Source organism: Aquarana catesbeiana, linkage group LG06 (assembly GCF_042186555.1).
Source record: "Aquarana catesbeiana isolate 2022-GZ linkage group LG06, ASM4218655v1, whole genome shotgun sequence".
Taxonomy (NCBI): domain Eukaryota; kingdom Metazoa; phylum Chordata; class Amphibia; order Anura; family Ranidae; genus Aquarana; species Aquarana catesbeiana.
Genome location: NC_133329.1, coordinates 403,920,487 through 404,064,665, shown reverse-complemented (window position 1 = coordinate 404,064,665; position 144,179 = coordinate 403,920,487).

Below are 144,179 nucleotides of genomic sequence, written 5' to 3'. Positions count from 1 at the left end.
GTGGTTTTCAGGCACTTAGCAGAGGCTATTTCCAGCGCCAAAGTGCTGGAACCCATGTGTAAGGGGTCTTAGCCTCCTGGCTCTCTTGTGGCTATTTTACTGCTTCAAGTACCTCTTTAGGGTCCATCCTGAACTTCAGTACCTTTTTGGTCTTCTTGACCATGAAACATGTCCCAGTGTTTCTGCACAGATGCTGCACCTCAGCTTTTCTTCTTCCTTACAGCTTCCTGGCTGCTCTTGTCCCTCATGGACTCTCTCTCGGACTCAGGCCTTCCTCTGCCCCGACCTGGACACCATGGTGCACACAGCACCTCTCATGGCTCCCTTCCCTTCGGGATTGTGGAGCTCTGAGCTCTATCTCTGGCTCTCGTAGGAATGCAGCACACACCTGAACAATTAGTGTGCTTACTTCTCAGAAACTCTGCCATAAACCAGCATTTTAAAAAGTAGCACGGGGTCACCCTGCTACAATATGTATCTTTGTATGGTGATATCACCTTAGGGTCGCCCCCCTTGTGGATACGTTTAAATGATTTTGTAATAAAAGTACTTTTTTATATTTTGGTGTGTTACTGGCTGGTGATCATTGAAAGCCCATCTTTTCCCCTCTTTATTCACTTTTGAGTATCCTGCATCACCCCCTGAACCCCCCTCCAAAGTTCAACTGGCAAGAAAAACTTCAAAAAGACCCCCTTAGACTGTTTATTGAGCCTGAGTAAATGAGATGCTGCTGTGTGCCTGGCTGCCTGCAATCAGGGCCTCTAATAAGGCAGTACAGCTGGCCCTCCTGTACCAGGCCCAGGTCCCATCAGTTCAAAAGGGGGGCCCAGGCACCTGTCAAGCAGGAGGGCCGGCTGTACAGTCCTGTGACTCTTCTGGATCCCCCTGCAGAGCTGTCGGCTTTCTCCCCCTGGCTGCACTGCAGGGGGATCAGTTCTTTTATCTGTCACCACACCCCCCCTTCCCGTCCACCATAGTAAACTGTGTTTACTATGCTTCAATTTGTGAATGAACAGGAAACCTGAGCGCTTCCTGTTCCTTTAATTGCAGAAAAAGGTACTGATGAATCTGTCAGTCCCTTTCTCTGTCTCAAATGTGAGACATCACGGGTCTGTTTAACCACTTGCTGACCTGCTCACTTGATGTCCTCCAGCGGCCCACGATCGCCTTGTACACAGGCAGAACGGGGAACTGCCTATGTAAACAAGGCGATTCCCCGTTCTGACAGAGATCTTCTGTTCCCAGTGATCGGGAACAGTGATCTCTTCATGTTCCTGGTAGCTCATCCCCCCTACAGTTAGAACACACCCAGGGAACACATTTAACCCCTTGATCACCCCCTAGTGTTAGCCCCTTCCCTGACGGTGTCATTTTTACATTGATCAGTGCATTTTTATAACACTGATCGATGTAATGATGTCACTGGTCCCCAAAAAGTGTCATTTGGGGTCAGATTTGTCCGCCGCAATGTCGCAGTCCCACTAAAAATCGCAGATCACCACCATTACTAGTAAAAACAATTAAAAAAAAAATCCCTAAACCTATCTTGTAGTTTGTAGATGCGATAACTTTTGCACAAACCAATCAAAATACGCTTATTGTGATTTTTTTTTTTTTTTTTACCAAAAATATGTAGAATACACTAAACTGATGAAAACATTTTTTTTTTTTTAGATTTTTTTTTGGATATGTATTATAGCAGAAAGTAAAAAAAAAATACATATATATATTTTTTTTTTTAAATTGTCTCTCTTTTTTTGTTTATAGCGCAAAAAATAAAAACCGCAGAGGTGATCAAATACCACCAAAAGAAAGCTCTATTTGTGGGTAAAAAAAAAGGACGTCAATTTTGTTTGGGAACAGTGTCAATTGTCAGTTAAAGCGACGCAGTGCTGTATCGCAAAAAGTGGCCTGGTCATTAGGGGGGCAAAATCCTTCTGGGGCTGAAGTGGTTAAACCCCTAAAAATTTACCAAAGCCCCCCCCCCTTGCTAAAAGGGCATCTGCCCACCCCCAATAAAAGTGGGCACTTAAAATGTCATCAATAGGTAAATAAAAATGAAAATTCTAAAAAAAAATAAAAAATGTAAGTAGTATTAAAGCGCTGGATGCTTTTTTTTTGTAGTACCCTGCAAGGTAAAGGCACACATTGTGTTAAACTTACCTTAAAACGAAGCCCTTCCAGCGCCGAGCTCTCACCACTGCAGGCGCTCCCATCTTCACCTGTCTTCCTTCCGGGTTCGTGGACTCCGGCCGCGTGACTGGCCTGAGCCACAATGACACCACTCTTGTGCTGGAGCCGCTGCCGCTCACCGCACAGGACTCTGAAGGAACGGCCCGGGTGGCCGTTCTTTCAGAATGCGCATGCGCCAGTGATGTCACCGGCTGTATGTACACTAAATATCCCCTAGTGCCCGTTTAGGAGATATTTACACCTCCTATAGGTAAGCCTTATCATAGGCTTACCTATAGGTAAAAGTCAGAGATGGGCTTGACCACATAGTTACATAGTAGGTGAGGTTGAAAAAAGACACAAGTCCATCAAGTCCAACCCATGTGTGTGATTATGTGTCAGACATGTGCCTTCTTGCATAGCACCATGGCTGTGGCATTTTAGCGAAAATATAATTTGAGATTTTCCGGGGGGGCCCTGTCAGGTAGACTGTATGGGGCCCCCGTGATTTCTAACAACAGCACTGCTGACCAGGGGCGTTGCTAGGGGGTGGCTTTTGGGGCTATAGCCCCGAATCGGAGGCCAATAGCCCCGAGTCTCTGCAGGGGTCCCCAAGGGGAGGGGAGGCTCTCTGGGGACCCTTATGTAAGTGGGGGGGCTCTCTGGGGACCCTGATGTAAGGGAGAGGCTCTCTTGGGACCCTGATTTTAAGGCCTAGGCTCTCTAGGGACCCAGATTTAAGGGGGAGGCTCTCTGGGGACCCTAATGTAAGGGGGCCTCTCTGGGAACCCTGATGTAAGTGGGGGGGCCCTCTGGGTACCCTCATGGAAGGGGGAGGCTCTCTGAGGTCTCTGATGTAAGGAGGAGGCTCTCTGGGGACCCTGATATAAGGTGATGTAAGGGGGGGCTCTCTGAGGACTCTGATGTAAGGAGGAGGCTCTCTGGGGACCCTGATGTAAGATGATGTAAGGGGGGGCTCTCTGGGGACCCTGATGTAAGCGGGGGGCTCTCTGGGGATATATATACACCCACACGTATATTACTGTATATACATGTGTATGCCCGCCCAAGCCTATGACTTTCTTTACTACGCTGCTATGGGCTCTAGCCCCAGATCTTTTGTAGACCTAGCAATGCCCCTGCTGCTGGCACTGATTAGAGAAAGAACCTGGGCACATCGATCTACTGCGGCTCCTACTGGGGAAGCGCTACACAAGCAATCCCAATAAATGGTCACAAGATAAGTATCAGAAAGGATATCTTTACAGCTGTAGACAGATAACACGCCATTCCGTGATTGAATACATGTCTGCGTCCGCAGCGGTTGATTTGCTAAACTAATTGTGGTAGACAGAGAAAATTGCACAAATATTGCCAGGAAATTGTTAGTGAGGCAAACGTAACCAGACAACATTTCCTTCATTAGATGTCGGCAAGGACAGGAACTCTACCGCCTCTGAATTCCGGCGCACCGTACCGGCAGATATACCCACAACCAGCACTTACCACTCATACTGGGAATCCTATTTTCTCTCCCCTGTATGTCTAATATACTCACAAAACACTATTTGAAAAGCAATCTGCACCAACATCTCCCTGCAGATAGCCTGGAGGCACCATACATCGCCCAAAGCAGCTCCTGAACTAGGTGGATGAACTTTATCAATAATTTGAGCTATACGTTAAAAAATAAATGACATTCTGCTCTCTAAGAATACATTTCTCCTCATCCTCTGTGGAGCTGTTTCATTAGTTCTTGTTTGCCGTGTGCAACGACTCGGGTCGGTGTGTTTTCTCCTGCTGCACCATTGAGCCTTGATTGACTCCCATGCTGCAAACATTGCTGTCTCTGGCTCCATTTGATCCATTATTGTGTTACACAAATCTCAGGTTTAAATGAAACGCGGGGCTTACAGTCTGCAATCTCTTTTTTTTTTTTTTTTTAGCGTGTAATTAGAAAGGTATCAAGTTGCTCCCTGACGCTTTAGGCGTTCTTAGTACAATTAATAGAAAATGGAAAATCGTTTTGCAGTTGTCTTGCTCAGGGCAACCCTGGAGACTGTTGATACGGGTTTAATAGGTTCATCGTATTTGACTCTTCGTGACCTTATGGCCCCCTGAGTTCACATTTTGGACTAGCCATAGGAAGGCATGCCCTCCGTAGACCATTAGTCTATCCTTGTGACAACAGATTGTGGTTTATATAGATCTAGAAAGATGACATTATGGCCACTAATAACCATATATAATGTATATCTGAAGCTGTACTTGTATCCCTGTGCAGAATATCATGTCCACCAAGCAACGTTCTCTCTCTCCCTCTCCCTCCTATCTCTCTCTCATATACTGTATGTGTATATATGTATATATATATCAAATTGATCCTTCTCTGGCCAACTGCCTCAAAGTGATCCCTCTCTGGCCAACTGCAACTAAATGACCCCTCTTTGGCCAACTGCATCAAAGTGAACCCTCTCTGGCCAACTTCTTTAACGCGATTCCTCTCTGGCCAACTGTATCAAAGTAAGCCTCCTCTGGTCAACTACATCACAGTGATTCCTCTTTGGCCAACTGCATGAAAGTGATCCCTCTTTGGTCCACTGCATCGGAGTGATCCCTCTCTGGCCAACTGCATCAAATGAATCCCTCTCTGGCCAACTGTATCAAAGTGATCCTCCTCTGGTCAACTACATCACAGTGATCCCTCTTTGGCCAACTACACGAAAGTGATCCCTCTCTGCTCAACTGCACTACAGTGATCCCTCTCTGGCCAACTGCATCAAAGTGATCCCTCTCTGGCCAACTGTGTGAAAGTCATACCTTTCTGGTCAACTGAGACACAGTGTTCCCTCTCTGGTCAACTGCATCAAAGTGATCCTTTTCTGGCCAGCTGCATCAAAGTGATCCCTCTCTGGTCAACTGAGACAAAGTGATCCCTTTCTGGCCAACGGCATCAAAGCGATTCCTCTCTGGTCAACTGCATCACAGAGATCCCTCTCTGGCCAACTGCAACAAAGTGATCCCTCTCTGGCCAACTGCAACAAAGTGATTCCTCTCTGGGTAACTGCATCAAAGTGATCCCGCTCTGGCCAACTGCTTTCACGCGATCCCTCTCTGGCCAACTGTATCAAAGTGATCCTCCTCTGGTCAACTACATCACAGTGAATCCTTTTTGGCCAACTGCATGAAGTGACCCCTCTATGGTCAACTGCATCACAATGATCCTTCTATGGCCAACTGCATCAGCGTGATCCCCCTCTGGTTAATGGCATGAACGCGATCCCTCTCTGGCCAACTGCATCAAATTGATCTCTCTCTGGCCAACTGTATCAAAGTGATCCCTCTCTGGCCAACTGCATAGGGGGATCCCTCTCTGGTTAATTGAGACAAACTGATCCCTCTCTGACCAACTGCATCAAAGTGATCCCTTTGTCTCAGTTGACCAGAGAGGGATCACTGACCACTGACCAACTGCATCAAAGTGATCCCTCTCTGGTCAACTGATACAAAGTGATCCCTCACTGGTCAACTGATACAAAGTGATCCCTCACTGGTCAACTGATACAAAGCGATCCCTCACTGGCCAACTGCATCAAAATTATTTCTTTGTGGTCCATTGCCTCACAGTGGCCACTCTCTGTCCAACTGCATCAAAGTGAATACATCCAATATTCACATGGGGAAGGCAGATATCTGGGCGTCCCCTTATTTGGTAAAATCCCCCTCCCCCCAGCCTCCCCGGGCAGATCCCTCCACCATCCACTGTGCTAGGGATGTGAGGAGGAAACCTTTGTCCCTATGTTGGGTCCATGTGGCTAGGTATGTCTCAGAGGGGGGCTCCCCTTAGATAAGGCCCTGAAATGTGTTGGCCTTATCCTCTGACCTCTTGTCATGCAAAATACATTTTTACCGGACTCATTTTAGATTTGTAGCGCTCTCATCCTTTCACAAACTTTCTCGGGTTGGAATGCTGAACCCTTAACCTCTTTTGGCAAGGTTAAAGGTCATCTGTATGATGCCCACCTGCTATTATTTTCATTGGCGGAGATTTCTTTCCTCCGGCATTATTAAATGTTATCTCTGCTGACCACAAAATTAATTTTGCATGCAGAGCAGCAAGCTCTGGCGAGTGCCATTATTTCACGCTGCAATCTTGTCAGACACACTTAACGATAAACCTCAACTAATTAAAATTCTGAGCTGATTCCATTTAATCACTTTCTCCATTGAGCATTTGCGATTTTACACTTTTCATTTATACCACTAATAACAATATAAAGAGTTTGTCAGCCCTGGGAGGAGGCCGGCAAATTGCTCTCATGTAGAGAACCATCACACCGATATAAAAGAAAAGAAAACGACAGCGACCTTTGTAATGAATTATGCATTTTGGTTATTGGAACCTTTTTTTAGAGAGTCTGAATTACGATTTGTGTGAATCTAAGGAATAAAAAATAAAATTGAACATCTAGGTAAGGATATCATTGTCTTATCATCATGTAAAAATAAAAAAAAAAAACACCTAATGGAGTAAGGACAAGCTAAGACCAAGAGGTCTTGCACCCTATTTGTGAATTAGGAGCAGCATGTGCTCTGTTTTTATGTTTAGAAGAGTGGTGTAAGCATTTGGTTTGTATCACTCGCTGTTAATTATCCATAAAGTGTCTGAAAGGACATAACTTTGTCCTGTGATCTACCTTTACATAACCCACAGGGTTCTGGAAATCTAGTTTTACATAATGGATATTTATTTGTGAAACAAAGATACTGTGTGTGTATATATATATATATATATATATATATATATATATATATATATATTATATACACACTATATTACCAAAAGTATTGGGACGCCTGCCTTCACACGCACATGAACCTTAATGGCATCCCAGTCTTAGTCCGTAGGGTTCAATATTGAGTTGGCCCACCCTTTGCAGCTACAACAGCTTCAACTCTTCTGGGAAGGCCGTCCACAAGGTTTAGGAGTGTGTCTATGGGAATGTTTGACCATTCTTCCAGAAGCACATTTGTGAGGTCAGGCACTGATGTGGAACGAGAAGGTCTGGCTCATAGTCTCCGCTCAAATTCACCCCAAAGGTGTTCTATCGGGTGCAGGCCAGTCAACTTCCTCCACCCCAAACTCGCTCATGCATGTCTTTTATGGAAATTGCTTTGTGCACTGGTCCAAATCATTTGGTGCAGGGGGGATTATGGTGTGGGGTGTGCAGGCCAGTCAGGTTCCCCCACCCCAAACTCGCTCATTCACACTATATTGCCAAAAGTATTGGGTGTCCCCTCCAAATCATTAGGTGGGGGGGTTATGGTGTGGGGTTGTTTTTCAGGGGTTGGGCTTGGCTCCTTAGTTCCAGTGAAGGAAACTCTTAAGGTGTCAGCATACCAAGACATTGTAGACAATTTCATGCTCCCAACTTTGTGGGAACAGTTTGGGGATGGCCCCTTCCTGTTCCAACATGACTGCTACCAGTGCACAAAGCAAGGTCCATAAAGACATGGATGAGCGAGTTTGGGGTGGAGGAACTTGACTGGCCTGCACAGAGTCCTGACCTCAACCCGATAGAACACCTTTGGGATGAATTAGAGCAGAGACTGCGAGCCAGGCCTTCTCGTACAACATCAGTGCCTGCCCTCACAAATGCTCTTCTGAAAGAATGGTCAAACATTCCCATAGACACACTCCTAAACCTTGTGGACAGCCTTCCCAGAAGAGTTGAAGCTGTTATAGTTGCAAAGGGTGGGCCAACTCAATAATGAACCCTACAGACTAAGACTGGGATGCCATTAATCAGAGTGGGGGTATCTGGGAGGTGTGATCAGAGGGGGGTATCTGGGAGGTGTGATCAGAGGGGGGGATCTGGGGGGGGTTTATAAGGGTAGGGGAATCTGGGAGGTGTGATCAGAGTGGGGGTATCTGGGGGGTGTGATCGGAGTGGGGGTATCTGGGCGCTGTGATCAGAGTGGGGGTATCTGGGGGGTGATCAGAGTGGGGGTATCTAGGGGGTGTGATCAGAGAGGGGTATCTAGGAGGTGTGATCAGAGGGGGGTATCTGGGGTGTGTGATTGACTCGGTTGAAATGATGATAGGCAACTCCTATCCTCATATTGATTAGTGGTTCCAAATTAATAATAACTACTGCAGTAGGGAACAGACACAAAAGATACGCTCAGCATCTTTTCAAATTACTGTTCTGCCTTATTATGACGCAATTGAAGGTTTTTATGCACATGATTACGTAGGTATCACATTAATATTACAATTGTACGTTCATGGTAACAAGGGGCGTTACATAGGCAGGCTTATTCTAATCAGGACTCAAAAGAATGTAAACATTTACTGAAAACATTATTAGTGCCGTGTGCACAGTGAGGGTAGTGTGCAATACATACAAAATACAATACAATTATATACAGAACTTACAAATTTCCATTACAGTCTCCCCTCTTTTGATCAATATTTTGATCACTAACCATACCTGCTATCACCTTTAACCTGGAACCTCCACACGCTTAGGTAGAGGTAGTCCTGGCCAAAGAGGCAAAAAAACTCCATTGTGGAGAAAATAATAGCTGAGCAACTTTTTCATTACAAAATGACTTTTCATTGTGAAAAACAAATGATTGATAAGACATATTTACAGAGTACTGGCTGTACACTCCTGTGGCCAGAATGGCATTCTAGCTGAATTGTGGACATGCTGACTTATCAGCATATGTAAACACAGACAATTCTACATGAAATGGAAGACGCACAAAAGACAAATATGACTTCAACTTGGCTGAACTACTTTTCAAATATATATATATATATATCCCTTACAATTAAAGTAATTGAATAAAAAAGTACCCTAGACTGTGATCACAAGAGGGAAACAAATCAAACACAGAGATTTCTTTAATTAAGTCATTTTTGCAGTGTCTAGTGTGGATCCAGGTGACTTTTTCTTCACGTTTTGCAAAAACTGTACATGAAATAGATGCTGTATTGAGTCTCCAAACTTTTCCTTATATATAAATGTCTCTTAACAATCCACAAGTCACCTGGCTTTAGTTTTAGATCCTTCCAAACTTTTAGGATCTGGAATTGGGGAGAAAACACATAAATTAGTTTGTCAAAAACCTTAAAAGATCAGCAACTTTCTCTGTGAGATCCGAAAGGAGGCCTTCAGCTGCTGAGACAAAATATAAGCAAGTGTGTAACACACTCCCAAACCAAATCCCATAGGGAGAGAGTCCAACATCCCCCCTAGGGGCTTCATAAAATATAAGAAAACATTCAGGCAAAAGTTTTCTAGTTTCTTACTCTACTTTGTCCGCTACATTGTAGACAGTAAGGGGTGTAAAAATAAAACCTCAAAACTTCTAGTAAGGACTCTCCTATAAAAAATGATTTCCTCTGTTACTCTCTGTACTCCCTGGCACTCTGTACTTACAAACTACTTCTGATAACACTTTTTACTGTGGCCTTTGCAGTAGCATTTGCCACTGGACATCCAAAAAACATGTCCATACAGACAAAATGTATACTCGTAAGATCCTGACTTGGGCATCTGGATATATCTTTTTGTAATCTCTGGGAGGGATGTTCAGCTTTTGGTAACACCTTTGGTAACAGGTAAAACAAGAAGTGGTGTGTTATAAAAACAACTGTGGTGAACCCTGGCTCTATCCCACGCTCATTTACTAAGGCAGCCATAACTTCTTGTGACTTATGACACGGTCCATGTGTCAAGCTGAAGGGAAAAGAGTGGCTGGCAGACATAAATGATCACCTTTTCCAAAGTCCTGTTTCATAAGAAGTTGCCCCCTGTGGACCACTTGTTCTTCTCGTTCTGGGGTCCTTAAAGTTGAATTATTAATCCCAGCTATACTGGGCCAGAACTAGGGTGGAATCTGTGAGTTGCACAGACCCATCAAGTGTCCGGGGCTGTAAATGCAGCATCCTTAGTCACCTGGTCTGCTTCCATGTGTGAAAGTTAATATGGCTACCTCAGCAAGAACCTGGAAGGCTGAAAACAGCCGATCAAATTAACTTGGCATGCTTGGTTGGTTTACCTGCCGAAGTAAAAACAAACTTCTGGCCCTTCAAATGGAACCAAAAGCTCTCTATATCTCGACTATCTATATAAATATACACTCTTTTTATAGCTCACAGGCTTTGCTAAAACATGGAGCTCTGCTTCTTGAGCTGGGGAAAAAGGATCCAATGACTTTGAATACAGTGTATCCTTCTGGGTGATAAACTGCATACTCAAATCTACAAAAAATTAAATATCTGGGTCTTCAGGGAGTGTGTCCTGCACGGGGCTCACAGCAGCTGATTCCTACACCATCAATTTAACACATGTGTCTTTTCCTTTCTTTTGAATAAATGTACGCATTTTTCATTGTTAGATTTGTACATAAACAAACTCATATTTTAAACCTTTCATTAAACAAACATTTAGTTAGCTGTATATTTGCTGCACAGAATGTCGGATCATTAAAAATTAAATGTCTGACCAAAACAATATCTAACTTTGTCTAATAGCACCTTTGCATAAAAGCTGAAGCTCTGATATATCGGGATGAACCCTTCATTAGTGGGTCCAGCTTGCATAAATATATTACAATGGCTTGTGTTCTATCACACTGTTTGTGTAAGAACTCCAGTTTCATGTTTCAAAAGACAACTTTTTCCTAGCAATATTATAATAAATGATAACAATACCCTGCGGTCATGGAGAGATGCCCATAAATCCAAAATATTCTTCTGCTTATACCACAGTACTTACAAGAAAAAGGGGCACATTATTTCACAATCCACACATTCTGCTTTGGATTTCAAAAATAAAAATAAATAAAAACAAAAGGACCAAGAATCTGTATGATGGACCAGAAAGCATCAAAAACTATAAAACAACTGGCTGCAGGTGGCATCTATCCTAACAGGGTGTGTGGACTTGATGTGATGGGTCTGTTATATTTAAATTTTATCTATTATTACTCTTACATCATGGACCGCACATCAAGTTATTATCAAAAACCTTAAAATTTCATTTTTATAGAAGAACTTCTTATGTATTCCATCCATCTTGGCTTTGTTAAATATTATGGCAGCTGTATTCCAAATAACAACCTCATCTTAATCTTTTTATTTTATCTCAATAAGGGCTTATTGTATAAATGTAAAATTACAAAATTGCTATCTTAATCTAAACTAATCCCATTTTTACAAATTTCCCCAATAACCTCGACTTCATTTCCAACCAAAGGTTGTCTAAACCAGTTTCAATATATCTATATTATTAATAAAATTGTTAAACTCATATTAGAAATGAATACTCATTACTACTTAATTTTACTTAATTTCCCTTTTTTAAATGCACTGTTTCCACTATCAAAGGATATTCAATTTGTGTAATACACGGTTAAATGTAACCTTCATTTTACCATGTTTGGAAAACAGATTCAAAATAATTGTGATCACATTGTTTACCATTAGATTCGTTAACCCGGCACATTTTGTTATAAATGTTTTGTCTAAAAAACTGGAATTGGCATGATGTCCTTCCAGCTTATCACTAACCTCTCATCCCAGTCACATTTCTTTCAGGAGAGCACAAAGGAGGGGGTCACATCTGCATACATGACACACACAAGCAATAGAACTAAAGGTCCCAGCATTCGCACACACATACACCAATATCTCTCTAAAATCGCTTACATTTTTCCCATTTGTGCACAACACATGCATATCATTCTCTCACTTTCTTTTTAACTCTCATTAATATTTTCCTGTCTAAATTCTACTTTCTTTATTTTGTTCAGATATCTTTTATATCTAGCTTCTATGATCAGACGGGCAGCCAGAGTGCTCATCCCATCTTCTCTCTCTGACAACATATAAAGTATTCTGTTTCTGACTCTAATAGTTATAGTGCCTGACCCCAAATTCATCCCACAACTTAACATGAAAATGTCCCTTTCTGTCTAGTGTTAATGTCACCCTTGATCCATCCTGCTCACATAGATAGCTGTTTCTCTAGCTGTTTACTCTGCATGATTCTTAGTCCCTGTGGATCTTTGGTAACCCAGTTACCCAATGTGGATCCCTGTCCACTCTAACCATTAATCTAGGGGCTCAGTATAGGCGGAACCGCACCTTTGGTTCATATATAGCGCTCCTCTTGCGCTGGGCATTTTTGAGGGTCTCTTACCCTTCATTCCCTTACTTAATTCAATGCCCATAATGACTGGCCAGTCTTCTCTCTTCTCTAGGTGTGCCTATACCCTCTTGCCTCTAAACTACTTTATCTAGCAGATGTACTACATATACCTGTGAACAGCACTATTTTTCCCTCTCTTATCTATAGCACTCTGATGGACAATAGACAGGGACAACATAACATATAACCACCAATCAATACAGTTCGATTAAGGGGAGTAAAATAGGTACCCTTTGTCCCGAAAATGCCTTACCGATCAAGGAATTCTGATAACTCAAATGTAAGCTAAAGGCTTACCTCAGCCGGCTGATTATCAGAAATTCCCGGATCGTCTCAAGCTCCTCGTTTCGGATACTCAGGGTCACCTGGAATCCCCTCCTAAGGCAAAGCTCGCCATGCTGACTCGGTTGAAATGATGATAGGCAACTCCTATCCTCATATTGATTAGTGGTTCCAAATTAATAATAACTACTGCAGTAGGGAACAGACACAAAAGATACGCTCAGCATCTTTTCAAATTACTGTTCTGCCTTATTATGACGCAATTGAAGGTTTTTATGCACATGATTACGTAGGTATCACATTAATATTACAATTGTACGTTCATGGTAACAAGGGGCGTTACATAGGCAGGCTTATTCTAATCAGGACTCAAAAGAATGTAAACATTTACTGAAAACATTATTAGTGCCGTGTGCACAGTGAGGGTAGTGTGCAATACATACAAAATACAATACAATTATATACAGAACTTACAAATTTCCATTACAGTGATAAGGGTAGGGGTATCTGGGGGGTTTGATAAGAGTAGGGGTATCGGGGGGGTGTGATCAGAGTGGGGGTATCTGGGGTGTGTGATTGGAGTGGGGGTATCTGGGATGTGTGATCAGAATGGGGTATCTGGGATTTGTGATCAGAATGGGGTATCTGGGAGGTGTGATCAGAGGGGGATATCTGGGAGGTGTGATCAGAGGGGGGTATGTGGGAGGTGTGATCAGAGGGGGGTATCTGGGAGGTGTGATCAAAGTGGGGTATCTGGGAGGTGTGATCAGAGTGGGGGTATCTGGGGGGGTGATCAGAGTGGGGGTATCTGAGAGGTGTGATCAGAGTGGGGGTATCTGGGAGGTGTGATAAGGGTAGGGGTATCTGGGGGGTGTGATCGGAGTGGGGGTATCTGGTGGTGTGATCCGAGTGGGGGTATCTGGGAGGTGTGATCAGAGGGTGGAATCTGGGGGTGTGATCGGAGTGGGAGTATCTGGGAGGTGTGATCAGAGGGGGATATCTGGGAGGTGTGATCAGAGGGGGATATCTGGGAGGTGTGATCAGAGGGGGATATCTGGGAGGTGTGATCAGAGGGGGATATCTGGGAGGTGTGATCAGAGGGGGATATCTGGGAGGTGTGATCAGAGTGACAGTAATCTGGGAAGTGTGATCAGAGTGGGGGTATCTGGGGTGTGTGATCAGAGTAGGGGTATCTGGGGTGTGTGGTCAAGGTAGGGGTATCTGGGGGGGTGATCAGAGTGGGGGTATCTGGGAGGTGTGATCAGAAGGGGGTATCTGGGAGGTGTGATCAGAGGGAGGATATCTGGGGGGTTTGATAAGAGTAGGGGTATCTGGGCGGTATGATCAGAGTGGGGGTATCCGGGGGGTGTGATCGGAGTGGGGGTATCTGAGAGGTGTGGTCAGAGGGGGGTATCTGGGGGGTGTGAACGGAGTGGGGGTATCTGGGAGGTGTGATCAGAATGGGAGTATCTGGGAGGTGTGATCAGAGTAGGTGTATCTTGGAGGTGTGATCAGAGTGGGAAAATCTGGGGGTGTGTGGTCAGGGTGGGAGTATCTGGGGGGTGTGATCATATGGGGGTACCTGGGAGGTGTGATCAGAGTGGGAGTATCTGGGGGTGTGATCAAAGTAGGGATATCTGGGGGGTGTGGTCAGGGTAGGGGTATCTGGGAGGTGTGATCAGAGTAGGGGTATCTTGGAGGTGTGATCAGAGTAGGGCTATCTTGGAGGTGTGATCAGGGTAGGGGTATCTTTGAGGTGTAATCAGAGTGGGGGTATCTGGGGGGTGTGGTCATGGTAGGGGTATCTGGGAGGTGTGATCAGAGTAGGAGTATCTGGGAGGTGTGATCAGAATGGGAGTATCTGGGAGGTGTGATCAGAATGTGAGTATCTGGGAGGTGTGATCAGAATGGGAGTATCTGGGAGGTGTGATCAGAGTGGGGGTATGTGGGAGGTGTGATCAGAGTAGGGGTATCTTGGAGGTGCGATCTGAGTAGGGGTATCTGGGGGGTGTGGTCACGGTAGGGGTATTTGGGAGGTGTGATCAGAGTAGGAGTATCTGGGAGGTGTGATCAGAATGGGAGTATCTGGGAGGTGTGATCAGAGTGGGGGTATCTGGGGGGTGTGGTCAGGGTAGGGGTATCTGGGAGGTGTGATCAGAATGGGAGTATCTGGGAGGTGTGATCAGAGTGGGGGTATGTGGGTGGTGTGATCAGAGTGGGGGTATGTGGGAGGTGTGATCAGAGTAGGGGTATCTTGGAGGTGTGATCAGAGTAGGGGTATCTGGGGGGTGTGGTCACGGTAGGGGTATTTGGGAGGTGTGATCAGAGTAGGAGTATCTGGGAGGTGTGATCAGAATGGGAGTATCTGGGAGGTGTGATCAGAGTGGGGGTTTCTGGGGGGTGTGGTCAGGGTAGGGGTATCTGGGAGGTGTGATCAGAGTAGGGGTATGTGGGAGGTGTGATCAGAGTAGGGGTATCTTGGAGGTGTGATCAGAGTAGGGGTATCTTGGAGGTGTGATCAGAGTAGGGGTATCTTGGAGATGTGATCAGAGTAGGGGTATCTTGGAGGTGTAATCAGAATGGGAGTATCTGGGAGGTGTGATCAGAGTGGGGGTATCTGGGAGGTGTGATCAGAGTGGAGGGTATCTGGGAGGTGTGATCAGAGTGGGGGTATCTGGGAGGTGTGATCAGAGTAGGGGTATCTGGGAGGTGTGATCAGAGTGGGGGTATGTGGGAGGTGTGATCAGAGTAGGGGTATCTTGGAGGTGTGATCAGAGTAGGGGTATCTGGGAGGTGTGATCAGAGTGGGGGTATCTTGGAGGTGTGATCAGAGTAGGGGTATCTTGGAGGTGTGATCAGAGTAGGGTATCTTGGAGGTGTGATCAGAGTAGGGTATCTTGGAGGTGTGATCAGAGTAGGGTATCTTGGAGGTGTGATCAGAGTAGGGTATCTTGGAGATGTGATCAGAGTAGGGGTATCTTGGAGATGTGATCAGAGTAGGGGTATCTTGGAGGTGTAATCAGAATGGGAATATCTGGGAGGTGTGATCAGAGTGGGGGTATCTGGGAGGTGTGATCAGAGTGGGGGTATCTGGGAGGTGTGATCAAAGTGGGGGTATCTGGGAGGTGTGATCAGAGTGGGGGTATCTGGGAGGTGTGATCAAAGTGGGGGTGTGTGGTCAGGGTAGGGGTATGTGAGAGGTGTGTTCAGAGAAGGGGTATCTGGGGGGTGTGGTCAGGGTAGGGGTATGTGGGAGGTGTGATCAGAGTAGCGATATTTGGGAGGTGTGATCAGAGTAGTGGTATCTGGGGGCTGTGGTCAGGGTAGGGGTATCTGGGGGGTGTGATCAGAGAAGGGGTATCTGGGGGGTGTGGTCAGGGTTAGTCTAGAGGTTAGGGAGCACAAATGACTTGCCCTGCCCCGGGCACTGGCAATGCCACAAACCATTGTCGTTTTTCATAAAAATGGCCCTGGACTGGGATGCCACCCGTTCTATTTCAATGGCAAATATTGATATCTGAATGGAAGGATCACCCGAGAGCTCACATCTCTCACTTTGCCACTTATAGGAAATGTTTTCTTGCCCGTTGGGGAGTCTTTCCAATGATAGAAGAACGAATCGCACTCTTTGCACGCCAATTCTGTATATCTGGCTCTGTCCACGGTATTAACAAAATACAAACAGCGAGGAAACTCTTATTTAATCATTTTTCTCAGATCTACCCACAAGGATACCGCTTGGCACAACACATTTCTGTTCAGCAAAGCAAATATGAGAAGAAGGAAGGAATCTACAGGGGATATATTTCACTTTGAGTTACAGTGAATTAAAGTGGACCTGTCATTTAAATCACGCTTTGCATGAATCAATAGGGCACATGTCAGCAGTACTGAGTCACAATAAGATATAGTAATACTGGCGTGCCCTATTGATTCGTCAAAAAAAGGAGCTTTTACTGGGATTTTCAACTCCTAAATTCCTTCTTGTGGTTTATATATTTATTTCAGGTACTTATATAGCGCTGTGCTGTGGGGGGGATGTGAAGGGGGACAGTGCAATGGGGGGGATGTAAAGGGGAGCAGTGCTGTGGGGGGAGAGATGTAAAGGGGGGGCAGTGCTGTGGGGGGATGTAAAGGGGGGGGCAGTGCTGTGGGGGGATGTAAAGGGGAGCAGTGCTGTGGGGGGGAGATGTAAAGGGGAGCAGTGTCTTGGGGGGGGGTTGTAAAGGGGAGCAGTGCTCTGGGGGGATGTGAAGGAGAGCAGTGCTGTGGGGGGAGAGATGTAAAGGGGGGCAGTGCTGTGGGGGGAGAGATGCAAAGAGGGGCAGTGCTGTGGGGGGGATGTGAAGGGGAGCAGTGCTGTGGGGGGATGTGAAGGGGAGCAGTGCTGTGGGGGGGATGTGAAGGGGAGCAGTGCTGTGGGGGAAGAGATGTAAAGGGGGGCTGTGCTGTGGGGGGAGAGATGTAAAGGGGGGCAGTGCTGTGGGGGGATGTAAAGGGGAGCAGTGCTGTGGGGGAAGAGATGTAAAGGGGAGCAGTGCCATGGGGGGGATGTAAAGGGGAGCAGTGCTGTGGGGGGGAGAGATGGAAAGGGGAGCAGTGCCACAGGGGGTATGTGTGAAGGGGAGCAGTGCTGTGGGAGGAGGGATGTGATGTAAAGAGAGGCAGTGCCGTGAGGGTGTGTTTTTAAGCAGGGCAGTGCTGTGATGTACATTTTTTATAATAAAAAAAAAAAAAAACTGTTAATTTTAGGGCACAAAAGCACAATATATTACTCAATTCGATTCCCAACATGTCAAGGCTTTAATACTGCGTGCGCCCATAAAACAGTGATAGACTTTTGTACCCCAAATTTTTATAGGCGATGCTCACAGGCCGTCCATGAATCATGGATCTACTGTAGAGTTATTGATCTCACTCACATGCAAGCAATAGATAACATGTGATAACATTGATGCTTCATGAGTAGGTGCCCCTGACATATGTATTTATGTGCTCATCAGTGTCACCTATCAGCACCCATTAGTGAAGAAGAAAAATTACCTGTTTGCAAAATTTTGTAACAAACTATAAAAAAATGTTTTGGTTTTGTTTTTTTTTCAAAATTTTCTGTCTTTTTTTGTTTGTTTAGCAAAAAATAAAAACCCCAGAGGTGATTAAATACAACCAAAAGAAACCTCTATTAAAAGAAAAACTAATTGAAAAAAATGTTATTGGTCCCCCCCCAGTCCATTACCAGGCCCTGTTGATGGGGACAAGGGCCTCATCCCCACAACCCTTGCCCGGTGGTTGTGGGGGTCTGCAGGCGGGAGGGACTTATCGGAATCTGGAAGCCCCCTTTCAGGGAACCCCCAAATCCCGACCTCCCCTCCTGTGTGAATTGGTAACGGGTACATTGTACCCCTACCATTTCACAAAAAAAGTGTCAAAAATAGTAAAAAAGACAGGAGACACTTTGGGACAAGTCCTTTATTAAAAAATTAAAAAATAAAAATGTCCCGCGATGTAGATCCATCTCACGCCGCCTGATGGACCGAATAAAGAAATTTAAAAAAAAGCTGCAACAACTCCGCCTCCATGGGAGGCTCCCGCCGAGTGACGCTTCTTCTCGGTGACAGCTGTTATATAGCTGAGGGCGGGGCCACCCGGTGACTTAAACGGGTGACCCCGCCCCCCATCTGACGCCACGTGACGTCAAAGGAAGGTGGAACTTCGAAAATTCGAAAATCAAAAAATAAGAAAGAAAGTCTGAAAATGTGAAATTATAACTAACTAATAATAAATAACTATTAAATTATAGGTATTGGAATTTATTTCCTTTCAAATTTGGCTGTTAGTGAACATATCGAATACAAATTTATCCAAAGTTACGAATTATCTGAAATAAGGAATGCCGCATCTTAATAAATGGAAAGGAACACATGAATAATAAATAATAATACGTTTTTATTATTATTATTGTTGTTATTTCTTATTATTAATTAGTTCAGTTCGATTCATTTAGATACGGCATTCGTTACGTTCACTAACAGCCAAATTTGAAATACCTATAATTTTAATAGTTAGTAATAGTTAAGTTATTATTAGTTAGTTAAGCAGTGCCCAAACCTGAACAGCAAGTGAGTGACCCTGCAGGAGGGGGGCGGATCTGTGCATACAGGATCAAAGAGCCTTCTTACTAGGGATGAGCTGAACACCCCCCGGTTCGGTTTCATTTTAAAGGCTTATATGCAAATTATTGCCATAAAAAGTGATTGGGGACCTGGGTCCTGCCCCAGGGGACATGGATCAATGCAAAAAATGTTTTTTAAAATAGCCGTTTTTTTCGGGAGCAGTGATTTATTTTTAATGCTTAAAGTGAAACAATAAAAATGAAATATTCCTTTAAATATTGTGCCTGGGGGGTGTCTATAGTATGCCTGTAAAGTGGCGCATTTTTCCCGTGTTTAGACGTTTAGAACAGTACCACAGCAAAATTACATTTCTAAAGGAAAAATTGTCATTTAAAACTGATCGTGGCTATAATGAATTGTTGGGTCACGGCAATATCGGGTCTGATATGGAAATTAAGGGAAACCCTGCACCAAATTTTTCAGAAAAAAATGGCGCAGGGGTCCCCCCCAAAATCCATACCAGACCCTTATCCGAGCACGCAACCTGGCAGGCCGCAGGAAAAGAGGGGGGGATGAGAGAGCGCCCCCCCCCCCCCGAACCGTACCAGGCCACATGCCCTCAACATGGGGAGGGTAGACATGTGCGGCGTCAATAAATTTGTTTCTTTTCATCCCGTTCCGTTTCAAATTAGAATCAATTTGTATTTCGTAATTCATGTCTGAAATTTCGTACGAAATACGAATTTTCGTTAGGTTCGTTAACTTTTAGTAACAATTACGAATGTTCGTTAGGAATTTGGATCCGAAATTCATAAACAAAATTTCGTACAAAATTTGGAAGCATAGCAATTCGTATTTCGGATCCTCCCGAATGTACGAATTTACGGAAATTCTTACGAATTTCGACTCGTTTAGACACACACGTCCCTGTTCTGCTTCTCGTGCCCACAATCGCTTGTGACTGGCGGTCATCACGACCGTTGGCCATGAGCATCGGCACCTCTGCAGTGCACCTGCGCGCCTGCTATCCCGCTCAAAGGAGCCGACGTATAGCTACGGCGGCTCACAGGATCGTGCCGACCTGCCGCAGTATAATGACGGTGGCTGGTTGACTGGTTAATGAACTCCTTATTCTCCTCCATTTAACCACTTCTCGCCCGCCCCATTGCGGATTGACGTCCGCAATGTGGCTCCGTTATCCTGACTGGGCGTCATATGACGTCCAGCAGGTAAAAACGCTCGCGCGCGCTATTCGGTGCTGCTGTGTGTCACTCTGACACACCACATCTTCAATCGTGGTAATGAGCCTATGACATAGGCTCTTTACCATGTGATCAGCTGTGACCAATCACAGCTGATCACAGCGGTAACAAGGAAGTGCTGGTAATTGGCTTTCCTCGGTTCGCGCTGACAGGGAGAGCCGATTGGCGGCTCTCCTGTCAGAGGGGGTGTGCGCTGATAATCAGCTCATTGATTATCAGTGCAGCCCCCATCAGAGGGGCCCACCATCAGATGCCAGTCAGTGTTCATCAGATGTCAGTCAGTGCCACCAAAGTGCCATTCAGTGCCAATCAAAGTGCCCATCAGTAATGACTGTCAGTACCTCCTCATTAATGCTGCCTATCAGTGCCCATCAGTGCCACCTATCAGTGCCCATCAGTGCTGCATATCAGTGTCACCCATCATTGCCCATCGATTCTACATATTAGTGCCTCCTCATCAGTGCCACCTTATCAGTGCCAACTCATCAGTGCGGATCAGTGAAGGAGAAAATAAAATTTTATAATAGAAACGAAGAAAAACTTTTTTTTTTTTTCAAATTTCAGTCTTTTTTCGTTTGTTTAGCAAAAAAATAAAAACCCCCAGAGGTGATCAAATATCACCAAAAGAAAGTACTATTTGTGAGAAGAAAATGATAAAAATGTAGTTTGGGTACAGAGTTGTATGACCGCGCAATTGTCATTTAAAGTGTGAGAACGCTGAAAGCGGAAAATTGGCCTGGGCAGGAAGAGGGTGAAAGTGCCCGGTATACAATTGTTTTTTTACTATTTTCCTGCTGGCTTTTTTTTTTGTTCACTTCTATTTTATAAACTTCTATTCTATTTTATAATCAATAATTAAAACATTTTTTTTTTTCATTTGCTTTGTTCGTTAATATTTTTACACCTGTAACATATATTTTGACATTGTATTTAAATGTATTTAATTTGTAAATAACTTTTCAATGCTTTGTTCCAGTGCTGAAGTGCAACCAAAACAGTTCCGGTAGGTATTGGGGAGTACTAGAAAAAAGTATTGATACTCATACTTGTTAAAAAAATTGGTGCATCCTAATAATGACACACAAGGGGTTATTTACTAAAGGCTAATCCAGTTTGCACTACAAGTGCACTTGGAAGTGCAGTCGCTGTAGATCCGAGGGGGGACATGCAAGGAAAATAAAAAACAGCATTTTAGCTTGCACATGATTGGATGATAAAATCAGCAGAGCTTCCCCTCATTTCAGATCTTCCCCTCAGATTTACAGCGACTGCACTTGTAGTGCAAAGTGGATTTGCCTTTTGTAAATAACCCCCATTGTTTCCTTCTTCCCTTTCTTCCTCTTTCCTCCTTCTTTCCGCCCACGTCTATAGCCGAAAAACAGCTACAGCGCGGGCTTCCAGTGCCGGGAGGGCATCCATAAACGTCCTCCCGTGATCACGCTGATCACAGAACAGGGTAAAGGGCCAATCAAAGTGGCCCTTTACCATGTGATCAGCTGTCAGCCAATGACAGCTGATCGCGAAAGTAAACAGAAGCCAGTATCGGCTTTTGTTCTCCTCACAATCAGCGTGAGGAAAAAATAAGAAAGCCAGTAACCAGCTTCTGTTACAACCTGTGCCCACTAGTGCTGCTAATAATTGCCAACCAGCGCCACCTATCATTGCCCACAAGTGCCACCTATCAGTGTCCATCAGTGCTGTAAATCAGTGCCCATCAGTGCCTCATCATAAGTGTCACCTATCAGTGCAACTTATCAGTGCCCATCAGAGCTGTAAAATATTGCCCATCAGTGAAACCTATCAGTGCCTCCTCATCAGTGCCCACCAGTGCTACATTTGTGCTTAATTTTTTTATTATCAAGGGGGTTATGCAGGGAGTGTCCAACAGTGCCACCTATCAGTGCCCACCAGTGCTGTAAATCAGTGCCCATCAGTGCCTTATCATCAGTGCCACTTATCAGTGCCCACCAGTGCCAGCTAGCAGTGCCCACCAGTGCCAGCTAGCAATGCCCCTCAGTGCCTTATTATCAGCGCCACCTATCAGTGCCCACCAGTGCCAGCTAGCAGTGCCCATCAGTGTCCAACAGGGCCACCTATCAGTGCCCACCAGTGCTGTAAATCAGTGCCCATCAGTGCCTTATTATCAGTGCCACCTATCAGTGCCCACCAGTGCCAGCTAGCAGTGCCCATCAGTGTCCAACAGGGCCACCTATCAGTGCCCACCAGTGCTGTAAATCAGTGCCCATCAGTGACTCATCATCAGTGTCATCAATCAGTGCAGCTTATTAGTGCCCATCCCTGCTGCCTATCAGTGCCCATCACTGCAACCTCACCAGTGCCTCCTCATCGGTGCCCACCAGTGCTACAATTGTGCTCAATCTTTCATATCAGGGGGGTTATGCAGGGAGGGAAAGTTTCCCTCCTTTCTATCTCATATGCCTACAGTATAAGGCTCATAAATTATTTGGTGATCCTATATTCCACTCGTAATGCGGCTTCGATAAAGAGGAACATTAAGGTAAGTCAGAGGGCACTTCCCTATTATTTCATTGCTGATCATTTTCGAAAATGTTGTTTCCGCCTCTTTTTTAAATCAGATGTTCAGTATGAGTTGCTCAGCTTTGTATTCACTACTTGAAATGACACGATTTCTATGGTGGGTTCCTTCTTCTTCTTCCCAGTCTGACATTTTATATGAACTACCAGCAAATCCGCCCAATACCTGAACGGTCATTTCATTTCAAGACGTCCCTTTAATAGTGATATAAAGGCCACTTGGAGGAAGACTTGGAATAACATCTGAAGTAAACAAAAATTTTCTAATTGTATACAATGAAATTTCACAAGTTCTCTCCGACTCCTTCATTACTGAAGAGTGACATGCACAAAGCCGGATTTGTACAATTTCACCCCAAAATGTTTTACGGTAATGTGTCGGCGATGGTAATGTGCCGGTGATGGTAATGTGCCGGCGATGGCAATGTGCCGGTGATGGTAATGTGCCGGTGATGGTAATGTGCCGGTAATGGTAATGTGCCGGTGATGGTAATGTGCCGGCGATGGCAATGTGCCGGTGATGGTAATGTGCCGGTGATGGCAATGTGCTGGTGATGGTAATGTTCCGGCGATAGCAATGTGCCGGTGATGGTAATGTGGCGGTGATGGCAATGTGCCGGTGATGGTAATGTGGCAGTGATGGCAATGTGCCGGTGATGGGAATGTGGCGGTGATGGGAATGTGCCGGTGACGGCAATGTGCCGGTGACGGCAATGTACCGTGATGGTAATGTGCCGATGATGGCAATGTGCCGGTGATGGTAATGTGGCGGTGATGGCAATGTGCCGGTGATGGCAATGTGCCGGTGATGGTAATGTGCCGGTGACGGCAATGTGCCGGTGATGGTAATGTTCCGTGATGGTAATGTGCCGACGATGGCAATGTGCCGGTGATGGTAATGTGCCGGTGATGGTAATGTGCCGGTGATGGTAATGTTCCGGCGATAGCAATGTGCCGGTGATGGTAATGTGGCGGTGATGGCAATGTGCCAGTGATGGGAATGTGGCGGTGATGGGAATGTGCCGGTGACTGCAATGTGCCGGTGACGGCAATGTGCCGTGATGGTAATGTGCCGATGATGGCAATGTGCTGGTGATGGTAATGTGGCGGTGATGGCAATGTGCCGGTGATGGCAATGTGCCGGTGATGGTAATGTGCCGGTGACGGCAATGTGCCGGTGATGGTAATGTTCCGTGATGGTAATGTGCCGACGATGGCAATGTGGCGGTGATGGCAATGTGCCGGTGATGGCAATTTGCCGGCGATGGCAATGTGCCGGTGATGGTAATGTGCCGGTGATGGCAATGTGCTGGTGATGGTAATGTTCCGGCGATAGCAATGTGCCGGTGATGGTAATGTGGCGGTGATGGCAATATGCCGGTGATGGTAATGTGGCAGTGATGGCAATGTGCCGGTGATGGGAATGTGGCGGTGATGGGAATGTGCCGGTGACGGCAATGTGCCGGTGACGGCAATGTGCCGTGATGGTAATGTGCCGATGATGGCAATGTGCCGGTGATGGTAATGTGGCGGTGATGGCAATGTGCCGGTGATGGCAATGTGCCGGTGATGGTAATGTGCCAGTGACGGCAATGTGCCGGTGACGGCAATGTGCCGGTGACGGTAATGTTCCGTGATGGTAATGTGCCGACGATGGCAATGTGCCGGTGATGGTAATGTGCTGGTGATGGTAATGTTCCGGCGATAGCAATGTGCCGGTGATGGTAATGTGGCGGTGATGGCAATGTGCCAGTGATGGGAATGTGGCGGTGATGGGAATGTGCCGGTGACTGCAATGTGCTGGTGACGGCAATGTGCCGTGATGGTAATGTGCCGATGATGGCAATGTGCTGGTGATGGTAATGTGGCGGTGATGGCAATGTGCCGGTGATGGCAATGTGCCGGTGATGGTAATGTGCTGGTGATGGCAATGTGCCGGTGATGGCAATGTGCCGGTGACGGCAATGTGCCGGCGATGGCAATGTGCCGGTGATGGTAATGTGCCGGTGATGGCAATGTGCCGGCGATGGCAATGTGCCGGTAATGGTAATGTGCCGGTGATGGTAATGTGCCGGTGATGGTAATGTGCCGGTGATGGTAATGTGCCGGTGATGGTAATGTGGCGGTGATGGTAATGTGCCGGTGACGGCAATGTGCCGGTGACGGCAATGTGCCGGTGATGGTAATGTTCCGTGATGGTAATGTGCCGACGATGGCAATGTGCCGGTGATGGTAATGTGCCGGTGATGGTAATGTGCTGGTGATGGTAATGTTCCGGCGATAGCAATGTGCCGGTGATGGTAATGTGGCGGTGATGGCAATGTGCCAGTGATGGGAATGTGGCGGTGATGGGAATGTGCCGGTGACTGCAATGTGCTGGTGACGGCAATGTGCCGTGATGGTAATGTGCCGATGATGGCAATGTGCTGGTGATGGTAATGTGGCGGTGATGGCAATGTGCCGGTGATGGCAATGTGCCGGTGATGGTAATGTGCCGGTGATGGCAATGTGCCAGTGATGGTAATGTGCCGGTGACGTCAATGTGCCGGCGATGGCAATGTGCCGGTGATGGTAATGTGCCGGTGATGGCAATGTGCCGTGATGGCAATGTGCCGGCGATGGCAATGTGCCGGTAATGGTAATGTGCCGGTGATGGTAATGTGCCAGTGATGGTAATGTGCCAGTGATGGTAATGTGGCAGTGATGGCAATGTGCCGGTGATGGTAATGTGGCGGTGATGGCAATGTGCCGGTGATGGTAATGTGGCGGTGATGGTAATGTGCCGGCGATGGCTATGTGCCGGTGATGGTAATGTGCTGGTGATGGTAATGTTCCGGCGATAGCAATGTGCCGGTGATGGTAATGTGGCGGTGATGGCAATGTGCCGGTGATGGTAATGTGCCGGTGATGGTAATGTTCCGTGATGGTAATGTGCCGACGATGGCAATGTGCCGGTGATGGTAATGTGGCGGTGATGGCAATGTGCTGGTGATGGTAATGTGGCGGTGATGGCAATGTGCCGGTGATGGCAATGTGCCGGTGATGGTAATGTGCCGGTGATGGTAATGTGGCGGTGATGGCAATGTGCCGGTGATGGTAATGTTCCGTGATGGTAATGTGCCGACAATGGCAATGTGCCGGTGATGGTAATGTGCCGGTGATGGTAATGTGCTGGTGATGGTAATGTTCCGGCGATAGCAATGTGCCGGTGATGGTAATGTGGCGGTGATGGCAATGTGCCAGTGATGGGAATGTGGCGGTGATGGCAATGTGCCGGTGACTGCAATGTGCCGGTGACGGCAATGTGCCGTGATGGTAATGTGCCGATGATGGCAATGTGCTGGTGATGGTAATGTGGCGGTGATGGCAATGTGCCGGTGATGGCAATGTGCCGGTGATGGTAATGTGCCGGTGACGGCAATGTGCCGGTGATGGTAATGTTCCGTGATGGTAATGTGCCGACGATGGCAATGTGCCAGTGATGGTAATGTGGCGGTGATGGCAATGTGCCGGTGATGGCAATTTGCCGGCGATGGCAATGTGCTGGTGATGGTAATGTGCCGGTGATGGCAATGTGCTGGTGATGGTAATGTTCCGGCGATAGCAATGTGCCGGTGATGGTAATGTGGCGGTGATGGCAATGTGCCGGTGATGGTAATGTGGCAGTGATGGCAATGTGCCGGTGATGGGAATGTGGCGGTGATGGGAATGTGCCGGTGACGGCAATGTGCCGGTGACGGCAATGTGCCGTGATGGTAATGTGCCGATAATGGCAATGTGCCGGTGATGGTAATGTGGCGGTGATGGTAATGTGCCGGTGATGGCAATGTGCCGATGATGGTAATGTGCCGGTGACGGCAATGTGCCGGTGATGGTAATGTTCCGTGATGGTAATGTGCTGACGATGGCAATGTGCCGGTGATGGTAATGTGCCGGTGATGGTAATGTGCTGGTGATGGTAATGTTCCGGCGATAGCAATGTGCCGGTGATGGTAATGTGGCGGTGATGGCAATGTGCCAGTGATGGGAATGTGGCGGTGATGGGAATGTGCCGGTGACTGCAATGTGCTGGTGACGGCAATGTGCCGTGATGGTAATGTGCCGATGATGGCAATGTGCTGGTGATGGTAATGTGGCGGTGATGGCAATGTGCCGGTGATGGCAATGTACCGGTGATGGTAATGTGCCGGTGATGGCAATGTGCCGGTGATGGTAATGTGCCGGTGACGGCAATGTGCCGGCGATGGCAATGTGCCGGTGATGGTAATGTGCCGGTGATGGCAATGTGCCGGCGATGGCAATGTGCCGGTAATGGTAATGTGCCGGTGATGGTAATGTGCCGGTGATGGTAATGTGGCGGTGATGGTAATGTGGCGGTGATGGCAATGTGCCGGTGATGGTAATGTGGCGGTGATGGCAATGTGCCGGTGATGGTAATGTGGCGGTGATGGTAATGTGCCGGCGATGGCTATGTGCCGGTGATGGTAATGTGCTGGTGATGGTAATGTTCCGGCGATAGCAATGTGCCGGTGATGGTAATGTGGCGGTGATGGCAATGTGCCGGTGATGGTAATGTGGCAGTGATGGCAATGTGCCGGTGATGGTAATGTGCCGGTGATGGTAATGTTCCGTGATGGTAATGTGCCGACGATGGCAATGTGCCGGTGATGGTAATGTGGCGGTGATGGCAATGTGCCGGTGATGACAATGTGCCGGTGATGGCAATGTGCCGGCAATGGTAATGTGCCGGTGATGTGTCTGCACCATGTAATCAGCGGAGAAATCAGACTAGGTGACCTTTCCGAGCAATTATCAGCAGGCTTCGTCCAATATAGCAAGAAAGCTGCATAAAACAGAACCGGGAATATGAAATGATACAAACAGCTATTTGCAGCATGCAGAGGAAGCGATGAGGTCTGTCACTATATGTGTTTATTGCCCGGCTTTTATAGTGCTGGACTTCACATCAGTAATTAACCTTTGTGAACTCTCTTCCTGGTTATTGACCGTAGCTGAAGTCGATTGACTCTAAAGGTCCCGATTAGCAGGGCAGTGAAATATGAACTTGTCTTGACATTAACCTTTTGCAGTTAAAATCAGAATTGAATTACATCTGTGGCCACTTACAGGGTCCATTAATATCTTTGCATTGGGTTAATGGACATGCTACTATTGCATTACCATTAATTAGTCATTCTTAAATGTGTATGGAGGATTTCCTGGTACAAGAGTCATCTCACTTGAAGGACTTTTTGAAACATTTAACGGTTAAGAGGCACCTGGCACAAGAGTTCTTCTCAATTGAAGGACTTTATAAAGGTTTTAATGGTTATGAGGCTCATATACAGCCAGCGCATTTCAGGAGGGGACAGGACCCGGGACAGAACCCGCAACCTCTGCTGTGTCCAGTAATGTCTCTTCTTGCTGGGCCACCTGAGATGCTGGATAGCTCCCTGCCTGATCACTTAAAGGCTAAGTTCACCTTTTTTTTTTCTTCTAAGTTCAAGCTCCCCTATGTACCGATATAGCATTAATGTACTTCTTTTGCAAAAATAAAAGCACTTTCCATTAATTCTACACAGGCTTACCTAACTCTCTTCATAGCTGTTCAAACACACTGCTCCATTACTTCTGCCTTACTTCCTGGACAGACTTTAGGTCATGACACAGGAAAGAGTTGACCAGCTGATCTCATGAGCACACACCCTGCATCATCCACCCTCAGCTGGTCAACTGCTTCTTGTGTCATGATCTAAAGCAGTGTTTCTCAACTCCAGTCCTCAATGCGCCCCAACAGGTCACGTTTTCAGGCTCTCCAATATTTTGCACAGGTGATTTGATCAGTTTCACTGCCTTACTAAATACCATAGCTGCTTCAACATATGGAAATTCTGAAAACATGATCTGTTGGTGCACTTTGAGGACTGGAGTTGAGAAACACTGAGCTAAAGTCTGAACAGGAAGTAAGGCAGAAGTAATGGAGCAGTGTGTTTAACCACTTGCCGACCAGCTGTACTGTAGCAGAATGGCATGGCTGGGCGAAACAACAGTTTGCAATGTTGCTTCGCCCTGTGGCCACGAGGGGGCACTCGCCCCCTGAGCCAATGCGAGTGCCGCTGAGACACAGAGAGCCCGGAACTGTGTGGGTAGACACAGTTTCCGGTTCTCTAAAGGGAGAAGTGACAGATGGTCTGTTCATACAGAGTATGAACAGCGATCTGTTATCTTCCCTGCACAGTCCCCATCCCCCTTCAGTTAGAACACACACTAGGGAACACATTAACCCCTTCAACGCCCCCTAGTGTTAACACCTTCACTGCCGGGGACATTTTTACAGTAATCAATGCATTTTTAATCATGCTGATCGCTGCATTAATGCCAATGGTCCCAAAAATGTGTCGAAATTGTCCGACGTGTCCGCCATAATGTCGCAGTCAGGATAAAAATCGCTGATTGCCGCCATTACTAGTAAAAAAAAATTAATAATAAAAATGCTATAAATCTATCCCCTATTTTGTAGTCGCGATAACTTTGGCGCAAATATACGCTTATTGCGATTTTTTTTTACCAAAAATATGTAGAAAAATACATATCGGCCTAAACTGAGGAAAACATTTTTTTAATATATAGTTTTGGGGGATATTTATTATAGCAAAAAGTACAAAATATTGCGTTTTTTCAAAATTGTCGCTCTTTTTTTGTTTATAGCGCATAAAATAAATGTCGCAGTGGCGATCAAATACCGCCAAAAGAAAGCTCTATTCGTGGGGAAAAAAGGACGTCAATTTTGTTTGGGTGCAAGGTCACACGACCGCGCAATTGTCAGTTAAAGCGACGCAGTGCCGAATCGCAAAAAGTGCTCTGGTCAGGAAGGGGGGTAAAATCTTCCCGGGGCTGAAGTGGTTAAACAGCTATGAAGAGAGTGAGGTAAGCCTGTGTAGAATTAATGGGAAGCTGTTTTATTTTTTGCAAAATAAGTACATTAATGCTATATTGGTACATAGGGGAGCTGGAATCAGAAGAGGGTCTGAGCCCCGTTTCCCAATTTGCCAAAAAGAGAAGAGTCCAGATTGGCTGCCGAGGAGGAGGGAGGAAACGGAAGCCGCCGCTGATGTGATGCCCATGGAGAGCAGGAGAAGGGGAAGCCACTGTCGAGTAGGAGTAGCCACTGGTGAAGCCCGAGGGAAGCGCTGCCCACCATAGATGGGGTAAGTGCTCCAGACCCGACCAATCCAGGGGGAGGGAATTTGGTACTGTTTATAGCCCCTCCCCCCAAAAAAAATCACCACCGACCACCACTGGTCATGTTGGAACCGGAAGGGGACATCCCCACCAAACCGTTCCCACAAAGTTGGGAGCATGAAATTGTCCAAAATGTCTTGGCATGCTGACACCTTAAGGGTTTCCTTCATTGGAATTAAGGGGCCAAGCCCAACCCCTGAAAAACAACCCCCACACCATAATCCCCCCTCCACTAAATGATTTGGATCAGTGCACAAAGCAAGGTCCATAAAGACATGGATGAGCGAGTTTGGGGTGGAGGAACTTGACTGCCCTGCACAGTGTCCCAACCTCAACCGGATAGAACACCTTTGGGATGAATTAGAGTGGAGACTGCGAGCCAGGCCTTCTCGTCCAACATCAGTGCCTGACCTCACAAATGCACTTCTAGAAGAATGGTCAAACATTCCCACAGACACACTCCTAAACCTTGTGGACAGCCTTCCCAGAAGAGTTGAAGCTGTTATAGATGCAAAGGGTGGGCCAACTCAATATTGAACCCTACGGACTAAGACTGGGATGTCATTACAGTTCATGTGCGTGTAAAGGCTGGCGTCCCAATACTTTTGGCAATATTTGAAATAGAGCAGGTTGGATGGTGCAACATATGCGGACCTGGCATTTTCATGCAAGGAACGACTTTAAATGTTGCCTACAGAACCAATAGATGAACTTGCTGCTATCCGGGGTCTACAATTTCCCAGCAATAATGCAGAATAAACACCCACTCAACCCTATTTCCATTACAATGCTGTTAGCAGGTGATTTCCATCCAGTCAATAAGTCGATCTTTAACAACAATGGCGTTAGTTATTGCCGGCTTTTAGAAATCATTACTAATTAATTACAGGCTCTTGTTCTAGGCGTCCCCTGTCATTTCTTTCATCTGCAAGCACAATGCAAGTATTTCAGAGAAACAAAGTACGAGGCCCACCACTGTGCAACATATCCCTGGCAGCAAGTCACAGGAAGTTATTGATATGCCAAGCATCGGGCATTAACCCCCCCCTCCCCCCCCCCCCACCTCCATTACTGGTGCTCTAACTCTACCATATCTGTTCGGAACCCCAAGCAACTGGACAGGGGAAGCATTCGAGACGTTGAATTCCAAAAAGTGGGTCACATTTGCCGCGTTAACATTGATCATAATAGGAAATCTCGGCCAACGGATTCTCATTTTTCATTTGGTCGTTTCCCGATATCTCACCTGCGGCGCCGCGGACAGGGAAAAATACGATCGCTCCCTTCAGTAACTTATTTTTTATATTCGCTTGCAAAACATGTTACGCTAATTATAGCTTACAGCGAAAAAAAAAAAAAAAAACCTGCAATGATATGACAGCTTGAGTTGGATGTTTGAGGAACTCTCATGGAAGTTGCAATGTTGTTAATTACTATCATTTTCCCCGAGAACAATCATAATTAAGATATGGAAATAAATCCATCCCCCCCCCTCCACCCGCTGTGCCTGTTGGGGTTCCAGATTGAAAAGGTTGGTGCGTTTTCTGCCGAAGCATATTATGACACGCGGCCGATCTTTCCACGCGTACCGCGATGATGTCACTTATTATAATCACACGTGTTAGAGATTTTATTTAAGAGATCCAAGTCGCAACAATAGACAATCACAGCGTGACGAAACTGGTAACACACCGACTCATTTCCCATCTCTCATGTCTTTTAATGAAGACACCCATTAACCACGTCAATGCCGGGGATTTTCACCCCCCCCGTTTTTGAATGACAATCGCGCGGTCATGCAACACACTTTTGGTGGTATTTAATCACCGCTGTTTTTATTTTTAATTTTTTGCTAAATAAATGAAAAAATACCAAAAATTTTGAAAAAAAAAAACAACTTTTTTTTTTTTTTTTTTTTCTGTTATATAATAAATAATCTTTCTTCATAAATTTAGGTCAAACTGTATTGTGCTACATGTCTTTTGTGAAAATAACTAAAATCTGTGTGTATTATTTAGTCTTTAGGAATGTCCACACACTATGGTGTGTATAAATATATATATATATATATATATATATATATATATATACATATATACGCCGGGTATAAATGCTGCCCGTTGGATGTCAGCCTGCCGGATGTGCGGTAATGTATGTATGCTTTGGCTACATACTGTACAGTGTACACTGCTGAGCCAATCACGGCAAGCGATGTATTCTATTAATGAATACAGAGCCTGTTCGGATTGGAGTAACAACCTCTGCCAAGCCAAGCAGGCTACATACAGTACCCTGCTTGGCTTGGCTTTGAGAGTCAGAGAGGCGTGGGCTGATGATGTCACAGCCTCTGTCAATCCGAGCCGGCTTTGTATTCATTAATAGAATATGTCGCTCGCCGTGATTGGCTCAGCACGGTATGTTTCCAGCAAGAAGAAGGAAATATGAAGCATCAGAAGGGGGGGGGGGGGGGGTCGTGTAATATGGCCAATATAGCCAAAAACCTAGGTTCTCACTGTAAAATTAGGGGGTCGTCTTATAAGCCGCCTTTTACACCGGAAAATACAGTGTGTGTGTGTGTGTGTGTATATATATATATATATATATATATATATATACCCTGTTTCCCCGAAAATAAGCCCTACCGTGAAAATAAGACCTACAAGGACTTTAACTAGGGCTTATTTGGGGGGTAGGGCTTATATTGCAGCCATCACCGACAATCACACTAGGTCTTATTTTCGGGGAAACAGGGTATATATATATGTATATGTATATATGTATATGTATATATATATATATATATATATATATATATATATATATATATATATATATATATATATATATATATATGAAAATTGATCACACCTGATTTTCTGACGGCCTATCTTTATATATATATATATATATATATATATATATATATATATATATATATATATATATATAATTTTTTTATTTTTTTTTTACACACTGTGACCAGAGCAATACGGTGTCAACATAGTAACATTGTACTACATTGGGGAAGTGATCAGGATTTTTTTTTTTTTTTATGATTGCTTATACCAATGAATTTCATGGTAGAAACAACTATTTTTACAGCGTGTATTGTGATTAGCTGTGGTTGGCCACAGCTAATTACATGATACAGATGGGCTGTGATTGGCCTTGTCTGTACCATGTGATCACTGTGACCAATCACAGCTATACACAATTAATGGCATTCATTGTTTACAGTTGTCATGTGATCTACTGTGATTGGTCACAGCGATCGCATGGTACCGGCAGAGGGCCGGTCTCCTGTTAAAGTGGTGTTCCGGCCGAAATTCTACTTTTTGAATAAAAATACCCCTATAATACACAAGCTTAATGTATTCTAGTAAAGTTAGTCTGTAAACTAAGGTCTGTTTTGTTAGTTTATAGCAGTAGTTTGTTATTTTATAAACTTACAGCAGGCCGTGGCCATCTTAAGTGTGGGCATCTGAAGCCAGACTGTATTTCTTCCTGGATCTCATCCTTGCAGATCTCGCACATGCTCAGTGCAGCACAAGCAGTGTAATAGGTTTCAGGTCTGGTTTCCATAGCAACGGCAGTTTCAGAGGAAGTTGCCGCCCCTTCCCAGAAGGCATTGCAAACAGGAAATGATGCGATGGGCCACGGCCAGGGAGGAGGAAGTGAAAAATGAATACAGCAGATATACAGTAGGTGCTGAGAAAAAAAATAAAAAAATATCCAATTTGTTTACAGTGCACAGTTTAGTGAGGGATGCTGAAGAGTTGTAAAAGTGGGTGGAACTCCACTTTAAATTCTTCAATCCGTCAAAAACTCCAACCACTTCACTTCCGGTTTCTTTAAACCATCAGTAATTGGAGATTTTGACGAATTGCTGTTTGGACACAACACCGGCAACCGAATACGGTCTGGTACAGGAAGACTTAGCAGTTTTGAAAGCACAGCGGCTCCTGAGGACAAAGTTGTCGCCGCCTCGGAGGCGGCCATTTTGCTGGCTAGCATCAGAGCCATAATATTCATAACATAATATTCATAAAAATATATCATAAAATTGTGCACCGGACTCTATTCGGTTGCCGGCGTTGTGTCAAAACAGCACTTATTGACGATCTGAAAAAAACGGAAGTGACGTGGTTGGAGTTTTTGACGGGTTGGAGAATTTGACAGAACACCGGTACACTGATCAGGCATGTTTTCCTAATTTGCCACACCGAAAGGCGCATTGTTTTTTTCTGAAGTTGTTATTTGGTAGGTTTTATTTGATCCTTAGGGTCATTGTCCTGCTGCATCGACCAAATTCTACTAAGTTTCAGCTGGTGGACAGCCACCCTGCACATTATCCTGTAGGATATTTTGATAAACTTGGAAAATCTTTTTTCCCCTCGATGATGGCGAGTGGTCCAGGCCCTGAGGCAGCAAAGCAATCCCAATTCCATGGGGTTCACAAACTTTTTTTTACATTATTTCAGGCAAGTTATTTACCTATAAAAGCCTCTCTTGAGTAGATAGCCAAAAGCCCAAAGACTGTTACCTAATGCAGCCATCCTGAGTATTCTGTCCAGTTCTGGTCACCAATCCTCGGGAAGGATGAGCTTGAACTGTAGAGAGTCCAGAGAAGGGCAACAAAGCTAATAAGGGGGAGCTGGAGGATCCCAGTTATGAGGAACAACTACAAACATTAAACCTCTCATCCCTGAAGAAGACGCTCAAGAGGAGATATGATAGCGATATACAAATCCTTAATTGGTAACCTCAGCACTGGGAGGAAACTATTTAATCCAAGGTCTCTAAAGGAAACACGCGGCCACTCTAGGGTTGCTACCCATCTGGGATTCACCTGGACAGTCAGGAGTTTTAGATCGCCTGAATTACGGACACATTAGTCAGACCAGACTGTGGCTCCTCGAGTAAAAAACCCATAGGCGTGCACACAGGGTGATTGGTGAAAAATGTAACGCTAAAAATATGAAACAATAAACATTGAACAACGTACCAAATGTTATGTGTAAATAATAAGAACTTTGTGAAAAAAATCAATCTCAAATGTAGTGAATATGAGAAAAAGCATATTTATAATGAATAGAAACACAAGCGAAAAAGTCCCAAAGGTGAAAAAATTATATGGCAAACATATATAGAGTCCACCACAAAAAAGTTGTTGCTCAGAAGTGGGGTACAATGGCCTCAGCGGGCATGTAGAGCATCGGGGATAGTGTGTCCTCCACCCGGGATAAGGGGTATGCACTCTTACCGGAAGTCGTGGACTCGAGTGTCAGCGACAACGAGTCAATCAAGCGAGGATAGCCCGATCAGCAGATTTCCAAAATGATCCAGGGATAACTATAGGGCTGGAACTCAGATGTTAAGCAGCCAGACTGGAAAGCCAAAAACTCTCATCTGAAGGGATATAGAAAGAAAAATGCCTCCATATAGTATAGGTCAAAAAGGTGGATTTTATTGAAAAAAAACCCCTAACATTCATCCATAAGAATAAAATTGTGATCACACAGTAAAAGCAATGTGGGGAGCAGAAAGCCAACCCCGACGCATTTCGTCCCAATGGACTTCAATTGGGGCGTATATGAGTGCCATATATATATTTGCCATGTGTGCCTGAGCACTAGTACCGGGACAAGGCAATCTAGAGCCCAGAGTGAAGATGCTAAACTGCGCACCCCCCCCCAAGATGTATGAGCATTATTTATCAGCAGAACCCCCCCCAAAAAAAAAAAACACCAAGCACTAATCTGCATGCTTACCCCCTAAGCATACATTCTCCCTCCTCCCAGTACAAAACTGCCCCCATGCTGAGATCCCCCCTCTCAGCACAAATCCTTGCCCTCCCCATCCCCGAATCCCCCCAGCTCAAATGCCCCCCCCCCAAAAAAAATCACCCTTACTAGCACAAATCCTCAAACACTAAAATTTCCCATTAGTACAAATCCCCCCCACACTTGAAATCCCCCCTCAGCACCAATTGCCCCCAAATCCCCCCTCCTAGCACAAATCTTCTTCCCCCCATCCCCCCAACACAAATTCCCCCTAAATCACCACTTTTAGAACCCCCCTCCTCAAATTTCCCCTCATAGAACAATACTTACCCCCTGCGACCCCCCAGATTTTTCTTTCCAACACAAATAACCTCCCCCCAATCTCCTTGTGGTTCCCCCTTGCCTCACTGGATAACCCAGTGCCCATCCTGCCCACCCCTTTTCCCATCCCAGCAGCTGGCAGATACATTGTGAATGAAAGGTGCTGATGCCTGAACCTCCATCCTCTGATGAGTGAGCTCACCATCCACTGTCTGAAGTCTCTCTCCTCCCTCCCTTCTCTCTCCTGAGTAGACTAAGGTGAGGAGGACTCAGATGTAAGTGGTGCTCTGTGGACTCTGATGTAAGGGGGTCTTCGGAACCCGGACTTAAGGGGGATGCTGGGAACTGTGATGTAAGTGGGGGCTTTAGTGAGTAGAAACCCCCTTACATCAGAGTTCCCATTTACACCAGAGTCCACAGCGTTCCCTCATAAAAAAAAAAAAAAAAAAATTGGCGTGAGCCACTAAAGTATTCAGGTTTTGTGTTTTGAAGAGATTCAATCTAGACATGTGCAATTCGATTCGTTCCAAATTAGTTTTTCAACGATTTTCTACAAATTTGTTAATATCCGAATCAAAGAAAACCCGTTTAATTAATTTTTCAGAATATTGGGAAATTCAGGTATTAGAAAATTCGAAATTCGAAATTCGAAAATCCAAAAATAAGAAAGAAAATCCGAAAGTTCAAAAGAACGAAAATCCAAAAATAAAAACGAAAATCCCAAAAATTCGAAAAACCTGAAACAATAACTAATTAATAATAACTTAACTTTTACTAAACTATTAAATTATAGGTATTGGAATTTCCTTTCAAATTTGACTGTTAGTGAACGTAACGAATACAAATTACCTGAAATAACAAATGCCACATCTAAACGAATTGAGCAGAACAAATTATTATTAAAGAATAATAATAATTAAAAGTTTTTATTATTATTATAGTTATTTATTATTATTATTAATAAATTCCATTTGTTATTTCGGTTTTTATTATTATTTATTATTAATGTGTTCTGTTCCATTTGTTTAGATGCGGCATTCGTTATTTTGGATAATTCGTAACTTCGGATAAATTTGTATTTGTTAAATTCACCAACAGCCAAATTTGAAAGGAATTTCCAATACCTATAATTTAATAGTTATTTCTTATTAGTTAGTTAGTTATTATTTTGGATTTTCAGGTTTTCTTTCTTATTTTCCAATTTTCGAATTTCTGAATTGTCGAATTTCCAAATTTTCGAATTTCCGAATTTCCGAATTGTCGAATTACCGAATTTTCGAATTCTGAATTTTCAAATTTCTGAATACCCAAATCTTCAGATTTTCAAATTCCGAATGTTCAAATTTTCGAACTTTCGACTTTCCGAATGTTCAAATTTTCGAATTTCTGAATTGTCGAACTTCCGATTTTTCGAATTTCCAAATTTCCCAATATTCGGATTTTCAAATTTCCGAATTCCGAATGTTCAAATTTTCAAATTTTCGAATTTACGAATATCGGGACTTCCAAATTTCCAAATTTTCGATTTCCGAATGTTCAAATTTCTGAATTTCTGAAAAAAACGAAAAAACTAATGAAATGAAAATGAAAACTAACACATTTTTCAGCAGTGCACATGCTAAATTCAATCTTAAACTGCATAAGGGGTTGTTTACTGTTAGAACAGTAAGGGTGTGGAACTCCCTTCTAGACATGTGCACAACCAAAAAATTTGTTCATTTTCGTTTTCGTTTCATTAATTTATTTATTTTTTCGTTTTTCAGGTCATTCGTTATGATCGCGATTCGCAAATTCGTTCATTCGTAAATGCGTTCGTTCGTACATTCGTAAATTCGAACATTCGTTCATTCGTACATTCGTACATTTTTACATTTGTTCATTTATAAATTCGTACATTCGTAAATTCGTAAAATCGTACATTTGTAAATTAGAAAATTCGGAAATTTGTAAATTCGAAGTTTGAAAATCCAAAAACCCGAAAATTCAAAAATCTGAAATAGTAACTAACTATTAAAATATAGGTATTGTAATTTCCTTTCAAATTTGACTGAATGTAACAAATACGAATTTATCCAAAGTTACGAATTATCCAAAACGAATGCTGCATCTAAACAAATGGAACGGAACAAATTAATAATAAATAATAATAATAAAACGTTGTTATTATTATTATTGTTATTTATTATTATTAATTCATTACGTTCCATTCCGTTTTTTCGGATCATTCATAACTTTGGATAAATTTGTATGTGTTACGTTCACTAACAGCCAAATTTTAAAGGAAATTACAATACCTATAATTTAAAAGTTACTAGTAATTACTAATAGTTATAGTTATTATTAGTTAACTATTATTTCAGATTTCCGAATTTTCGAATTTACAAATTTACGAATTCACTAATTTACTAATGTACGAATGTACGAATTTACGAATTTACGAATGTCCAATTTTATCGAATTTACGAATATTCGGAAAAAATTTGTCAAACAAGTTTTCGTTAATTCGGATATTCCCGAATTAACGAATTTGTCGAAATTTGTTAAAAAACGAATTTGGAACGAAACGAATTGCACATGCCTACTCCCTTCCACAGTTGGTGGTTTTAGAAAGGAGTGTAGATAAATTCAAAAACGTTTAGATGTGATTCTTAGTGAATACAATGTACAGGGATATGGAAAATGTTAGTGACATAAACACACACACACTCAGACGGGTGTCTTTATTTAACCTTACCAAATGTCAGCAGTCCCAGCAGACTTAGAGCTGTCACTCAAGTGTCAATCAATAGCTTTGTTTCTGTTCCAGGAGCTATATATATATATATATATATATATATATATATATATATATATATATTGCAGATCAATAAAAATATATATATATATTAAAAGAAAAACACTGCAAGTAAGCATTTAAAGTAATAGCCTTTTCTGTGCTTTTACCTGCAGTTGTTTGGTCGGTGACAGGTTCTCTTTAACCAATTCAATACTTTCACCCCCTTCCTGCCCAGGCCAATTATCAGCTTTTGGCGCTGTCACAATTGCGCGGTCATGCAACACTGTACCCAAACGAAATTTTTATAAAAATTTTTTTTTCACACAAATAGAGCTTTCTTTTGGTTTTATTTAACCCCTTCAGATCCGTGCTATAGCCGAATGACGGCTACAGTGCGGACCTACTTTGCCGGGGGGCCGTCAATAGACGCCCCCCACCCTTTGCACGCTCCCTGCGCGCCCCTGCGCACGCTGTGATCACCAAGTCAATGAGACTCGGTTGATCGCAGATCGGAGTAAGGGGTCGATCCCGGCCCCTTACCACGTGATCAGCTGTCAGCCAATGACAGCTGATTACGTGATGTAAACAGAAGATCCCTGACAGCATGAGGAGAAAAAAAAGCCGATCACCGGCTTCTGTGCAAGGGACATCGGTCCCGAAGAGGAAGATGCACAGCCATCTCATTTGTGCCCACTAGTGACGCCTGCCAATGCCACCTGCCAATGCCAACAGTGCCATGAATCAGTGTCCACAAATGCATAACAGTGCCAGCAATCAGTGCCACCTATCAATGCCCATGAGTGCCACCTATCAATGCCCACCAATGGTGCCAATCAGTGCCTCATCAGTGCCACCTAGCAGTGCTGCCTATCAGTGTCACCTACCAGTGCCGATCAGTGCCCATCACTGCCACCCATCAGTGTCCCTCACTGCCACCCATCAGTGCCCATCACTGCCAGCTATCGTTGCCACCTATTAGTGCCATTCAGTGCCACCTATCAATGCCCTTCAGTGCCGCCCATCAGTGCCACCCATCAGTGCCACCCATCAGTGCCACCTATCAGTGCCCACCGATGCCACCTGTCAGTGCCCACCAGTGCCACCTCATCAGTGCCCACCAGTACCACCTCATCAATGCCCACCAGTACCACCTCATCAGTGCCACCTTATTAGTGCCCATTAATGCAGCCTATCAGTGCCCATCAGTGCAGCCTCATCAGCGTACATCAATGAAGGAGAATAATTACCAGTTTGCAAGATTGTATAACAAAATATAAAACTTTTTTTTTTTTTTAAATGTTTGTCTTTTTTAATTTTTTTAACAAAAAATAAAAAAAACAGCAGAAGTGATCAAATACCACCAAAAGAAAGCTCTATTTGTGGGTAAAAAATGTCATTTGGGTACAGTGTAGCATGACCACGCAATTGTCATTCAAAGAGTGACAGAGCTGAAAGCTGAAAATTGGTCGGGGCAGGAGGGGGGTTTAAGTGTCCAATAAGCAAGTGGTTAATCACCACTGGGGTTTTTAATATTTTTGCAAAATAAACACAAAAAAAACCCCATAATTATGGAAAAAAAACACACATATTTCTTTGTTTCTATTTTGCAAATAAATAATCTTTCTTCTTATAGGCCAAAATGTATTCTGCTCCATTTCTTTGGTAAAAAATAACCCAAATCAGTGTACCGTATATACTTGAGTATAAGTCGAGTTTTTCAGCACATTTTTTTGTGCTGAAAGTTCCCCCCTCGACTTATACTCGAGTCAAGCACTTTTCTGCAGCAAAAAATTTCATTTTCCGAACAGACTTTGGGGCCCCTTATCTCAGGGCCACTTGGTGCCAGGAACTCCAAATTTGGTGTGCAAACCCAGTGGAACTGGTACCATAACATATCCAAAGATGGAGTTCCTAGCACTAAGTGGCCCTGAGATACGGGGCCCCAAAATCGGTTCGGAAAATGTCATTCTCTGCTGCAGAAAAGTGCTTAACATTTTCTGAACCGACTTTGGGGCCCCGTATCTCGGGGTCACTTGGTGCTAAAATCCCCAGCTTTGGATGCTTTATGGCGCTAGTTCCACTGGGTTAGCACACCAAATTTGGGGTTCTTAGCACTAAGTGGCCCCAAATTCGGTCAACTGGGTCCATCTGCAGCAATGTCATTTCGGGATCCTTTGGGTCCAGAGACCCCAAATTTTGGCTGCAGCTAGGGGGCATCTATAAACCCTTAACTACTGAGTTTGAAGTTCGGGGGACCTATGGCTGCAAATGGGCACAGTGAGGCTGCAAATGGGCACAGTGAGGCTGCAAATGGGCATTGTTGACCCTCTTTTCCACTTACAGTAGCTGTGCATTTCTCACCCTCATCTTATACTCTGGTCAATAAGTTTTTCCCATTTTTTGTGGTAAATTAGGGCCTCGACTTATACTCGGAACGACTTACACTCGAGTATATACGGTATATTATTTAGTCTGTAGGAAAGTTATAGAGTCCACAAACTATGGGATAGATACAGTATCTAAAGATTGATCAATCCTGATGTATTGACAGCCTAGAACATTTCTTGAAGCCAAATATCCCCAAATTACCCCTTTTTGGAATGTAGACAGTCCAAGATATTTAGTAAGAGGGAATGCCGAGTTTTTCGAAGTTGTCATTTTTTGTCACATTGTTTTGGAATTTTTTGAGAATTTGAAGAAATTAAAAAAAAAAAAAAAAAAAAAAATATATATATATATATATATATATATATATATTATAATATAATATACTCTGCCAAAAAATTAGTATGTTTTAGTTTTCGTTTCGTTCATTTTTCTTTTTTTTTTTCATTTTTCGGGTCATTTGTTATGATCGCAATTTGTAAATTCATAAATTCATTAACTCGTAAATTCGAAAATCCGAAAAAAAGAAAATGCGAATATTCGAAAGAATAACTAACTAATAATAACTAACTAATAAATTATAGGTTTTGGAATTTCCTTTCAAATTTGGCTGTTAATGAACTTAAGTAATACAAATTTATCCGAAGTTACGAATTATCCGAAATAATGAATGCCGCATCTAAACGAATGGAACGGAACAAATTAATAATAAAGAATAATATTAATTAAAAGTTTTTATTATATTGTTATTTATTATTATTAATTTGTTCCGTTCCGTTCATTATTTCGGATAATTCGTAACTTCAGATAAATTCGTATTCGCTACGTTCACTAACAGCCAGCCGGAAGGGGGGGCCCCTCTCCTGCTGCCCATAAAAGTAATCTTGTGATGAATCCGCCGCTGGGACCACTTTTATGTAAAAGAGGATCGCTCCCACTGTGGAAAAATATACTGGGGTTATGGCAGCTAGTATTTAATGTCAAAGTAGCAGCGTATATCCACGGTGGACGGTCCTTAAGCGGTTAAAAGAGAAGTATGGGATTTTTTTTTATCCCACAATCATACTTACCTCGGTGGATGTTGCATCTGTCCCCCGCCGCCTCTTCACTGAGAACCGAGCCACCGAACACCGCCGATGGCTCGGTTCTCTCACCTCCCCGAGCGGAGAGCTGCTGCCTGTCAACCAGCAGCTCTCCTGCTCTGCTCCTCCACAATTGGAGCGCTGAGTTGTAGAGGGGCGGGGAGCTTCTCAGAGGCTCGCTGAGAGGCTGAGACGCCTATCAGTCCAGGCACCTGGAGGATCCAGACTTCCAGAGTTGGGATGATGCGGTGCCTGGACTGATCTTGGTGATGCCTTGATGCCTTCAGATCTCTCTCTGCTGAAAACGGGTCACAGGAGTGCAAAACTGATTGCACTCCTGTGACCCGTAGGAGAAGCCCAGGCGAATGAGCTGAGGCTGGACCTCTCATTAAGGGGTTTACTTTGCCGAGAGGTGGGGCAGGGCTTATGGCTATGTAACCGCCATGATTGGCTGTCATGGCAGTCACATGATGCAAAAAGCCGTTTGCACTGTAAGCCGCCGGTCACTTTTCGGGAGCGCTCTCGGCACAACACTGTTGGCGCTATGGCACGCAAATATGCGGCCACTTGGCACCAAGGCCTGAGCCGCCGAGAGGCCACATATTTGCAAGAGGTTAAAAATTTTAAAAACGTGTCCCCGATGCAAATCCATCATCAATTAAGACACCCGCCACACGCCCCCACCCAAAAAAAACCAAAAACGCTCCGCCCACCGTGAAGGCAAACCACCGAATGGCTGGCTTGCTGTTTGACAGTTTTTATATAGGTAAGGGCAGTGCCATGACATGACCAGGTGGCACCGCCCCCCCTCGCTTGGCACCAAGGCCCGGCCTCCGAGAGGCTGCATATTTGCGTGCGCTTGGCGCCAAGAGGTTAAAAATAAAAAAACTGTGTCCCCTGATGTAAATCCATCATGAATCAAGACGCCCACCTCGCTCCCGACCCGAAAGAAAAAAAAGCTACCGTGTAGGCAAACTGCCGAATGGCTGGCTTGCTGTTTGACAGTTCTTATATAAAAAAGAGGGGGGGAGGTTGGGACTTTAAATGAGGTGCTTGTTACTTGTATCATCATAGATACATTTGATATATTTCCTACATTATAGAAGTCCCCTCCACTGCGGGGTGTTGGTGTGTGCGGTCCGGTGTTCCTCGTTGAGGTCCCCCTCTCAGATCCCGGGCCAGGCTCTATGGCTCACTCCTGACTTTGTTTTGTCGCACGGTCCAAGTTTTGGCTATTATGTGAGTAACCTTTTTGGCATGGCCCATTATGCCCAATTTCCCCCTTTTCTGCTGATTTTGTTATACCCATGAAACTATATTGCTTTTCATACATTTTTTATAGAATTTAGATGCATCCGGCTCCTGAAGAGTGGATTGAAGTCCATGAAACGCAGCTTCGGGCCTACCTTTGATGCATCAAACACACATTGACCAATTTTTAGATGTTTTTTACTTCACATGACTTTTATCTTGCTTGGGGGATTAAGATGCATAATTGTACCTACCCATGGTTGTATATTCATAGATTTATTGTTTATATGCGATTATTTTATGTCTAATGTTTGCAATGCGTTTTTATGCCATGTTGATCATTGGTCCTTAATAAACATACATATGTTTGCACCTTTGTGAGTGTGATTGGGCTGCATCATGCGCACCTCATTTAAAGTCCCAACCTCCCCCCCTCTTTTTCATGATATTAAGGATGGGGGCGCAAACTTTCCCTTGCGTCCCAATTAAAGTCCTAAGTTCGCTTTTCCCCCCATTGACAGTTCTTATATAGGTAAGGGTGGGGCTAACCAGCGGCACCACCAGGTGGTATCACTCCCTCATGACGTCATCGAATAAGGGTCTGGTATGGATGTTGGGAGGTCCCCACGCTGTTTTTCTTTAAATTTTGGCATTGGGTTCCCCTCAAAAGACCTGAAGGGTCTGGTATGAATGCAGAATGCACTGTACAGCACACAGTGCATTGCAGGACGTTCGGCAGGGTGAACAGCCACCAAACACCCTGCAAATTCGGGTATACCCTGAACGGGCCGAACAGCCAATATTTGGCCCGAACTCATGTTTGGACCGAACTGTTCGCCCAAAACTATTGGTTGGCTTAAATCAGGTTTGGTCTCCACCCAGAGACTGACCACATCAATAACCTTGCAGGTGGACAGAGAGGCAGGGAGAATGCATCATAGTCAAAGCCAAGATACTGGAATAAGACAAGCAGCTTTGATGGAGCAGGAGTGTCACAAGCTCCTGACATTACTGACCCAAACCCCTTGGAGCAGGCTGGGCATCCAGTACAGGACCATCAGGCTGGGCAATGGTAAGGGGATCAGTGAAGTCAGGTTGATTAGCAGGCAGAGAGTCTATGGAACCAAACTGGACAGTAGACAGAGAACTAGTAATGTCAGGCCTGATAGCAGGTGATGTGTCACTGGAGTCAACCTGGATTGCTGGACCACAGGCTGGATGCAAAATGTCTTGAAGAAAAGTCAAAACCAGCATGCTGGAATGAGACCAGGAGCTATGATTGAGCAGGAGCATTACACGCTCCTGACAAAGCCAGAGGGAAATAGAGCACTACTTATGAATCCAAAAGACTGCTTATTTATTTAAAACATCTCCCACCTGACCAACAGTCTTACACCTTTGAAGCATTTCCCCTAGAAATGATCTTTGGTCATACAAGAATCTACAGCTAAACCCATTTACAGGCAAAACTTGTCCATTGGGAGATCTACATAATAGCAGTAAATATGTCTATACCATCCAAGAACTTAATAGCCCTCATATTCTAGTCTTTGAAGTCAACCTAAATATTGCCATGAAGTCTGAAGACTGAATTCATGCTTTAACAGTTGTCTCAATACAAGTATGCTTGGAAATGGATGCTGTATTGCTCTCCTCACCTAAATAGTTAACAAACATTGGTATGCCACTTTACACCAGAACGTGAACAGAGCAGTGTGGGATCAGACAAAAGGTAAGGGTAAGTGATTGGGGGGAGGGGGGAGTTGGGCCGGTGGGTAATTAGGTGAGTCAATTACTTTGCCCTTTACGGGAAAATTGTAGGTTTTCATAAAAGAATCCACTCCCTGACCAAAGTCTCTACTTTGTACAATTTTAAGAAAATAACAAATGTCCTTCAAAGTTGTTTTCTTCCATCTTAATACGGTATTTAAATATACTTATCCTATAAATACATTGAATTTTTTAAGGAGGCACGGCATGTTCCTCACCAAGGTGGAGAACAAGCTGAAATTTTCGTCGGAATCATGTTGACTTTTTTGGGGGAGTTTTTAATTACACGATAAGCTGAAACTAGCAAGAAATACATTTTATATCGTAGAGATGAATACTACATTAGATGGATATTGATCTCCTAATTTGTCCCTTTTTTGTACACTTAGATAGACCTGGACACCTGGGTACGTGCCTCGGGTCTCCTACCTGGTACCTGAGTCTAGTGGTAACATGGGGTAAAGTTATCGCCAAAGTAAAAAGCAGTGAAGTCCAAAAAAATGAAGTGGTACTCTTGTCAGGGCTATTTGTTATATTTGTCTAGTTTAGTACATTAGTTGGGGGACTTTGGTCAGATATCGGGTCTAAACAGGCCTCTGATGTTCCACCTTTGAGACAGAGAAAGGAGATTGAGGACACAACCTTCAGTCTCCATCTCTGCAGTCTCAGCAACACATAATGAATGGACAGGAATAGCCCTGTGCAGAGGCTTCCCATTCATTCACTATGGGATCACTGGCTCTAATCATTCAAACAAGAAAGGGGCTGGTAAATGACACATTTAGCGCCCCCTTTCCCGCTCTCTTTCTTGACAGCATCCCCCACAGCGGCTGGCGGGAGAGGGGAGGGGGAAGCCTGCAGAGCTGCAGGGGATGGGAGGGCGGCAGGAAAAGAGCACAGGGGGGCTGGAGAGGAGGAGCGGTGGGGGTGGCAGTTCATACAGAGGAACCGATCTCTTAATATTCCTCCAGCAAAATGCATGTGGGAGGGAGAGGAGGAGAAGCGGACATTCAGTGGCTGCAGAAGGAAAATGGAGAGATCGATTCCTCTGTATGCAGCCACCCCCACCGCTCCTCCTATCCAAGTGTACAGGGGGGCCTTATGGGCCCTCCTGGAGCATGGGGCCGGGTCGCCATTGAGACCCCTGCTACCCCTGTAGATTCGCCCCTGCTCAAAATATTTTTTTGATATAAGTACAATGATGTCAAGTATTTTCCTAAAATAATGCATTGCTATTTAGACAATACATTTTGTTAACCATCTTTGTTGTTTCAATTAATTTAAGGTTAATTAAATGCATTATAATGAATAAATAAACAAATACATGTCTTAAAATAAGTAATACATTAATTAAATTGCACAGCTTAAATTACCTGTCAATGTGATGGGAGAGCGTAACAAATGTATATCTGAGGATAATCAAAAGGTTTCACACCGCATAACAATGATAGAAATTTGAAGAATGCCTAAAAAACATGTCCCCTTGGGCATTTAAAAAAACAACTAGTTGGCATTCAGAAAATCTGGGTGTCATATTCAAGAAAAAAATCTTAATACATTTGTCCATCCCAACGGGGCTAACAGAGTGAAACAAATCTCCATACTCCATGTCAACCAGAAGCTGAATGTAAGAAAATGAAATGATCCCCTTGGGCATCCTGTTGTTAAAATTTGATGACTGAGGGGAAAATCTGGGATTTTGAATTTAGAAAGTTGGTGAAAGTTCAAGTTAAAAACCATGTGCCTGACATAAGTTATATTAGGAGAAATGCGTAAAGCTATTTTTGGAGTATTTATGAATCACGGCTTTAAAGTAAAACTACATTGCATCTGAGCACCGCAAACCAACAACTCGCCACTTGCCGGCTGCCGAACTGGGAATATACGTCCTTACTTTGACTTTTGAAATACTGGAGTTATGGCTGCAGCGAGATGCCACAACCACGGTATTACCTTTTCCCTTAGGCGATTCTCTTTTAGATAAAATTGATCCCTCCCTCCGTTTCAGGTGGTTCCCGGGCTTAAACATCATGGACAAACATCTTCAGGGTTACGCGTTTGGATCATTGAGTCTACTCCACCCACCCTTCCCACCGCTGAACGCTACAAAAGGTTGTGTGAAAGAGAAAACTACTGGATATACACACTAGACACTTTATCGCCAGGAGGCCTCAATGAAGGCATTGAAATTAACATTCTGTTGTGACCCCAACCACATTCCCGCCCCATCATATCATCTCATCCCAATCCACCACGTACTGTTTCATCTAATGTTTTATTTGTTGTTTTATTCATCGTTCTATCTATCAGTCAGTCACTTCCTCATTAACTCATTTGTCTATGTGAGATATGTATGTAATTGTATTGTCACCCATTACCCCTATCCACATAGCCCTAGTGTATAATACATATGCACCCCCTGGCCCTCTCCGATACACCTCCAATATCATGGCCAGCCAGCCCCATGCCACTCCACCATTTCCCCCTAAAAAACTCCCCCTTCCCCTCTGCCGCCCAATCCAGGACATATCATTTCTTTTATTCTTCTTTTATTATTATTTTATTATTTTCTTCTTTTCCTCTTTAGTCTCACTTTTATTTTTATTTTATTTTTATTTTTTTTTTTTAATTATATCTACCCACATTCCCCATAGTATTCCTCCTATTCTCAATACCCGTTTGGAAGCACACATCCCCTAATTCCCCCCTCCCCTTTTTGTCCCCATTCGGTGCGTCTTTTTATTTTTTTATATTTTTATATTGTGTATGTGTATATAAATAGTTCATAATTTTATTCAGTCACTCATATATACATTACATTTTAATATGTTTCCTTCCATTGCGTCTTTCCTCATATATACCTTCAACCCCTCATTCCACATTCTATTTTTACCTCTCCCTATAACTACATACAGTTCCCTTGTGCGTTCTTATATCTTCTTTTGTTCCCGTCCACTATTATCTATGCATCATTCCTCTTCATGTAGACAGCCTCCCCCTTACCCCATGATATATATATACATTTACATATTTCTCACCAAAATAAACTCATTCACATTACAATATTTACCACCCAAATCTCCTCCCCCCGCCCTCTCCCCATCCTCTCCCTGTCCTCCTTCACTCTCCTTCCATATTGTGTATACCCCATCTCCATGGTTACCTATGCGCTCAGACATTATACGTAGTCCCGCCCTCCACCCAATCCCCTCTCTAACCCTTTCTGTGCCTATGGTATAAGTTCCAATACTAAACATGGCCACCAGCATAGCCTGATGAAGGAGCATGCATGCTCCGAACGCGAAGCACCGCCCGCCTCACCCCGCTCCCAGGAGTGAAGACGCAAGCCAGCACGGCGCTCCACGGAGGATCCACAACCTACATCCTAGCATCCCGGAGGCTCTGAGCACCCTCGGCACCACCGGAACAGCTACTTTGACTCAGGTCACAGGATCCACATCCCAGGACCCCCCCCACTGGCCCATGACAGCCACATCCCCCGGGAGCACGCGGATGAAACTACTATATGCTGGTTTTTAGCAACTCAAATGTGAGTGTTTTTATCTATTGTAATAAAAACTTTTATCATACATGCTACATTTAGAGGGCGCCGTCCTTCTCTCTTTTTTATGGTTCCCGGGCTTACGTTTCCGATCGCTGAGCCCGGGAACAGTCTGGCGCTGGCAGCGCCTTCCCATAGGCATATGCGATGGCAAGATGGCCACCCCTCATGTCTTTGTCCTTGGAGGACCGGAGCGACTTTGTGACGTCACTTCCGGTTCTCGGGCCATGTTTTTTTTTCCTTAAAGCAATATATATATATATATATATATATATATATATACTGTATTTATCGGCGTATAACACGCATGGGCATATAACACGCACCCCAAGTTTAGGAGGGACTTTTAAGGGAAAAAAACTTTTAGGAGGGAAGTTTAAGGGAAAAAAACTTACATTTAAATGCCCATCATTGCAGCCTTCTCAGTGCAGCCTTGCCCCAGTGCAGCCATGTCAGTGCAGCCATGTCAGTGTAGCCTTGTCAGTGCAGCCTTGTCAGTGCAGCCTTCCCCAGTGTCCATTGCAGCCTTATCCCAGTGCAGCCTTGCCCCAGTGCAGCCTTGCAGCTCGCAGTTTGAAAATGGCGCTGCTCCCCTGCGATCCTGAGCTTCAAAATTGCCGACCGCAATTTGAAAATGGCGCCGCCGGCGCCGAAATACACAGAGCCGGTCCTCGGCTCTTCTCGGCGGCTCTCGTTCCCTTTCGGCTACACTCGTAGTCCCGCCCGGGATGGGCGTGACTGGGAGCGGAGCTATCCGAACCTAGCCGAGTACACTTGGCTAGGTTCGGGCGGCGCTCGAGTGAAGCCGAAAGTGGCGGAGAAGAGCCGAGGACCGGCTCTGTGCATTTCGGCGCCAGCGGCGCCATTTTCAAATCGCGGTTGGCGATTTTGAAGCTCAGGATCGCAGGGGATCGGCGTATAACACGCACCCGCGATTTTCCCCTGATTTTAAGGGGAAAAAGTGCGTGTTATACGCCGATAAATACGGTATATATATATATATATTTAATCTTTTCCTTTTAAGGGTAAAGGAGAGATCTGGGGGTCTTTTAGACTCAAGATTTCTCCATGAAGAAGACTTGTCATACTGTATTGTTATCACAAGGAATGTTTACATCGAAAACATTTTTTTTAAAGGGACAGTGTAAAAATTTTAAAAATATAATACATTTTTTTTAAAGCGCCCCTGTCCTCACATGCTTGCACGCAAAAGTGAACGCATACATAGGTATGTATTTTCTAAAATAATGTATACCTATTTAGATAAACTTTGTTAACCGTTTTTGTTGTTTCAAAATAATTTAATGCGGAACTTCGGTCATTTTTTCATCTTTCCATCTATTAAATCTTCTGCCCTTGCAAAAGCAAAAAACAAATGAAACGAAAATGAAAACAAACACATTTTTCAATGTTCAAATGTTCGAATTTGCGAATTGTTGAACTTCCGAATTTTCGAATTCCGAATGTTCAAAGTTTCGAATTTCCAAATCTTAGTATTTTAGAATTTCCGAATATCCAGATTTTCTAATTCCGAATGTTCAAATTTTCGAATTTTCGAATTTCCAAATTAATGAAAAAAAAAACGAATTAAACGAAAATGAAAACGAACAAATTTTTCAATGTTCAAATTTCCAAAATTGTCGAACTTCTGAATCGTCAAATTCCGAATGTTCAAAGTTTCAAATGTCCAAATTTTAGAATTTTAGAATTTCCGAATATCCGGATTTTCGAATTTACAAATTTTCAAATTCCGAATGTTCAAATTTTAGAATTTACAAATTTATGAAAAAAAAACAAAAAAACGAATGAAATGAAAATGAAAATGAACAAAATTTTCAGCAGTGCACATGTCTAATTCAATCTTAAACTGCATAAGGGGTTGTTTACTGTTAGAACATTAAGGGTGTGGAACTCCCTTCCACAGTTGGTGGTGTCAGCAAGGAGTGTACATAAATTCAAAAACGTTTAGATGTGCTTCTTAGTGAATACAATGTACAGGGATATGGAAAATGTTAGTGACACACTCAGGTTGAATTGCATGGACGGGTGTCTTTATTCAACCTTACCAACTGTCAGCAGTCCCAGAAGACTTAGAGCTGTCACTCAAGTGTCAATCAATAGCTTTGTTTCTGTTCCAGGAACTATATATTATAGCAGGTCAATAAAAAAAATATGAAAAGAAAAACACTGCAAATAAGCATTTAAAGTAATAGCCTTTTCTGTGCTTTTACCTGCAGTTGTTTGGTCGGTGACAGGTTCTCTTTAACCAATTCAATAACGGGCACTTTCACCCCCTTCCTGCCCAGACCAATTTTCAGCTTTCAGCGTTCTCACACTTTGAATGACAATTGCGCGGTCATGCTACACTGTACCAAACTAAACTTTTATGATTTTTTTTCACACAAATAGAGGTTTTTTTTGGTGGTATTTAATCACCACTGGGTTTCTTTTTTTTTTTTTTTTTTGCAAAAAAAAAACCCACAAAGTTATGAAAAAAACCCCACATTTTTCTTTTTTTTCTATTTTGCAAATAAATAATCTTTCTTCTTATAGGCCAACATGTATTCTGCTACATTTCATTGGTAAATATTAGAGATGAGCTTCGAGTTCGAGTCAAACTCATGTTCGACTCAAACATTGGCTGTTCGCAAGTTCGGCGAACAGCGAACAATTTAGGGTGTTCGCGGCAAATTCGAATGCCGCGGAACACCCTTTAAAAGTCTATGGGAGAAATCAAAAGTGCTAATTTTAAAGGCTTATATGCAAGTTATTGTCATAAAAAGTGTTTGGGGACCCGGGTCCTGCCCCAGGGGACATGGATCAATGCAAAAAAAAGTTTTAAAAACGGCCGTTTTTTCAGGAGCAGTGATTTTAATAATGCTTAAAGTCAAACAATAAAAGTGTAATATCCCTTTAAATTTCGTAGCTGGGGGGTGTCTATAGTATGGCTGTAAAGGGGCGCATGTTTCCCGTGTTTAGAACAGTCTGACAGCAAAATGACATTTCAAAGGAAAAAAGTTATTTAAAACTACTCGCGGCTATTGCATTGCCGGTCCGACAATACACATAGAAGTTCATTGATAAAAATGGCATGGGAATTCCCCACAGGGGAATCCCGAACCAAAATTTAAAAAAAAAAATGAAGTGGGCGTCCCCCTAAATTCCATACCAGGCCCTTCAGGTCTGGTATGGATATTAAGGGGAACCCCGGCCAAAATGTAAAAAAAAAAATGACGTGGGGGGTTTTAAGGGGAACCCCGCGCTAAAAAAAAAAAAAAAAAAACGGCGTGGGGCCCCCCAAAAATCCATACCAGACCCTCCTGAACCATACCAGGCCACATGCCCTCAACATTGGGAGGGTGCTTTGGGGTAGCCCCCCAAAACACCTTGTCCCCATGTTGATGAGGACAAGGGCCTCATCCCCACAACCCTGGCCGGTGGTTGTGGGGGTCTGTGGGCAGGGGGCTTATCGGAATCTGGAAGCCCCCTTTAACAAGGGGACCCCCAGATCCCACCCCCCCGTGTGAAATGGTAAGGGGGGTACCCCTACCATTTCACTAAAAAACTGTCAAAAATGTTAAAAATGACAAAAGAAAGTTTTTGACAATTCCTTTATTTAAATGCTTCTTCTTTCTTCTTTCTTCTATCTTCCTTCATCTTCTTCTTCTGGTTCTTCTGGCTGTTCTGGTTCTTCCTCCGGCGTTCTCGTCCAGCATCTCCTCCGCGGCGTCTTCTATCTTCTTCTCCTCGGGCCGCTCCGCACCCATGGCATGGGGGGAGGCTCCCACTCTTCTCTTCATCTATATCTCTTCTTCTTCATCTTCTTCTTCATCTTCTTCTCTTCTTCATCTTCTTCTCCGGGCCGCTCCGCATCCATGCTGGCATGGAGGGAGGCTCCCGCTGTGTGACGGCGTCTCCTCTTCTGACGGTTCTTAAATAACGGGGGGCGGGGCCACCCGGTGACCCCGCCCCCCTCTGACGCACGGGACGGGGAATGCCACAGGGAAGTCCCGTCATGTCCGGTGCGTCAGAGGGGGGCGGGGTCACCGGGTGGCCCCGCCCCCCGTTATTTAAGAACCGTCAGAAGAGGAGACGCCGTCACACAGCGGGAGCCTCCCTCCATGCCAGCATGGATGCGGAGCGGCCCGGAGAAGAAAATGAAGAAGAGAAGAAGAGAAGAAGAGAAGAAGATGAAGAAGAAGATGAAGAAGAGAAGAAGATGAAGAGAAGAGCGGGAGCCTCCCCCATGCCATGGGTGCGGAGCGGCCCGAGAAGAAGAAGATAGAAGACGCCGCAGGGGAGATGCTGGACGAGAACGCCGGAGGAAGAACCAGAAGAGCCAGAAGAACCAGAAGAAGATGAAGGAAGATAGAAGAAAGAAGAAGCATTTAAATAAAAGAATTGTCAAAAACTGTCTCTTGTCATTTTTAACATTTTTGACAGTTTTTTAGTGAAATGGTAGGCCCTTACCATTTCACACGGGGGGGGCGGGATCTGGGGGTCCCCTTGTTAAAGGGGGCTTACAGATTCCGATAAGCCCCCTGCCCGCAGACCCCCACAACCACCGGCCAGGGTTGTGGGGATAAGGCCCTTGTCCTCATCAACATGGGGACAAGGTGTTTTGGGGGGCTACCCCAAAGCACCCTCCCAATGTTGAGGGCATGTGGCCTGGTATGGTTCAGGAGGGGGGGCGCTCTCTCGCCCCCCCCCTTTTCCTGCGGCCTGCCAGGTTGCGTGCTCGGATAAGGGTCTGGTATGGATTTTTGGGGGGACCCCACGCCGGTTTTTTTTTTTTTGGCGCGGGGTTCCCCTTAAAATCCATACCAGACCTGAAGGGTCTGGTATGGAATTTAGGGGGACCCCCACGTCATTTTTTTTTTTTAATTTTGGTTCGGGGTTCCCCTGTGGGGAATTCCTATGCCGTTTTTATCAATGAACTTTTATGTGTATTGTCGGACCGGCAATGCAATAGCCGCGAGTAGTTTTAAATAACTTTTTTCCTCTGAAATGTCATTTTGCTGTCAGACTGTTCTAAACACGGGAAAGATGCGCCCCTTTACAGGCATACTATAGACACCCCCCAGCTACGAAATTTAAAGGGATATTACACTTTTATTGTTTGACTTTAAGTATTATTAAAATCACTGCTCCTGAAAAAACGGCCGTTTTTAAAACTTTTTTTTGCATTGATCCATGTCCCCTGGGGCAGGACCCGGGTCCCCAAAACTTTTTATGACAATACCATGCATATAAGCCTTTAAAATGAGCACTTTTGATTATTCATGTTCGTGTCCCATAGACTTTTACGGTGTTTGCGCGTTCGAACAAACTTTTTTCCTGTTCGCATGTTCTGGTGCGAACCGAACAGGGGGGTGTTCGGCTCATCCCTAGTAAATATAACCCAAATCAGTGTATATTCTTTAGTCTGTAGGAAAGTTATAGAGGCCAAAAACTTTGGGATAAATACAGTATCTAAAGATTGATCAATCCTGATGTATTGACAGCCTATAACATTTCTTGAAGCCGAAAATGCCAGGACAGTACAAATATCCCCAAATTACCCCTTTTTGGAATGTAGACAATCCAAGGTATTTTGTAAGAGGGAATGCCGAGTTTTTCGAAGTTGTAATTTTTTTGTCACATTGGTTTGTTTTCGTTTTCGTTTCATTCATTTTTTTTTTTTCCGTTTTTTTTGGGTCATTCATTATGATCGCAATTTGTAAATTCAAAAATCCGAAAAAAGAAAGAAATGCGAATATTTAAAAACAATAACTAACTAACTAATAATAACTAACTATTAAATTATAGGTATTGGAATTTCCTTTCAAATTTGGCTGTTAGTGAAGTTAACGAATACGAATTTATCCAAAGTTACTAAGTATCTGAAATAATGAATGCCACATCAAATGGAACGGAACAAATTAATAATAAAGTATAATAATAATTAAAAGTTTTTATTATTATTATTATTGTTATTTATTATTATTAATTTGTTATGTTCCATTCGTTATGTCGGATAATTCGTAACTTCGGATAAATTCGTATTCGTTACGTTCACTAGAAGTCAAATTTAAAAGGAATTTCCAATACCTATAATTTAATAGTTAGTAATAGTTGAGTTATTATTAGTTAGTTATTATTTCAGATTTTCGGGTTTTCGGATTTTCAAATTTAGAACTTCCGAATTTATGAATATTCGAATTTACGAATATTCTGAAAATATCGTTAAGTGGGTTTTCATTAATTCGGATATTTCTGAATTAACGAATTTGTCAAAAATTCGTTAAAAAACAAATTCGGAAACAAACAAATTGCCTAATTAAAATTTTTATTTTTCACATTTTTTTACATACTGTCACCAGTGCAGTACAGTGTCATCATACAACCGGTGTGGCGGTGATCAGGGATAGCAACTGGTGACAGTATGTATTAAAAAAAAAAAATAATATATATATTTTTTTTTATTACATTTTTTTTTTTTTACATACAGTGACCAGAGCAATGGAGTGTTACATTTTTTGATCACTTTTATTCTTGTTATAAAGAATGTAAACATTCCTTGTAATAGAAATAAGCAGGACATGGCCTCTTTAATGTGAGATATGGGGTCAAAAAGACCTCAGATCTCACATTTACACTTAAAAGCAATAAGAAAAAGAAATAAAAATAATGTAATTTTATTTTTATACTAAAAAAAAAAATGGGCCCTTTAAGGCCGGAGGGCGGAAGTGACGTTTGACGTCGTTCCGATCCTCCAAGGGCATAGAGTCGAGTGGGGGCCATCTTGCCCTCACTCAACTTCCTGCCCATCCATCCATCGGATCCAATCATTTCTGCCGCTGCTGATCTCTCCGGCCCCCCATCCTGCCGCTTCCCGGAAATGACCAGGAAGCGGCAGGATGGGGGGGGTGGGGTGGGCGGGACGCAATTGCGACCCCTGCTACCCCCATAGGTTCGCCCCTGGTCAAAATATTTAATTGATATCAAGTATTTTCCTAAAATAACGCATTGCTATTTAGACAATACATTTTGTTAACCATCTTTGTTGTTTCAATTAATTTAAGGTTAATTAAATGAATTATAATAAAAAAATAAACAAATAAATAAATACATGTCTTAAAATGAGTAATACATTCATTAAATTGCACAGCTTAAATTTCCTGTCAATGTGATGGTAGAGCGTAACAAATGTATGTCTGAGGCTAATCAAAATGTTTCACACCGCATAACAATGATAGAAATTTAGAGAATGCCTAAAAAACATGTCCCCTTGGGCATTTAAGAAACAACTAGTTGGCATTCAGAAAATATGGGTGTCATATTAAAGAAACAAATCTTATGTCATTTGTCCATCCCAACGGGGCTAACAAAGTGAAAATAATCTCCATACTCCATGTCAACCAGAAGCTGAATGTAAGAAAATGAAATGATCCCCTTGGGCATCCTGTTGTTAAAATTTGATGACTGAGGGGAAAATCTGGGATTTTGAATTTAGAAAGTTGGCGAAAGTTCAAGTTAAAAAACCATGTGCCTGGCAAAAGTTATATTAGGAGAAATGCGTAAAGCTATTTTTGGAGTATTTATGAATCACGGCTTTAAAGTAAAACTACATTGCATCTGAGCACCGCAAACCAACAACTCTCCACTTGCCGGCTGCCGAACTGGGAATATACGTCCTTACATTGACGTTTGAAATACTGGAGTTATGGCTGCAGCTAGAGGCCACAACCCCGGTATTACCTTTTCCCTTACGCAATTCTCTTTTGGATAAAACTAATCCCTCCCTCCACTTCAGGCGGTTCCCGGGCTTATGTTGCCGATCTCTGAGCCCGGGAACTGTCCAGTGCTGGCAGAGTCTTCCCATAGAGATAAGCGATGGCAAAATGGCCACCGCTCTTCTCTTTGTCCTTGGAGGACCGGAGCGACTTTGTGACGTCACTCCCGGTTCTCGGGCCGCGTTTTTTTCTTCCCCTTAAAGCTACATATATATATATATATATATATATATATATATATATATATATATATATATATTTATTTATTTATTTATATATATATATTTTTTTAATCTTTTCCTTTTAAGGGTAAAGGAGAGATCTGGGGGTCTTTTAGAAGACCTGTCATGCTGTATTGTTATCACAAGGGGTGTTTACATTGAAAACATTTTTTTTAAAGGGACAGTGTAAAAATTAATTAATTAAAATTAATTAATTAATTAAATCGCCCCTGTCCTCAAAAGTGAACGCATACGTAGGTATGTATTTTCTAAAATAATGCATACCAATTTAGATAAACTTTTGTTAACTGTTTTTGTTGTTTCAAAATAATTTAAATCGGACCTTCAGTAATTTTTTCATCTTTCCATCTATTAAATCTTCTGCCCTCGTTGTTGTTTTAACTTTGGATAGTAAAACGTTTTTTTTTTTCTGACAGTAAATCCCTTATACAGCCCACTTCCTGTTTCTTGTCCGGTCATTAGCCTAGGCTTATGACATCATGCACAGCTCTCTCTCGTGAGAGTGTGACAGGAAGGGAGGGGGGATGAGTCATAAGAGGGCCAATGAGAGCTGCAGAGCTGTTATTGTGCCTCTGTATTTTTATCGTTCCCTTGATAATGTCCTCCGGCCCCGCCCCTTGACAGACTATATAATGTTACTACCCAGTACCCATCCCCTATGCTTGACAAAGGAGTGCCGCTATTCCCTCTTTCTATAGCGAGCCGACTCGGAAACGCGTCGCACAATAGTGACGTCACTGCCCGGCGCCCACTCTGTACTTGCTCTCCAAGCCCCGTTCTGGCTCCGACTGCACGGCCGTGTTACTTCCTATCACGAATGCCATACTAGGCTATGTTGATCCCGCAGCACAGCTGATGACTGGCTCTGGCCCTGGCGTCCTCCCTCACCCCATCCCTGGAACCCACACCATCTTCTGATGGCCTCCCGTGTGACTCCATCTCCTGCTGGTGCGTCATTTGGACTACATAGAGAGCCTGCTACCACTCATCCCTGACGAACATGATGTGATGTCAGCACATGGACCTGCTGCTACTTGTAGTCCTCCTCTCTCTCCTCCACCCGGAGATGTAACTGAACTCTACTTTTCAGTTTTACATGTGAGTGGATATTGCTTGTTATTATTAAAGTGTCATTGATACATACTCAGTGGTGCCCCTTCTCCTTGTTGTTTTCTCTCAGCACATTGGACCCGGCTTCCGGTCCTTCTGGTGGCAGCCCGATAGACTCATTGTATATATGTATATATATCTGTCTATATACATATATTTTGCCTTTGGACTATGAGGAACAGTTGTTTGAGGTACTTATGTATTGCGCCTTTTTTACTTGTTTAAATAGGAAGTGAACAGGCAGCAGCTTCAGCTGCCCACAGTTATAATGGATGCAGCCAGACTCAGTGGAGGGAGATTCCTGCAGCATATTTGGCAAGTACAGAATCACAGAATATATAAAATAATATGCAAAGTGGTTGGAGGGAAGCTTCAGAATGGCAAAGATGTTTTTATTACTTTAATTATAATTATAATAATTATATATTATAATTATTTATTAATATGTGAGCAGACTGCCTCTTTAAGCTTAATTAAATGAATTATTAATTAAAAGAAATAATAAAAAAATAAATACATAAATACGTGAATTAAAATAAGTAATGAATTCATTAAATTGCACAGCTTAAATTACCTGTCTATGGGAATGGAAGAGCATAAAACGTACAGTATCTCACAAAAGTAAGTACACCCATCACATTTTTGTAAATGTTTTATTATTTTATCTTTTCATGTGACAACACTGAAGAAATGACACTTGTCTACAATGTAAAGTAGTGAGTGTACAGCTTGTATAACAGTGTAAATTTGCTGTCCCCTCAAAATAACTCAACACACAGCCATTAATGTCTAAACCGCTGGAAACAAAAGTCAGTACACCCCTAAGTGAAAATGTCCAAAGTGGGCCCAAAGTGTCAATATTTTTTATGGCCACCATTATTTTCCAGCACTGCCTTAACCCTCTTGGGCATGGAGGTCACCAGAGCTTCACAGGTTGTCACTGGAGTCCTCTTCTCCTCCTCCATGATGACATCACGGAGCTGGTGGATGTTAGAGACCTTGCGCTCCTCCATCTTCCATTTGAGGATGTCCCACAGATGATCAATAGGGTTTAGGTCTGGAGACATGCTTGGCCAGTCCATCACCTTTAAGCTCAGCTTCTTTAGCAAGGCAATGTTGGAATACTTCCCTGCGGCCCAGTTTCTGAAGGGAGGGGATCATGCTCTGCTTCAGTATATCACAGTACATGTTGGCATTCATGGTTCCCTCAATGATCTGTAGCTCCCCAGTGCCGGCACACACGCTTGTCACCATCATAACCAAACAATATTATCTTGGTCTCATCAGACCACAGGACATGGTTCCAGTAATCCATGTCCTTAGTCTGCTTGTCTTCAGCAAACCGTTTGTGGGCTTTCTTGTGCATCATCTTTAGAAGAGGCTTCCTTCTGGGATGACAGCCATGCAGACCAATTTGATGCAGTGTGCGGCGTATGGTCTGAGCACTGACAGGCTGACCCCCCCACCCCTACAACCTCTGCAGCAATGCTGGCAGCACTCATACATCTATTTCCCAAAGACAACCTCTGGATATGACGCTGAGCACATGACCTCAACTTCTTTGGTGGACCATGGCGAGGCCTGTTCTGAGGGGAACCTGTCCTGTTATACCGCTGTATGGTCTTGGCCACCGTGCTGCAGCTCAGTTTCAGGGTCTTGGCAATCTTCTTATAGCCTAGGCCATCTTTATGTAGAGCAACAACTCCTTTTTTCAGATCCTCAAAGAATTCTTTGCCATGAGGTGCCATGTTGAACTTCCAGTGACCAGTATGAGAGAGTGAGAGCGATAACACCAAATTTAACACACCTGCTCCCCATTCACACCTGAGACCTTGTAACACTAACGAGTCACATGACACCGGGGAGGGAAAATGGCTAATTGGGCCCAATTTGGACATTTTCACTCAGGGGTGTACTCACTTTTGTTGCCAGCGGTTTAGACATTAATGGCTGTGTGTTGAGTTATTTTGAGGGGACAGCAAATTTACACTGTTAGACAAGCTGTACACTCACTACTTTACATTGTAGCAAAGTGTCATTTCTTCAGTGTTGTCACATGAAAAGATAGAAAAAAATATTTACAAAAACGTGAGGGGTGTACTCACTTTTGTGAGATAATGTATGTCTGAGGCTAATCAAAGTGTTTCACATCACATAACAATGATAAAAATTCAGAGAATGAGTGGACAACATCTCCCCTTGGGCATTTAAGAAACAACTAGTTGGCATTCATAAAATCTGGGTGTCATATTCAAGAAAAAAACTTATGTCATTTGCTCATCAGAATGGGGCTAACAAAGTGAAAAAAAATCTCCATACTCCATGCCAACCAGAAGCTGAATGTAAGAAAATGAAATGATCCCCTTGGGCATCCTGTTGTTAAAAATTTGATGACTGAGGGGAAAATCTGGGATCTTGAATTTAGAAGGCTGGCAAAAATTAAAGTTAAAAAAACATGTGCCTGACAAAAGTTATATTAGGAGAAATGCGTAGTGCTATTTTATTTTGAGTGTTTATGAATCACTACTTTAACCGCTTGCCAAGCATATAACTTACATATATGGTGACAAGGCGGCTCTCCGGTGCGTGATCCTGCACTTCCAGAGCCAGAACGGCAGTCTTCCTATGTAAACAAGGCAGATCGGCGTTCTGTCAGTAAGGGAGGCATGGATCCCGTGTTCCACCGATCCATGCCTTCCCCTAGTCAAAGCACCTCCCACACAGTACACAAACACCGGCTAGACACACAGTTAACCCTTTTGATTGCCCCGTGAAGTTAACCCCTTCCCAGCTAGTGTCATTAGTACAGTGAGAGTGCATTTTTTTTTAGCACTGATCACTGCATAGCTCCCAATAGGGATGGGCTTTATGTTCTGGTCGAACATGAGTTTGACTCAAACATTGGCTGTTCGCCCGTTCGCCGAATAGCGAACAATTTTGGGTGTTCACGGCAAATTAGAAAGCCGCGGAACACCCTTTAAAAGTCTATGGGAGAAATCAAAAGTGCTAATTTTAAAGGTTAATATGCATGGTATAGTCATAAAAAGTGTTTGGGGACCCGGGTCCTGCCCCAGGGGACATGGATCAATGCAAAAAGTTTTAAAAAAGGCTGTGATACTAATAATGCTTAAAGTGAAACAATAAAAGTGTAATATTCCTTTAAATTTCGTACCTGGGGGTGTCTATAGTATGCCTGTAAAGGGGCGCATGTTTCCCGTGTTTAGAACAGTCTGAGAGCAAAATGACGTTTCTAAAGGAAAAAAAGTCATTAAAAACTACTCGCGGCTATATCGAATTGTCGGTCCCGGCATAAAAGTAATTGAAAAAACGGCAAGGGATTCCCCCACAAGGGAACCCCGAACCAAAATAAAAAAAAAAATGTGTGGGGGTCCCCCCAAATTCCATACTAGGCCCTTCAGGTCTGGTATGGATATTAAAGGGAACCCCGTGCCAAAATTGAAAAAAAAATGCGTGGGGGTCCCCCCAAATTCCATACCAGGCCCTTCAGGTCTGGTATGGATATTAAGGGGAACCCCGTGCCAAATTTTTTTTTTAAAATGGCTTGGGGGTCCCCCTCAAAATCCATACCAGACCCTTTAGGTCTGGTATGGATTTTAAGGGGAACCCTGTGCCAAAATGTAAAAAAAATGGCGTGGGAGACCCCCCAAAAATCCATACCAGAGCCTTATCCGAGCACGCAACCTGGCAGGCAGCAGGAAAAGGGGGGAGACGAGAGAGCACCCCCCCTCCTGAACCGTACCAGGCCACATGCCCTCAACATTGGGAGGGTGCTTTGGGGTAGCCCCCCTACCTAAATTGTTATAATGCGCTTGCCTGGTGTTTGTGGGGGTCTGCGGGCGGGGGGCTTATCGGAATCTGGAAGCCCCCTTTAACAAGGGGACCCCCAGATCCCGGCCCCCCCGTGTGAATTGGTAATGAGGTACAAATGTATCTCTACCATTTCACAAAAAAAGTGTCAAAAATGTTAAAAATGACAATAGCTGGTTTTTGACAATCCCTTTATTAATGTCTTCCTCTTTCCCGCTTCTTCTTCCATCTTCTTCTGGTCTTCCTTCGGTGTTCTTCTTCTTCCTCCATCTTGTTCTTCCCCCGCTTTTTCCTCTATCTTCCTCTGCTTCTTCCTCCGGTCTTCTTCTCTGGCACCTTCCTCTGGCTTCTTCTTCCCAGCTTCGTCCTCCGGACGATCCGCCTCAATGGGAGTCTCCCACTGTGTGGCGCTTCTGTTCTTGTGACAGCTCTTAGTTAACGGAGGGCAGGGCCACCCGGTGACCCCACCCCCCTCTGACGCACAGGGACTTCTCTATGGCTTTCCCCGTGTGGTGTCAGAGGGGGCGGGTTCACCCGTTATGTAATGGGGACATCCTCCCCATTTTCAGGGCATGTGGCCTGGTACAGTTCAGGAGGGGGGTGCTCTCTCGTCCCCCCTCTTTTCCTGCTGCCTGCCAGGTTGCGTGCTCGGATAAGGGTCTGGTATGGATTTTTAGGGGGACCCCCATGCCATTTTTTTTATTTTGGAGCGGGGCTCCCCTTAATATCCATACCCGACCTGAAGGGCCTGGTATGGAATTTGGGGGGACCCCCACGCATTTTTTTTTTTAATTTTTAAATTTTGGTTTGGGGTTTCCCTTAATATTCATACCAGACCCAAAGGGCCTGGAAATGAACTGCGGGGGAATCCCATGCCGTTTTTTTTCAATGACTTTTATGTGTATTGCCAGGACCGACAATTCATATAGCTGCGAGTACTTTTAAATTAAATATTAATGAATTGTCGAGTCTCTGTTTAAAAAGACAATAGCCCTTTTTTGATAATTCCTTTATTAATGTCTTCTTCTTTCCCCGCTTCTTCTTCCATCTTCTTCTGGTCTTCCTTTGGTTTTCTTCTTCTTCCTCCATCTTGTTCTTCCCCCACTTCTTCCTCTATCTTCCTCTGCTTCTTCCTCCGATCTTCTCCACCAGCATATTTCTCCGGTCTTCTCATCCAGCATCTTCCTCTGGCTTCTTCCCCGCTTCGACCTCCGGACAAACCGCCTCAATGGGAGGCTCCTGCTGTGTGACGCTTCTGTTCTTGTGACAGCTCTTATATAACTGAGGGTGGGGCCAACCGGTGAACTCTGGGTGGCCCCCCTGGACACCTCCACCACTGCGTTCTTTCCGGAACTAATTTTTGAGGTATGGAGTTGACGTAGGTGGGGTGTCTGTGGTGGTTGGGGGCGTGGAGGTGATGGGTTATGTGGGGATGTGGGTTTTTTTTACTTTTTCTCCTTCTTCTGGCTTTTGCTCTGGGTATGGTGGAGTCATGTTTGTGCAAGTTATACACCTGTGTAAATGTTGTGTGATATTCTAATATATTCTTTATAATTTTCAGTTTTTGTCTCTCTTTATACATCCAAGGTTGAACATATCATATGCATATTTATTCACTAATCAAATATCCTTGTCCTTTTCCTGATGAAGCCACCTCGGCAAAACATGTTGAAATTCTTGGACGTGGTTATATTTAGCTTTATGTGACTACAGTTCTTTCATCTGTCAATGTTTGGTAATGGATGTTTACCTTTGACTGTGATTGCAAACTGTACTCCCTATTCATTTTGTTTTTTTAAAACTGTTTTTCTAATAAATATTTGTATAATTGTATTCAATTGTGTTTTCATTCATATGATGTACCTTTAAAGTCCCACATTCTACATATCTTTGTTCTACATCTTATGCCCCGTACACACGGTCGGATTTTCCAATGGAAAATGTGTGATAGGACCTTGTTGTCGGAAATTCCGACCGTGCATAGGCTCCATCACACATTTTCCATAGGAATTTCCGAAAGTTTGAGAGCTTGCTATAAAATTTTCCGACAACAAAATCCATTGTCGGAAATTCCAATCGTGTGTACACAAATCCGACGCACAAAGTGCCACGCATGCTCAGAATAAATAAAGAGACGAAAGCTATTGTCTACTGCCCCGTTTATAGTCCCGATGTACGTGTTTTACGTCACCGCGTTCAGAACGATCGGATTTTCCGACAACTTTGTGTGACCGTGTGTATGCAACACAATGAGCCAACATCCGTCGGAAAAAATCCTAGGATTTTGTTGTTATAATGTCCGATCAATGTCCGACCGTGTGTATGGGGCATAAGAGTTAGTAAGCTGCAATATAATAAATGTTTGCTTTTGAGTTTAACCACTTGCCGACCGCGCTATAGTCAAATGGTGGTTACAGCATGGTCGGCTGGTTGTGGGAGGGCGTCTGCTGACATCTCCTCAGAACTCGGGAAGAAATCCTTCAGACATGGCTGACCACACATAGAGGTAAAGGGCCAATCACAGCTGATCACAGTGTATACAGACTTGTCAGTTATCGGCAGTCTTCTCCTTACGAGCTGTGACAGCATGAGGAGAAGAGAACCAGTAGCCGACAATTCTCACAGGGGGCATCTACACCAATAATCAGGGCACTGATTATCAGTTTAGCCCCTCAAGTGCCAATCAGTGCCCATCAGTGCTGCCTATCAGTGCTGCTTTTCAGTGCCTCATCATCATCAATGCCACCTATCAGTTCCACCTTTCAGTGTTGCCTATCAGTGCCACCTTTCAGTGCTGCATCATCATCAATGCCGTTTATCAGTTCCACCTATCAGTGCTGCCTATCAATGCCAATTAGTGCTGCCTATTAATGCCATTGGTGCTGCCTATCAATGCCCATCAGTGCCACATATCCATGTGGCCTCATCAGTGCCGATCAGTGCTGCCTCATCAGTACCCATCAGTGCTGCCAATCATTGCTCATCAGTGCTGCCTATGAGTGCCCATCAATGCCACCCATCAGTGCAGCCTTACAGTGGCTCATCATCATCAGTGCCGCCTATCAGTACCACCTATCAATTCCACCCAACAGTGCTGCCTATCAGTGCCCATTCGTACTGCCTATTAGTGCCCATCAGTGCAACCTATCAGTGTAGTATATCAGTGCAGCCTTATCAGTGCATCCTCATCAGTGCCCATCAGTGCAGCCTCATCAGTGTCCATCAGTGCTGCCAATCAGTGCCCATCAGCACTGTCAATCATTGCCCATCAGTGCTGCCTATCAGTGCCCTTCAATGCCACCATCAGTGCCGCCTTTCAGTGCCTCATCATCATACCAGTGCTGCCTATAAGTGCCCATTATTTCTACCTATTAGTGCCCATCAGTGCTGCCTATCAGTGTCCATCAGTGCACTCCATCAGTGGCCATTACTGCCGCATATCAGTGCCTCCTCTTCAGTGCCCATCAGTGCCACATATCTGCGCAGCCTCATCAGTGCCCACCAGTGCAGCTTATCAGTGCCCATCAGTGCAGCTTATCAGTGCCCATCAGTGCACTCTATCAGTGCCTGCCCATTAGTGCAGCATATCAGTGCCACATATCAGTACCCATCAGTGTCACATATCAGCACAGCCTCATCAGCGCACATCAGTGAAGGATAAAAATTACCTGTGTGCAAAATATTACAACGTAAACTAAGAAAAACATTTTTTTATTCAAAATTTTCAGTCTGTTTTCATTTGTTTAGCAAAAAATAAAAAACCTATTAGTAATTAAGAAAGAAAGCTCCATTTGTATAAAAAGAATGATACAAATTTTATTTGGGTACAGTGTTGCATGACCGTGCAATTTTCATTCAAAAGTGCAATAGCGCTAAAAATTGGCCCAGGCAGGAAGGGGATGAAAGTGCCCGGTAGCCAAGTGGTTAATACGGCTTTAAAGGACTTTTTGTAATCTTAATGAAAAGGAAAATGTAAGAAAGGCAAAAGAGGCCCGCCAGGATTCCCGTCTAAACAGCATACAATGTTAATTTAATGTTTAGAAATTAAACACAATGGCTGTGACCTTAAGGTCCTGTACATCGGGGGGTCCCCAGTGCCTCCCAGTTAATACAAATTGTTATAATGCACTTCCTAATCTCCCCCCCCCCCATCCTGATCCTTGCCATTAATTGTTCTGTGGGTCCCTCCGCTCGGTGGGATAATATGGAAGTGATTCTGGAGTCAGATGTTGCGCTATTTATTCTCAATGCTTTAAAAAGCTTTTAATTACTCCCTAAAGTTTTTTTCCCTCACCAACTATTTATTTTTATGGCCTTTGATTTGTAAATGAAAGAGACCTCCATTATTTAAATGTTGGCTAAACTTTTAAACAATGCGTCTTCAGGTGTCTTTAGGCATCTCGAAAAACTGGCCGGTTTTTAAAAAAAGAAATTGATGGAGCTTTATCGGGAGGGCTGTGTCCGTGGAGCTCCGTGGAGCTCCGAGGAGCGTAAATCTGGGAGATCAGCGTCCATTTATAACTTGCATGCTCTGAAAATGATAATTGTTCAGCAATAAAAAAAAAAAGAGCCCTGTGTTAGGAGCAGCTCTTTCTTCTGCAGAACAGTTTTACGACGGCGACGATGGGATGGAGAAAGCTCTAAAGGGGAATTTATGGCTGAACTACAAGTTGTTCTTCCACAAGAAATTTTTGCTACTTTCCAAATAAATTTTTTTCGGTTAATGTCTGTAAAACTTACGGAGCTTAAAGGAAACCTTTTATTTCCGGTAAAGCTTGACCAAGATAAAGCTACAAAGATGAAGGGCTTTTGGGGAACCTAGATTGTGTCAACTTACTTGGGGGTGTATAGGGCTCGTGGTAGATGCATTTGCAAAGTGAGTCCACGTAAGGCAGGAACTATAGTTAAGGGCTCGGCAGCCCACTTTTATTAAATGAAAAACATAGTAGAAGTCCAACACAATTGGATTTACATACAACCAATGTTCGCCCATGGGACTTCAAATGATGCATAATACAAAAGTCATAAAATATCAATTTATTGTACAAGGATATTACACATAAATGTGTAAAGTACACTTAAAAAATGTTTGGCATATCAAGATAAATGAGTTACACAACAATATTTAATGTACATCAAGCTGCTATATTTTCATGTTTTAGGCAGGGGCGGCCCCTTTTAGGTCGAATTACAGCGGCAAGGGTGTATTTTTGAAGCAGCTGATAGGCTCTAATAGGCTTCAAAAAAAGATGGACTTGGAGTGCAACACATTGCGCTCAGAGCCCACCCAGGTGTGTTAGAAAGGCGAATGAATGTTCGCTCTCTCCCCCAATCAGGAAGCACGGGTCTGTTACCCATCACCTGATTCGCTAAAAGGACAGGTGCTGCTATTGGACGCCTATCAGGAGGACGGGAGGAGACACATGGAGGACACAGCTCACCGCTGTCTGACTCGCTGCAAGGTCCCACAGCTCGTCGCCGTCACCTGCCGCCACCAAAATAGGGTAAGTGCCAGTTAGACAGCGATCGGGCGGGGGGGGTCACAGTGGCAGTGTTTGATGTGGCACAGTGGCAGCATTTGATGGGCACAGTGGCAGTGTTTGATGTGGCACAGTGGCTGCAATTGGTGGGCACAGTGGCAGCATTTTATGGGGCACAGTGGTGCAATTGATGTGCACATTGGCAGCATTTGATGGGGCACAGTGACTGCAATTGATGGGCACGATGGTGGCATTTGATGGCATAGTTGCAGTATTTGAATGGGCACAGTGGTGACATTTTGATGGGCACAGTGGCAGCATTTGATGGGCACAGTGGCAGCATTTGATGGGGCACAGTGGCTGCAGTTGATGGGCACAGTGGCTGCAATTTATGGGTCACAGTGGCTGCAATTGATGGGACACAGTGGCTGCATTTGATGGGGCACAGTGGCTGCATTTGATGGGCACAGTTAGGCTTCAATTGTTTTTTTTCTCAGTATTTTTCAGAAATTTTCAGAATTTTTCAGTTTGAAAAATTTTGAGCACCAGCCGCCTCTGGCTGTAAGTCATGCTTTACATAACCATGATGATTGTGATATGGGAGAGGAATGCATCTTGTACCTCAACACATTTCATCAATACTTTCAGGAGTAGATGCCTTCAACAACAGAACTCTATAAAACCAGCTTGGAACTTGATAAAACATAGCGCCTTTAAATAGTTACCGCTGCTCAGTGTCTGACATGGGAGTAGTGGAAGGAGACCACCATACCCAATGGGGGAACCAATAAGGTGGCACAAGAGAGTTCATGGTTGTAGTAAAAAAAAAAAAAATACCAAAGTACCAAAAACCAACCTAGTGTTTGATGATTCTCCAAACAGATCATGATCTGAAAGGAAAATCTCTTTTCCTTTCAGATCATGATCTGTTTGGTTGGAGAATCCTCACTCATCCTTGCAAACACTAGGTTGGTTTCCCACGCTGGGGTTTTTCCCCAGCGTGGGAAAATTGCCACCTGGCTCTTAGGCTCACTTCACGTAATTCTAAACAAATGATTTTTTGGTTGGTTTTGCAATGGACTTGCACAGAGCAGCCCGAGTCTCTTTTTGTTTGGGTCCCCCGCTGGCAGCCCTGCCTTTCCTCCCTATCCAGTGCCCCCAATAACATGCCTCTTGCTATGGGGCCACTCGAGCAGCTCGCTCCCAAGCCATGCTCTGTGTGTCTATTCACATACAGAGCGTGGCTTGCCCCCCCCCCACACACACACACACACACACACTCTCCTCCATGGCTCACTGGCTGTAATTGACAGTAGGAGGAGCCAAAGACTCCTGCTGCTGTGTGAGCCAACAAGGAAAGAGAGACCCAGGAGCGCCACTGCTCTCATGCACATCGCTGGATCGAGATGGAATAAGGTAAGTATAGTACCGGGACAGGTTCATCCAACACCCAGGGCAAGGATGCAGAATTGCGCCTCCCTTCTAATGAATGCCGTTAAATGGTTGTACCACCTTGTGCCCATACTTTGCCCCCTTTGCTCTGGCTGTCCATAGTTGGCATTGAGTGTGCACTGCCCATACATGGACAATTGCTTGCTTTCTTGTGACTATAGGATAGCGGCACATGCATGGTGTGGTTTTTTTTGTCAGTTGTGGGCGGATGGGGTGAAGAATGGGTAGGTTGAAGCACAGGGTGTCAGCAGTAGATGTCACAGAAGACATGAAGCTGCAGCCCACTGGTTGCTAGCCACTCATCTGAAGCTTGCGGGTGGTGAGGGGATGCCCTACCCTTCTGATGCGCCCTGGTTGGCTGCCCCTCCTGCCCACCCCGTGCCCCAGCCCTGGGTAAGTATAAGGGGGAACTAGGGGGGAGCTGTACCCAGAAGGTTTTTCACCTTATGCATTCTATGCATTAAGGTAAAATACCTTGACCATTGGAACCACTTTCAGCCTCAATTGCAGTACCTCATTGCAAGGGCCTGCTCCGAATAAGGTTCTCCAGCCCCCCTCCCTGAGTTTTGCAAACTCTTTCAGGAACTTCCTGACTTCCTCTAATCTCCTGGACCTGCTAGCAACCTCAGCTTTCTTGGCCTCCCAGAACTTCCCTTGGTCTCCCAGGCCCATGTAGCTGTCCCAACTTTCCCAGTCCTTTGGCCCAGAAGTCCCCCACATAAGGGATGGAGTCTCTGACAAGAACACAAGAACAACAAAATCTCCTGACAGGGTCTGGGTCTTCAAATGGCAGCAACTGTCTTGAGCTACTCTGAGGTCTGACTTATAATGACCCTGCACGCCTGTGCGTTCGCAGGCTGCATGTGGCTAGCAAAATCCAGACACAGGATTGAAAGTTTCTTCCCACCCAAGAAACTTTGGAACCTTCAAACTCCATTCCCCAATCTGGGATTACAAAACCCAGAGAAAGCTCAGAACACAGCTGTCCCTTTTCGCAATATAAACACTGGAGCCTCTCAAACCCTAACTTTGAGAATCCTTTGTCCTCCAATCATTTTCCCAGTGTAAGGGCCTTGCATTGTCACATGTGTAATAACTATCTACAAATGTTGGGTGGTTTGTACCAAAAGGTTTACGCTATTCCCAGTTACTTGAAATTAGCAAACTTTTTAAAATATGTTGTGACATTCATCCACCCCAAAAATTAAAACAGAATTCCAGGTATAGATATCTTTTATACAAAATTACAATCTAAATCTAAAATCTAAATTTTCAAATGCCTTACCTGGCCGATCCCTTGGAGCTGGAAATCACTGAAGTAGACACAGTTACCTACACAGCTACGTCAGTGGTCTCCACTAGCTTCCACCTGCACCGTGCATGTCCTGCATTCAGAAAGCAAGAGGTCAACCACTCGGCATAGGCGCCATTCAGACAATGCTTTGCATTTTCTGAATGAACGCAAAGCATTATCTGATTGAACAAGGGGAAAAGTGTGATGTCACCGCCCTGCCTCTTTATCTCATCTTAATCAATTTAGAAAATGCAAAGCATGGTGCCACCACCATCCTCCAGACGACTGGCTCTGCACCCATCCTAGACTGCTGCATCTCAGTCCTCTCAGGCATGCCTCCCAGTCCTCCTGGCTGCCTCTGTGGATCTCCTGCAGACTTGCCCGGCAGTGTTCTTCCGCTGTCCTCTCTTGCTCCACCTGTGCCTCCTGGTCGGGACACCTCTGTGGGTTGCAAGAGGGCCCCATCCGCACCCGAGCCCAGGGTCAAGGTCACCTCCCCCCCAGATTGGGGAGCACCCTCAAAAGCCCCGACAGCCTAATATTCCATCTCCATCTTCCACTCAATCAACTCCTCCCCAGCTGGGCTGACCCTGGGTATTTAAGGAGGCCTGCCAATCCAGACTGGGGATTGGTGAGGGCTCCTCAGAATACCCCAGGTGGCTCCACCTCCCCTCTCCACCTCTCTTTCCAGAAAGCACCAGGATATTCCGGAAAGAAGTGGGAGGTCCTAGTGACACCACCTGTGATTCGCCCAGCTCTGCTCTAGGTCACTCCCGACCCAGATCACAAAAACACACCCAGGCTTGGCTGCCAGCCAAGCCTGGAAATTTACCTACTCTCAAAAACAAAACAAGACAACATTACTCTTCTAGCACACTAGAGGGTGCTACACATATATGTCATTGGAATGGGCAAAGAAGACAGTTGGCTACTACAGCTACATGTTGTACTACATGTTAACAATTGCACTTCCCCTTTAAAGCAGAAACCTGAGAGTTTTTGTAGACTTTTTGTTGCAGAAAGTGGTTTCTGTATACTGTTCTCACACCTGCCAGAGCTGGATTTTAATTAACCTTTACATGGTAATTATACAATTGGCGAGACTCCAGAGAAAGAATCTCAAATTACTTTATTTTAATCATTTCGTACAGATGTTCAGAAGCTGAATAATCAATAGCCCCTCCGAAAGCTGCGGGCTGCGGCTCCGGCAAACAGTAAACAAAACAAAATATGTTTGGAAACGGACGGCCGAGCCCGGCGAGCTCAGATCTTTCCTGGGTGCGATGGAACGGCGGCCGTGCAAATCATTTTTTGTTCCTTTGTTCTTTTAACGCTTTCCCAGGTGAATCCGGCATTCTCTGTTCTCCTGGAAATGATTGTATCAATTTCCACATCAAAGCCGAATAACTCTTAAAGTGGACCCAGCGCCTGATATGTGCTTTCATGTTAGGTGTATGTACCATAAATATTATGCATTAAAGTGATATTAAAGATTCAGCTTTAAAAAAAAGAAACATATCATAATTACCTGCTCTGTGCAAGTCCCCCTACGGCACTCCTTCCCCCCACGACTCCTTCCCCCCACGACCTACTTGTCATGGGGGCACTGGTGTGCGCTCGTTCTCGAGCCCCGTTCTATGCCTCCATAAGACACATAGAGCCATGGCTCGCCTCACCTCCAGCTCCCTCCTCATTGGCTTGCTGGCTGTTATAGGAGATCCTGGGAAAATGTTGCACTTTGAGTGGATGTAGGGGAAAGATGGCTGCAGATAAACAGGTACAACTTATGTAGGAGGATTTGTTTAATCTCTGTGTATCGCGTGAGGCCAGTCACTTCATTGGGTATATTTGAGGGTTTACCACCACTTTAATGCACAAGGTTGGTGCGCCCCCTTCTTTTGTTTTTATGCTTAAAGATTAACCACTTACGGACCACCCGCCGTCATTTTATGTCGCTACTTTGAAGAGGAATATTGTTGTTATGGCAGCAGATAGCTACCATAACCCCGGTATCCTCTTCTTCAGCAGGTGGTCCGCTTTCAGATAAAAGTGGTCTCTGCGGTGGATACGCTGGGAGATGACTTTTATCGGCGGCAGGAGGGCCCCCCCCGACGCGCTCCGGTGCCCTGGGCCACTTACCCGACGTGCTCCGGTGCCCTGCGCCACTTACCGGAGCTGTCGGTAGCGGAGGAGGTGATCACATCCTTTTGCTGGCTTGGTATGGAGACTAGTGAGGGGAAGATGGCCCCCACCCGTCTCCATACCATTGTAGGGCGGAAATTACGTCAAAACGTCACTTCCGCCCATAGCTCTTAACGTGCCATATTTTTTTAAATGATGATTTTTTTCTTTATTGCATTTTAGTGTAAATATGAGATCTGAGGTCTTTTTGACCCCAGATCTCATATTTAAGAGGTCCTGTCATGCTTTTCTTCTATTACAAGGGATGTTTACATTACTTGTAATAGGAATAAAAGTAACCCAATTTTTTATTTTTTAAAGAACATTGTAAAAATGAAATTAAAAGGTAAAATAAATAAGAAAAAATAAATAAAACATTTTAAAAGCGCTTTGTTCCGCAGAGCTTGCGTGCAGAAGTGAATGCATACGTGAGTAGCGCCCACATATGAAAATGGTCTTCAAACCACACATGTTAGGTTTCGCCGCGATCGGTAGAGTGAGAGCAATAATTCTAGTCCTTATAAGAAAGGAAGTTGGGACTTTATATGAAGCAATGAAGTAGTGGAGGTGAATTAATATAAACACATTTATTTAGTAGCATAGGTCTGCATACATAAAAATATTATTTCATATCCTATATACACAAGAGGCGTGCACAAGGGCTGAGTGTATAGAATGGAAAAATACCTGCATAACATCATATGGTCAGAATAATAAACATATATATACACATAAAAATGACATGTCTATGCCAATAGCAGCAGGCTTAACACCGGCACCTACACCCGCAAGGTACATCTGTATCCACCAGATGGTATAAAAAATGAGATGTATTAATAGTCAATGAGTAATTAGATAAATAAATAAATCACAATCCGTATGAGGTATATGGCTGTGGCATCAAAATAGAGCTCTACGCGTTTCGTGGGTTTTCCCACTCGTCAGGAGCGGATGCGTCAGCCATTTCTAGGGAATTAAAAGATTTAAGGAAATATACTTATCAAAGGAATTCAAAAAAAGTTTTTTCTATAACTATAGATGGTTAACCATTAGCACTCACCAACCCAAGCATGGACCGCAAAGCGGGATGATCGGTGCAGGGTCGGCCGAGCAACATTGCCTCAACGCGGGAGCTGAGGCGGCATAAAACAAGGAAGCAGCATCGAAAGGGCTTGAGAGGTAGATGGGAGCTCCCTGTGGCCAAAAAAGTAGTGTATAATTTTGTGGAGCAAAGATGTCTGGGAACAACATATTGAATATGTGTGTGAATAAAAAAAAAAAAAAATAATAAAATTATAAAATATTATAATATAATGGTGTTAAACATAATAATGATATATGGTAGGGGATAGTAACACCAATAGGTCTCCCCCTTTCCCCCTTTGGGTGGATCAGTCTTCTGTCCATACTTTTTGCCCTTGATTGCACGTGGTATTCCCTTCAGCATTCATACTATAATTTGCCGTAGGTGTACGCTTATCTTTCTCACACACAGACACTTTTCACATTCTTGGGCATTTTTCGTACTTTTTCTATTTTTCCCATCATCTACACACTTCTTCTACGGAGCTACACTGGGTTCACCTATTGGTGTTACTATCCCCTACCATATATCATTATTATGTTTAACACCATTATATTATAATATTTTATAATTTTATTATTTTTTTTTTTTTTTTATTCACACACATATTCAATATGTTGTTCCCAGACATCTTTGCTCCACGAAATTATACACTACTTTTTTGGCCACAGGGAGCTCCCATCTACCTCTCAAGCCCTTTCGATGCTGCTTCCTTGTTTTATGCCGCCTCAGCTCCCGCGTTGAGGCAATGTTGCTCGGCCGACCCTGCACCGATCATCCCGCTTTGCGGTCCATGCTTGGGTTGGTGAGTGCTAATGGTTAACCATCTATAGTTATAGAAAAAACTTTTTTTGAATTCCTTTGATAAGTATATTTCCTTAAATCTTTTAATTCCATAGAAATGTCTGACGCATCCGCTCCTGACGAGGGGGAAAACCCACGAAACGCGTAGAGCTCTATTTTGATGCCGCAGCCATATACCTCATACGGATTGTGATTTATTTATTTATCTAATTACTCATTGACTATTAATACATCTCATTTTTTATACCATCTGGTGGATACAGATGTACCTTGCGGGTGTAGGTGCCGGTGTTAAGCCTGCTGCTATTGGCATAGACATGTCATTTTTATGTGTATATATATGTTTATTATTCTGACCATATGATGTTATGCAGGTATGTTTCCATTCTATACACTCAGCCCTTGTGCACGCCTCTTGTGTATATAGGATATGAAATAATATTTTTATGTATGCAGACCTATGCTACTAAATAAATGTGTTTATATTAATTCACCTCCACTACTTCATTGCTTCATATAAAGTCCCAACTTCCTTTCTTATAATGACATAAGGGATGGAGGCACCTCAGGGTGTTTCATATAAAGTCCCAAACTCTCCCCCCCCCCATTTCTATACAAACATATCGGGATGGAAGCAGTTGAGTAATTGGAGTGGCAGTGTTCCCCTGCCATCCCAGTGTGAGGTCCACCCTCAACCATAGGGTATCCTTATTAAGGTTCAAATTTTGCCATTATAAATGTTTATCCATATCCATGTTTGTGTGCTCTATATACATGATATTCTTCATAGGCAGCGATATTGCCACTAGCTCCATGCACCCGCACAGACTGTCTCCATTCATATGCTCCATGCGCGCTCCCCTTGCCCGGTCATGGCCTGACATGTGTGGATGGGTTGTTGGTTGGGGATGGCTGGGCTCCACCTCTATCGCGGGAGCTGCGATGCGCTCATTGGATCCTCCCCCTTCTCCCCCTGCACACCCTGTGTTTGGGAGTGCGGGGCGCTTACCACGTTGCGCATCGGCGCCACGCTTGTCACGCTGTTTGTGTGGCGGCTTCACTCCGTGCGTGTGACGTCAGCAATGACGTCATGGCGCCGGCATTTAGCCACAACATCTTTTGTCCCGGTATGGGGAGGTCTCCGCGATCGTTGTTGAGTGTTACACTCACCTCCGGTGCGGCTCCCTCCCCTCCATTGGTTCATTGGCGTGGCATTGGCGGCATAACTACACCCCCCTTTCAAGTGAGCTGTTCAATCTGACCAGTCTCACCTTGAGGTCTCTTTATACCAGCCATATGATCTACTGGGGGCTTTTTTGTTGCAGAATTAGGGTAGGCACTTTCTTCTCTTTCTTTTTTTCTTCTCCCCCTTTCCCCCTTTGGGTGGATCAGTCTTCTGTCCATACTTTTTGCCCTTGATTGCACGTGGTATTCCCTTCAGCATTCATACTATAATTTGCCGTAGGTGTACGCTTATCTTTCTCACACACAGACACTTTTCACATTCTTGGGCATTATTCGTACTTTTTCTATTTTTCCCATCATCTACACACTTCTTCTACGGAGCTACACTGGGTTCACCTATTGGTGTTACTATCCCCTACCATATATCATTATTATGTTTAACACCATTATATTATAATATTTTATCATTTTATTTATTTATTTTTTTTTATTCACACACATATTCAATATGTTGTTCCCAGACATCTTTGCTCCACGAAATTATACACTACTTTTTTGGCCACAGGGAGCTCCCATCTACCTCTCAAGCCCTTTCGATGCTGCTTTCCTTGTTTTATGCCGCCTCAGCTCCCGCGTTGAGGCAATGTTGCTCGGCCGACCCTGCACCGATCATCCCGCTTTGCGGTCAATGCTTGGGTTGGTGAGTGCTAATGGTTAACCATCTATAGTTATAGAAAAAACTTTTTTTGAATTCCTTTGATAAGTATATTTCCTTAAATCTTTTAATTCCATAGAAATGTCTGACGCATCCGCTCCTGACGAGGGGGAAAACCCACGAAACGCGTAGAGCTCTATTTTGATGCCGCAGCCATATACCTCATACGGATTGTGATTTATTTATTTATCTAATTACTCATTGACTATTAATACATCTCATTTTTTATACCATCTGGTGGATACAGATGTACCTTGCGGGTGTAGGTGCCGGTGTTAAGCCTGCTGCTATTGGCATAGACATGTCATTTTTATGTGTATATATATGTTTATTATTCTGACCATATGATGTTATGCAGGTATTTTTCCATTCTATACACTCAGCCCTTGTGCACGCCTCTTGTGTATATAGGATATGAAATAATATTTTTATGTATGCAGACCTATGCTACTAAATAAATGTGTTTATATTAATTCACCTCCACTACTTCATTGCTTCATATAAAGTCCCAACTTCCTTTCTTATAAGGACATAAGGGATGGAGGCACCTTAGGGTGGTTAATTTAAAGTCCCAAACTCCCCCCCCCCCCATTTCTATACAAATAATTCTAGTCCTAGACCTCCTCTGTAACTCAAAACATGCAACCTGTAGAATTTTTTAAATGTCGCCGATGGAGATTTTTAAGGGTAAAAGTTTGTCGCCATTCCACAAGCGGGCGCAATTTTGAAGAGTGACATGTTGGGTATTTGCTCGGCGTAACATCATCTTTCACAGTATATATATATATTGAATTTGAATAGAAAACATTAGAACAGTGTAGAAAAGAATAGACTAGAAAAACAATAGAACATAATAGAATAAAATATATATATTATATTCTGTTCTGTTCTATTGTTTTTCTAGTCTATTCTTTTCTATAATTTTCTATTCTAATCTTTTCTATTCAAATTCGAATCCATTCTATACGGAATTCGAATTTCAGAAGCCATCTTCCGAAATTCGAATTTTGCATAGAATGAATTCAAATTCATATAGAAAAGTTTAGAATAGAATAGAAAAGAATAGCATAGAAAAACAATGGAACAGAATAGAAAAAAATATAATATATATATTATATTTTATTCTGTTCTATTGTTTTTCTAGTCTATTATTTTCTACTATTTTCTATTCTAATCTTTTCTATTCAAATTCAAATCCATTCTATACGAAATGTGAACTTCAGAAGCCAGGTTCCGAAATTCGAATTTCGTATAGAATGAATTTGAATTTGAATAGATAAGACTTATAGAATAGAAATTAATAGAAAACAAAAAACAATAGAACAGAATAATAAAAAATGTGTATATATATATATAATTTTTTTATTATTCTGTTCTATTCTAATAAAGCAATAGAATATATATATATATATATATATATATATATATATATATATATATATATATATATATATATATATATATATATATATATATATATATATATATATTTATTCTATTGCTTTATTGTTTTATAGTCTATCGTTTTCTATTTTTTCTAATTCGATTCGAATTTGTTTTCGAATTTGATTGTTTTTTTCGGATTCATTTAAATTCGTTACTGTTGTAATTCGGAAATTCGGATGCATACGAATTTCCGAATAATGAAAAATTCATCCGAATTTCGATTCGGAGCGAAACGGAATGCACATGTCTATGAGAGGGCACATTTCGACAGAACACCGGCATCATCCGGGGTCACCGTCTTCTTCCTGGACTGAGATGCTGGTTCATAGACATGTGCAATTAGTTTCGTTCCGAATTAGTTTTTTCATGAAATTCTGCAAATTTGTTAATTTGGAAATATTCGAATTAACGAAAACCAGTTTAACAAATTTTTCCGAAATTCGAAAATCCGAAAATTTGGAAATTCGGAAATTCGAAAATCAAAAAATTCGGAAATTCGAAAATCCGAAAATCCGAAAATTAAAAAGAACATAAATCGGAAAATAAGAACAAAAATACAAAAATTAGAAAGCCCGAAAATCGGAAATAATAACTAACTGATAATAACTATTACTAACTAAGGTATTGGAATTTCCTTTCAAATTTGGCTGTTAGTGAACGTAACAAATACGAATTTATCAGAAGTTACGAATAATCAGAAATAACAAATGCCTCATCATATATATATATATATATATATATATATATATATATATATATATATAAACATTACTATTAATATGGAAATTTTCATGCACATGGGTGTACACCACACCTCAGACATTTATGATTGGAAGGCCACTGTGACAACTACTTGGTGAGATAGCTGGAAATTCCTATTAGGGATCTATTTGTACAAATATTTGCTGTGGAAATGCACAGCCATCACAAAAAGCCCTGCAATGCGTATAATATGTGTTTTTTTCCTATGATCGTCAGCTCCATCTAGTGGCTGTAATGCGGTAGTTTCCTGAGTGAGGCATTTCAGGATAAAATATCCCAATATGGCCTTTAGATGGAGCTGACAATCATAGGAAATAAATGTAGTAGATGACACATCGCGGGGTTTATTTGCAACGGCCATGCGAATTGGCTCAGGAATTTTTTAATAAGTAGACCCCTGTGTGTTGTAATAGCAAAAAACAAACAAAAAAAAAGAACATCCTAGTCTTATCTTTTATCCGTGAAAGCATCTCAATCAAAATGAAACTGCTTTTGCAGGGGATGTTTATAATTTGGCTTCCAAATCTGTGCGGACTTTTGGGGAAAAGCCATGATGCAATCACAAAAGCAGAAAAGCAGTAAAAGTTACACGTACATAAAGAATCGGAATCAATCCGCCAGAATAAAGTTAAGAAACTGTTTTTCGAAATAGATTTTTATTATGTTGTTTTCCTCGGCAAATTACTCTATTTCATTCTGTTTTTATAAAAGACTAGAAAAAAAAAAGCCAATTCCCTTTCCCATCATTGTGAAACATCGCCGCGGCGAGCTGGTTGGCAAAACAAATCAATGACTCCGTGAATGTGTCTGGGCTGTATCTGATCAGTGCGTGCAACAAATCAGCACATATGAGGCAGCCATGTTCTTCACCGGCTATCGTCCGCCCAGCTGAGGCAGTTTTAGTGCAGAATAAATTGACAGTTGGCAGTAAATTGGCAGCAGTTTGTCTCGGGTGGCAAAAGCGCGATAGCGAAAAAGTTCAGAACAAAAGTTGGTTTTGTAGTTTTGGTGGATACTAAGTTTTTATCATGAAGTTTATGTGAGAACAGATTAATATGGCTTTCTGGATTTTATAGGCTTGCAGGTCAAGACATAATAATCCAGAAAATTGGCAGGGTCAGGCTGTAGAGGCCAGTACAGCAGTTCTCATCTTTTCTTCAGTTGCAGTGCCTTTTAAAAGTATGCAAAATCTCAAGACACCCCAGTTTAAAACACACAAAAAAAATTAAATGTTACATATCAGTGAGAAACCTTAGCCTAGGTCTATGTACACAACCACTTTGATGAAATTAACTTCATATCAGAAGCTCTCAGAGGTTCCCTCATCATATCAGAGTTTCCCCCATCACAGCAGAGGTTTCTCAGTCATGTCAGAGGTTCCACCATCACATCAGAGATGCCCCAATCACATCAGAGGTTCCCCAATCATGTCAGAGGTCCCCCCATTACATCAGAGGTCCCACCTTCACATCAGAGGTTCCCCCATTACATCAGAGGTTCCCCAACACATAAGAGGTTCCCTCATCATGTCAGAGGTTCCTCCCATTTTGTCAGAGGTTCCCCCATCACGCCAGAGATCCCCCTTCACATAAGAGGTTACCTCATCACATCAGGGGTTCTGCAATCATGTCAGAGTTTCCCCAATCACATCAAAGGTTCCCCAATCATGTCAGATGTCTCCTCCATCATTTCAGAGGTCCCACATCGCACCAGAGGTCCCACCTTCACATTAGAGGTTCCTCCATCACATCAGAGGTTCCCCAACCCAATCAGAGTTCTCACCTTCACATCAGAGGTTCCCCCATCACATCAGAGGTGCCCCAATCACATCAGAGGTTCCCCAATCATGTCAGAGGTCCCCCCATTACATCAGAGGTCCCACCTTCACATCAGAGGTTTCCCCATTACATGAGAGGTTCCCCAACTCATAACAGGTTCCCCCATCATGTCAGAGGTTCCCCACTATTATGTCAGAGGTTCCCCCATCACGTCAGAGATCTCCCTTCAAATCAGAGGTTACCTCATCACATCAGAGGTTCTGCAATCATGTCAGAGGTTCCTCAGTCACATCAAAGGTTCCCCAATCATGTCAGATGTCTCCTCCATTATTTCAGAGGTCCCGCATCACATCAGAGGTCCCACCTTCACATAAGAGGTTCCTCCATCACATCAGAGGTTCCCCAACCACAGCACAGGTCTCACCTTCACATTAGAGGTTCCCCCATTGCATAAGAGGTTCTCTAACACATCAGAGGTTCCCCCATCATGTCAGAGGTTGCATCATCACATCAGAAGTTACCCCATCACATCAAAGGTTCCGCAATCATGTCAGAGATCCTGCAAACATGTCATAGGTCCCCTATCACATCAAAGGTTCTCCCATCATATCAGAGGTCCCCCCTTCACACCAAAGGTTCCCCAATTACATCAGAGGTTCCTCCAATTATGTCAGAGGTTCCCCCATCACATCAGAGGTTCCCCATCACATCAAAGATTCCCCAATCACGTCAGAGGTCCCCCCCCCATCAAATCAGAGGTCCCCTATTGCATCAAAGTCTCCCCTTCACGTCAGAGTCCCCTTTTCCTGTCAGAGTACCCCTCTAGGCAGGGGGAGGTAAGCAGAGTTCCTCCTACTGATGGAGTGCTTCATGGGTATCCGAGGTGGATGGAGCTTGAACTTGGAACTTGTTTTAGCCGGAAATCATCTAGATGTGTTCCCTTTTGGTCGGGGGCTGGAGAAGAGTTCTTGCAACTAAGCCTAAGGATGGAGAAAGGTACTGAAAGAGGGAAAGAGGCTGAGAAAGGATCCTGCAGAGAGAAAGAGAAGCTTGGTCTTCCAATTCCTGAATACTTATTCTTAATCCATAATTGGACATGATATGGAAAGGCACACGCCTGTCTATATAACTTCCCACAGTTCAGTGCATGTCAGAGCACAAACCAAGCCATGAAGTCCAAGGAATTGCCTGTAGACCTCCAAGACAAGATTGTATCAAGGTACAGATCTGGGGAACGGTACAGAAAAATGTCTGCAGCATTGAATGTTCCAATGAGCACAGTGGCCTCTATTGTCTGTAAATAGAAGAAGTTTGGAACCACCAGGATTCTTCCTGGTGGACCCCCCCGCCCAAACTGAGCGATCGGGGGAGAAGAGCCTTAGTCAGGGAGGTGACCAAGAACCCGATGGTCACTCTGACAAAGCTCCAGTCTTTCTCTGAGGAGAGAGGAGAACCTTCCAGAAGAACAACCATCTCTGTAGCACTCCACCAATCAGGTCTGTATGGTAGAGTGGCCAGACGGAAGCCACTCCTCAGTAAAAGGCATATGGCAGCCCACCTGGAGTTTGCCAAAAGGCACCTGAAGGACTCTAAGACCATGAGAAACAAAATTTTCTGATGTGATGAAATAAATATTGAACTCTTTGGCCTGAATAGCAAGTGTTTAGCTGTGGGGATGTTTTTTAGTGGCAGAAACTGGGAGACTAGTCAGGATTGAGGGAGACATGAATGCAGCAATGTACAGAGACATACTTGATGAAAACCTGCTCCAGAGTGCTCTGGACCTCAGACGTGGGTGAAGGTTCATCTTCCAACAGGACAACGACCCGAAGCACACAGCCAAGATAACAAAGGAGTGGCCAACGGGACAACTCTATGAATGACCTTGAGTGGCCCAGCCAGAGCCCAGACTTGAACCCGATTGAACATCTCTGGAGAGATCTGAAAATGGCTGTGCACCGATGCTCCCATCCAACCTGATGGACTTGAGAGGTCCTGCAAAGAAGAATGGGAGAAACTGCCCCCCAAAAAAAAGGTGTGCCAAGCTTGTAGCCTCATACTCAAAAAGACTTGAGGCTGTAGGTGCTGCCAAACGTGCTTTAACAAAATATTGAGCCAAAGCTGTGAATACTTATGTACATGGGATATTGTCATTATGGGGTATTGTTTGTAGAATTTTGAGGAAAATAATGAATTTAATACATTTTGGAATAAGGCTGTAACATAACAAAATACACTCTAAGAATAACATGTTTGTTATTGAAGAAAAAAAAAATACCTTTGCAAGTGCTTTAAGAAAAAAAAATTATCCAAAACCATTAAACTTTTCCTATAAATGTAACAGCACACTTTTAAAAAAATGTATTAATATTTCATACTCTGGGGACATTTTTTTTGCACTTTAGCTGAAGGAGCAGAAAGTCGCCCCCAGCTTGCTTGCAGCCTGTCCCTGCAAAGTGTTTTATCTGTTTTTAGTAACTTGATGGATCTCTCAGTCTTTCTCCCCATGCGGCTCAGATCTTTCCCCAATGCCTTTTCCTTTTTAGACTTCATTACACGGGATAATTTATGTACGGCTAAAACGGCCCATCTCTTGTGGTTCGTTTTTAAAGCTGGGCTCCAGGCGGATATTTCTTAAAAAGATTAATGCAGTTATACATTTCTTATACCAATTTATTTTTAAACACAGCTTGTGGAAGGACCCAAGTTCGTACTTGTATCAGTTGTCTGTATTCCTGTGAGCAATAGGACTGGAAGGAGCAAGGTCGGCATTTTGACCCAGTCAGGATCTGTCTAGCTAGCATAAGGGATGGAAGATGTTGGCAAAATTAATTTTGCGGCTGGCAAAATCCTTCTGAAGTGGACACCTTAACCTTTGCTCATAAACAGGGTAACAAGATTCTATAGGGTCCCAATTACTCTGTTCAAGATCTTTTCGCACACATCTAGTTTCTCTTGGGAATGTGGCAGGGGAGAAGGTTCTTATTTGCACATTTTTCTGAGCTGCCCAAAAATACCCCCTTTTTTGGATCAAGTACGCCAGTTAGTATTCAAGCTTACATTGGGGGAGCTGGGTAGTCACCCTATGAGCTACTTGCGTCTTCTCAAACGTGTCCTGTTTTCGTGGTACAAATCCTCTCTTACATTACACTAGTTGAATGCACCCCCGGCTTGCATGCTGGTTCTTTGGAAACAACCCATCACTCCACCTACTTTTTTGTGACTGTCTAAAATCAACATAAACCAAATGTAGGACTATGTGTGCCGCTCAGGCTGTGAGGGGCTCCAGTCCTGTGGCCACCGCTGTGGGTGCCAGCCGGGAAAGAAGCTCATCTTGGCTGCAAACGTCAACATGTAACAAGAGGGTATATGCCATAGGCTGCGTGTTAGAGATTAGAGTAGGTAAAACATAGTTTAGCACAGGGATAAGCCTGAGCTATGGAATCTGGGTCAGGGTTATTAGAATTCATGGCTGGGTGACCTATCCTGGCAGCTCTCTGGTGCCTTCTCCTGGCCTAGAAGGTTGGAGAATCCTCTAGAATTAGTAGGTGGAGGTTAGGAAGAGCTGCCTTGAATATTTATGGAGCCTCGGACAATCTTCCGAGTTAGACTGGCAGGGGACTGAGACCACTCCATAAATAGACATTGGCAGTCGGGTGGAAGATGGAGATACAGTGTTGAGGTGGCTGTCGGTGGCCCTCAGGGGTGCCCCTTAGTTTGGAGGAGGGGTGTCCTGCCTTTGGGCGGGGGCTCGGGTGCTGGAAGGATCCTTCTACAATGCACAGGAGGAGTCTTTCATGGAGACATGGGAGCAAGAGAGAGACAGTGAGTAGAGCAACACTGTAGGGACTTACAAAGGGGGGAGACTGCCACATGTAGCTAGTTTCCCTTGAAGACAGCTGCATGCTTAAATCTTCTGCTTTTCTCTACAGATCTCCTGGGAGTGGGTGGGCAGCAAGGCGGGCTGGTGTGAGAGTCAGCCGGGTGGGCTGGTGAAGAGTCAGTTGGGTGGACTGGTATGGGGAGTTAGCCTGGAGGGCTAGTGAAAGGGGCAGCTGCAGCCAGGTGGCAGTGCCTGAAGAGGTGGTGCTGGGATCAGTGGCCACAAAGGAAGAGTACAAGCTGTTTCACTACCATTTTGCTACACTACAAGGGGTTATGAGTTCCTGCCTGTAAAGGACTATTTCTAAAGTATGTCTGGGAGCCTGCCAGGTCATCTAACAAATGATTCAGTTGGAGCCAGCAAGTGTTGTGCAGGAGGAGAGCAATGAGACTGTATATAGCTGTATGTAGGAAGAATGTCCCTGAATTTGTTGAAGTTTTGCTGAAGTAAAGTGGGCATCACATAACCTTCCATGCCTATTCAAGTTATTAACCCTCAATAAATAACAAAAACAAAGCTACGGACTGTTTTTTGACTCTGGGTGCTTGTGAAGATTCGGTGTGCCTGGCTGTGCAGGAGTGGGGAACCCCGGTTCATCAGCAGTCCCTATGGGGGTATGCTACAATTGAAAAAAAAAAAGGTCAGTGTCAAGGTAAGTGTTATGGTCAAAGTAAGGGTCAAAGGTCAAGGTCAGTATATTTTAGGTTAGATTAAAAAAACAGCATTTTTTAAATTAATTTTCGTGTCAGTATGTTTTAGGTAGGATAAAAAAAAGCAAAATGTACACTCTTTTTCCCTACTATGGGTACATACAACAAAAAAGATACACATACAGTATGTGGTATCAATGCATTTTTCATCAGCAGGAGAATTTATTTAGGGTTGTTTTTTGTTGGTAAGTCATGGTAATAGCAAGAAATATACAACTAAATAAAATAATATAAAAAAAAATATTATTTGGGCCAGTTTTCCTATGACAATAAAAAAACAAAAAACAACAACAAAAAAAAGGAGATATCTGTTACAATTTACCACCAAATGAAAGCCCAATTTGCTCCACCTGGATACACAAAGTAGTTGAGATGATATGTTAATTAACACTAGAGTTGTGCGAATAATTCATTGGAACTCATTTTTAGGGTGATCGGTGGGCCCTCCCTGCCCCAAAGCACTCCCCCATGTTGAGGGAATATGGCCTGCTATGGTTCCTGACCTGCCAGGCTTAGTGCCTGGATAAGGGTCAGGTATGGATTTTGGGGGGGGACCCCACGTTGTTTTTTTTTTTTACATTTTGGACTTAAAATACATACCAGACTTGAAGGACTGGGAGGGGACCCCACACCATTTTTTTCTTTATTTTTTTTCAATAGCCAGGTGCCAACAGTTGCAACCGAGATTCAATTTAAATGTGATGTGACTTGTTTTTTTTTCTTTATTATTATTATTATTATACAGGATTTATAAAGCGCCAACAGTTTTCACATCGCTTTACAACATAAGGGCGGAAAAAAACTGTTTCAATAGGATACAATACAGGAATCAGAGGACCCTGCTCGTTAGAGCTTACAGTCTAGAAGGGAGGGTCAAGTGAAACAAAAGGCAATAACTGTGGGGGAAATGACAATTTTGCTGCAGCAGGTTCTATACATGGTACAGATGTGCCACTTTTCAGGCAGACAAAGGGGAACCCCCACGCACTATATTTAAAGGAATTTTTCATTTTTATTGTTACACTTTAGGCATCATTAAGATCACTGTTCCTGAAAAAACGATTGTTTTAAAAAAAAATGTTTTACATGTCCCTCAGGGCAGTACCCGGACCCCCATACCCCTTTTTTTGGCCAATAACTTGCATATAAGTCTTCAAATTGGGCACTTTTGATTTTTCCTGTTCGGCTCCCATAGACTTCAATGGGGTTCGCCATACTGGTCAGAACTTTTCCCCTGTTTGGGAGTTCTGCTGCGAACCGAACAGACCGGGGGGGGGGGGGGATGTTCGGCCCATCTCTAATTAACACATGTCAAAGTTGCAAAATTGGGTTTGGGCAATAAGGTTTGTTTTATCCTCAGTCATGAAGGGGTTAAAGGGATGCTGATGAAGGGCGAGAAAATGTTACTTTCAAGGTAGAGCTAAGCATTTTTTCATTTTTCAAGGTCCTTACAGCTGTCTATCTTCAGTTACAGGACACAGATGTATCTGTTTCCATTTTTCAAATATTTTAAAAGAAAAATAATACATCGATGAATAAAAATACATCACATAGATCTCACTTCTTCCAAGAACAGCAATGAAATTTGGTTTAATTTCAACTTCTATTGGCTCTAAATGCATGACTGGTTTAATGTACCTGAGTGCATGAAATGAGATATTTGTTGGAATCTACAGCGCAATGTAAAATCCTTATTAAAACTTTATTTCCAGGCTCGGGCTGACACCTGATCTCAGAAAAAAAATTAGATGAAATATTATTGCCGCTTGAAAAACTTGCCAGAGCGCCTCTCTCAGTACCTAGGAGGGTTCCATTTTATTTTTTTCAGGAGAGGAAGTTATAAATATACACAGAGGAAGGCTTCTAAATATAGGAATAAAAAGTCCAAGAGAGAGTCTGATTCTCAGTGGCGAAAAAGGATGCAAGAGATATTTAATATGTATGGAAATTTGTATATTTACCACATGCTTACTGGACACTTTTACCCCCTTCCTGCCCAGGCCAATTTTCAGCTTTCAGCGCTGTAGCATTTTTAATGACAACTGCGCGGTCATGTAACACTGTACCCATATGACATTTTTAGCAATTTTTTTCACACAAATAGAGCTTTCTTTTGGTGGTATTTAGGCTCCGTTCACATCTTGACGTATGGGGACGACAATCATGGTAAAATCGCGCAAATAGAATCATGGGACGCTGGTCGCCAAAAAGAAGCTCATGTACTTCTTTTGGGGCGACAGGCGTCCCACGATTCTGTTTGTGAGATTTTACAGCGATTGTTGCCCGACGAATTGCGGGAAAATCGCGCCGCGTTTGGGGTGCTATTGAAATTGACAGGCAACGCATGGGGAACGCACGGGCGTCCCGTGATTTGCTGCTATTGCGAATCGCGGGTAGAACTGTGTCGATTCAGCCCACGATTCTCATCGCGGAGATGTGAACGGAGCCTTACTCACCATTGAATTTTTATTTTTTATTTTTTGCTAAACAAACAAAAAAAGACCAAAATAAAAAAAAAAAATGTTTGTATTTGATTAAAAAATGTATTATTATTTATTATTTTTCTGCCTGTTAACGCTCCGGCCTCTGAATATCTCTAAACTCCTATGTGTGCATGGACATGTAGTATATGTAGGACTCAAATAAAAATAAATTGTGCTAGGTGTAAATAGGTTTAGTTGTTAGTGTAGGGAATCTGGGTCAGGGATTAGTGACTCGGGGGGCTGGATGACTCATCTGGCAGCTCTCTCTGACACCTCCCCCTGGTCTGGAAGTTGGTAGAAACTTCCAGAGCTAGAGAGTGGGAGTGAGAACGGGCTGCCATGCATATTTATGAGGTCCTCAACCAATCCCCAGCAAAAAGGAGCTGGAAGAGGGCAGGCCACCTCATAAATAGACATGGGCCATGCCAGCAAGGTAAATCGGGTGGAAGATGGAGATGGAGTGCTGAGGAGGCTGTCGTGGCCCTTGAGGGTTCCCCACAGTCTGGGGGGGGTGACCTCAGGCCTGGGGATTGGGTGCTGGAAGATTCTCCCTACAACACATGGAGGAAACCCTTCCTGGAGGCACGGGAGCAAGAAGAAAGGACAGCAGGTCAGCATGTTCGGGAGATCTCCTGAGAGTCAGCCAGGTGGGCTGGTAAGTGTCAGTCTGGAGGACTGTAGAGGATTATGTATAATATAAAACAATCAACGCACACAAAGTTCAAAGTATTAGAGCAAAAATGCAAGCTGTACACTTGAAGGTTAATCACAGCACCTCAAATAAATGTAAGAAAATAAATAAGTGCAGCGCAATATTTAAGTCCATATACATATAAGAGAGGAACGGTATTGATATAAATAAGGTTCTTTAGCAATGGAAAACAGGGAAACCTCGTGAGAGAAGACACAATACAAGTCCTGTTGATAATTTTCAGGGTGACTAGTCCTCCGCCAACAAATCCAAACTCTTACCAGATCTGATGGACCTCTGAGCTAACAGAAGGTCATAAAGGCTTGTATCCACAGATGGGAAAGAGGCAGTTGGTGAGTGTAACCAATGATACCAATGATACCAGATGACCCAGGATCGGACATGAAATGGAAGTAAACACAATCTAAGTGTTCTCAATAAAGTCCATTTTAAAAAAAAGATCCACAATGTAAAAATATTGACAGCCGTGGCATAAAAGGCGCTGAAACAGCGATCAATACAAACGCCAGTGTAAAACAGCAGTAAGCCTGAGACGGCTGCGGGTGACTTCCGGGGGGAGGAGCTATCTGCAGCCGTCCCAGGCTTCTCATAACCTCCCATCCCTATCCAAGTTACTATCCCTCAATAAACAAAAAGAAAACCAAAGTCACGGACTGACGTGCCTGGCTGTGCAGGGTGGGGGATCCCAGTTCAGCGCTACACCATAAAAGCAGCATTTTTTAACTCAAGTGTCCATGAGGCCTAAAAGAAGCAAAATACTTACCTTTCCAGGGACCCCTATTTTGAAAGAGATGGGGAGGGTCTGGTGGTGGGCCATGTGCCAAACCCTGGCTTTATAATTTTGCATTGCTTGCAACAGCGGAGGTGCAGTCTGTTTTGTTTGTAACCATACCCGATGCATGTTCTACATGTCCCAAGCTCCCTCCACACCTCTGCCTTGCTGCAATCCAGGAATGTGATAGGTGAATTTACTGACCTATCGCAAAGCTCAGGTGGTAGGAACGGGTGATGCTTTAAGGCAGGGATCTCCAAACTTTCTAAACAAAGGGCCAGTTTACTGTCCTTTGGACTTTAGGAGGACCGGATTGTGGCCAGTGTGATTATAAAAGGTCCCGGCTTCAGTGGGAAAAAAATATTACCCCATTATTTCAGTGAGAGTAATTGCGCCCCATCATTTGTCATTGAGAGGAATTGTGCCCCGTCATTGATGTTTTCGGGCCCCATTGTTGGTGTCAGTGGGAGGAATTGTGCCCCATTGTTGGTGTCATTGGGAGCAAATGTGCCCCCTATATTGGTGTCAGTTGGGGGAATTCTGCTCCATTGTTGGTATAAGTGGACATAGTGTCCCAAGGGCCAGATGAAAGCAAGTAAAGGGCCGCATCTGGCCCCCGGGCCGCAGTTTGGAGACCACTGCCTTACAGTATCCATGTAAGCTCTAGTTGCAGTGGCTCCATAGTTACCCTTTAAATATGTTCCCCTCCAGTGGAGCTCGCCATCTTCCAGGGCGCGGTGTCAGAGGTTTTACGCTCTGATATAAATTCTGCAGCTTGACTTAAATGATGTATTGAAGTGTTTTCCTCAAAGGTCCAGTGGAAGCAGAGAAAATCCATTTGGCAGACTTTTTTGAAGACTTGATAAAAGACTTAATACTAAATTCAATGCAGTGAATTTGGTATATTTTCCTGTTCATCTGGAAGTAAAGCACATTACATTAACACTTTGGACAGAGAATATTGACAACATTTCTTGGCTTTTTCCAGAAATCAATACGGCTGACTATAAGGAATGAGTTACTTAAAACTGACTGTTTGTACTCAGGGGCAATGAAGAAAAACTTTGAGATGTAAAGACACAGGAAGGCATGACCGGCAGGGAGAGAAGGACGAAGGAGCCCAGGAACTACTATGTTTTCTGGAAAAATACCCAAAACAGGAGATGTAGAGGGATATATAAAGGCGCAACCTGACCACTTGACCTCCGGTGGGTTCACCCCCCCTTTATGATCAGGTCATTAATTGCAATATGGCAGTGCGTTACTTTAACTGACAATTGCGCGGTCGTGGGACGCTGTACCCAAATCAAATGCTTATTTTTCCCACAAATAGAGCTTTCTTTTGGTGGTATTTGATCACCTTTACATTTTTTTATTTTTTGTGTTAGAAACAAAGAACAATTATTTTTACTTTCTGCTATAAAACCTCCAATAAAAAAATGCGAAAAATCAAATTTCTTCATAAATTTAGGCCAATATGTATTCTGCTACATATTCTTGGCAAAAAAAGAATCCCAACAAGCGTGTATTGATTGGTTTGCACAAAGGTTATAGTGTCTACAAACTATGGGATACAACTTATGCCGCGTACACAAAAGCGGACTTTTCGACCGGACTGGTCCGACGGCCGAGTCCGGAGGACAATTCGACCGCATGTGGGTCTGCAGGACCTGCAGCGGACTTTTTCGGTCAAAAATCTGACGGACTTTAGATTTGGAACATGTTTCAGATCTTTACATCGGAACTCCGCCGGACCCAGTTCCTATCGAAAAATCCGTTTATCTGTATGCTAGTCCGACGGACGAAAACCGACGCTAGGGCAACTATTGGCTACTGGCTATGAAGTTCCTTATTTTAGTCCGGTGTACGTCATCACGTGCAAATCCGTCGGACTTTGGTGTGATCGTGTGTAGGCAAGTCCGTTCGTTGGGAAAGTCCGCCGGAAGTCCGTCGAAAGTCCGTCGAAAAGTCAGTCGGACCAGTCTGGTCGACAAGTCTGCTCGTGTGTACACGGCATAAGAAGACATATAGTGTCTTCAAAAAGTATTCATACCCCTTGACATTTTCCACATTTTGTCATGTTACAACCAAAAAAATGTAAATGTATTTTATTGGGATTGTATGTGATAGACCAACACAAAGTGGCACATAATTATGAAGTGAAAGGAAAATGATAAATGGCTTTCAAATTTTTTTACAAATAAATATGTGAAAAGTGTGGAGTACATTTGTATTCAGCCCCCTTTACTCTGATACCCTTAACTTAAAATCTAGTAGAACCAATTGCCTTCAGAAGTCACCTAATTAGTAAATAGAGTTCACCTGTGTGTAATTTAATCTCAGTATAAATACAGCTGTTCTGTGAAGCCCTCAGAGGTTTGTTAGAGAACCTTAGTGAGCAAAAAGCATTATGAAGGCAAGGAACACACCAGACAGGTCAGGGATAAAGTTGTGGAGAAGTATAAAGCAGGGTTAGGTTATAAAAAAATCTCCCAAGCTTCGAACATCTCACGGAGCTCTGTTCAATCCATCATCTGAAAATGGAAAGAGTATGGCACAACTGCAAACCTACCAAGACATGGCCGTCCACCTAAACTGACCGGCCGGGCAAGGAGAACATTCATAAAAGAAGTAGCCAAGAGGTCCATGGTAACTCTGGAAGAGCTGCAGAGATCCACAGCTCAGGTGGGAGAATCTGTTCTCCACAAGTCTGCCCTTTATGGAAGAGTGGCAAGAAGAAAGACATTGTTGAAAGAAAGTCATAAGAAGTCCTGTTTGCAGTTTGCGAGAAGCCATGTGGGGGACACAGAAAACATGTGGAAGAAGGTGCTCTGGTCAGATGAGACCAAAACTGGATTTTTTGGCCTAAAAGCAAAACGTTATGTGTGGGGGAAAACTAACACTGCACTTCACCCTGAACACACCATCCCAACCATGGTGGTTGCAGAATCATGTGGTGGGGATGCTTTTCTTCAGCAGGGACAGGGAAGCTGGTCAGAGTTGATAGGAAGATGGATGGAGCCAAATACAGGACAATCTTAGAAGAAAACCTGTTAGAGTCTGCAAAAGACTTGAGACTGGGGCGGAGGTTCACCTTCCAGCAGGACAAGGACCCTAAACATACAGCCAGAGCTACAATGGAATGGTTTAGATCAAAGCATATTCATGTTTTAGAATGGCCCAGTCACAGTCCAGACCTAAATCCAATTGAGAATCTGTGGCAAGACTTGAAAATTGCTGTTTACAGACGCTCTCCATCCAATCTGACAGAGCTTGCGCTATCTTGCAAAGAAGAATGGGCAAAAATGTCCCTCTCTAGATGTGCAAAGCTGGTAGAGACATCCCCAAAAAGACTTGCAGCTGTAATTGTAGAGAAAGGAGGTTCTACAAAGTATTGACTCAGGGGGGCGCCATACAAACTTTTCACATATTTATGTTTAAAAAAATTTGAAAACCATTTATCACTTTCCTTCCACTTCACAATGATGTGCCACTTTGTGTTGGTCAATCACATAAAATCCCAATAAAATACATTTACGTTTTTTGGTTGTAACATGACAAAATGTGGAAAATTTGCAAGGGGCATGAATACATTTTCAAGGCACTGCAAACAAAAAAACTCTAACAAAGTTTCTGTTTATGTCTTCTTAGTTGGTGTCAAGTTTCCTCTTATTTGTTTCAGTTGCCATCTCCAAATCTTGAGGAAGTTAATAAGCGAAACATGTTGATTCTATACGTTTGGATCATTGATTATCGTCTGTGAAAACAAATCACCTGTCTCTTATGCCGTGGTTTTAATCAGATAGCACTCTTTTTTAATGTGATATAATAAATTCTTGTTTTTACATATTTGATTCTTGACATTTCCTCATTTGGTCGGCACATTTAAAGTTCCCGCCCCCTTTTTTTCCTGTGGATTTTTGGAGTATCCCCTCCTCTGTTTGGATGTGGTGCTCCTCTCCATAGGATCAATTTTGTGGCCCAATACATTTATCAGTGGGATGGTGCTGACATGAGGACATTTTTATAACTATGTCTGGCTCACACTCTTTTTTTGTACTCATTAACAAATGACTTAACATCAAAAATAATACTTGGTTCTTTTTTCTCTGAAAGGAGCATTGCTGGGAGGTGGGTAGGGATTGGAACCAAGGGACGGTACTCGGAGGTGGGTAGGGGGCAAAGATAAGGGGTGACTTAGAAAGGGGGTTTACCTGCACCTATTCCATGAAAAAAAAAAAAGCCCTGTAAATACAACGTAACACTGTAACAATATCCCTACCCGGAATTCTTCTTTAAATACCAAAGCATTCATATGATTAGTTGGATCCAACGGATTTGCATAGAAACAGACAAGAAGAGACTGACTTCTTAATAAATGGATTTACAGGATAATGCATCATTGAATAAAAATCCCATCAATGCCGAGATTTATAGTGTCAGATTACGGGAATAAAATGTTGATGGGAACACGCGCCTAGGACAGGACAGCTGTATCCGAGTCACGGAAGCCATCTATTCCCATCAAACCGTGCTGAAGAGAAGTCCCCAGGAGGAGATTTAAACTCTCCCAAGGAAGCCCCGAGCAATTTTCAACAGCTGCGGTTTTCAAGACACTCCATTTAATGCCGACTTCAAGTTCATTCACACGACATAATGGCTTTCTTACACCCAGCATCTGTCCTCCATACACTCTACAGCACCAGTCACGGCTAATGTTGCCGACCATATTGTAATGATATCAGATGGAAGTTCTTCATTCCGTCTCTTTGCTAAAAGTCACTTCGTTAACAATATAGGATGAGGATATTTATTACTATGTGGGGCCTATTTATAAAGGATTTGTTATGTGATACACACAGCAAATGTTTTCTGGACGTTCATTGGTTTGCAGTGGCGGCCCGTCCATACGGGGCGCAGGGGGAGCCACCCCCCCTAATCCATGCACCCGGCCCCTGATCTACATGCAGGCACTGGACGCATGGATTCCAATGTTTTTTTTTTAAGAAGCACTGAGGCTTCTGAGTGCTGAGGCTCTAATTGACCTAAAAAAAGTGTGGGCTCGGGGCGCAGAGCACTGCGCCCTGAGCCCACCCAGTTGTGTGACATTAGCAAATGAATATTCGCTATTATCTTTCTGATTCTGCATCACCCAATTGGCTGAGAGGAGAAGCGATCCTATTGCCTGCCGAGGAGGGAGGAGATGCAAGGGAAGAGGAGGAGGAGGAGACCCAGGGCGAAGCCGCCGCCCAGGGGAAGCGCTACCCGTGACCTAGATGAGATAAGTGCGACCGACCGGGGAGCTGAGGTGGCGGAGGGTGGCGGTGGGTGCATTGTTTGCTGCCCCCCCCTCAAAAAAATATACCATCAGCCGCCACTGTTGGTTTGTATTTAATAGGAATAGTTCTTTATTAAGGTTTTAGAACAGGACAAGGAGAAAACAAGATGCAAGTCCTAGTGGTATAAACCGCGTTTTCAGAGAGTATATAATAAACACATTCTCACAAGTGACATAAACGAGATAATGATGTTAGAAAATTATAAACATAGAATTAACGTTAATAATTAGAGGTAGAGTAACTGCATCTGTATACAGGAGATGACACAGGAATGCTGTCAGATCAGGACTGTCCAGGGTTTGATTACCCCTCCCTACCCACAATTTCTGCTGCAGGTCAGGAGAAGTGTGGGGAGGAGATAGGGGTGGGTAATCAACCCCTGTACAGACCAATCTGAGTGTGTTCTGTCTTAACTTCAGCATACAGATGGTGGGGGGGGGGATCACAGCCCGCACCTCCTCCCAGCTCTTTTCCCCTCTCTGCTCCTATCTGTGATCCTGTTAGCAACCTAGAAAACTGTGTGGGCGCCCGACATATCCTTAGCAACCGATAACATCAACAGTCGGCAGGACACGGCTTTCTGGGTTGCTGACAGGATTACAGTTAGGAGCAGAGAAGAGAGCTGGGAGGAGGTGCAGGCTGTGCTTTCTCCCCCCTGTCTGTATGCAGGAGTTAAGGCAGAACAGTCTCTGATTAGAGCCATAGGCACAGTTTGATGGCACAATGTCGGTGATTGATGGGCACAGTGGCTGCGTTTGATGGCACAGTGGCTGCGTTTGATGGCACAGTGGCGGCAATTGTTGGGCACAGTGGCTGCGTTTGATGGCACAGTGGCAGCAATTGATGGGCACAGTGGCTGCGTTTGATGGTACAGTGGCTGCGTTTGATGGCACAGTGGTGGCAATTGATGGGCACAGTGGCTACATTTGATGGTACAGTGGCTGCGTTTGATGGCACAGTGGCGGCAATTGATGGGCACAGCGGCTGCAATTGATGGGCACAGTGGCTGCAATTGATGGTACAGTGAGGCTGCAATTGATGTTTTTTTTTTCAGAATTTTTCAATTTGTTTGCGCCCCCCCCAAAATTTTGAGCACCAGCCGCCACTGCCTTCGAGGAACCCCATGGTCCCATGTACACATCGGTTGAGAAACACTGGTGTAAGCGTTGGTGCGTTGGCAACCATTTATATATCCATTTTGAGTAGGGATGTTGGTCTATAATTGTTGGTAAGAGAGGGGTCTGGTGTAGGAATAGTAGCAATAACAGCTTGCAACATCTCTTGTTTAGAGTTTAATGAAGGGAGGTTGGTAGCACGTAAGTGTAGCGCACCCCTTAAGGAGCCACAGCAGAATGAAATCCCCTACCCTGCACAGCCAGGCACACCGAATTTTTACAGTCATTTCAGAGTCAGAAAACAGTCCAGTACTTTGGTTTTTGTTTGAGGAATAATAACTTGGATAGAGATTGGAAATGATGGGATGCCCACTTGACTTCAAACAACTCCAAGGACAACTATCTCTATATACAGTCCTATATACACTCCACTCTTCCTCCAGCACTTGCTTGCAGGACTCCACTGGCTCACTGATAGTTAATCTGATACAGCACTCAGTCAGATTTGAAGCAAAAGCCTGTTATAGGCAGGAACCCAAGGCCCCTTGGTTGTGTAGCAAAGTTCAGTGTCCAACATTTATCACTCCTGTGGCTACTGATCTCAGCACCACCTCTTCAGGCACTGCCAGTCCCCCTGGCTGCAGCTTCTCCTTTCACTAGCCCTCCAGGCTATCTTCTTCACAGTCCTCCCAGACTGAACATTCACATGCCCACCTGGCTGACTTCTTAGGGGATGTCCCAGATGTGCTGACCTACTCCCGCAGTCCTCCCTTTCCTCCCGTGCCTCCAGGAGTCGGTTCCTCTGTGTGTTGTTGGGGATTCTTTCAGCACCTGAGCCCCAGGCCCGAGATCACCCCCCCAGACTAGGGGGTGCCCTGTAAAGGCCTCCGACAGCTTCCTCAGCACTCCATCTTCCAACCGACTGCCCCTGCTGGCATGACTCATGTCTATTTATGAGTTGGCCTGCCCCCTTCCAGCCTATTTGCTGGAGATGGGCTGGGGCTCTCATAAATATTCCAAAAATTCCTCCTAGCCTCCACTCACTACATCTGGAAGCTTCTCCAAGGTTCCAGAAAACAGAGGGAGGCACCAGAGATGCTGCTTGCTGAGTCATCCAGCCTCCCTGAGTTACTCAACCCTGACCCAGATTCAACCGGGAATCACAGTTATCCAGAGAGGAGGAACAATGAGAAGGAACGATGAGAGTTGGGTCAGTGGATCAACAACCCTCATTGTTCCTCCTGTCCGGATAACTGTGATTCCCGGTTGAATCTGGGTCTAGGTCAGGGTCACACATGCCAGCTTAATGTCTACTAACCCCTAACCAGAGATGGTTCCCCCATAGGGTGGAAGTTTCATATTGTGTTGGAGAGTCATAAGGATCCAGGAAATTGGGCTGGACCATCACTAATGAGGAGTGGAACCATCCTGTTTGGAGTGATCGTTTTCCTGTCAACCCTAATGCCGTGTACACACGAGCAGACTTTACGGTAGACTTTGCCCGGCGGACTGGATTTCGTCAGACAATTCGATCGTGTGTGGGCTCCAGCGGACTTTGTTTTCTCAAAAGTTGGACGGACTTAGATTTGAAACATGTTTTAAATCAATCCGTCGAAAAGTCCGCTCGTCTGTATGCTAGTTCGACGGACAAAAAGCCACGTTAGGGCAGCTATTGGCTACTGGCTATGAACTTCCTTGTTTTAGTCCGGTCGTACGTCATCACGTACGAATTTGACGGACTTTGGTGGATTGTGTGTAGGCAAGTCCGCTCATTCAGAAAGTCCGTTGTAAAGTCCGTCGAAAAGTCCGCCGGGCAAAGTCTGCCGTAAAGTCCGCTCGTGTGTACGCGACATAACTCTGTGGCACTTGACCCACATAAGCTCGATTGATCCACTACCGTAGGTAGGTGGGTCCACCATATCTGGTAAGAGTACCCATCTTTATTCCTTTTGATTGAGGATTTCTTCACATCCACAACTTCACAGCTAGTTGCATATTGTCTGTGCTGTCCTTGCATAGACATCTGTGCATGAGGCTGCACAGATGTCTTCCAAGTCGCACCCGGAGTCACACTGACATGCGGCTTTGGAATTGTTGCGATTTCAGATAAAGTCGCACAATTTCAAAGCCGCAGTCAATGTGAACGAGGGCTAATTGTGGAATGTACAGCCACTGAAGTGGGGGAAGTCATAGAACATTGTTTATCTTTATCATTTATCTTTTTATATCTATCTGTTGCATTACTGGGGAAAATATTATTATTATTGGGGATATATTTTCTCACTTTTTCCTGTTTTCTCTCTGCCGTATATTACTGGAGTTTAGCACTTTCTAAGAGAAAATTTTAGCAGCGCCGAGCCGCCAAGATTCATCTTTCTCGCGGTCGTTTTCCCGGCAATGCTTCCACCGTTCAGTGTTTTATAATGTGTATTGCCGTGTAACTGCGCACTACATCACCGTAATGATTGTAAGAGTAGTGCAACCTCACGCTAAACGTCCCAATAAACATTTTCCCGTCCTTTTCATTAGAATAAAACCTATTTATTTGTTTGTTGCTGGAGAGCTGCTGAAACTCTGTTTGCATTTATAACGGGGCCGGGTGGCTGCTAGTTACACGGACCAGGGAATTCATTTAAAGCTGAACCCCGATCAGAAATATTAAAGCACCTTTGTAGCAGTCTTCACTTACCTTTCTAATAAACAAATATATATTAAAATTGCTAGATCATATCATTTTTGGAAGTTAACAAGCATAATCAATGGTTGGTAATACTTATAGGGTGATAATCCCGACATGTTTCGCCAATGATTTTGGCTTCCTCAGGGGATATTTATTATCACACCTAAATAGATAGACAAATTACAATGTAATTATCTTTATATAAAATGAATGTGTAGACATTACACAGGTCGGTCTCAACTGAGCAAAATAAAACATTCAAAAAAATACATTTTACATGTATTTACATTTACAAGTTTTCCTTATAAATTCATGCATTGCAACAATGTATCGACATCAATTTTAATTTTCTATTTTCTATACCTATGCATTGTTGCAATGTATGAATTTATAAGGAATACTTACAGTATGTATGTTTTTGTATTGTATATAGAGATAATTACATTGTAATTTGTCTATCTATTTAGGTGTAATAATAAATATTTCCTGAAGAAGAAGAAATCATTGGCGAAACATGTCGAGATTATCACCCTATAAGTACTACCAACTACTGATTATGCTTTAATCGGATAATTTTATTTTATTTTACCGCATCCCTGAATTTGATGCATCAAAACTATATTTATAGTATAATTATGGGACTTTTGAGGCATAGCATTTAGTAGAAAAATAACATTTATTTAATTTAGTTAAAATTAGACAATATTGGTCCATACAGTAGCAGACTATACTAAAATATACTACAATTGTAAAACAATCGATCCCAAATACTGTGATAATTGCATATAATAGTCATTCAAACTCAACACGTTTCTTGGACATGGTCCTCTTCATCAGGAGCTATCAGTAAAGACTTTATTTATGCCATCTAAATGAAATGACAAGTTTTAATGATTGATATATATATATATATATATATATATATATATATATATATATATATATATATATATATATATATATATATATATATATATATATATATATATATATATATAAAAATATATATAACAAAATTTCACAAAATTTTTTAATAGCATTCCCCAGGGGATTGATCGTTTTACAATTGTAGTATATTTTCTAAGTATATTCTCTAATTTTAACTGAATGAAATAAATGTTATTTTTCTACTACCGTATATACTTAAGTATAAGCCGATTTTTTCAGCATATTTTTTTGTGCTGAAAATGCCCACCTCGGCTTATACTCGAGTCAGGGCCACTTGGTGCTAGGAACCCCAAATTTGGTGTGCAAACCCAGTGGAACTATCACTACAACATATCCAGCTGGGGGTTCCTAACTCCAAGTGGCCACGAGATACGGAGCCCCAAATTCGGTTCTGAAAATGTCATTCTCTGCTGCAGAAAAGTGCTTGACATTTTCCGAACCGAATTTGGGGTCCCGTATCTCGGGTCCACTTGGTGCTAGGAACCCTAGCTTTGGATATTTTGTAGTGCTAGTTCCACTGGGTTTGCACACCAAAATTGATTGGGGTTCCTAGCTCCAAGTGGCCCCGAGATACGGGGCACCAAAGTTGGTCATCTGGGTCCATCTGCAGTGTCATTTCGGGACCCTTTGGGTCCAGAGACTCCAAATTTTGGGTGGAGCTAGGGGGCATTTAGGAACCGTTAACTACCGAGTTTGAAGTTCGGGGGACCTATGGCTGCAAATGGGCACAGTGAGGCTGCAAATGGGCATTGTTGACCCTCTTTTCCACTTACAGTAGCTGCGCATTTCTCACCCTAGGCTTATACTCGAGTCAATAATTTTTCCTAGTTTTTTGTGGTATAATTAGGTGCCTCGGCTTATATTCGGGTCGGCTTATACTCGAGTATATACGGTAAATGCTATGCCTCAAAAGTCCCATAATTATACTATAAATATAGTTTCGATGCATATTGATTATGCTTGTTTACTTCCAAAAACGATATAATCCAGCAATTTTAATATGTGTTTTTTTTGTTATGTGAATTTTTTTGTTATGTTTATTTATACTTTTTAATAAGTATAATAAAATCAAAAAATGTTAAAAGTTGTTCATATTACTGGGTTATTGGCACCTTAAAAATCCCGGCTCCCAATGTGAGCAAATTCTCTGTCCACTTATCATTGTAAATTACTCAATACATAAAATGCTATCGCATGCAATCAAATTTATAAAATGTTATAAGGTTCTGTAATGTGTGAAAATCATCCCATCCAAGTCAGCGTGTAGTCCAAATGGCTAGAGTGATATCACAACCCAGAATTCCCACCTCTACGCGTTTCGTCAAATCAAAGCCTACATCAGGAAGGTGCTATAATTTACAAACGAGAAACTCATAACTATGATACGTGGACCTTTACCCTTCAAGGTGCATGCAGTGCTGAACTAGTGTCAACATTCAGATAATAACAAAACAGTCCATATAAAGTGACGTATGCTCAGTGCGTGTCTTCAAAACAACCTCCAAAGTGCAGCCACCACTATCCCCCGCCAGGAATCACACTCACCAATGAATATTGACCCCTTATACTTATAGGAAAGTCAAACTGTGCCCAGGAATAATTCACTGCCTCCTTCAATCAGGTCTTCAATCGGGTCCCTCTCTGGAGAGATATGGGAACACCATATCCAATAGGCATAATGGAGATTATAAAAAAATAGACCAAAGAAACCAAGAAACTCAACTTCAATATTAAATTCCCCAGAGTATTATAAAGTAATGCACTTACAATCTTCTGTGCCCTTCTGCCACAAGGAATGACCAGCCAACTTAATGCTCTAGGAATGCCACTGCTCTGTACCACCATGGAGCCGGCATACACTCCAAATGGCAGAAGTTATGTCACAACTGGATGTCACACCCAGAAAGTCATCAGACGTTACATGAAAAAGTGAACGTGGCCGAAACGCGACCGCATGACTATCAGTCAAATAATGGAGGAGGAGGACTTGGGATAGTTACATAGTTAGTCAGGTTGAAAAAAGACACAAGTCCATCTAGTTCAACCATAAAAAAATAAAATAAAATAAAATAAAAAATATCATACAATCCCATATACCCAATCCTATACCCACAGTCAATACAGAGGAAGGTGAACCCCCCCCCCAGAAAAGCATGATCCAATTTGCTGCAGCAGGGAAAAAAAATTCCTTCCTGATCCCAGAGAGGCAATCAGATTTTCCCTAAATCAAATTTACCTATAAATGTCAGTACCTAGTTATATTCTGTACATTTAGGAAAGTATCCAGGCCTTTTTTAAAGCAATCTACTGAGCTGGCCAGAACCACCTCTGGAGGGAGTCTGTTCCACATTATCACAGCTCTTACTGTGAAGAAGCCTTTCCGTATTTGGAGATGAAATCTCTTTTCCTCCAGTCGTAAAGAGTGCCCCCGTGTCCTCTGTGTTGACCATAAAGTGAATAACTCAACACCAAGTTCACTATATGGACCCCTTATGTATTGGAGGATACAGTATATTAAGGGGATGGAGGATACAGTATATTAAGGGGATGGAGGATACAGTATATTAAGTTGTAAGGGTGTTAAAATGGTTGTACACCCTGCACAACCACTTTTACCTACAGGTAAGCCTGTGGGGGAGATTTACTAAAACTGGAGCACTCAGAATGTGGTGTAGCTGTGCATGGTAGCCAATCAGCTTTCAACTTCAGCTTGTTCAATTAAGCTTTGGCAATAAAACCTGGAAGCTGATTGGTTTCTATGCAGAGCTGCACCAGATTTTGCACTCTCCAGATTTAGTAAATCAAACCCTATATTAAGGCTTACCTGTAGGTGCTAGAAATATCTCCTAAACCTCCACGGTTTAGGAGATTTTTACAGAAAAGCCATGCACCGATGTTTACGGCGCATGCGCACTTTAGAAAGGGCAGATCGTGCCGTCTCTAATAGGGGGTCATGCCTTGACTGGCAGCTTCTGCGCGCATGCGCTGGAGTGACGTCACGCGACTCCGGCCAGTCACAGAGTTCATGGCCCCGGAAGGAAGAGGGGTGAAGATGGACGCTCGCTGATAGTGGGGACAGCGGTGACATCGCAGGCTTCGGTTTCAGGTAAGTGACACATAGTGATGCATAGTAGCCCATTATGCTTTACCTTTGCAGGGAAATAAAGAAGAAGCAAAACCCACCAGGGTTTACTTCCTCTTTAAAATAAAAGTGGGTGCACTGAAGGACCTCGGTGGGATAACCAGTGGGCAACTCCTGGGGAATGTTGGTGGTCAGGCCCCGAAGGGAGCCCGGGCCTAAAGCTGGGCCCCAGAATTTCTGATGGCTGACCTTTGGGTGGAACAGATAGAGAATGGGCAGATCTATTAGTAAACTGATGCTATATGAAGAAGAAAAAACTACTGGAAGAAATAATGGAAACATAAATCAAGGTTGTGATTGTGCTTTATATTTTGCATTCTATGCATTAAGGTGAAAAAACATCTGTGCTGCAGCAGCCCCCCCAGAGCCCCCCTTTTTCTTACCTGAACCCGATCGTCCCAGCGATGAGCAGGAGCCCAGCAGCTCCAGCCGCTGTCTCGGGTCCTCATTGGACAGATTGATAGCATTCCCTGGAGGCACTTGTGCGAGCACACTCCCGGGCATCCCCCCCCAAGCATTCACCAGTGGCATAAACCTCCGCTGCTGTCAATCAAATCCAGTGACACGGGAGCCAGGGGGGGGCGGGGCCGAGTCCTGCTGTCTGTGTCAATGGACGCAGCAGCAGGACCCGGGGGTGTGTCCGCACGAGTGCCCTCCGTGAAATGCGGCTCTCCGTGGGGGCACTCAATGAAGAGGAGGAGCCAGAAGCAGAAAAGAAGGATCGGGGGCCATTCTGTACAAAACCCTTACACAGAGCAGGTAAGTATAACATGTTTGTTATTTAAAAAAAAAAACGAACCTTTACAATCACTTTAAGTTGGCTTGTGATATTTTAATGTCGCCAGTAGATGTCACGGTATCACTATACCGTGACACAGTATCAGCCAATCCAGTAGGAGGTTTATGCCACTGGTGCATGCTGGGGGGGGGATATAAATATTTAGGACAGGCCATGTGCTCGCTCTCTTCCCCTGGGCTGAGGACTAGGGAGGTGCTGCTGGATGGAGCTCTGCTTTTAGGCTCAATGGCCTGTTTTGGGACCTAAATTGTGCTGAAGGTGTCTTGAAGCTGCCCTGCCTGGTCTGGAGGAAGCTGTGCCAAGGAGGAGACCCAGGGGAGGACCTTCTACTGGAGAGAGCCTGGAAGAAGGCTGGTCTCTCAGAAGGGCCTGGTGACTCACTTGGAGGACACATGGAAATTGGGGAACGTGCTTACAGTGTTGCCGGGTCGTTGCCAGTGATCGCTGATTAAAAGTTATGGACCCATTTTTGGAGATCCTGATGTGCTGGAGGCATTATTTCCTTTGACTATACACAGTTCCAGCTTGTGATGCGCTTCAGCACCCATTTTTGAGAACAGCCATCTTTGCAGGAATGTGTGCATTGGGAATATTGCATTTAAAGGCTTAAAGGTTCTGACACTATGAAGCTGGACATTGACCTGAAGAGTCTGTTAGTGATCTGAGACCCCCTAACCCTCACCCCCTTAACCGTTCTGCAATAAATTTTCCGACGGGAAAGGTTGGATGTGAGCTTGTAGGCAGTAAGTCCGACCGTGTGTACGCTCCATTGAACATTTGTTGTCGGACTTTCCCCCAACAAATGTTGGCTGGCAGATTCTCAAATTTTCCGCCAACAAACGTGTGTTGTCGGACTTTCCGAGCGTGTGTACACAAGTCCGTCGGACAAAAGTCCAAAGTACAAACACGCCATGCTCGGAAGCAAGGACGAGCCGGAAGCAGTCGGTCTTGTAAACTAGCGTTCGTAATGGAGAATTAACATTGGTGACGTGGCAAATTACGAAATCTGGAAATGCAGCGCACAATTTTCTTCTTCTTTAATGGGATAATAATGAAGCTGCTTTGCTGGTGATACTGATGGAGTTCTTGCAAATGGATTTTCAAAGGCTTTTGTTTTCTAGTGATATCAAGAATAATATTATTATGCTTTTTTTTTTTTTTGGGCAAGTTACCACAGCACCATTATCCCGTAGTTTTTAAGGACAAGGATACAACTATGTTGGTGTCCCTTGTCAATTTTACATTGTATTTTATAAAATGTAACTGCCTACTCCCAAACTGTCATTTGAAGTAAAACACATAGAGAGAAAGATATCACCGCTCTAGGAAGATCAATCAGGAACAGACCTCTCCTCCAGGCTGGAAGCCACAGGGGCCGGCAATGCTTGTAACGATAAAGTTATGAGAAAAGTCCTGGACATCCGCACTCAAAATAATATTTGCCTTTATTAAATAAAATCAACAAAAATATAACAAAAATATAATAAATAATTGGCTATGATTAAGCACTGTTTGTAGTGTGAAACGCGTCAGCTTCCCTGCACTTCCTGCTGTGGCATGTATTTTTGTTGATTTTATTTAATAAAGGCGAATATTATTTTGAGCATGGCTGTCCAGGACTTTTCTCCTTACTTTATAAGTAAAACACATAGCCAAGTATTATTCTGCACAATTTTTTTATTGTGCAAAAAAAAAAAATAGACATGCTATCTGCCAATAGAAAATAACCAAAAAGTGCATTCTATGCATCCAAAAAATATAGAAAATATACCAAATCAAATCATTATTATTCAACCAAAAAAATAATGTCAAAACAATAACTCCAAGGCCAATAATAAATAACACGTTATCTCCTCTAATTCCGCAACATGGCTGGCTGACGAACGGCCGTTCAGAAACGAACTGAAAAGCACGAAATGAAAAGCGCGAATCAACACTCACCAAACTTTTACTAACACAAAATTAGCAGAAGGAGCCCAAAGGGTGGCGCTAAAGAGCTGAAAAACCACGTAGTACATCTAGTACGTCACTACATTTCCGTAATTGTTGGCCAACATTTGTGTGACCGTGTGTATGCAAGACAAGTTGGAGCCAACGCCCTTCCAACAAAATTCCACGGTTTTGTTGTCGGAAAGTCCAATCGCGTGTACGAGGCTTTAGACAAAAAGTGACCGGAGCCCAATATCCTTTCTCGGGCCCCTCTATTTTAGCCATGGGCTTAACCCCGGGGGGTGAAATGCTAGCCCACTCCTGGTCTCTGGAGGTGCCATCCTGCCTTTGGTGGCATCAGAGGGGTGCTACACAACTCCTAAGAGACAGCCCTTGCTTGCATTAGGGTTGAGGACTCTTAAGAGGAGTACTGAGGCAGGGGGTCTGTGATGTTTTTAGGAAGCTATGTACAGGCCCCCCTCCCACCAGCTATGATCTGCCTGCATTGCATAGAGAAGCACATACAGTCCCGGGAATGGCGTCACTGGGACTGAAATAAGGTATGGGATGAAAATGCAAAGGCTTCATTTATAAAATTGAATTAGCACGTTGATGAACTTCAACTTTAAATGTGATATTTTGCTCCAAGCTACTCAACTTTGTACATTAGCTTTGCACTTTTCATTGAATAAATTCATATTTAGAAGGAGTCGGTACACCATTTGCATATATTTTTGCTCCATTTAATAATCACCTTGTACGCTTGAATTAAATACCCTTCAGTAGAGCCTTTTCAGCCCGCTTTTTATTGATATATTACACATGGAGTTTAGTTACTCCCAGCACTTCTAGACTACTCAACAAAATGTAACTCATCCAGAATGAATGTCTGAGAGCCGTATGAATTTTAATGAGGTTTCTAATCAGTCTATGATAGCTAAAAGGAACAATTAGCTTAATTCACATCTCTCTGAATTATTCACCTATCTGTAATTACATGGTAATGAAGATCAGTGTTTAGCAACCAGACGTTACTGATTATGAAGACGGTGGAGGGTGTTTTGGTGTTCTGTTTTCTTTTGTGTCTTTACTTTTTTTGTGCAGGGAGGTGTCCCACAAAGAAAAGTCGATGGTACTTTCCTAAAAAAAAAAAAAAAATCAAAGAGGTCAGCTCCCTGCAATAGAAAAGGTATTATACTCACCTCCATGTGGCCTCAATCAGATGCGTAACTAAAAGCTTCAGGGCCTCCCGTGCAAGAAACCATGAAGGGCCCCAGGCCCACTGATCCCACTGGCCCTTTACTCCAATCATGGGACCCTTTATTACGGCCCCGCAGTGGGCTCCCTTCTTGCCGTCATGGGGTCCCCCAACAGTGACGGAATGTCAGGGCCCAGTCGCAAGTACGACCTTTGCAATCCCAGTAGCTTCACCACTGGTGTCAGTAGTTTTTTATTTTTATTTTTTTTATTATGTTTTTTACCATTTTATTTTATTTATTTTCCTACAATTTTATTTTTCATTATTTAATTTTTTATTTGGTTTTTACCATTTTACTTTATTTATTTCCCTACAATTGTCTTTTTTATTAAAAAAATGTTTTAGGTCCCCTCATTGGGGGGGGGCTTTGGTGAAATATCTGGGGTCTAAACCGACCTCTGATGATTCATCTTTGAGACAGAGAGAGGAGATTGAGGACATTTCAGTCTCTATCTCTGCAGATCCAGCAGACCAGAATGAATGAACAGGAATATCTCTGTACAGATGCTTCACGTTTATACACAAACCGAAGCATAGGAAACACAGTTTACTTTGCCTCAGCTATAAATGAAAAGAAAGAAAAACAGCGTCAGCTGCATAGAGGGATCAGTTCCTCTACATGGCACTGCCTCTCCTATCCGGGTGTACAGGGGGGCCTCATGGGCGATCCCTGCATCCTCTGTATGTACGACCCTGGCCCAAGCATAGGCAGGTGCCTACTTGGGGTACATTCTTTACTAGGTTATACTTTAGGTTGTAGTTCTGCAATGTTTTAATGGTTAAAGATGGTTAGCGTGTTGTGTCTTTTAGGCTCCCCAGAAGTCAGGAAGAGGTTAAGATTGCCAGCCCCTGAGTTTTCATGGCTTTATCCCCTTAGGCGGGCTATAAATACAAGGAGAGGCAACCTAGCTGGGTCCTTGGATGGGAAAGAACAAGGAGGTGTCCCTTTGAAGAAGTCACGTGACAAGTGACGCAACTCGTCGGATGGAGCTGGCGATGTCTTCTGGTGTCCTGTGCATCGGAATTAGTGGTGAGGAGGCAAGGAGCTCGCAATTTGGATACATTACTTGCATTTATACAAGATGTGGAAAGTGTGAGTGCACAACCCTTATGTCTTAATACATCGTTTTAAATTGCGCATTTAATTTTTCTTATATATTTTGAGCAGTATTGGAGAAAGCCTTCTTCAAAAGAGAGCATGTGTCCCTCTCTTTTGGAGCTGGTGTTCCTGACTATCGAGGATCTTCCTATACTATCGTTTATAGCAAAGCTTGAATAGCCCCGGGTGGGTCTTTGTTTGAGGTGAGCAGCCAATTCACTTAAAGGTGGTGGTGGTGATTGCACATGTATGTTCAAGCACAAATTGGATTTACACTTAGAAGTGAGAGGGATATCTACTCACTTCAGAATCATCATTGTTTTTGGACTTTTTGGCATATTTTGGACTTATATAGTGTGCTTTTAATTTGTTTCCATTTGTTAACAAGTTTTTGCACTTTATTCATTCCATTAGAGGATTTTTACTAATACTTTACAGTTTCATATTGAATTAGCACAATTCTATCTAAAGAACATGGAGGACTGCAGCTACATGTAACTCTGTTCTAACTTTTGAGGCTCCCGCTTGTTGGGTACCCCAAAGATGGGTTCATGAACTTAAAGGACTCTGCTTTATCTGAAGATATGAACTAGAGCAACCTAAAGTTACAATGAACTAGAGTCGTGTATGGAGGAATCTGTGAGAAACTGTTTTATCTTGGTTGTATCTGCATAGGTTCCAGGAAAAGGCCTGGTCTGAAGCTCCTTGAGAAAGGGGTGCATGCAACGAGGGGAAAGGAGGTTGTGTTAAAGCAGCCAGCCAGTGGTGACTTGGCATGGGTGACGAAGGACCTTGGTAGTGAGGGAGTTTGTGAGCTTAACCTCCTCCCTAGTGGTCGGTACCCTACACCTTTGTGGCATGGGGTATCCTATGTGTGAAGCATATAGGTCACGGAAAAGAGAAAAAACAGAGAGAGAAGATCCTCTTGCATGGTGGCGGCCTCTGATTGCAGTTCCACAAATGTCCCCGATCGGGTGCGTTAAGCCCTGCCCATATGTTACTGTGATCTTTATCTATGAAGTCAATGTACAGCAGTGAATCAGGGGCTAATGTGCTGTACTGTGTTTGCCGTTTTGGCCTGTGATGCTTCCCGTAGAGAGGGTATATATATATACAGTGGGGCAAAAAAGTATTTAGTCAGCCACCAATTGTGCAAGTTCTCCCACTTAAAAAGATGAGAGAGGCCTGTAATTGTCATCACATGTATACCTCAACTATGAGAGACAAAATGTGGAAACAAATCCAGACAATCACATTGTCTGGTTTTTGAAAGACTTAATTATGGTGGAAAATAAGTATTTGGTCACCTACAAACAAGCAAGATTTATGGCTCTTGTAGACCTGTATCTTGTTATCAGTATAAAAGACACCTGTCCACAACCTCAAACAGTCACACTCCAAACTCCATTATTGTGAAGACCAAAGAGCTGTTGAAGGACACCAGAAACAAAATTGTAGACCTGCACCAGGCTGGGAAGACTGAATCTGCAATAGGCAAGCAGCTTGGTGTGAAGAAATCAACTGTGGGAGCAATAATTAGAAAATGGAAGACATACAAGACCACTGATAATCTCCCTCGATCTGGGGCTCCGCGCAAGATCTCACCCCGTGGGGTCAAAATGATCACAAGAATGGTGAGCAAAAATCCCAGAACCACACGGGGGACCTAGTGAATGACCTGCAGAGTGCTGGGACCAACGTAACAAAGGCTACCATCAGTAACACACTACGCCGCCAGGGACTCAGATCCTGCAGGGCCAGACGTGTCCCCCTGCTTAAGCCAGTACATGTCCGGGCCCGTCTGAGGTTTGCTAGAGAGCATTTGGATGATCTAGAAGAGGATTGGGAGAATGTCATATGGTCAGATGAAACCAAAGTAGAACTGTTTGGTAGAAACACAACTCGTCGTGTTTGGAGGAGAGAGAATGCTGAGTTGCAACCAAAGAACACCATACCTACTGTGAAGCATGGGGGTGGCAACATCGTGCTTTACAGCCTTAGGGCTGTTTCTCTGCAAAGGGAACAGGACGACTGATCCGTGTACATGAAAGAATGAATGAGGCCATGTATTGTGAGATTTTGAGTGCAAACCTCCTCCCATCAGCAAGGACATTGAAGATGAAACGTGGCTGGGTCTTTCAGGAGTGGCTTCGTAAGAAGCATTTCAAGGTCCTGGAGTGGTCTAGCCAGTCTCCAGATCTCAACCCCATAGAAAACCTTTGGAGGGAGTTGAAAGTCCGTGTTGCCCAGCGGCAGCCCCAAAACATCACTGCTCTAGAGGAGATCTGCATGGAGGAATGGGCCAACATACCAGCAACAGTGTGTGACAACCTTGTGAAGACTTACAGAAAACGTTTGACCTCTGTCATTGCCAACAAAGGATATATAACAAAGTATTGAGATGAACTTTTGATATTGACCAAATACTTATTTTCCACCATAATTTGCAAATAAATTCTTTCAAAAATCAGACAATGTGATTGTCTGGATTTGTCTCCACATTTTGTCTCTCATAGTTGAGGTATACCTATGATGACAATTACAGGCCTCTCTCATCTTTTTAATTGAGAGAACTTGCACAATTGGTAGCTGACTAAATACTTTTTTGCCCCACTATATATATGTATAGGAGGAGGAGGTGAGCTGCCATCTAGATAAAGGAAGGCCCGTAGACGTGGTGTATTTGGATTTTGCAAAAGCATTTGACACAGTTCCCCATAAACGTTTACTGTACAAAGTAAGGCCCGTTGGCATGGACCATAGGGTGAGTACATGGATTGAAAACTGGCTACAAGGGCGAGTTCAGAGGGTGGTGATAAATGGGGAGTACTCAGAATGGTCAAGGGTGGGTAGTGGGGTCCCCCAGGGTTCTGTGCTGGGACCAATCCTATTAAATTTGTTCATAAATGACCTGGAGGATGGGATAAACAGTTCAATCTCTGTGTTTGCAGACGATACTAAGCTAAGCAGGGCAATAACTTCTCTGCAGGATGTGGAAACCTTGAAAAAAGACCTGAACAAATTAATGGGGTGGCGACTACATGGCAAATGAGGTTCAATGTAGAAAAATGTAAAATAATGCATTTGGGTGGCAAAAATCTGAATGCAATCTATAGACTGGGGGGAGAACCTCTGGGGGAATCTAGGATGGAAAAGGACCTGGGGGTCCTAGTAGATGATAGGCTCAGCAATGGCATGCAATGCCAAGTTGCTGCTAACAAAGCAAACAGAATATTGGCATTTACTGTAAGAGCAGAAAGGATGTGGAATTCCCTTCCACAGGAGGTGGTCTTTTTTCAGCCTCACCTACTATGTAACTATATATAATTTGTTTATTTATTTTTTTAATTTACCCTTTTCTTGCTTTTTTTTTTAAAATCAATTTACCTTAACCACTTGCCGACCAGCCGCCGCAGTTGTCCTGCGGCAGAATGGCACGGCTGGGCGAAACGACGTTATGTAACGTCGCTTCGTCCTGTGCTCACTAGGGGCATGCACGCGCGCCCCCCCCGCTCGCCCCCCCAAGCCGATGCAAGTGCCCGACGATCACCGCCGGGCTCCCGCGATCGCCGCTGACACACCGAGAACCAGGATCTGTGTGTGTAAACACAGTTTCACCGTTCTCTGAGGGGAGAAGAGACAGATCGTCTGTTCATACAGAGTCATTCCCTTCCCCCCTTCAGTTAGAGCACACACTAGGGAACACATTAACCCCTTGATCGCCCCCTAGTGGTTAACCCCTTCACTGTCAGTGACATTTTTACAGTAATCAATGCATTTTTATAGCACTGATCGCTGTATAAATGCCAATGGTCCCAAAAATGTATCAAAATTGTCCGATGTGTCCACCATAATGTCGCAGTTCTGATAAAAGTCGCAGATCGCCGCCATTACTAGTAAAAAAAAAAAAGAAATAATAAAAATGCCGTAAAACTATCCGCTATTTTGTAGCCGCTATAACTTTTGCGCAAACCAATCAATATACACTTATTGCGTTTTTTTTTTTTTTTTGCCAAAAATATGTAGAAGAATATCGGCCTAAACTGAGGAAAATAATCGTTTTTCTTTATATATTTTTGGTGGATATTGATTATAGCAAAAAGTAAAAACTAATGTGTTTTTTTCAAAATTGTCGCTCTTTTTTTGTTTATAGTGCAAAAAATAAAAAGCGCAGAGGAGATCAAATACCACCAAAAGAAATCTCTATTTGTGGGAAAAAAAGGTCGTCAATTTTGTTTGGGTGCAACGTCGCACGACCGCGCAATTGTCAGTTAAAGCGACGCAGCACCGAATCGCAAAAAGTGCTCTGGTCAGGAAGAGGGTAAAATCTAAAGATGAGGTGACGTGGTTAAACTTAAAGCAATTATTTTACAAATCGGTAAATAAGGCCACCAAATGTATTTCCAAATCGAATCCAGTTCCTGCGGGTCATTATTGAGCCGCTGTGGCGCATCTCCAAGGAATGGGGACAATCTCATTTCCATCGGTATTGAAGGGGGACGTTCGGAAATCTCGAGAATGGGTCGATTTTTAAAATGCAAACGACACTTCATAACCTAGAGACTTTTCTCTTCCAAAAAAAAAAAAGAAAAAAATGCCGGCGCCGGGAGCTTCGGGAGTTTGGCAGACAACTTTTTTTTTTTTTGTCGTTAGTTGGAAACAATTGGAAATGATTCAGTGAGTTAGATAAGGAGAGAGCCATTCATCACGGTGACAGTTCCTCCGGCTTCATCGGGGTCATATTCTTGTAAAGTATCTGACAGAGATGAGGTGATGGTCAGCTCAATATTCTCCATTTCTTTTTTCTTTTTTTTTTGTCCTGTCTGTATCAATGCTAGACGAGGGTTAACCCTTTACTGTAAAACGCGTTTCCATTGCAATGTGTTGGTTCCTTCATTGAGATGGTAAAGAGAATCGGATCTCCGCTCTGAGCAAAGTGTGCTGGAAATCTCTTAAATCGGACCTTCAGTCATTTTTTCAACTTTCCATCTAATAAATCTTTTGCCCTTTTTGTTGTTGTTTTAACTTTGGATAGTAAAACATTTTTTTTTTCTGCCAGTAAATCCCTTATACAGCCCACTTCCTGTTTCTTGTCCGGTCATTAGCCTAGGCTTATGACATCATGCACAGCTCTCTCTCACTCACTCTCAGGCATGTACTGGCCATTGGGACTACAGGGAGTTTCCCGGTGGGCCGATGGCTCAGTGGGCCGATTTCAGTGACAGTGGACCGCTGCCTCCCTCCAGTCCTCTGTCCCCCCCCCCCGCAGTGCTCACCTCCTCTCCCTGGCTAGTTATGCAGCGCGCCTGAATACAGACATGATGCTCAGGAGTCAACACTTAGAAGCTCATCATACGATCTGGAAGGAGGGCGGCCTCACTTTCCTGCCTAATCTTGTTCCATTGGGGGGGGGGGGCGCCAAACTGATTCTTTGCCCCAGGTGAAATAATGTCTAGCTTCCCCACTGATACTGCCTATAAGAGAAATAATGTAGAACGGCTAATAGCTAGTGGGGGGGGGGCTTGGGTGGCAAGCCGGCATGGGAGAGACCTGTCAAAGTGGGCCAGTCTGGGTGAAGTCCAGGGCCAAATTTTTGTCCCAGTCCAGCCCTGCTCACTCTCGTGAGAGTTTGCCAGGAAGGGAGGGGGGATGAGTCATAAGAGGGCCAATGAGAGCTGCAGAGCTAGAGGTGTGCCTCTGTGTAAATCCAGGAAGTGAACAGGCAGCAGCTTCAGCTGCCCACAGTTAAAATGGCTGCAGCCAGACTCAGCCGAAGGAGATTTCTGCAGAATATTTGGCAAGTACAGAATCACAGTATATACAAAATAATATGCAAGTGTGGTTGGAGGGAAGCTTCAGAATGGCAAAGATGTTTTTATTACAAATTATGTGAGCAGACTGCAGTTCCTCTTTAAGGCCCATTCAGATAATTTTAAGGTGGCCAAAAACGATAAAATGCACATCCCGTATGGTGTGGTGTTTTGCAATGCCATACATCTTGGCACCCCGACCCTCTGCATAGTGGCCAACAGACAATGCACCACAACATACACTATATTACCAAAAGTATTGGGACACCTGCCTTTACACGCACATGAAGTTTAATGGCATCCCAGTCTTAGTCCGTAGGGTTCAATATTGAGTTGGCCCACCCTTTGCAGCTATAACAGCTTCAACTCTTCCGGGAAGACCGTCCACAAGGTTTAGGAGTGTGTCTATGAGAATGTTTGACCATTCTTCCAGAAGAGCATTTGTGAGGTCAGGCGCTGAGGAGAAGGCCTGGCTCGCAGTCTCCACTCTAATTCATCCCAAAGGTGTTGAGGTCAGGACAGTTCAAGTTCCTCCACCCCAAACTCGCTCATCCATGTCTTTATGGACCTTGCTTTGTGCACTGGTGGGCAGTCATGTTGGAACAGGAAGGGGTCATCCCCAAACTGTTCCCACAAAGTTGGGAGCATGAAATTGTCCAAAATGTCTTGGTATGCTGACGCCTTAAGAGTTCCCTTCATGGAACTAAGGGGCCAAGCCCAACCCCTGAAAAGCAACCCCAAACCATAATCCCCCCTCCACCAAATAATTTGGACCATGAACTGCACTGCTTTGATCCACAAGAGAAGCACAGCCAAGCGAGATTTCCCCGCACTTCTCCTTTAATATCAACCTGGATTTCAGGTTTAATCTAGGTTATTGCAGGAATCACCAAGGAAACCGACCCCGGCACTGATCTAATGTATAAAAATATCTTTACTAAAAATGTCATTTAAAAAAAGTATATAGTTATATATTTAATAATGTATATACTGACAGCGAGCAACGCATTTGGTTGAAGGGGTTTATAGATGAGCAAGGGAAACAATAAAATTGTTCCAATACAGAGTTTGCAGAACTCCAGTAGAGAAGTGGAACATGTGGGCACAATGAACATATCTGAACACAGGGCTTTTTTTCAGCGGGAACGCAGGGGGAAATGCGGGGGGGCGCGGGGGAACGTGGGAGAACACGGGGGGAATGTGGTTCCGGCACCTCCAGCACTAAATGTATGTAATGGCCACGGGTGCTGGGGTGTGCTGAAGGGTCCATTGATTCTGGCTGCTGGGGGATCTATTGTTCCTGAAGAATATCTATATTTTGCATGGTGGTCTATTATTGCTGGGGAGGACTATTATTGTTGCTGGTGGGGAATCTATTGTTGCTGGGGGAGGCTTATGTTTCTGGAGGGGGTCAATTGATGCTGGAACAGATCTACTGTTGAGGATGGGTGTATTGATGCTGGCTGCTGGGGATCTATTGTTCCTGGAGGGCATCTATTTTTGCGTGGCAGTCTATTGTTGCTGGGGAAGTCTATTGTTACTGGTGAGGAATCTATTGTTTCTGGTTGGGCTTATGTTGCTGGGGAGGGGGGGTCAATTGTTGCTGGAAGAGATCTACTGTTAAGGGAGGGGGTTTATTGTTGCTGGCTGCTGGAGAGTCTATTGATGCTGGCCTGGCTGCCGGGAAATCTGTTGTTGCTGCCAGGATCTATTGTTGTTGGGGTCCATTGTTGCTGGGGGAATCTATTGCTGCTGGAGATATACTTTCCTGCTTTTCTTGTTGTTATTAACAAATTCCATACAAATTATTCATCATCACAAAATGATACTTGGTTCTCTATTCTCTAAAAGGGGATGTACTGGGAGGTGGATAGGGGGTGAAACCAAGGGATGGTGCTCAGAGGTGGGTAGGGGTGGAGACAAGGGATGGTGCTCAGAGGTGAGCAGGGGGTGAAACCAAGGGATGGTGCTCTGAGGTGGGTAGGGGGTGGAGACAAAGGATGGTGCTCAGAGGTTGGCAGGGGGTGAAACCAAGGGATGGTGCTCAGAGGTGGGTAGGAGGTGAAACCAAGGGATGGTGCTCAGAGGTGGGTAGGGGGTGGAGACAAGGGATGGTGCTCAGAGGTGGGTAGTGGGTGAAACCAAGGGATGGTGCTCTGAGGTGGGTAGGGGGTGGAGACAAAGGATGGTGCTCAGAGGTGGGCAGGGGGTGAAACCAAGGGATGGTGCTCAGAGGTGGGTAGGGGGTGAAACCAAGGGATGGTGCTCAGAGGTGGGTAGGGGGTGGAGACAAGGGATGGTGCTCAGAGGTGGGTAGGGGGTGAAACCAAGGGATGGTGCTCAGAGATGGGTAGGGGGTGGAGACAAAGGATGGTGCTCAGAGGTGGGCAGGGGGTGAAACCAAGGGATGGTGCTCAGAGGTGGGTAGGGGGTGAAACCAAGGGATGGTGCTCAGAGGTGGGTAGGGGGTGGAGACAAGGGATGGTGCTCAGAGGTGAGCAAGGGGGTGAAACCAAGGGATGGTGCTCAGAGGTGGGTAGGGGGTGAAACCAAGGGATGGTGCTCTGAGGTGGGTAGGGGGTGGAGACAAAGGATGGTGCTCAGAGGTGGGCAGGGGGTGAAACCAAGGGATGGTGCTCAGAGGTGGGTAGGGGGTGAAACCAAGGGATGGTGCTCAGAGGTGGGTAGGGGGTGGAGACAAGGGATGGTGCCCAGAGGTGGGTAGGGGGTGAAACCAAGGGATGGTGCTCAGAGGTGGGTAGGGGGCGGAGACAAGAAGTGACTCAGAGGGAGAAGTTCCTACACCTATTCTCTGAGAAAAAAAGCTTTGACTAAACAACAACTTCCAGTATGCTGGGTGACATTCACAGATGCCCACTTTGCACCCGCACATTTGGTGCCTGCAGCACTGTGACTACGCTTGCACCAACACCTCCTAGTCATTGCTTTTGACTGGGAACTGCTAGGACGGGCTTCCAAACATGGGACCTCTGTAACAGCCGATCACAGTGATCACATGATCAGTAGCCTATGTGCTGGCCTGCATTAAAGCAGATATCCGCCCAACCCCCCCACTTGTTTATTTTTCATTTTACCCCCCCCCCCCCCGCTTTCCGTGAGGTGGGATCTGCACATTTCAGATACTCACCCATCCAGTGAATCCAGAGTTGTGTGCAACTGCCCTAATATACTGTGACCGGGCCTCCCAGATCCATAGCAGCCACCTGGCAATAGCTATAGTTATAGTTTCACACCTGATTAAAATGTAAGCTTCTTACGAGCAGAGGCAATAATATGGATTGCTCTACACTATATGGCCCAAGTTTGTGGACACCTGAGCATTACACCTATCACCCATTTTAAAATGTGGGCACTGAGCAGTGACGTGGCAGGGTACCCTTTTTTGCAGCTATAATAGCCTCCAGTTTTCTGGGGTGGCTTTTTACAATATTTTGACTTTTGAATTTTCCTCATTTACCCAGAAAAGTATTTGTGAGGTTGGGTACTGATACTGGATGAGAAGACCTGGCTCACCATTGGTTTTCCAATTCATCTCAAAGGTGATCAGTGTCGGGTCAGGACTCTGTGCAGCACACTCACATTCCTCCACACCAAGCTGGTAAAACCCTTGACCTTATGGAGCTGGCTTTGAGATGCCCCCCCCCCCCATGGCTATAACAGCCTCCACTCTTCTGATTGGACTTTCCCCAATATTTGATGTGTCTGTAGGATTTTGTTCCCATTTAACCAAAAGGAGTTTTTTCTGGCCAGGTACTGATGTTGGATGAGAAGATCTGGCTCGCAATCCCAATTCACCCCAAAGGTATTAAGTAAAGTTGAGGTCAGGACTCTGTTCAAGCCACTCGAGTTCCTCCACATCAAACTGGTCAAGCCATGTCTTTATGGAACTGACTTTGCGTTAACCCAGTGTGGCTATAACAGCCTCCACTCTTCTTAGAAGACTTTCCAAAAGATTTGGAGTGTGTCTGTGGAAATCTGTGCCTTTTCAGCACAAAGAAAATTTGTCAAGTTACTCAGTTTGGATGAGAAGACCTGGCTCACAATGCCAATTCATCCCAAAGGTGTTCAGTAGAGTTGAGGTCAGGGCTCTGTGCAGGACACTCAAGTTCCTCCACACCAAACTGGTAAAACCATGGCCTTTTGGATCTGGAGTTATGAGTTATGAGAGGTTATGAGTCTTATGACTAAGCAAAGTTAATTTGTGAAACACATCAACCTTTGCAGTCACCTTTCGGTATCGTTTTGTTATGACATAACTCTTTGGCCTGGAGTGCGGTCAACTTTTTTTTCATTTGAATTGACCTCGTTTGGCTATAATAGCCTCTGCTTTTTTGAGCAGATTTTTGCCCAAGATTTGGTGTGTCTGTAGGGTTTTGTGCCCATTCAAACAAAAGGACATTTTTCTGGTCAGGTACTGATGTTGGATGAGAAGACTTGGCCTCCACTCTTCTTAGAAGATTTTCAAAAGATTTGGAGTGTGTCTGTGGAAATCTGTGCCCTTTCAGCCCAAAGAAAATTTGTCAGGTCAGGTACTCAGTCTTGGATGAGAAGACCTGGCTCACAATCCCAATTCATCCCAAAGGTGTTTAGTAGGGTTGAGGTCAGGGCTCTGTGCAGCACACTCAAGTTCCTCCACAAAAAAAACCTGATAAAACCATGACCTTTTGGATCTAGGCTTTGAGTTGACCCTCCCGTAGCAATAATAGCCTCCACTTTTCTGAGCAGACTTTGCCCAAGATGTGGTGTGTCTGTAGGAATGTGTGGCCATTCTGTTGGCAGATACTAATGTTGGATGAGAAGACCTGGCTCACAATCCCAATTCATCCCAAAGGTGTTCAGTAGGGTTGAGGTCAAGGCAATTGAGTTCCTCAATATCAGATAGGTCACACCATGTCTTTATGGGGCTGGCTTTTGTACAATAGGGCACAGTCAACCTACAACAGAAAAGGGTCTTCACCACAAGGTTGGAAGCACACAATGGTCTATAATGTCTTTTGTATGATGTAGTTCTTTAGGTGATCTTTTTACCAAATATCTGGTGTGCGCAAATCCGCAGTTTTTCTTCCAGGCTATATGTTATCCGCTAATTCACTCTCTACTGCAAAAGGTGAATCCTTTCGGGAGATTCAGCAAATCACTTTTTTTTATCTCATGTTCGAGCTACAGTAAATTATTTCTGAAACATTAAAGACTCTATTTGGAATTCATTTGGCTTCTCTTTGCTCTGATAAATAAATGCTCATTGCTGCAACTACCTTGCCGAGTGCCTTGTAGCATTATCCCGCCCGGCATCATTTCCCTTATAAATTTGTTTTACTCTCTCAAGAACAAGACGTGATTTCTTCTAAATTATCGCCCTGATTTCAAGTAGCACCTTTAATGTTTGTGTGTTCAAAGAGATCAATAATAACTCATTTAGACATCATTCCTGCTTCGCTGCAACATTAACCTCCTTATAACATCCGTATTATACACTAATATAATAGTCTGTGCAGGAGTTGTGTTTTTGCATTTGGTTTTTGTATCTATTTGCATGTTTTTTTTTTTTTTCTACTTATGGGAAAATGACTTATAATTTTAATGTCCTTTTTTCTTTGCTTATGTAGCGCACCCCACGTAGGAGCCGCAGAAGAAATGGGATTCCCCACCCTGCATAGCTAGCCACACTGTTTTTTTACAGGAACACTTGAGTCAGAAAAAAAACTTGGATGGGGAGTAGGGGTATTATGGGATGCACATTTGACTTTAAACAACTTCAGGGACATTGTATGCATTAAGATAAAAAAAAAACCTTCTGTGTGCAGCAGCCTCCCCAGCACCCCCTAATACTTACCTGAGCCCCCTCTCTGTCCAGCGATGTCCACGAATCCCTTGGCCGTCCCTGACTCTCCCTCCTTATTGGTTGAGAGACAGCAGCGGCGCTATTGGCTCCCGCGTTTGTCAAAGTTAGTTCAGCCAATCGGGAGAGAGAGGGGGCAGGGCCAAATGGGACACCTCCGTGTCTAAATGGACATCCAGAGCTGCAGCTCAGCTTGGGTGCCCCCATAGCAAGCTGCTTGCGGTGGGGGCACTCGACAGGAGGGAGGGGCCAGGAACAGCAAAGAGGGACCCAAGAAGAGGAGGATCTGAGCTGCCCTGTGCAAATCCACTTCACAGAGCAGGTAAGTATAACATGTTTGTTATTTATTTATTTTTTTTTTAAACCAAGACTTTAAGCTTGTTCAATTAGGCTTTGACATTAAAAACCTGGAAGCCCATTGGTTTCTATTTAGAGCTGCACTAGATTTGTACTCAAGTCGAAGGTCACTAAAAAAAAAGATTTCTTCACTATTTTTTCTGCGACTTTTGGTGCGATTTGAGTGCCATAGACTGCAGTTTAAAATCACAAAAGTCGCAAGCAAGTTGCAAGGAAGTTGCAAGGAAATCACAAGCAAGTCCCATCATTTTGGGGTAACAGCAGTGTAGTCTTACGGCCCTGCAGAGGGACCCTTTCACACCTTCTGCAGCGGGCCCCCTTCCTGCCGTCTTGGTCACCACAGTGTCGGAATGCCAGGGCCCGGTCGCAAGTGCAGGCCTTTGTGACCCTGGTAGTTCCGCCGCTGACATGACCCCAGCTATTGTTCACTACTTGTTCGAAAAAAGCGGAAGTGAGGGGGAAAAGGAGACTCACACAGCAAGCAATTTCAATCCAGGAGAGGAGCCTGTACAACTGTGCAAGACCGAAGGGAAAGCCGGAGGTCAGCCTTATGCGGAATATTCCTTTAATTTTTTTTCTGCTCACTCTTCTTGTGTGTTGTCTACTGCTTAGTTTCATTCCAGCTAGTACACAGCTGACACACATGACATGGGTTTAGTCGCACAGCAGGTCATACCACATGTGACGGCTGCTGCTGTATTGCAATGCGGAGAACAAAAAGCATTAGAGTGCAGTGAGTTCGGAAAGTTAACCATAGTAACTGCCATTATCCATTCATAGGGCTCCGTTAGCGCACAATCTATGTGCCGTGTGCGCTATTATTCTGAGCTGCGGGGAACTTCATGACAATTTCATCATACAGGAAAAAAGGGTAATAACAACAATGCAAATAATAATAATCATGAAAGTTCTTTCCGTTCTTGACGCTGATTGCCAACACGAGAGATTCGATTTGTTTTTCTTCTAAAGGAGCAGCGAAGCGGAAAAGTATTCCACATATAATGAATGTTACCTGCTCACCATTCCTGCCCTCCGGGGCTAATTCATAATTTCTCGCTTTCCACGCTGACAATATCTGTGCCGAGCAAATCTGCGGGTTAGACCCTGGACCGCGTTCGGAAAAGTAATTAATATTCAAAGAGTTCCCTTCCAGAATCACAACCCGAAGAGGAGGAACATGTTTGTCGTTACATTGGGGACTTTGTAGCCAGAGTTATCACCGCACTGCAATCTGGAAAGCATTGTTTGAATTGAAATGCTCGTGTTTTGCCAATTGTACTCCGAATATGAATTAGATTGCTCAACCAAAGCATTGTTCTAGTTATTTATGGGCGTAGAGTGCAGACCTTGGAACATTTGCATCAGTGTCAGCCTCTGGGGGAAAGTGAAACTGGGACATCGTCGCTACAAGAGGAGAGTGCTAAAAGCTGCAAGAGCGCCGAGCCTTTCACATCAGTCCCTGTCCCCCAAGGAGCTAACAATCTAATGTCTCTTCATCACAGACACGTTTACACTCTAGGCAGCCTTTCTCAACCTTTTTAACATGAAGGAACCCTTGAATAAATGTTCATGTATGAAGGAACCCTTGAATAAATGTTCATGTATGAAGGAACCCTTGAACTAATGTTTATGTATGAAGGAACCTTTTCAACTAATGTTCATTTATGGAGGAACCCTTGAACTAATGTTTATGTATGGAGGAACCCTTGAGCTAATGTTCATGTATGGAGCAACAGTTAAACTAATGTTCATGTATGGAGGAACCCTTGAACTAATTTTCATGTACAGAGAAGCCCTTGAACTAATGGTCATTTCTTAGGGAACCCTACTAATAAATATGACATCTACAGCTCTGGGTATATTAGTGTAAACAGTAAGGTGATCTAGAAGAATAAATAGAATAATTGACATAATTTGCATATTTGGAACACACTCAATATGACAATTACTTTCAGTAAGGGCGTATTTAGATCTGCAGTTGGGGATGGGCATTAAAAACATGTGATTGAGCCATGTTTTTTGCACCCCACAACCACCTCCCCTTAACTCTTTTACTGCCACCACAGTATGTCATACGTCGGTGGCAGCAGGGAGTTTTACACATACTGATTCATGTATGGAGAAACCCTTGAACTAATGTTCATTTATGGAGGAACCCTTGAACTAATGTTCATTTATGGAGGAACCCTTGAACTAATGTTCATTTATGGAGGAACCCTTGAACTAATGTTTATGTATGAAGGAACCCTTGAACTAATGTTCATTTATGGAGGAACCCGTGAACTAATGTTCATGTATGCAGGAACCCGTGAACTAATGTTCATGTATGCAGGAAACCTTGAACTAATATTTTTGTATGGAGGAACCCTTGAACTAATGTTCATGTACGGAGGAACCCATAAACTAATGTTCATGTATGGAGAAACCCTTGAACTAATGTTCATGTCTTAGGGAACCCTGCTAATAAATATGACATCTACAGCTCTGGGTATATTAGTATGAACAGTAAGGTGATCTAGATTAGAAGAACAAATAAAAGAAAAATGTACATAATTTGCATATTTGACACCCACTCATTTAGACAGTAACTTTTCAGTAATGGCTCACTAATGTTTATATATGGAGGAACTCTTGAACTAATGTTCATGTATGGAGGAACCCGTGAACTAATGTTCATGTATGGAGGAACCCGTGAACTAATGTTCATATATGGAGGAACCCATAAACTAATGTTCATGTATGGAGAAACCCTTGAACTAATGTTCATGTCTTAGGGAATCCTGCTAATAAATATGACATCTACAGCTCTGGGTATATTAGTGTGAACAGTAAGGTGATATAGATTAGAAGAACAAATAAAAGAAAAATTTACATAATTTGCATATTTGACACCCACTCAATTAGACAGTAACTTTCAGTAAGGGCTCATTGAGATCTGCTGTTGGGGGTGGACATTAAAAACCTCACACCCACCTTCCTTTAACCCTCTTACTGCCACCACAGTATGTCATACATCGGTGGCGGCAGGGGGTTTTACACACACTGATTTATGTATGGAGAAAGCTTTGAACTAATGTTCATGTATGGAGGAACCCTTGAAATAATGTTCATGAATGGAGGAACCCTTGAACTAATGTTCATCTATGTAGGAACCCTTGAACTAGTGTTCATGTATGGAGGAACCCTTAATCTAACGTTCATGTATGGAGGAACCCGTGAACTAATGTTCATATATGGAGGAATCCTTGAACTAATGTTTGTGTGTGGAGGAATCCTTTAACTAATGTTCATGTATAGAGGAACCCTTGAACAAATATTTATCTATGGAGGAACCCTTGAACTAGTGTTCATGTATGGAGGAACCCTTGAACTAGTGTTCATGTATGGAGGAACCCTTAAACAAATATTTATCTATGGAGGAACCATTGAACTAGTGTTCATGTATGGAGGAACCCTTAAACTAACGTTCATGTATGGAGGAACCCTGAAACTAACGTTCATGTATGGAGGAACCCGTGAACTAATGTTCATGTATGGAGGAACCCGTGAACTAATGTTCATGTCTTGACCCTGCTAATAAATATGACATCTACAGCTCTGGGTATATTAGTGTGAACAGTAAGGTGATCTAGAAGAATAAATAGAATAAGTGACATAATTTGCATACTTGGAACCCACTCAATATGACAGTTACTTTCAGTAAGGGCGCATTTAGATCTGAAGTTGGGGGTGGGCATTAAAAACACGTGACTGAGCCACGTTTTTTGCACCCCACAACCACCTCCCCTTAACCCTTTTACTGCCGCCACAGTATGTCATACATTGGTGGTGGCAGAGTTTTACACATACTGGTTCATGTATGGAGGAACCCTTGAACTGATGTTCATGTATGGAGGAACCCTTAAACTAATGTTCATGTATGGAGGAACCCTTAAACTAATGTTCATGTATGGAGGAACCCTTGAACAAATGTTCATGTAGGACAGAGATTCTCCAGTCCCTTTCTCTGCAGCCTCAGCTGCACTGGACAGTGAATAAATGGGAAGTGCTTGGAGGCTTTCTGTTCATTCACAAACTGAAGCGTAGTAAACACACTTCACTATGTTTTGGTGATGAATGGACACAGTGAGTGATTGGTACCAATTCAGAAATAGAAGGTGCTGATAAATAAGGCATATTTATGGTCCCCCCCCCTCCCGCTCTCCATTCTAAAAACTTCCCCCTGTAAGCCCTGTAAGCAGCTGCTGGCGGGAGAGGAGGGAAGCCGGCAATGCTGCAGGGCAGGGGGGCACACAATGAGGCCCAGGCAGAAAAGGGGAGGGGGCGCAGATACCGATCCCCCTGCAGTGCATCGGGAGAGAGAAAAAGAAGGAGAAGCCAGCAGAGATGCAGGGGGAGCCACAAGAGTTGGCAATAAGGCAGTACAGCCGTCGCTTGACTGGTGCCTGGGCCCCCCTCTTAAACTGATGGAGCCTGGGCCTGGTACAAGAGGGCTGGCTATATTGCCTTATCAGCAGCTCTGCCTGTCATCATCCAACATACAAGCTTGTCCCCAGCTCAGTTTGCCAATACACCAGGTCCGGGCTAGCGTGATGATGTCACCCAAGGATAATAGGGCTATAGAAACACAATACCAGGATTTGCAATGAGATATAGAGGTAAAAGAAATGAAGGAAAGAGAGAAGAGAAAAAGGTGAATCCATCCGGCAATCTGCCTTCGTTCATCCAAGTGAACATTGGCGGCTGGGGGGGGGGGGACAACAACCACCTCCTGTCTCCCCCCCCCCCCCCCCCCCGCAAAAAAAACCCATCAGCCACCACTGTTCACTTGGGTGAACAAAGGAGGATTCCCGGATGAATTCACCTTTTTCTTTTCTCTCTTTCCTTCATTTCTTTCACCTCTTTATCTCATGCCAAATCCTGGTATTGTGCTTCTATAGCCCTCTCGCTTCTCATCTTCTCTGTTAACCCAGACACTCCTGGGTATATTGTTGGCAGCAGGGTCCCTTGTAGGGGACAGTTGTAATATATGATTGCTGACAGAGCCATTTTTACTACACAATATGAGAAAGTGGCTCTATACCCACCTGGACCAACTTACTCAGGTTTTATCTTAGCAATGTTGTGTATCTGTGGTCGCTTTGTTTTGCATACACACAATATACTAGGTGGTTGGTTGGATGGTTGCTTTGTAGAGTTCATGAAGTTCAAACGTTCTATCAGTATTTTATAACTAGTTGCTGTCCTGCCTTATATTCTAGTTAAAATCTGTTGGGGGCCACATAGCAGACCTAACATTCTTGTTATCAGGGGCGTTGCTAGGTCTACAAAAGATCTGGGGCTAGAGCCCATAGCAGTGTAGTAAAGAAAGTCATATGCTTGGGCGGGCATACACATGTATATACAGTAATATATGTGTGTGTGTGTGTATATCCCCAGAGAGCACACCACTTACATCAGGGTCCCCAGAGAGCCCCCCCTTACATCAGGGTCCCTAGAGAGCCTCCTCCTTACATCAGAGTCCTCAGAGAGCCTCTCCCTTGCATCAGGGTCCCCAGAGATCCCCCCTTACATTAGGGTCCCCAGAGAGCCTCCCCCTTAAAATCAGGGTCCTCAAAGAGCCTCCCCCTTAAAACCAGGGTCCCCAAAGAGCCTCCCCCTTGCATCAGGGTCCCCAAAGAGCCTCCCCCTTGCATCAGGGTCCCCAGAGAGCCTCCCCCCTCCCCTTGGGGACCCCTGCAGAGACTCGGGGCTATGGGCCCCAGATTCGGGGCTATAGCCCCAAAAGCCACCCCCTAGCGACGCCACTGCTTGTTATGGTCTTCATTAATCTTTATTAAGCCCCACATTTGTATATCTTCTATGTTACATGATTGGAGCGAGCGAGGATTGTTCACTGCTCTATTAAAACTATCTTTCTTTGTTTTTACTAAAACAACTAATAAAAACTTTTGAAACAGAGTTCACAGTTTTGAAGTTTATTCCTGACACCTGAAGATCCCATGCTGAACACACCGGGAGGAATGAGGCTTTTAATCCAGGCCATGTCCCCGCATGGGGGCTCCCTGGGATCTTGCCTGCTGTCTGACCCATTTGGCAGAGCTGAGATGTGCCAACCTGAATATGGATAAATAATTGACTCTCTGCTGTGATTTTATGTCTCTGGGTACATTGTCTCCATTATGGACAATAGAAAACTAACTGGGTTAGTTGCTGAGGGGGGTGCACTATTGTGTACAATATGGTACACTGTATAAAATAATAATAATTACCTTAAAGAGAATATTTCATCAAAATGTGAATACAATTGATAATTTATCTAAATTTTAGCAAAAAAAAAAATGTTTTTCTCTGCACCGTTTGTTCCATCACCTACCTGTGATGAAGTACAGTATGTCCCACGATGTGCAGTCTGCTGGATCCTGTAGAAAGCTTAATTGCAGGGCTGCCCCGTCCTCTTCCCGCTGATGAACCTCTGGCGCTGTGGTGGTTAGCACACACCTCCCAACATTTTGAGATGGGAATGAGGGACACCTACCAGCAAACCTATGTAGGCATAGGACACGCCCCCCCCTGTCACACCCCCTTAAAAGAGAATTAACCAAAAAAAGTTCATCAAATCCACAAGGGCTTTTTTTTATTACCACTACTATTCCTTAATATTGGCTTTTAAAATGTACAAATGCAGAAATTTAGAATTTGGATGAAAGGTTTAGCTCTGGGAAACACTTTTTGAAAGATAAAAAGTAAATTTTATATACAACTATATAGATCAGACCAAAAATGAGGGACAAATGAGGAGGAAAGAGGGACAGAGGGACGTTGCTTCAAATCAGGGACAGTCCCTCTAAATTAAGGACAGTTGGGAGCTATGGTTAACAGCTTCGGGTCTCTGGGCTCAGCTGTGCTCAGGGCCGGGACAAGGGGTGGGCAGGAGGGACGGTCGCCCTGGGCCACTGTTGTATCATGTGAGGTGGGGGAGGCACTGCAAGGAGGTTGGGGGGAGGGGATTTGTGGGGAATTTGGGTGGCGGCAGGGGATAAGAATTGTTCTAGGTCTAGAGGAGAAATTTGGGAAGGTGTGCGAGGAATGGTGACTTGAGAGGATTACAGTTGGAGGGGGGGTAAGGGAAGATATTTTGTGCTAGGAGGGGGAATTTGGGGGTTGTTTGTGCTGGAATTGGCAATATGGGGGGGAATTAGTGGTAGAAGGGATTTTTTTTTGGGGGGGGGGGGCGAGGGATTTGTGCTAGCAGGGATGATTGACGGTATTTGTGCTGGAAGGGGAAATTTGGAGGGGGGGCATCTGTGCTAGGATGGGGTTATGGGTAGAATTTGTGCTGGGATCGGGGATTTGGAGTGGGGGAGAGGATTTGTGCTCAGGGGGAAATTTGAGGGGTAGAGGATTTGTACTAGGAGGGGGGGTATGTTTTTTCATGGGGGGGGTGGATTTGTGCTGGGGACATATGGGAAATGAGAGGATTTCTCTACGGCACAGGTGTCAAACTGGTGCCATTCTAAAAGAAAACAAGGACAGAGGGCGCACCAGCCTTGCTCATTACCTTTGTAACACAGGAATGTATTAAAAATAAAGTACTCACAAACGAGAAATAAAATCAAGCGAATATGGCAGAGTCCATCAACGGCCTTATCGGATAGGATCCGCTGGCCAGTAGGCTTGAGCGGGATGAGAGTAGTCCAAAATGAACTGACGCGTTTCGAGGGTGACCCCTCTTCCTCAGATTCAAACTGGCGCCCCCTCCAGCTGTTGCAAAACTGCAAGTCCAAGGAGGCATTGCAAGGCTGACAGTTACAAGCATGGCAAGCAGGCAGAGGCATGATGGGACTTGTAGTTCTGCAACAGCTGGAGGGCGTCTTTTCAGAAAATATCCTTAAAAAAATTGGGGGGGGGGGGGGGGTTATGCAATCTTCAGGCTTAAAATTATTTTTTAAATGTGTGGAAAAAACGCTCTGACAGTGAAAGGGTTAAAACCAGCAGGCTAAAAAAAAAAAAAAAAAAACTGTGGGACTACACTGATTAGCGCTACAGCCAATTGCCTCCAAGTGCTGATAGAGTGAAAATTTTGCAACATTCCCATTCGTAACAAGTCGATCATTGGACCAACTGACCAAATTTCAATCCATCTATGGCCAGCTTAACCCCTTTGCAGGACGCTCTCGGCACCGCTGTGTCTTCAAATTGATATGCAAATATGCGCTGCTCATTCGTCAAGGCCCTCCCGCCGAGAGGCCGCATATTTGCGTGCTCGTTGCCCCCTTTTTTCTTTCTCCTTTTTTTTTTTTGCGTTTGTCACGTGACAGCATAGTACACCCTATTCACTTGAACGCACGACAAACGCACCCAAGTAGCTCCTGTACCTTCTTTTGGCAGTGAGCTTTGTGCATCTTTGTAACGCACGTTATGTCACGTGATAAAATGCGCGTCTGGCATCCATACTTGTGGTGTCATTAACCACTTGCTTACTGCCCAGGCCAATTTTCATCTTTCATCGCTCTGACACTTTAAATGACAATTGCGCGGTCATACAACGCTGTACCCATATGACATTTTTACCATTTTTTTTCATACAAATAGAGCTTTCTTTTGATGGTATTTAATTACCACTGGGATTTTTATTTTTTGCTGAACAAACAAAAAAAACCACAGAAAATGTTAAAAATAAAAAAAAACGTTTTGCAAACAGCTAATTTTTCTCCTTCACTGATGGGCACTGATAGGTGGCACTGATGGGCACGGATAGGTTGCACTGATGAGGTTGCACTGGTGAGCACTAATTAGGAGGCACTGATGGGGTGGCACTGATGGACACTGATAGGTGGCACTGATGGGCTGCACTGATGGGCACTGATAGGTGGCACTGATGAGCATCGATGGGCACTGATAGGCAGCACTGATGGGCACAGATAGGTTGCACTGATTGGCACTGAAGGGGCGTCACTGGTTGGCACTAATCAGGAGGCACTAATGAGGTGGCACTGATGGGCACTGATAGGTGGCACCGATTGGCACAGATAGGTTGCACTGATGAGGCCGCACTGGTGGGCACTAATTAGGAGGCACTGATGGGGTGGCATTGATGGACACTGATAGGTGCACTGATGGGCTGCACCGATGGGCACTGATAGGCAGTACTGATGGGCACTGAAGGGGCGGCACTGGTTGGCACTAATCAGGAGGCACTAATGAGGTGGCACTGATGGGCACTGATAGGTGGCACTGATGGGCACTGGTAGGCGGCACAGATAGGCAGCACTGATGGTGAGGCACTGATAGGTGGCGCTGGTGGGCACTGATTAGCAGCACATGCGGGCATTAATAATCCCTCTAACAGAAGCCACTGCTTTTTTTTCCTTTGCGCTAATAGCGTGAAGAAAAAAAAAAACATAACCGGCATCTGTTTATTTATGTGATCAGCTGTCATTGGCAGTTGTGGTAGAGATAATGGCACTGCAATTGTGATACACCTTTTGTCTCGCTCTCGGCAACGCACACAGAAATACGCCTTTCTGCGCATGTTTCCAGAACGCAAAGGTGTGAATGGAGCCTCAGATGTCAAGAGCAGCACACCCTTTCTTCTACTTCCAACATCAAAAGCCTGGCAGAGGTTTGAATACTTTACCCCATCCAAAACAAAAAAAGTGGGTTTGCCTTCCCTTTAATACAGTTACCATACCTAATAATTAGGGATGAGCCGAACACCCCCCGGTTCGGTTCGCACCAGAACCCACGAACGGACCGAAAGTTCGCACGAACGTTAGAACCCCATTGACGTCTATGGGACTCGAACGTTTGAAATCAAAAGTGCTCATTTTAAAGGCTAATTTGCATGGTATTGTCCTAAAAAGGGTTTGGGGACCCGGGTCCTACCCCAGGGGACATGTATCAATGCAAAAAAAACTTTTAAAAACGGCCGTTTTTTCGGGAGCAGTGATTTTAATGATGCTTAAAGTAAAAAAAAAAAAGTGAAATATTCCTTTAAATATCGTACCTGGGGGGTGTCTATAGTATGCCTGTAAAGTGACGCGTGTTTCCCATGTTTAGAACAGTCCCTGCACCAAATGTCATTTTTAAAGGAAAAAATCTCATTTAAAACTGCTTGCGGGTTTAATGTAATGTCGGGCCATGGCAATATGGATGAAAATCAGTGAGACAAACGGCATGGGTACCCCCCAGTCCATTACCAGGCCCTTTGGGTCTTGTATGGATATTAAGGGGAACCCCGCACCCAAATTAAAATAAGGAAAGGTGTGGGGCCACCAGGCCCTATATACTCTGAACAGCAGTATACAGGCGGTGCAAACAAGACAGGGACTGTAGGTTTGTTGTTAAGTAGAATCTGTTTGTAATTTTGAACATTTTTAACGTGTTTAGCTCCAGCCAAAAAATCTTTTCTAAGCTTTTTGGAAAACATAGGGAAGGGTTATCACCACTGTGACATTTGTTTTGCTGTCTTTCCTCCTCTTCAGAAGATTTCACCTCACTTTTTTGTCCCAATGAAAAATGTTTTTTGAAAATTTGGGTTTTTTTGTGGAACAAGGATTGGAAAGCATCAGTGGAAAGGAGAACTTGTTTTCCCATATTAACTCTTACAGGAGAGAATTTCCCTTCCTAGGGGTAGATTTCATCTCACTTCCTGTTGTCTCCTTCCGTTTGCAAGTAGGAGTCGTTTGTAAGTTAGATGTTTGAAAGTAGGGTCCTGCCCTATATACTCAGCAGAAATTTGGGCCTTAGGTGTTGCTGTGGCCACAACACTGTAAGCCCTCACAGGGCCCTGCTGTGAAATATTAGATCAAGAATTGTAATTACATGCCCCTGTTGAACAGGAGCTGAAAAATTAGGCCTTAGGCACTGGTGCTGGTGCCACAACACTGCAACCCCTCACAGACACTCTAGTTGGAACGCAGGAACGAGCCCTGCTGCAAAGTATTGCATCAAAAATTGTAATTACACGCCCCTGTTAGACAGGGGCAGAAAAATTGGACCTTAGGCACTGGTGCTGGTGCCACAACACTGCAACCCCTCACAGACACTCTAGTTGGAACGCAGGAACGAGCCCTGCTGCAAAGTATTGCATCAAAAATTGTAATTACACGCCCCTGTTAGACAGGGGCAGAAAAATTGGGCCTTAGGCACTGGTGCTGGTGCCACAACACTGCAACCCCTCACAGACACTCTAGTTGGAACGCAGGAACGAGCCCTGCTGCAAAGTATTGCATCAAAAATTGTAATTACACGCCCCTGTTAGACAGGGGCAGAAAAATTGGGCCTTAGGCACTGGTGCTGGTGCCACAACACTGCAACCCCTCACAGACACTCTAGTTGGAATGCAGGAACGAGCCCTGCTGCAAAGTATTACATCAAAAATTGTAATTACACGCCCCTGTTAAACAGGGGCTGAAAAATTGTGCCTTAGGCACTGGTGGTGGCGCCCAGAACCAAAAATGTTCTTACAAGCTATCAGCGTGATGATTGAGGAGGAAGAGGATAATTACTCAGGGATAGTCACTCAGCATCAGCATAGGCAGTCTTTGAAGGGATCTGAGATTTCAAAAAAAATTATTCGGTTACATCAGCATCAGGTGCTTGGTAGCTGGTGGTGATCCAAGACTCATTCATTTTTATGAAGGTCAGCCGATCGACCGAGTCGGTGGACAGACGCACCCTGTGATCGGTTACCACGCCTCCAGCAGCACTGAATGTGCGTTCCGAAAGAACGCTGGATGCAGGACAGGCCAGTAGCTCAATTGCATACTGTGCAAGCTCTGGCCAGTGATCCATCCTCAAGACCCAGTAACCCAGAGGATTTTCGGTGGGAAAGGTGTCCAAGTCTGATCTTGCCCCTAGGTATTCCTGCACCATGTAAAACAGACGCTGGCGATGGTTGCTGGAACCGATCATACCTTGGGGCTGCGGACCAAAAAATTGTCTGAACGCATCGGTCAGACGGCCACCTTCTCCACCGCTCCTTCTTTGACTGACCGAAGCCTCAGCAACACGTTGTCCAGAAACAGGAGTTTGAAACCTCCCAGTCTCTGGGAACGCATTGCACAGACCTTTCTGCAAGGCCTCCCGAAGATGTTTCATCCTCTGCTCCCTCTGCGATGGCAAGATAAGGTCCGCAACCTTACCCTTGTAACGTGGATCAAGGAGGGTTGCCAGCCAGTATTGGTCCTTCTCCTTGATACCACGAATACGAGGATCCTTACGCAGGCTTTGCAGGATCAGGGAGGCCATGCAGCGTAGGTTTGGTGAGGCATTCGGTCCGGAGTCCTCTGGGTCACTAAGAACGACATGGTCCGCAGCCACCTCCTCCCAGCCACGTACAAGTCCATGTGTTTCTTGGGACTGATCCCTTAAAGACTGCTGCTGATGCTGAGTGCCAGGCTCCACCTCCATACTGACACAATCTTCCTCCTCCTCCTCTTCCTCCTCGTCCTCTTCCTGTGTGATCGGCGGGCACGCAGGAACACTGTCTGGATAAAGGGGGCCTTGAGAGCTAAGGAAGTCCTCCTCTTCCTGCCTCTGTTCTGCCTCAAGTGCCCTGTCCATTATTCCACGCAGCGTGTGCTCCAACAGGTGGACAAGGGGGACAGTGTCACTGATGCATGCACTGTCACTGCTCACCATCCTCGTGGCCTCCTCGAATGGTGACAGGACAGTGCATGCATCCCTGATCATGGCCCACTGGCGTGGGGAAAAAAAACCAAGCTCCCCTGACCCTGTCCTGGTGCCATAGTCGCACAGGTACTCATTGATGGCCCTCTGCTGCGTGTGCAGCCGCTGCAGCATGGCCAACGTTGAGTTCCACCTGGTGGGCATGTCACAGATTAGGCGGTTCTTGGGCAGGTTAAACTCCTTTTGGAGGTCCGTCAGCCGAGCACTGGCATTATATGACCGGCGGAAATGCACACAGACTTTCCTGGCCTGCCTCAGGACATCCTGTAAGCCCGGGTACCTGCCCAAGAACCGCTGCACCACCAAGTTAAGGACGTGAGCCAAACAGGGCACATGGGTCATTTGTCCCTGTCGGAGGGCAGAGAGGAGGTTGGTGCCATTGTCGCAAACCACCATTCCTGCCTTAAGTTGGCGTGGCGTCAACCACCTCTGAACCTGCCCCTGCAGAGCTGACAGAACCTCTGCCCCAGTGTGGCTCCTGTCCCCCAAGCACACCAGCTCAAGCACCGCATGGCATCTTTTGGCCTGCGTACTTGCGTAGCCCCTTGAACGCCTACGGAGCACCGCTGGTTCCGAGGAAGAGGCCATGGAGGAAGAAGAAGAGGAGGGGGTGGAGGAGAGAGGTGTGTCACAATCAGCATTTTGGAGGCGTGGTGGCGGAACAACCTCCAACACTACTGCACCTTGTCCTGCATCCTTCCCAGCTGCCAGCAGAGTCACCCAATGCGCCGTGAAACTTAGGTAACGTCCCTGTCCATGCCTGCTGGACCATGAGTCAGCGGTAATATGCACCTTACCACTGACCGCCCTGTCCAGCGAGGCATGGACATTGCCTTCCACATGCCGGTAGAGAGCCGGAATCGCCTTCCGTGAGAAAAAGTGGCGTTTGGGTACCTGCCACTGAGGAACCGCACATTCCACAAACTCACGGAAGGGGGCAGAGTCTACCAACTGAAAAGGCAGCAGTTGAAGTGCTAGCAATTTTGCCAAGCTAGCATTCAACCGCTGGGCATGTGGATGGCTGGGAGCAAACTTCTTTCGGCGGTGCAGCAGCTGGGGCAGGGAAATTTGCCTGGTACAATCTGACGTCGGTGTACCAAAAGCAGATTGCCCACAAGTACTTGGCTGTGACACACCTAATTCTACACCTTCATTCCTCTCACTGCAGGTCTCAGAGAGGACTGAAGGTCTAGTGGGGTTGGAAATCTCAGCTGATGAGGAGCAAGGAGAGATCCTCTTTGTTCTTTGGTGTGGGTCTTTTAGATACGCTTGCCAACGAACTGCATGGCAGGTCAACATATGTCTGGTCAAGCATGTGGTACCCAAGCGGGAGATGTTTTGGCCACGCGAGATACGCTTGAGACATATGTTGCAAATAGCAGCGGTGCGATCTGATGCACTCGTCTCAAAAAAGGCCCACACCAAAGAACTTTTTGAATAACGCGCAGAGACTGCAGCGCCCTGCACATGTGGAGCTTTGGGGTGTGATGCAGTCAATGTGCTGCCCTTAGGCTGGCCCCTGGAGGGCATCCTGCCTCGTTGGTGATGTGCCGCCGCCTCCTCCTCCTCCTCCTCCTCCTCCTCCTCTCTCCTATCAGGCACCCACGTTGAGTCAGTGACCTCATCATCCCCTCCCTCCTCATCACTGGAGCAAACCTGGCAGTATGCTGCAGCAGGGGGAGCATGACTGCCAGATTGCTGTCCTTCTTGGGCACCCCCTCTGTCCGTGCTCATGTTACTGCCTTCATCGAGCTCAGTATCGTCATCAGAGCCTTCCAAACGCTGGGCATCCTCCTGGAGCATGTACCCAACACTGTGGTCAAACAGTTCGAGGGACTCCTCAGGAGGACATGGTGGAGCTAGGGAAGGAGTCACTGATGACATTGAGCTGAGGGAAGAGGCCGCTGCTTTGCCAGACAAAGCACCCTGGGCATGGGTGAGAGAGGATGAGGAGGATGAGGACGGCTTGGTCATCCACTCGACCAAGTCTTCCGCATGTTGCGGCTCAACACGGCCAGCTGCCGAAAAAAAGGCCAAGCGTGTCCCATGGCCACGTGCTGATGAGGATGCACCGTCTCCACGACCAGCACTAGACACAGAGCCTGCTTGCCCTCTCTTATTGGCTTGTGACTGTCTGCCTCTCCTTCTTGGCCTTCCAGACATACTAATGGCCTGTAGCTGCACTAAGCTGGGATAGAACACCTGTAATTTTCTTCAAGTAGCTTTATATACTGTAACCAGACAAGCCTGCCTGTCAGTAGGAAGATAACAGGAACGGATCTAGCTGTACACTGTGAGCAGGACGCACTGTACTAAATGTAAATAGTCTAGCTGCCTGACCGTGGTACTAATAGGATCAAATAGAACACCTGTAATTTTCTTCAGGTAGCTTTATATACTGTAACCAGACAAGCCTGCCTGTCAATAGGAAGATAACAGGAACGGATCTAGCTGTACACTGTGAGCAGGACGCACTGTACTAAATGTAAATAGTCTAGAAGATAACAGGAACGGATCTAGCTGAACACTGTGAGCAGGACGCACTGCACTAAATGTAAATAGTCTAGAAGATAACAGGAACGGATCTAGCTGAACACTGTGAGCAGGACGCACTGCACTAAATGTAAATAGTCTAGAAGATAACAGGAACGGATCTAGCTGAACACTGTGAGCAGGACGCACTGCACTAAATGTAAATAGTCTAGAAGATAACAGGAACGGATCTAGCTGAACACTGTGAGCAGGACGCACTGCACTAAATGTAAATAGTCTAGAAGATAACAGGAACGGATCTAGCTGAACACTGTGAGCAGGACGCACTGCACTAAATGTAAATAGCAGGAACGGATCTAGCTGAACACTGTGAGCAGGACGCACTGCACTAAATGTAAATAGTCTAGAAGATAACAGGAACGGATCTAGCTGAACACTGTGAGCAGGACGCACTGCACTAAATGTAAATAGCAGGAACTGCTCTAGCTGAACACTGTGAGCAGGACGCACTGCACTAAATGTAAATAGCAGGAACGGATCTAGCTGAACACTGTGAGCAGGACGCACTGCACTAAATGTAAATAGCAGGAACGGATCTAGCTGAACACTGTGAGCAGGACGCACTGCACTAAATGTAAATAGCAGGAACTGATCTAGCTGAACACTGTGAGCAGGACGCACTGCACTAAATGTAAATAGCAGGAACAGATCTAGCTGAACACTGTGAGCAGGACGCACTGCACTAAATGTAAATTGCAGGAACGGATCTAGCTGAACACTGTGAGCAGGACGCACTGCATTAAATGTAAATAGTCTAGATAGAAGATAACAGGAACGGATCTAGCTAAACTGAATACAGTGTATATATATATATATGCAACACCTGGGATGCATATATATACACAATACACTGTAAGTGCAGCTAACTGACTGACTGTTCTGCCTAATCTATCTAACTCAAATCAAATGACACTGTCTCTCTCTCTCTCTCTCTATCTCTCAGCACACCGGAACACACACTACACAGGGCCGCCGTGCAGGCGGCCTTATATAGTGTGGGGTGTGTACTAAATCCCCTGAGCCATAATTGTCCAAAGCCACCCTGGCTTTGGCCAATTACAGCTCTCTCTACTGACGGCGCTGTGATTGGCCAAGCATGCGGGTCATAGTGCATGCTTGGCCAATCATCAGCCAGCAATGCACTGCGATGCCGCAGTGAATTATGGGCCGTGACGCGCCACACGAATTTAGTGCGAACGGCCCATAACGTTCGCAATTCGGCGAACGATCGAACAGCCGATGTTCGAGTCGAACATGGGTTCGACTCGAACACGAAGCTCATCCCTACTAATAATTCGATCACCTGGAAGAAAATTGCGCAGTAAAAACGGGTTCCCCCGCTCAGGAACAGACAGACGGAGAGTTTGCAGGTAATATCTCCTTTCTGTAGCTGCAGTCAAATGTCACCATACGTTCATGGCAGGCGGCAATTATAAGCGGCGGTTGGGGAGCCGTACCGAGGCCGCCGCACAAAAGTAATAAACGCTGAAAGTCCGAGACTTCAGGAGACCCATTTCCAGAGGTTGTCCCCATCTGAATGCTTCCTTTTTAAATTTTTTTTTTACATTTTGCTTGTTTTGGTAAGACTTTAATGCCGCGTACACACGAGCGGACTTTACGGCAGACTTTGCTCGGCGGACTTTTCGACAGACTTTACGACGGACTTTCTGAATGAACGGACTTGCCTACACACAATCCACCAAAGTCTGTCGAATTCGTACGTGATGATGTACGACCGGACTAAAATAAGGAAGTTCTAGGCACAAAAACTTTAATTTATTATTATTATTATTATTATCCCACCAATAGAGCTTTCTTTTGGTGGTATTTGATCACCTCTGCGTTTTTTATTGTTTGCTCTATAAAAAAAAAAATAAATAAATTTTTTCACTTTTTGCGATAAAACACATCCAATATTTTTCTTTTTTTTTTAAATCAAATGACTTCATCAATTTAGGCCAATGTGTATTCAGCTACATATTTTTGGTAAAAAAAATCCCAATAAGCGTATATTGATTGGTTTTCGCAAAAGTTATAGTGTCAACAAACTATGAGATATTTTTATGGCATTTTTTTTTCTTTTTTACTATTAATGGCGGCGATCAGTGATTTACAGCAGGACTGTGACATTGCGGCGGACAAATCGGAAACCTAACTGACACTTTTGACTCTTTTTTGGGGACCAGTGACATTATTACAATGATCAGTGCTAAAAATATGCACTGTCACTGTACTAATGACACTGACAGGGAAGGGATTAACATCAGGGTCAATAAAAGGGTTAAACATATGCCTAGGGGAGTGTTTACAAACTTTGGGGGAGGTGCTTTGACTGCTTGATGACATGGATCGGTATTCCTACTTCACAGGAACACGGTATTCCTACTTCCATGTCTTCCGTACTCGCAGAATGACAGTCTGCCTTGTTTACATAGGCAGACTGTCATTTTAGCACTGTACTGAATGATCGGCGGGTCCCAGGGGACATCGGGGTCCGCGGATCGGCTCCCGCTCTGTAAAATCATAGCGGGAGTGAACTGCCGGGGGCGCGTGCTCGCGCCCGAAACCCACAAGTGCACTGTGCAGAACGGCTGCCCTATAGCAGTTAGGATGCTATAGGGCGATCAGGAAGAGGTTAACAGAGTTTGCTATCGCTTTAAGAGTAAAACAGTTTGTGTTTCTTCAAAAACAATAGTCCAAAACTCTGGTACACAAAAGCAAAACTTTGGCTCGCCGCCAGCATAAACTTGTCCCACAACGGGGTATAAAGTCCCCGCCTGCTCCATTGGTCCAGAAAGGAATCCTGGGTGGGAAAACTGCAAATTAGTTTTCCCTCTTTTACTGGACCACCCCAGAAACCCTCGTGCTGCAAGGGAGGGAACCCCTGAGTACTCCAAGCTACTTCTTGTCTGCCCCGCCCTTATAGAGACCACAAACTAAACAATAGGGACATATATTTTCCATCCAGGATCCATCTCTGATGTCCTGTACAATATACTATACTGTATATACAGTACACACTATAGAAGCCCTTAGATCATAGTTCTTCAATTCCCAAGACCCTTGGCCCCTTGGCTTTTATCCCAGGAAGCCTACATTTTAGCCCCATTCATATGTTACCTGAGGGATGGTTAAATATCTCCACAATACCTTCTATCTACCATACTGAACTTTTCAAGAAGGGTGACCAATCATGGTTAAAGCATTTTGCGCAGAGGTGACATATCTCTCCTACCCTGCTTCCTCCTTAAGGGGAAGCTCCCAGGAGCTAGAGCCTCAAAGATTAAAACTTTGCACCACAGATGGGCTCCCTCCACACAGAGCTCTCTATCCAAGATGCCCCACACTGGTAGGGACATAATTAATAATTTCGTCCAGTACATCCACCAATGCCGGACTTTATGAAGACCATCTACCAAACCACTGATTGGACCACACTGGTAGGAACATAATTAATAATCTTGTCCAGTACATCCACCAATGCCGAACGTTAAGAACACCATCTACCAAACCATTGATTGGACCACAAAGCAATAGTTCATCTTTGCTGAAAAATTCTCAAAATTCTCAAAAGCCATGAAAATAAACTCCAGTACCCAAAGCAGAGCGTCCTCCGCCTTGTAAGAGATCAGTGAAATCTGAGGATTATTAGACCAAAGGAAACAAGGATTGTGCTGAGAGAAGAGACCAATTTGTTATGGAAACAATGAGGAATGAGATGGGGACTCGGCCATGATGGATGGAGCGTTTTCCTGCGAATGAGCCGACTTTAAATTTAATTCACCCCGGACAAGCTGAGATCTGCAGCGGGGGACACTAAATAAATCTTCCCTGGGATTCTGTGCCAAAGTAAAATTTGAGTTCTCTAAGCTGTGCAGGGACCGAAGTAAACATAATCAGCCTGTAAGACACTGAGCAAGTAAAGGACGGCAATATATCCACGGCGGCCAAACCCCTCCCAGCCTTGGTGGTTTTAGGAAATTCTCCCTGTACCAATGATATCATTGTGCACTAAGGAGAATGACAGAGGAAAGAGACCATAGAGACAACTCTCAACTAAATAAAATAATGGCTTTCGAGGTTTGTAAGTCAGTGCAGTTCAGGAAGAGTCACACACAAATAACAAGAATTTGCAAATCTGGGGACATGGCTAACTGCCGAGCATGGACGTCTGAATCCTCAGCTCCAGCACCGACCGGGGACTCTAAACAAAAACATCAAATAACCGAACGGCTCCTTCACCATCTGAGGACACCAATACCCAGAACAATCGTTCCAGAATGTCCCGCAAACGAAAAGAATATCTCCACCCAAAGAAGCTGACAGCGTTCTTCTCGCAACCACCAACGAGGGGCCGAGGCCGAGATGGCGGCCGCGGCCCTGCACATCACAGGTGATTCATACATAGACCTTCCAGATGCTGAAACCTTAGAAATATCTACCCCAAAGGTTCATCTAATAGCTCTCCTTCATCCCTGACCTCCTCAGCCAGCAACAGCCCAAGTCGCGTCAAGTCGTGGAGGCACCTGGATTCTGATCCCCAGGGAAACAAGGTGAGCCCTGCATTGGATTTTTCATATATAGACAGGCAACACATCCATCACCTATAGCATTTTTCCCTACTTCTAATCAGCCGGTGCTGGACACCACAAGGAAAGAGATGCTCGTCTCCCTCCAAAGCTCTCAACGTAGATTTTTGCCAGCACACCAAGGATCGGCACACATGCCTGACAAAAGGGGTCCCGCGTGACTCCGAAACGTTGCACCTTTCTTGTGTTGTGATCATGCAATAAACTACCCATTTGGACGCCACTTTGTGCCGATCCTTGGTGTGCTGGCAAATATCTACATTGTGACTTGAACCAGTATCCAGCTGGTTTTTGCTGTAGCACTCAAACCTTGAGAGCTTATACCAGGAACATGTGCAATGGGAATATGAAGTATTACCTCCAAAGCTCTCTTTGCAATGCCATCTTCTCTATGGTCACTACATTTTCCTCAGAAATGCATTTCATGGGGAAGAGGGTACATCATATGGAAAGCCAAAAAGGCGAGATGACAGAGACAGTTAACGATTTAGTGGATGCACATGAGCACACACGCAATGAACATCAGTGGATAAGAGCTAAGATGGCAGATCTAGAAGACAGGTCACACCGCAGCAATTTTTTCCCACCAGATCTAAATGGCTATGCCAGGAAAATAATCTCCACATTACTACCAGAGTTCTCTCCAATGGAAACCATCATTGATCACATACATCGCATACCTAAGCCCCTTCACCTCCCTGAGCAGGTAACCCGCGATGTCGTGATGAGAGTGCACTTCTTTAATGCTAAAGACCAACTACTGACAAAGGCACGACAACTAGGTCAGCTTCCAGCACCATACGCAAATTTTCAAGATTTTTCCAATCTGTTCTGGAACATTTATTTTGTATCCATCACCTTGCATTGGATTTCATTGGGTAATGTAAAAATATCTTTGTGGTAATTCAGTGTAACTACAACTTGTTATTACTGTATCTCTGAAATGGCATATTCTAGTTTACCTGCATGTTCAGGGCTGGATTTTCCACTAGGCACTGTAGGTATTGAGGACTATTTTAATGGTAAAGATGCAAGGGAGGGCTGGAGGGGTATACAGAACTTGACACAACATAGAGGAACTATAAAAATGAAAGGGAATTCTAGTGCTTCACTGGTTGAAGAATGAAATAGGCTCTTCTCATGGTTTGAGGTTGTGTTACCAAACCAGGATATAGGGTGTCTTTAGGTCCAGGAAACTGTACTGGAATATGAGGTGAGGCAGGCGTTTAAGGCTATAAATACGAGGAAATCATCAGGTCCAGATGGAATCCCAGGGAGAGTAGTTAAGGCCTGTGCTGATCAATTAGCTGGAGTCTTTGCCAAGATAGATCCATCACTATCATCTGCTGTTGTTCCGGCATGTTTAAAATCAGCCACTATTATTGCAATTCCAAAAAAGTCAACTGTGGAAAGTTTAGACAATTTTTGAACAATAGATCTGACTTCAGTACCAATGACGTGCTTTGAGAGGTTGGTCTTGAAATATATCAAAACTAGATTACCGGGTAGTTTAGATCCTTATCAGTTTGCGTATAGGGCAAATAGAAGCACAGAAGATGCGATAGCTTTAGCACTGCATGGGGCACTTAGTCATCTGAAGCATTCGGGAAATTACATAAGGATGTTGTTTATAGATTACGGCTCTGCCTTTAATACCATCATTCCAGATCGGTTGGTTGAAAAAATGCAAAAATTGCATTTGCCACTCTTTATTTGTTTTTGGATAAGGGATTTTTTGGTCCATTGCTCACAGGTGGTCAAATAGGATATGTTTGTTTCTTCCAGGCAAGAAATAAGTACTGGGTTGTGTGTTAAGTCCCTTTCTCTATGCGCTGTACACATATGACTGCACCCCCTGTTATGAGACCAATAGTATAGTTAAGTTTGCCGATGACACTACCGTAATCTGTTATATCACTGGTGACGATGAGGAACAATACAGGAGAGAGGTTGATAGGATAGTGGAATGGTGTACAGCGAATAACCTGATCCTAAACACAGGGAAAACAAAGGAACTGATTTCAAAAGGAACAGGCCAGGACCAGCACCGCTTTTGGAGCGGGTCTCTATCTTTAAGTTTTTGGGAACATGCATTTCTGAAAACTTATCGTGGACAATCAACGTTGAAGCCATTATTAAGAAATCACAACACCGTTTATATTTTTTGCGACTCCTTAAGAAGAATGGCTTGGAAAGGAAGGTGCTAGGGAAGGTGCCATTGAGAGTACATTAACGTATTGTATTCTAGTTTAGGTATCCTAGTTGTACGCAGGCTGATAAAAATGCTCTAAAGAGAGTGGTTCTAACAGAGCAGAAAATTGTAGGGTGTGAACTTGTTTCTCTAGAAGAAATATATGAGGTCACATAGTCTTGTTTTTATTGTTTTGTTTAGTTTTTAATAAGAGGACACTTTTTATACTTTTATAAAATGGGGACACTTTTATATACCGTATATACTCGAGTATAAGCCAACTTTTTCAGCACATTTTTTTGCTGAAAAAGCCCCCCTTGGCTTATACTCGAGTGAGGGTCTCCCGCTGTGTCACGCAACTGCAGTCTTAGTTCAGCGGCCGTCCACTGTAACAAAGCCCCGCCTCCTCCTCATCCGTGATAGACGGAACACTGATACAATGCTGGGAAACTGAATCAGTGCTCCGTCTATCACGGACGAGGAGGAGGCGGGGCTTTGTTACAGTGGACGGCCACCGAACTAAGACTGCAGTTGCATGACACAGCGGGAGACACCCGCTGTTTGTAATCGAAGGTACAGGTGGGCACAGTGAGGCTGCAGATGGGCACAGTGAGGCTGCAAATGGGCAGAGTGAGGCTGCAGATGGGCACAGTGAGGCTGCAGATGGGCAGAGTGAGGCTGCAGATGGGCAGAGTGGGGCTGCAGATGGGCACAATGAGGCTGCAGATGTGCACAGTGAGGCTGCAGATGGGCACTGATGACAAAGGTGGGCACAGTGAGGCTGCAAATGGGCACAGTGAGGCTGCAGATGGGCACAGTGAAGCTGCAGATGGGCACTGATGATACAGGTGGGCACAGTGAGGCTGCAGATGTTCACAGTGAGGCTGCAGATGGGCACTGATGACAAAGGTGGGCACAGTGAGGCTGCAAATGGGCACAGTGAGGCTGCAGATGGGCACAGTGAAGCTGCAGATGGGCACAGTGAGGCTGCAAATGGGCACAGCGAGGCTGTAGATGGGCACAGTGAGGCTGTGATGATGAAAACACTGATGAAACAGGTGGGCACAGTGAGGCTGCAAATGGGCACAATGAGGCTGCAGATGGGCACAATGAGGCTGTAGATGGGCACTGATGATACAGATGGGCACAGTGAGGCTGCAAATGGGCACAGTGAGGCTGCAGATGGGCATAGTGAGGCTGCCAATGGGCACAGTGAGGCTGCAGATGGGCACAGTGAGGCTGCAGATGGGCACTGATGACACAGGTGGGCACAGTGAGGCTGCAAATGGGCACAGTGAGGCTGCAAATGGGCACAATAAGGCTGCAGATGGGCACAGTGAGGCTGCAGATGGGCACTGATGATACAGGTGGGCACAGTGAGGCTGCAACTGGGCACAGTGAGGCTGCAAATGGGCACAGTGAGGCTGCAAATGGGCATTGTTTACTAGTAGCTGCTGCATTTCCCACCCTAGGCTTATACTCGAGTCCATACGTTTTCCTCGTTTTTTTGTGGTAAAATTAGGTGCCTCGGCTTATATTCGAGTCGGCTTATACTCGAGTATATACAGTATATATGTTTTTTTGGTATAATTAAATCCTGTGCGGTAAATGCATGGTTGATAATTGTGATGTATGAATTTCTCTAAAAGTTAGTGGAGAAGGAAAAGTTTGAGAATGTTTTTCCCTATCAGCCATATGTCTGATGCCGCTGCACCAGACAAGGAGATGGAATTGCTCTATAATGAGACCAATGCTCATCCGAGGACATGGAAGGGAAGAGAACACCCCGAGCTCCTGACATGGAGAGTATGTTAAACGTTCATTACACGCACAATCACCTCATCGCTAATGATCTACCGGTAGCACCAAGCACAGGTAAGAGGCCTCACAATGAGCACCGGTGTACCCGAAGGTAACAGAGTATCAAGATTGCAGATACTTAGTGATGAATAATGCAGCTCATTTGTCGGAAATTACTGCGACTGATCACACCGACTATCTGGGCAGATCAGCGAGGCGGGAGGGAGGGCTCCGTAAGATATTAGCAAGAACATTATCATTAGCGACTAATTCTTTTCGTGTCAGAAATCTGACGAAAAGAGGAAAAGAAGAAAGAGATAGAGAGAGATGAGAGCGAAGAGGGAAAATAAGGTAATTTAGTGTCTAGTGTCATTCTTCTTTATTTTCAGCACTAAGACGATTTTTTTTTTTTTTTTTTTTTTAGTTTTGATGTCATGTTAGAATGAAAGATAGGCTTAGCAAAGGATACATTGTTACAACCCAACTCCAAGGAGATACTCATTTTTACATTTTTTTGCACATGTTAACCACTTAAGGACCGAGCCCGAGCAAAAAAAAAAATGTTTTTTTTTTTTTTTGCTAGAAAATTACTTAGAACCCCCAAACATTATACATTTGTTTTTCTAACACCCTAGAGAATAAAATGGCGGTCATTGCAATACTTTCTGTCACACCGTATTTGCGCAGCAGTCTTACAAGCGCACTTTTTTGGGGAAAAAAATACACTTTTTTTGAATTGAAAAATAAGACAACAGTAAAGTTTTTTTGTTTTATATTGTGATAGATAATGTTACGCCGAGTAAATTGATACCCAACATGTCTCGCTTCAAAACTGCGCCCGCTCGTGGAATGGCGACAAACTTTTACCCTTAAAAATCTCCATAGGTGACGTTTAAAAAATTCTACAGGTTGCATGTTTTGCATTGCAGAGGAGGTCTAGGGCTAGAATTATTGCTCTCGCTCTACCGATCGCGGTGATATCTCACATGTGTGGTTTGAACACAGTTTTCATATGCGGGCGCTACTCACATATTATTATTATTATACAGTATTTATATAGCGCCAACAGTTTACGTAGCGCTTTACAACTTGAGGGTAGACAGTACAAATACAATACAATTTGATACAGTAGGAATCAGAGGGCCCTGCTCCTTAGAGCTTACAATCTAAGAGGGAAGGTCAAGAGATACAAGAGGTAATAACTGTGGGTGATGTGCTGATTGAGAAGATAAATGTACAGTTGTTAGGTGGGGGCCAGATAGGCTTCTCTGAAGAGATGAGTTTTCAGGGATCGTCTGAAAGTGGATAAAGTAGGAGAAAATCGGACGGATTGGGGTAGAGCATTCCAGAGGATGGGGGAGGCTCTGGAGAAGTCCTGAAGGCGAGCATGGGATGAGGTGACAAGGGAGTGAGAGCAGGAGGTCTTGGGAGGAGCGAAGAGAACGATTAGGTTGGTATTTTGTGACTAGGTTAGAGATGTAGCTAGGGGCCAGGTTGTGGATGGCTTTGTAAGTTATAGTTAGTATCTTGAATTT